The sequence below is a fragment of the Myodes glareolus genome, chromosome 25, assembly GCF_982192425.1.
Source record: "Myodes glareolus chromosome 25, mMyoGla1.1, whole genome shotgun sequence".
NCBI classification, from domain to species: Eukaryota; Metazoa; Chordata; class Mammalia; order Rodentia; family Cricetidae; genus Myodes; species Myodes glareolus.
The window spans coordinates 23,019,013-23,163,191 of NC_142050.1; the positions used below are offsets into that span (position 1 = coordinate 23,019,013).

The following is a 144,179-nucleotide window of genomic DNA, read 5'->3' on the forward strand; positions in this document are numbered from 1 at the left end:
GAACACTTTAACAGTTAATAGTAATAGAACATACTTACTGAAACTTTAATAGCAGACCCTCAGGGGTGACTTTTCTTCACTACCTCCCCCATCCCAAGGAGAAAAAATAAGCAGATACTTGTTCAGTACTCTGCTTTCCTCCCTCCTGCACACCCCTTCAAACCCTTGCCTTAAGCCCTGAGTGGAAGCTCTCAATGCACAGCCACATTTAACCTAAAACTGCCAGAGGCCACAAATAGGAGGTCCAAAGAACATTTCTGGCCAGGTAACAAACACGCACCACACTCTCTGAGAATTCATAGAAGAAACAGAAACCAAGAAAGAAAAGAGACATCCAATGAAGACAAAGCCAGAAGTCAGTGCTTAGGCCTACAATCAGCACGACCCCAGCTGTCCAGAGGCCATCACAAAAACACAATCAATAACAGCCAAGACAATATGTACCCACTAGAGCCAAGCTGTTCTACCATGGCAGACCCTGAATATTCCAACATAGCTGAAGCACAAGAAAAAGACCTCAAAACTGCGTGTATGAGGATGATAAAGTTCCTTAAAGATTAATAAATCCCTTTTAATGATTTAGGACAACACCAGCTGTGAAAGGAAATAAATAAAATACTTCAGGACATGATAATGGAAACAGAAACAATAAAGAAAACCCTAACCGAGGGAATTCTGGAAATGAAAGACTCAGAAATTCAAACAGGAGCTACAGAGGAAACCTCCATGAACAGAATACATGAGTTGTTAGAGACCATCTTAGGCACCGAAGATAGAAGATATGATAGAAGAAAGAGATACATTGGTCAAAGAAAAGGTTAAATCCAAAAATCTCCAGATATAAAACATACAGGAAATTTGATACAGTGTGAAAAGACTAAACCTAGGAATGAAAGGAACAAAGGAAAGAGAAGAACCCAGCTCAAAGGCACAGAATGTTTTCTTTCTTTCTTTCTCTCTTTCTTTCTCTCTTTCTTTCTTTCTTTCTTTCTTTCTTTCTTTCTTTCTTTCTTTCTTTTCTCTTTTTTTAATGAGTCACTGAGGCTTTTATTCTGCATGGAGAACTTCTGGGGCAGGGGGTCTTTCCTGTGGCCACCCTAGAGATTACGCTGGACACTAGCTTGGAAGTGAGGTGACAATGATTCGAACCAGTCACATGATTACAAAGCGGGGATTTCCAGCAGGGCTCCAGGTGGTCAGGCTGACTGAAGCGTCGAAGGAAGCAGTGACATGGGAGGGGCAAGCACTGGGCCAGCCTTGCCCCGCCTTGATGACATCTAAGCAGCTGGTGGCTATAGGAATCTCCATCCACTTTACTTGGCCAGGGGTTTCCTGAAGGACCTATCGGCAAACTTGGCCTTGCTGCCCAGCTCTTCCTCAATTCTAAGAATCTGGTTGTACTTGGCCAGGCGCTCAGATCAGCAAGGGGCACCAGTCTTGATCTGTTCAGTGCAGTGCCCCACCACCAGGTCAGCGATGAAAGTATCCTCAGTCTCCCCAGAGTGATGGAACACCATGACGACCCAACATTGAACTGGGCCAGCTTATATGCCTGCAGAGACTCGGTTACAGAGCCAATCTGGTTCACTTTGAGCATGAGGCAGTTGCAGGACTTCTCACCGACAGCCTTGGCAATCCTCTTAAGGTTGGTCACTGTGAGATCAACCACCTGGATGCCTGCACTAGCTGTGAACTTCCGCCAGGCTTCCTAGTCATCCCGGTCAAAGGGGTCTTCGATGGACACCACTAGATACTCCCGGATGAAGGACTTATACAGGTCAGCGAGTTGGTCGGGGGTGATGTACTTGCTGGCGTCATCAGGAGACTTGAAATCCAGGTCATACTTCCAGGACCTGAAGAACTCAGAGGCGGTCACCTCCATGCCGATGACAACCTGGTCAGTGTAGCCAACCTTTCCAATTGTGTTCTTCAGCAGCTCCAGAGCTTCTTTGTTCTCCAGGATGTTAGGTGCAAATCCGCCCCCGTCACCCACATTGGTGGCATCCTTCCCATACTTCTTGATGACATTCTTCAGGTTGTGATAAACCTCTGCCCCAATGCTTATGGCTTCGCAGAAACTGGAGGCCCCCACAGGGAGGATCATGAACTCCTACATGGCCAGCTTGTTGCCAGCGTGAGACCCGCCGTTGATCACATTGAAAGCTGAGACTGGCAGGATGATATCAAGGTTGCCAGCCAAGTCAGCGATGTGGCGGTAGAGGGGCACCCCCTTTTCTGCAGCACCAGCTTTGCAGACAGCTAGGGACACTCCCAGGATGGCATTGGCGCCGAACTTGGATTTATTCTCAGTGCCGTCCATCTCAATCATCAGCTTGTCGATCTTCTCCTGCTCCACCACATTCAGTTTCTTGCTAACCAGAGCAGGTTCGATAGTTTTATTGATGTGCTCAACAGCCTTTGAGACACACTTCCCCATGTAGCAGGTCTTATTATCACGGAGTTCCAGTGCCTCATAGATGCCAGTGGAGGCACCACTGGGCACAGCAGCTCGGAAGAGACCTTTTGAGGTGTAGAGATCAACCACAACAGTGGGATTCCCAGGGGAGTCAAAGATCTCTCGGGCGTGGACCTTGAGAATAGACATGGCGAGTTTCTGACAGTCGGCGTGCCATAGAGGAAAAGCCCAGAGGTTCCTGCACACACCCGAAAGAGCCATCAGGAGAGACGTGAGCGCTACCCGGTTGCCCCGAATGTTTTCTCCAATATCATAGAAGGAAATTTTTCCTAACATAAAGTAGATGCCTGTAAAGATACAAAAAGCATATGGAACACTAAATAGACAGGAACAAAAAAGAAAAGGGTATGTCCCCAGCTAGGTCTTTGGGCAGTAGAGGAAAGGGTACCTGAACTGGCCTTGTCCCATAGCCACACTGATAAATAGCTTGTATATCACCATAGAACCTTCATCTGGCGATGGATGGAGAGAGAGACAGAGACCCACACTGGAGCACTAGACTGAGCTCCCAAGGTCCAGATGAAGAGCAAAAGGAGGGAGAAGATGATCAAAGAAGTCAGGACCGCGAGGGGCGCACCCACCTACTGAGACGGTGGGACTGATCTAACGGGAGCTCACCAAAGCCAGCTGGACTGGGATTGAACGAGCATGTGATCAAACCGGACTCTCTGTGGCTGACAAGGGGGTCTGACTGAGAAGCCAATGATAATTGCACTGGGATTTGATTCTACTGCATGTACTGGCTTTTTGGGATTCTACTCTGTTTGGATGCGCACCTTCCTAGGCCTGAATGGAGAGGAGAGGGCCTTGGACTTTCCACAGGGCAGGGCACCCTGCCTTCTCTTAGGACTTGAGAGGGAGGGGGAGGGGGAGTGAGAGGAGTGGGAAGGAAATGGGAGGAGGGGAGGATGTGGAAATTTTGAATGGTATTATTTATAAAGCAATAAAAGTAAGAAAATCACTTCATTACATAATAACCAAAAACCGAACAAAAACAGAATATGAAAAGCTGCAAAGGAAAAGACCAAATAACATGAATGGCAGCTTAAGTACAATTACACTTGACTTCACAATGGAGACTTTAAAAGCCAGAAGGACATGGACAGATGCGCTGTAGACTCTAAGAGAGCACAGATCTCGACTCAGATCACTGCACCCAGCACAACGTTCAATCACCAAAGATGGAGAAAAGATATTCCATGATAAAGCCAACTCAAACAGTATCTATCTGTAAACATTAGGTACCTCCAGTAGCAGGGAGAATGATGTGGTTCACTGAGGCACTTTATGGGACTTTTAGTTATGTGAATATTTGTCTTTGACAAGATAGGACATGCTCGTCTCATCTGTTTTGAACCTTTCTGTTGTAAACAGTCAAGGAAGTTGAATGTAGCTGCCTTTGTGATAAACTTTGGCTCAGAATCAGTGGAATCTCTGGGACCTACACTAAGCTTAGTATCCCCCAGACTATGTGCTGTTAAAGGGAAGATCTCAAGGGTCTCCCATATTCTCACCACATCACAGCCAGAGCAGCCTCTCCGATTTGCCTAAGGAAACACAATCATGATGATTGAAATAGTTTTAAAACCTGAGCTCCAACAACTGTGTGTACAGGAGTACGTTAAAATAGTTTAAGCACAAAAGTCACCCAAATAAATGATACTATTTAGTAATGTCAGGGACAGTGTTATGGAAAGAGTTCATTTGGTTCTTGGCAGAATAGGCATGTGCAATTTTTCTTAATTAGCAAACTATTATTAAGAAATGCCCTACTCTGTTTCCATCCAAAAAAGGAAATAAACATCACCCTCCCTGAAGTGGTACTGCGGACTAAACTCAGCACTCTGTGACTGCAGTTTATCCCAGAGCCAACAAACTGTTATGTTTAAAATTCTGTTTTACAAGTTCAATCTTCAATTTCTGATACCCATGTAATTTTATCTGGGAAGATAAAACTTTTCTTATTTTTCCATCCTGTCCTCAACATCTCTCTATTTTTTCTTGGCACTGATGTACTAATATCTGAAAAATCCATGTTCTTCAATAGTATTATTTAGGAGAGTATTGTTAATGATATATTTGAAGATGGTTGTTTTCGTATTGTCTTTTGCTGACTTTGATAAATTATGCAGTAGATTATCTTGATCATTGCATTTTTGTCTTTGAAATGTATACTTTGTTATGTTGATACTTTTTTTTTATCAGGTGTGACTTTATGGTTAACTTTTAAAAGTAGGAATAAATGAAAATTTAAGGACCGCAGTCTTATCTATCAATCCAGATGCATTAGATTAAGAATAGTTGTGTTCATGCTTATTTTTTAATGAAGTCATATCTATTTGAGTGTGTAAAGTTATGCTTTATAGGTAAAGAAATAGCAAATGCAGATGAGATAAAAGCAAATGAAAGAAAACAAAAAACTAAAAAGAAAGAAAAATGCAGGTGAAAGTAAGCCATTTGTGAGGACTCACACCTAGAAGAGCACTTGAGGCCGAGGTAAGAGGAATAACTGGGGCTTGAGGCCATCAAGGATTCCAGAGGAAGAATAGGCTTTGGCCTTCAAAGAACAGAGACAAATGAGAGTATATGAAAACAATGAAGAATACTCTCATAGACTATTCAGACAAAAATACGTTTGTGCTTCTCTTTTGAAGACAACAAAAAGTCTTGAATGGAGGAGTGTCTTGCCTAAATCTTACAGTAGTTTGGAGAGGGCCTGAAGGAACAACCACCACCACCAAAATTACAAGAATCAAGCAATGACACCATAGCTACCAAAGGTCTAATTGAAATCTGTATTACTCTTTGGTCAATATAGAATTCTTGTACTATTGTCAAAATAACATACAGAGTTAAAATAAAATACAAAAATATGTAGAGTATTTGAGATGAAAGTAAAAGAAAGCCTTCTATACCATTAGGCAAATTGGAAAACCATTGAAATAAACAGATCACATTATTACACAGCTAAAATCAAAACAAAGCAAAACAAAAAAAACCCTGTATTCTGTAAAACTGGAAAATCTAAAGAAATAGCTAATTTTCTCAATAATTAGTGCCACCTACCAAAATTAAATCAAGGGCAGATGAGCAATTTTAGCAGACTGATAACCCATAGTGAAATAGAGGTAATCATTAGAAATCTTTCAACTAAATAAAAACCTAGTGCTAGATGGTTTCATGGCAGAATTCTACTAGACTTTCAAAAAAGAGTAAATGCCAATACTTTTCATGCTTTTCTGCAAAATAGAAACAGAAGGAACATTGTCCAATTCATTTTATGAGGCCACAATTACACTCATACACAAACTACATAAAGACCCAAGAAAGAAAGAATTACAGAATTTTTCCTTCTAAAGGTAGATGCAAAAATATTCAATAAAATACTTGCAAACCAAATCTGAGACTACAGCAAAAAGATCAACTACTGTGATCAAATAGGCTTTATCCCAGAGTTGTAGGGACATGTATCAAAAAAAAAAATCAATAAATGTAATCTACCATACAAACAAATTGAATGACAAAAGCACATACTCATCTTATTAGATGCAGAAAAGGATTTTGACAAATGCACTACTCCTTCATGAAAAAAGTTGTGGAAAGATTAGAGATACAAAGGACATACCTTTCATCACAATAAAGGTAGCTTGCAACAAATTTGTAGTAAACATTAAATTAAATAAAGAAAAGTTCAAAGCAATTCCACTAAAATTGTTAGCAAGACAATGCTGTCTATGTTCTCAATACCGATTCAATGTAGTACTTAAATTATTATCTAGAGCAAAATGACAACTGAATGCGATCACAGGGATACAAACTGGAAAAACAGAAGTCCAACTATCATTATTTACAGATGATATAATAGTATATATTTGCAACCTCAAAAGTTCTACCAGTGAACTACTATAGCTGATGGATACCATCAGCAAATTATATAGATAGAAGAGTAACTCAAAAAATCAGTAGCACTCCATATATAATGGGCTGAGTAATAAATAAGGGAATCAAACACTTTACAATAAACTCAAATAATATAAAATATCTTACTGTAACTCTAACTAAGCAAGCAAAATATCTGTATGATAAGAACTTCAAGTCTTTGAAGAAAGAAATTGAGGAGGCATCAGAAGATTGAAAGATATCCCATGCTCATGAATAGGTAGGATTAACATAGTAAAAATGGCCAGCCTACCAAAAACAATCTACACATTCAATGCAATCCCATTCAACATTCCAAAACAAGATCTTTGTAGATTTTGAAAAGACAATTCAAAAAAAATCCAGTATACATAAAACAACCCTAAATAATAAAAGAATTGCTGGAAGTTTTACCATTTTGTATTTCAATATACATATATATATATATGTATAAAATATATACATAATATATATTAGAGAGCCATAGTAATTAAAACTGCATAGTAGTGCCATAAAAAGACACATGGATCAAGGGAATCAAAATGCAGACACAGACAAAAATCTACATACCTATGGACACCTGATTTTTGATAAAAAAAAAAGAAAGAACTACACAATTGATAAATTTTAGCATCCTCAATACATGGTGCTGGTGTAACTGGATATGCATGTAGAAGAATGCAAGTAGATCTATACTTATCACTGTGAACAAAACTGAACTCCAAGTGGATCAAAGTCCTCAATATAAAACTACATACACTCAACCTGACAGAAGAGAAAGTGGGGAACAGCTTTGAACTTGGCACAGGAGAAGACTTTCTAAACAGAACACTAATACTACAGACACTGAGATTAACAATTAATAAATGGGACCTCAATAGTAGTATTGCTGGGCATTGAGGAAGGTTGTTTCCTAATTTCCTAGAAATCGCCACACTGATTCCCAAAGTGACTGTAGAAGCATGCACTCCTACCACCAATGAATAGAAGAGTGTTCCCGTTTACCCAACATCCTCTCCAGCATAAGCTTTCATCAGTGTTTTTGATTTTGGCCATTCTGACAGGTGTAAGATGGAGAGTTGTTTTGATTTTTACCCAAAAGAAGCTCAATCATCCCACATGGACAGGTGCTTAACTATGTTCATAGCATCATTACTTGTAATAGCCAGAATCTGGAAATAATCTTGATGCCTCAAACCAACAAATGGATAAAGAAAATGTGATACACTTACACAATGGCGTACATAGCAGTAAAAAATAATGACATCTTGAAATGTGTAGGCAAATGAATGGTTCTAAAAAAAACATACTGAGTGAGGTAACTGAGACCCAGAAAGACAAATATAATATGTATTCACTCACAAGTGGTTTTTAGACATAAGCAAAAAAAATCAGACTACAGGCCACAACCACAGAGAAACTAGACAACAAAGAGGACCCTAAGAGAGACATACATGGATCTACATAGGAAGGTGGAAAACATAAGATCACCTTAGTAAATTGGGAGCATAGGGGTCATGGGAGAGGGTATAATGAGAGAGGGGAAGAAGGGAGAGCTCAATAAAAAAAAAAAGAAGAAAAAATGGGACCTCATAAAACTGGAAAGTTTCAATGAGGCAAAAGATACTGTCATTTGGACAAAGTAGAAGCCTATAAAATGGAAAAATAATTCTATCAGTTTCATATCTAAGAAAGGACTAATATCAAAAATATGGAAAAGAATTAAAAAACCTAGATATTAAAAAAATCCAATTAAATCCATTCAGTGGTGGCCCATGCCTTTAAACCCAGCACTCAGGAAGCAGAGGCAGGCAGATTTCTGTGAGTTTGAGTCCAGCCTGGTCTACAAAGGGAGTACCAGCAGAGGCTCCAAAACCAACAAGGAAACCCTGTCTTGAAAAAAATTCCAATTAAAATATGGGGTACATATTTAAACAAAGAATTCTCGGTGAAAGAAACTCAAGGTGTTAAGAAACTCTTGAAATATTCAACATCCTTAGCAACCAAGAGAATGCAAATCAAAACTACTTTGAGATTCTATTTTATACCTGTCAGAATGACTAAGATTAATAACACAAAAGGCAGATCACACTGGTGAGGATTTAGAGCAAGGAAAACACTCTTCCATTGCTTTTTGCAGTGCAAACTTTTACAGTTACTATGGAAATTAGTGTTACAGTTTCGCAGGAAATGGAAACTGATCTCCCTCAAGAACCAGATGCACCACTCTTGAACATATACCCAAAGGATGTATCATCCTATTACAGAGACTCTTGTTTCAGCCATGTTCCTCATTACTCTATTCCCAATGACCAGAAACTGGAAACAAGCTTGACATCCCTCAACAAAAGAATGGATAAAGGAAATGTATTACATTTATACAATGAAGTAGAACTCTTCTGTTAATAAAATTATATTATGAAATTTGCAGACAAATGGATGGAACTAGAAAAAAAAACTTTCCTGAGTGAAGTAACCCAGATCCACATATATATGATATATATTAATTTATACCTGCATATTATCTATTAAACAAAAGATAGCCATTCTATGACCCATAAACTCAAAGAAGTTAGTCATAAAGGAAGGAACTTGGGGTGGGCAAATGGATCTCTCTGGGAGAAAGAAATAGAATAGATTTTAGGTGTGAACTGGGGGGAAGGGTGGGATGGAATCAAAGGATCAGTTGGGGAGTGGAGGGGAGATAAACATGAAGGAGGGAATTTGGGAAGGGACAGAAAATTGAGGGGCACTTGATAAATGGTATGAAAACCCAGTACATTGGAAGTTTTCTAAAATATATGAAGGCAATCCTAAAAAAAGTTTTCCTAATAATGGAGATGACAGATTCCCAACTAAACATCCATTATAACCAAAGGAGTCTTTCTGAACCCAAACTGGGTTGCATCAATTGAGTTGTTGTCCATGGGGGTCCCATGTAAAACAACAACCAACCTAGGCTGTTGGTCTAACATTGCACTGAAATTCACAAACTAATTACAGGACCCTAATAATGAGGACAACACCCATAAAATTCATTGAATACAAAGAATTAAAGCTGGAGCCTAATTATCCTAATTGCATGGAGCCAGCACTCCTATGTTCTATGATGTTTGGTTCAAGAAAGGACCCTACAAGCTACCAAAAGAAAAACATAAACAGCAACCAAGCCACAAAACATTTGATCCACAGTATGTCCTGCCTAAAATATATGCTAGGGCAATGGTGAAACAGAATTTAGAGGAGTCGTCAACCGATGTCTGATTTGGCTCATTTCATGAGACAGAACCCATACCTGAAATTGTTTGGGTGATCAAGAACCAGACACTAGATATTCCAGAGACCTAGGGTAAAACCAAATACTACTGGTCTAAAAGAATTAAAAAATACAAATATAGCAAAATGAGTTCCAATTATATTCTACTATACTTAAAAATCAGTACCTTATTCAGCCATTATCAAAGGGGCTTTCTTCTGTAGCAGGTGGAAAGAAATACAGAAACCTACAGGCAGACATTATGCAGAGAGGGGGGAGGGAGAGAGAGAGAAAGAGTCCTTGGAACTCACAGTTCTAAATGGGATGTCTCCACCAAATGTCACCTTAGGGTTCAGGGAACCCTGAGAAAGAGGAGGGAGAAAGAGTATAAAAGCTAAAGGAGAAGCAGGACATAAGGAAAACAAGGACTCTGAATCAACAGGAAAAAAGCTCATATAAACTCATGGAGACTGAAGAAACAAGAAGCCCTACTAGGGTTTACTTGAGGTCCTCTGTGTATATAATAAAATTTTTTGCTTAGCATTTTTATGGGAGCCCTGACTGTGAGAATGAGGCGGGTTGAGGGGGGGTCTCTGATTCTTGTGCCTACTCATTTTCTTCTTTTGGGTTGCCTTGTCCACCCTCAATGTAACAATTTTTGTTCAACTTAAAGTTTTTGAAACCTGAAAGTCAGTGTCAGTGTCAGAGGAGCAGCAGGGGGCGATTGACTTCAGAAGGTCATTTCTGTCCACCAGAATGCAAGACACTGATGGATGAATCTCAGGTAGGTAAGGACCAGAGAGTTTCAGCTCCAGAACGTCTCTTGCTTCTGCTGTGCCTTTCTATGCTTACTGCTGCAATTTTCTATGGTATCTGACATGGTGTAAATAGCAGTCTTCAATGTAGTATGATTATCTCATGGAAATACCTCATTCAATTTGAGCATTTTTGTTGGTGGAGGTCGCTTGTTCTTCCTGGCCGCCAGGCTAGCTTAGACGTGAAATAATCACACAGAAACTTTATTAATTAAATTGCTGCTTGGCCCATTAGCTCTAGTTTCTTATTGACTAACTCTCACATATTAATTTAACCCATTTCAATTAATCTGTATATCACCATGAGGTCATGGCCTACCAGCAAAGTTTCAGCACATCTATCTCCTGTAACGGCTCCATTGGTGTCTCTCTCTCCACCTTTCTTCTCCCAGCATTCAGTCCAGTTTTTCCCACCTAAGTTCTGCCCTATCAACAGGCCAAGGCAATTTCTTTATTCATTAACCAATAAAAGCAACACACAGACAGAAGGACCTCCCATACCACATTTTTTTACCTGTGCATTATTATAAAGATGATTTCCTTTTAAGTTACCCTGTTTAAATTGTTGACCCTGCCCCTGATAAAGCAAGGGCTACAGAGAATAGAAAATAAGACCAGGGAAGTGTCACACAGTTAGAACTTATGAGTTTCTCTTTAGGGGTCATATAGAATATGATTTAGGTTAATGATTAAAGAAAACAATAGAGTCCCAGGATTTAGCTCAAGTTTGTTTCAATATTGGGAAATGTGTTCACAAGTTTTCTGTGCATCATAGTATAAACAAAGCTTAAATAATGACTTAAGGTTAGGTTAAGATGTTTTTGTTAATGGTTTTGAGGTAGAAAATCTTAGGGAACAATGTAAAGTTTAGAAAGACACACTTTTAATAGTTAAGTGAGGGCCTCATTGAGGTCAGGGAACAAAAGCAATCAGCCTGGCTAATGCTTGCTGATGTGCCTTTCTTTCTAGGATGGATGGGTGATCAAAGGTGATGATTAATTCCTTGTACCCATTTCTGCCTTCAGCATACAGATTATAAAAGCAAAACAAAAAGTTCATGAATAGGTATTCCTCATGAGTATTTAAAGTAAAGATGACTGATTGTTTTTCATATATAAAAGTTTAAATTTTTGATTATTTTAAGATTTTTTGTAAGATTACCTTTTGAGATAAATAATAAAATTAATGTGTGAAACAATCCCACACCAGTTAGGATTTAAAGAGGTATTTATTTTGGGGGGTAAAACTTACAAAACACCAACCGTCAGAAAAGGAGCCTAGTCGCTGGAGCAGGAGCCAGAACCAAAGCGCTGGAACCAAGAGAGCATGCTGAGGCTTGCTGCTCTTTTTAAAGAGAAATAGACCACGCCCCAGTAGGCTGGTATTTCAGCGGCTATTGGCTGAAGGAGCGAAAGGTGCTCCCCGCAGCATAAAATGATTGATACTTTCTAACCATAAAATGCAGCCTACCAGTAAAGGAAGTGGCTGAGAAAAATACCTCGTCTGTTTATTCTTTTCTAATTTATAAAAAGTTCCTTGGATATGAATGTTTGTAGGTTCTTATGAATATTTTTTCACATGTAATACATGGATGTTTAATTATGTAAAGGAAATAGGAAACAGGTTGCTTTTTACTTGTATTCATTGTAGTCATTCATTTAAAAAACAGAATGTAAGCACATTGTAATTTTTATATTGCTTGAAAGATTCTGCTGGGGTATATAAGCTGTAAGGGAAAAAAATAAAGACACAGAAGGGACCCATCTGAATAGAGATAAAAAAATTAAGAGATGAGAGAGATGATAGAAAGACCCTAAAGAGGTGTGTGTTTTCTTCTTTTTTGCCAGCCCCAGAAATATAAGTTTTATTTCTTCAGATAAAAAATTCACCGCCTTCATGTCTCCCCCTCAATTCCTGAGCTGCTGAAGGCTGGTCCTTACAGCAATAGTCACATTGTAAGCCTGTTGTTTTATAAGAAGACATAGAAAAGAATGAGTGGATATGGGCAGAATGGGAGATGGGGATGAACTAGGAGAAATAGAGGGAGAGGAAGTGTAATCAAGATGAATTGCATCTATGAGAAAAGAATCTATTTTCAATAAATGAAAAAAATCAAGAAAACTAAAAATGCTTTATTAAAAACCGAAAGTACAGGAACATCAGTGATACAGTAAGATAATCCTGTGTGCTTGTCATCCAACTTTAGTGTCCATCAACATTTTTATTTTATATATTGAAAACTCATTTTATTTGATTTATTCTAAAGCAAATTTAAGGCCTTAAATTCAGTTGTAAATATTTCACTATGTTGCTCTATTCTAAAATATGAGGAACTATTTTAAATACAACTATATAGTATAGCATTGCACTTTAGAAATTAAAAGGAAGGAATATATGAGCAAGGGAGGTCAAGATCATTATGGAAAAATCTAGACAGTTGAATCAAGCTCACAGAAACTCATGAACTCTAGACCGACAGCTGTGGAGCCTCCATGGGATCCAACAAGGCCCTCTGCATGTGGGCGACAGTCATGTGGCTTAAGCAGTCTGTGAGGCCACTGGCAGTAGGACCACGATCTATTCCTGGTGCATCAGCTAGCTTGTTGGAGCTCATTCTGTAAGGTGAAATGCCAGGCTCAGCCTTATTGCAGAGTGGAGGACCTTGGTCCTGCCCCAACTTAATGTGCCAGACTTTGCTGACTTCCCATGGGGGCCCTTATCAGTTGAGGGAGGAAATGGGAGGTGGGTTGGGTAGGGTAACTGGGGCAGGAGGAGTGGTTGGGGGAGAACTATGGATGGTTTGTAAAATAAAATTTAAAATAATGAATTAATTTTTTAAAATTAAAATGGCTCAAGATCTTACTATTTTGGTCTATTTTTCACTTTTCACCAATTGACTCATCACAGCATTTTTAAAATTTATTTTTTAAATTTTATTTTACATTCCAAACACAGTTCTGCCTCCAACCCCTTCGGCCACCCCTCCTCACTTCTCCATTACCCCAGCCTACTCTGGATGTACTCTTCCCAATGGGCAAGGGCTGTTTTTAAGGTTTGCCTATTTGTATTGGGTTCCATGAAAATCTTGCTTTATGGCATTAGCTGATAATGTAATATCTAAAATACTTTTTACTTTCTTTTTCATACTACTTAGCTTTACAGCAATTTAACATTCTGCATGATAGTATTATCTTTACAGTAGAGCTAGCCTTGAATGAATAATGAAATTAAACAACAATCAGCAACAGATTATAAAATGATGAGGTGAAAACTCACAGGAAAATAGAACAAATAGATGTCACTTGAACAGTGTGCTTATCATAATTTTTCCTAGTAGTGTTATAAAAATATATCCATATAAGAAGTATTATAACAATTTGAAGATACACTGAAACCCATTTTGTTGACCTCTAACAAAAGGATGAGACAATTCACATTCATTATCTTCTGATAATGACAATTATGCATTACCATATTCATTTCATCGCTCACTTTATAGACTAAAACAAATGAATCTAAAACAAAAGAGTTTGTCAACACTTCTTTCACGGTACAACAAGGTATTTTAGTTGATAATCTTGAGGGGAACAAACAATCTAAATCCGGTTTGATATATATGAATTTAATTGTCTACATGACAGCATCTAGAATTATCTCTTAGATGGGCCTCTGGGCAAGTTTGGTGAGCTTTGTCTTATGCTATCTGATCTCAGAAGAACTGCTTAATTGTGGATAGGACTGTTCCCTACACAGGAGATTCCGGACTATGTGTGGCAGAGAAAGAGACCTGAGTGCTAGCATGCATATTCATTGCTCTATAGTCCAGATTATAAACGCAATGTGAACAGTTGCCTCCACTTCTGTTACTGTGTTTTCCACTACTATGGAGCTGTGAGACAAAATAAGCCCTTTCTGCCTTTTGTTTATTTTTGCCAAGACTTTTATCACAGCAATAAGAAAGGAAACTAAAGCAACATAAAATGTTTTATATGTCTTGCACGTACCTGTCGTTCGTCTGTGTATCATCCTACCACATAAAGCCCTACCATCTCTTGACATGGGTTATATGCCTTTTCCAAACTCACTTTAGTGTTCCAAAATATAATTCGAAAAATTTAGACAGCTTACATGTTGCAGGATATTTGATTGCACTGTGAAACCCGAGACTGTGCTAACTCTGTGAAACCTGAGACTGTGTTAATAAAGTCTTGGATCAGGGGGTGGAGCCAGCAAGTAGTCTACAGGAGTTAGCCAGAAAGAGTACAGAGAAGCCAGAGGTGCGGCTGGAGAGACTTCCCTTGCTGGACTCTGGCAAAACAAAACAAAACAAAACAAAACAAAACAAACAAAACAAAACAAAAACAAAAACAAAAAAAAACGAAGGTCAAGGTCAGCTGGTTGCTTCTCCTTCTCTCTGAGCTAGCTGGTTTTCATCCCAACATCTGACCCCCAAGTCTTTACTGGTAAATAGAACAATAGAGACTTAGTTAAAAACTACGTTTGGTGACAGCAGCCACAGAATCAGTGCAGGTTGACCTGGAAGTTCTGCCAGGCCACTGCGTGAGAGGTGGGGCTTTGTCTGATAGGCAGGGTTCTTTCTGTTAGGTCTTGGGCAGAAGAAGATAGTTAAAATACCATAAGATTCAGGAGAAGCCTCTAAGCCTAGGAAAGGAAAACAAGACTTAGATAACATGTATCTATCTCTCAGTCCTTCAACTATATATTCTTTCCAATCTTATTAATATCAATGACGTTTTTGCAAAATTACCTATATTTCTTAATCTTTAATTTCAGTATCCAAATGATAACTTAAAGAACTCATTCCATAATATTCATATACATATATAGTGTTTTGGGGTATAGTCCATTCTATTTATATGCAACATTAGATAGATCTTTCATAATTTTTAATCCTTATGAGTGTGTAAAACAATTCTGCAATCTCTAGCATATAATAAGTGCTTTGGTATATATTACATACTTTGAATATATAAAAATTAGAATTTATAACTGAATATTTTTCTCAAATTTTTGCTGCACAGTTATTTTTCTTCTTTAATACTATTATAACTATTATTTTCATTAGAAACTGTCTTGACTGAAGTACATTTATATTCACATGGTGTTCTCATCTCCACACTGTTCCACTCATTTCAGTTTTTATAATTATAACCTTTACCTTTAATTTTACCTAATTTAAAACCTAATTTCTACATTTTTGTTTCAATTAATATTTTCAAGTTATATTAAAGATAGGTTGTCCTTACCTCTGAAATCATATGTGAGTTTAAAATGAATACTTACAGTGTGTTTATTGGGTCAACAATATGGATCAGGAGGTAAAAGTGCTTTGTTGCAAAAGTTTGATCACTTGAGTTTGATTCCTAGAAGATGTGTGAGAGTATGAGAGGAAACAAACCTCAACGTTATCCTCCTACCTCCACTCTCACACTGAAGCAAATGAGCCATTGCACACACAGCAAACACACTAATAATTTAAAACATAATCTACTATATTATTACATTCCATCCACTTCTCCCACATAGATCATAAATCTATGTGAAGCTAGGGGTTTATTTGCTTTATTTAAATGTAAATCAATTCAATAATACTCCAAAGAACATTTAAAATATATTTGTGGACAGTTTTTGAACAGCTTTGTGGTCATAGCGACAGTTTCTCAAGTCTTTCAAGATGCACTGTTTGTCATATTCTATTTTTGGAAAGTATTTTTCATCCCTACTCTCCATTTTTGACCCCATCCTTCTCTCTGCCTAACTTCTCTCTCATCTAACTTATTTTTCTCAACAACAGATACTTTCAACTTGATTTTGCCTTCTATGGGCTACCCTTGGGGCTAGAGAGGTCAGTGGCTCACACTCTGCTCAAGATTTGGGCAGTCAAAATGGAAGTAAACTAGAGGACATCTTTTCTTTCTAACAGAAACAGTGTAGTTAGTTTTACTTTGTATTGTGGCAAAATATATACGTGCATACAAACATCCTATCATCACCCTCTGAGCACATATTGAACATACATTCTCCCCACATTGTAATAAAGTGGACTTCTGAAAGAGTTCCAACATGCACAGCAATCTCTATACTTACGGCACAGAATTTCTTATCTCATACTACCTGTACCTATAGCCAAAAAATTCCTAACATCTGAATATCTCTACCTATACTTTTATCTATAGCATCTATATGTATATTTATATATTTAACACATCTCCATCGGCAACATAAAAGTTTGGGCAAAATTTGCTGCTTGCCAGGGGAGCAAATAGTTTCAAATAAATAATTGAAGGTTTTAGTCATACAGAAAATATTTGTATACAAAAACAGAAATTGAGTCTTTATTTAGAATGTGTCTACTAATCATCTAAATCATTTCTTGAATATCTCCTGTTTGAGATATATTGTGAAAGTAATTTGATGAACAATGCTCTAACTTATGAACAAAAAGCAGTAACCAAATTCTTTATGGAGGTCTGCAGTTTGAATTTGCAGTGCTCCTCATTGGCCCAGTGTTCAAGGGTTAGTCCTTAGGTTAACATTCTGTGAAGATGGTGGGATCTTTAACAGGTGGGGCTTAGTAGGAACGTACCTTTGAAGAGAATTATGGAACTTGGGCCATTTCTTATCTTTTCTATTTGCTTGGGTTTTTGAATGTGTGGGCAGCTTTTTTATGTCTGATCTGCAAGAGAGACAACTATCATATACTAAAATCTTGCTGTTTAAGCTGTAGAACCCACTATTCAGTGAAACAAATTTTGTAGGAAACATTGGATCTTCATTGATTGCAGAACATAATGAGGTTAAGTTATAAAAGAAGTCCAGCAGTTTGAAATAACAATGTGCTTGTTTTTGTTCTTTCCTCTACATATTATATGTGAAGAGAGTGTTATAAACTATTACCATGCTTAAGAATGATAAAAATAATGTTTGCTTTAAGTCTTATTTATAATTGTGTATGGTGGTATGTACCTTCAATCCCAGCATTCCAGAGGCAGAGGCAGGACGATCTTAGTTCAAGGCCAGCCTGGTATGCTGAAAAAGTTCTAAGACAGTCAGAGCTACACATAAAAACTCTCTCTTGAAAACAAGAAAGGTCTTATTTATAATAATCCTTTATTTTTCTGAATTATTATGGAACTACTTCATTCCCCCCAACCAGTGTTTCTCAGTCTGTGGGTTTCAAACTATTGGGGGGTTGAGTAGCCCTTTCACAGGGATTGTATGTCAGATATCCTGCATATCATATATTTACATTATGATCATAACAGTAGCAAAATTACAGTTTTGATGTAGCAATTAACATAATTTTATGGTTTAGAATCACCACAGGAGTAACTGTACTAAAGGGTCACAGTATTAGGAAGGTCCTTCTTCCTCCAATTCCTTCCATACAGCTCCTTTGTTATGTCTCAAATTCATTAACTTTCTCATTATTACTCTCTCTCTCTCTCTCTCTCTCTCTCTCTCTCTCTCTCATACACACACACACACACACACACACACACACACACACACACAGAGAGAGAGAGAGAGAGAGGTGCATGTGTACATGTGTGTCTTCCTAAATACATTTAAAAAACCCCTACATGTCAACATGAACTGCCTAAGACCTGAACTACAATGATACCAAATGAACATGCTACTGTGGAAGGGGATGGCTAATGGGACCCTCAACTGTAGATGAAGAACTCCAGGCAACTGTGGAATGCTGAAAGCAAAAGAAATGGTCTTCCCTATGGATAAGGTCCCACCCTACCTCCAGTTGGTTATCAAATACCAAGTGTTCAGTATTAAGATCATATACAGACAATTAAGAACTCTTTCCATTCTCATTTGTTTTATTTTATGAGTATGTTGCTGTGTCTGAGTGTGTGTACATGTACTATATATGTGCAATTGCCTGCAAAGGCCAGCAGAGGGTTCCAAAACCCTGGAACTAGAGTTAAGGCAGCTGTTAGGCACCCAATGTGTGTGCCAGAAACTGAATCAGGGTCCTGTACAATAGTAGTAAGGACTCTAATCTCTGAAACATTCCTCTAATCATAAAAAAATTCTAAGTATATCTGAGCAATTTTGCTTGATCCAATATTTTTTATAGTATTCTGACAAGAAGAATATATCGATTTACATTGATTGTTACCAATGATTATCTATCTAAAGATATTTCTTTAGGCATATATTTTGTAATTGGACTTCATGTAGAAAAGTCACTTTTTATTTTTGTAGCTTGTGACATCAAACCCAAAGCCTTAAGTTCATGTTCTTCCAGTGAGATACTGTATTTCTAATATAGGTAGTCATATGTGAGTTTTTTTTTAAACTCCCTATTGTTTAAAAGATACTTCCATCCTTTCTGGCTTACATGTCTTATAATACTTACTGATGGCTGGAGAATTAAATTATTATGCAATAACTTCCAAATTTATTTCTGAGCAATAATAAAGCTTCTCTGTCAGTTGTTCCTTCAGCCATCGAGAAAACAACAAGGTATGTGGTCATATGCTTGTAAACTCAGCACCCAAGAGGCTGAGACAGGAGGATGGTGCTACATAAAAAGTGAATTTCTGCCTCATAAAAATAAAGGGAAAAATAAAAGAAACATAAAACAAAGTTACTCTATAGATTAAATAAGCAGTGTGACATGACAGGTGCTTGGGGCTTCCTTGTTAGTGAAACTGTGGGTTGACTACCTGAGTGTTGGAGAGAAGTCTTCAGGACACAGAGCTGGGGACATGCAGGATGCTTTCCAGAAGTAAAATGGAAATCTTTGCCTAGTCTAGAATGGTTTTCCAATGCTGTAGTAAAAGGAGCACACTGCTTTTCATCCTGCCCAGCTCCCCCGACTGCCAGGCTACCTATACCCAAAATAATTACATGGAAACTGTATTCTTTTAAACACTGCCTGGCCCATTAGTTCTAACCTCCTATTGACTAATTCTCACATATTAGTTTAGCCCATCTCCATTAATGTGTATTGTCACTTGACTGTGGCTTACCGGCATGAGTCTAACCAGCTTCCATCTTGGAGAGGAGAGCCATGGCATTTGCCTGACTTTGCTTTCTTTCTCCCAGCATTCTGTTTGGTCTACTCCACCTATCTAAATTCTGCCCTATCAAAAAGCCAAGGCAATTTATTTGACCAATGAAAGCAACGTGTAGCAATGAAATTGAGCAATGAAAGCAACCCTCCTACACCACAATGCTCGCTGCTTGGGAGCCTTTCAACATGCCCAGTGCCCAAGGACAGCCCCTTATTAATTAGTTAAGAGCATCTTAGGGTAGAAAACAGGTGTTAAGTTGCCTAAAAGTACACTAGATTATTCTAAGGTGCATCAAAATGTGACAAATACTTTGATAAAATAAGATATAGTTTTCTGGACCCCAGATAAGGAAAAAAACAAAACAAAAAACCAAAACACAGTTTTTGTTCCTATGGATTCCTTCCCAGATTGACAGTTCATTACCAGGCTTGCCGCACTGACATCATCTCAAGGTTTCAGCATTGAGACCAAACAATGCCTGCTGCTCTGGCATCTTCCCCTGACCTTATCATGCAGTCTTTCATAGACAGTTGAGCTAGTTTTCCTAAGTGAGATATTTTTCCATGATTATTTTTATCAGTTCTTTTTGTGTGGTTTCTGTCTCTTGACCTCAGTGCAAGAGTAACTAGACTGATATCACATTTGCTGAATGACTTTGTCTACTTAGTCTCATTCAATTAGGAGAAAGTTACCACAATAACTGCTTCTACGCCTGCAGTTTAATCATAGCTCCTGCCATATTAGTGATTCATTTACATGGCATTATCTTGTTTACTAACCTCTGGCATGGGTCAATAAGTCTCTATGCATAATTTAAGTGTCTCAGCTAGATTAAAAAAAATGTTATATGGTGGTTTCCTCTTAGAACTCTACAATAATGACATTTCATGAATTTTTTTTGAAGGAAAGACTTTCTGTTTATATGGGGATAGCCACTACATTTTCCAGTTTTTCTTAAGATTACTCAGTATGTGTGCATTCACGTGCATGTGCGTGGGCACACACACACACAGACACACACGTGCACACACAGTACAATTTTTGACCTTCATTATGGCATAAGAATTAAGTGCATGAATTCAAGGACAACTCAGCCTATAACAAATAACTATATTGAGGCTTACATTATAAACACATATGTATACATATGCATGCATATATGTGTGTGCATTTAAAATATTTAAATAATAATTAACTTATATAAGTCTGTTTACATATATGTGTGTGTGCATTTAAAATATTTAAATAATAATTAACTTATACAAGTCTGTATCAAAAATAGACAGGAAAGGAAAAGAAGGGAAAAATTAGAGTCTGAAAAATATTAAAGATTAGGATATAGAGGTGAATGATATTTAAAAACCTAAAATGATGTTTTTAAAACTCTCTCAGTCTGCTAAAACATTTAAAATAAAATGTTTATTTGAGCAAGGCTGAGGAATACAGCTCTACAGTTCTGGTTGTTAGGAGTTTAAAAGCAGGTAGAACACAACATCCACTTGGAGAACTTGGTTAGACTTTGCCTCATAAATACAAAGTAAAAACAAAGCTGGGGATGTAGTTCAGTGGTAGAACACTTGTCTGGAATATTCAAAGGCCAAAGCTTAAGCTCCCATATCATAAGATATTTGTTTAAAAATCAACAGGCACCCCACACCTTGTCTTTTCATGCGTATTTCTTTGAGCGTTTGCTACCATCTGCAGTTTGTTCATCTGTCGGATCGTTTATTGTCCATCTCTCTCATCACACACATGCACAATGGATGCCCCTTGGTCTCACTTGTTTCACTTTCTACCCGCGTCACTTCATATGCACCGTACTCTTCATTTGCTACTGAATTAACGCGCTTGAGGAACCTAAAATTTCAACAAACTGAAGCAACAGGCAGAGCCGTACACTTAGCAATATGTTGTGTTGGGGCTCAGATCCGGAGCTGTCTGTAGGTAAGCAAGCACTGGGCCACCAAGCTGTGTCTCCAGTCAGCAGTTTGAATATTACAGAAAACAGTCAAAATCCGTTCTTGATTGAGAAGTTCTCTCCTCCAGACAGATGCCAATCTAGCTACCTTACAAACCAACTTTGGTATACACAGCCTGTGCTGACCTTAGAGGAAGGGCTTATCTGAAGTCTCCTTATTCACCACAGTGAATTGAAAATATCCTCCTCATCTGACATCCTTGTCATGCTCATCACCAAAGACCAACAACAGGTCCTCCTGGAGACACGTTTTACCATTTGCTGCTGTTGTCGCTCTCCTTACTTGAATTACTAGCTTTATTTCTGCAGTACAATTTATAGTTCTATATATAATATTATTTATAAGCTATATGCAAGATGTTATTCTTTCATTATTATAATGTATATATAAATATATCTTGTAAAAGCATTGTGCTATATAAAGTTCTATCTCATATAAATGACTTTGTATTATTACTTCTGCTCACCTTATCTGCTTAACTGCAACTTAATTATTTGAGTGAAGTGAATATTTAGAAGTTGTTTTATATTCCCAATAATGTCTACTTTAATATAAGGCACATGAGAAATTTGTCTGGTTCTATGAATAAATACCTAAAATTCTGGTGTTTTATTTGCTTCTTATATAAATATTATGACTTTTGTTTGGTACTCATTCATTTGAATCAATTAAATGTAAAAAATGTGTTAAGAAATTGAAATACCAAAGACAAGAAAAAATATAGATCAACAATATCACAAAAAATGATATAATTTGTGGTAGATGTGTCCTGTGACTTGTTAGACTTCACAAATAATAAATGGACAGAATAAATTCAACCTTTTCTATGTAAGGAACTCACAATTGTTTTTTTTTTCTGTAGAGTAATAGCAATGCTATCATGTTTTTTGTGTTATTCTGTTTGTGGAATTTTCCATGTTAACACTGATACTGTGTGGTTCTCATGGTCTACAGTATTTAGTCACTAAACTGTTTTGAAATGTTAGAGGAGCTTAAATCTGTGTTAAAGCTGATAGTGAAGAAGTGTGTGTGTGTGTGTGTGTGTGTGTGTGTATGTGTGTGTGTTTGTGTATGCTCGCACATATTTGTGTGTGTGTGTGTCTATCTGTTTCTGTGAGTGTCTGCGTTTCCATATATGTGTGCCCTATGAATGTGTTCTGCCTCTCATGGGTCATTTAGTTCAATGGTTCCTATCACAGTGTGGTGAAACTTTAGGGTACTAAGGAGTTAGTGCAGGCTTTTTTATAACCACATCTGTGCTTTGTGCATTGCATAAACTCTAAGTTACTATCTTTTTTATGTATTGTTGTTCCATGATATAAAGTTGATATTTTAATAGAACCCATTCTAGAAGTGATACATAATTCATAGAACCATATTGCTATATATTTCTTATTAAATATTTAATTCATAAGTTTGATACTGTAGGAACCAAAGAAAATTAGAAATTTTAAAAGAACTCCTTACAGCTTTGCCTCTAAAGAGAGATTTTAAATGAAGGATCATCATATTTTTGTTGTAAGAAGCTGCAGGGGCCTGAAGAAAACACAATAAGCTGTTGACACCGATTATAATGTTTGTTATACACTATTGCAATATTTAGATATTCTCTTGTGAATTTTAAACAATACATTAGCATACTTGTAAACATTACAATATCCATTGTCTCTATTTCAGCAATTCTCAAAATACTTTCTAGGATCACCTGAGATCCCTGCATGCCTTTAATTGAGCGAAGGCTGAGGTCAAATCATTTTTTTAATAATACTAAGATAATATTTACCTTTCACTAATTTCTTGAATGAGGTTCTAGAGTCTATATACTATGTGATAATATAGCATTGAGACTGCTGAAGTAGAAACAGGGATTGATAAATCTTCTACAAAGCCAGAAGTTGAAAAAATTAGAAACATTATAAAAAACAGTCTTTCACTACCTTTGTTTTAGATAATGCAGTTGCTTGAGTAAATGTAGCTTCGTTAACTATGTAAAGTATAAATATTTTTGCTTTTTAATACAGTTTTATTTGCTATTCTCAGCTTTAATTTCTAATATAGTGAATGTAACATGTATAAACAGAGTCTCAAGTTCTTGGTAATTTTTTTACCATGGTTAGAGGGAATCTAAGACAGAAAAGCTACGGGATTGCCATTTTAGTTTTTACAGATAATTTGTTCTCTAACTTCTTTATAGAATTAATATTTACTTGGAATTCTAACTTTAGGAAGCCAATTTTGCAAGTTTCAAATGAATAGCTTATGGTATATTTTATTTTTCCACTTCTAAGCCCCACATACTATTGTATTTGGTAACACAAAAAAGTAAAAGATCGGTAAGTGGTATTCTCTCTCTCTTTTCATTTAAAGAAGGAACTTCATAAGCAATCCAAATTTTATTATTAGCTTTAAATTTATATTGCCAAATATAACAGAGTGTAAGAAGTTAGTACATGGCCAAAGATTTTCTTCATTCTGAATCTTATCTACCAGGCTAGCAATAGTTTAATACTAGGTTTCATGGTCAAGCACATTTTTTTTCATGGATTCTATTAAGCTATACATTTTTCTCTGCTCCCTTCCCTTCCTCTCCCCTCCCCTTCAACCCTCTACCATGGTCCCCATGCTCCCAATTTACTCAAGAGATCTAGTCTTCTTCTACTTCCCATGTAGACTAGACTCATGTATGTCTCTCTTAGGGTTCTCATTGTTGTCTAGGTTCTCTGGGATTGTGATTTGTAGACTGGTTTTCTTTGTTTTATGTTTAAAAACCACTTATGAGTGAGTATACATGATAATTACGTTTGTGGTTCTTGGTTACCACACTCAATATGATATTTTCTATCTCCATGCATTTGCCTGCAAATTTCAAGATGACATTATTTTTTTCTGCTTCTTTGTGTAAATGTACTATATTTTACTATATTTTCCTTATCCATTTTTTTTGTCTAGGGGCATTTAGGTTATTTCCAGGTTCTGGCTATGACAAACAATGCTGCTCTGAACATAGTTGAGCACATGACCTTGTGGTACAATTGAGCATCCTTTGGATATATACCCTAAAGTGGTATTGTTGGGTCTTGAGGAAGGTTGTTCCCTAATTTTCTGAGAAATCACCATACTGATATCCAAAAAGGTTATACAATTCAACGCAATGTCCATCAAAATCCCATCAAAATTCTTCACAGATATCAAAATAACAGTACTCAACTTCATGTCGAAAAGCACAAAACCCAGGATAGCCAAAAAAAAAAAAAAAAGTACAATAAAAGAACTTCTGGAGGCATGGGAGAGTAATGGACATCAAAGTGTTCTCATAGTTTCAAACACATGGAAGTCAAAATTTTAAACAAGGAATAACAACTTAGCATCTTTATGTGATTTGAAGGATAAAATTTTCCAAGTCTTTGTTTGTGGTCTGTTAACACTTATAATCATTTCTAACTTTCGTTGGTGTAACTGATTTGCAGACATCAGACACCTCATCTGTGTCAGTGCTGTCTTCTTGTGACATTTACTAATCTTATTTATCACTGCAAACAGGAAGTGAATTTTATCTCTTCTCCCCCCCTTTTTTTTCTTTTAAGGCTTCACAGTAGAGAGAGGAATCCAGCTCTTTCTCTCTGTCATTATCTGCAAATAATACAGATTTAAGGATTTCAGAAGGAGAAAGGTAAGATAAAGAGAAAGGGAATAGTGGTATGGAATTTAGTAGCATAGTTTACTTTATACACCCATTGTCTTGTTAGCATTGTAAAGCAGTTGGGATATTTACCAACATGTTTATTGTTTGATTTACTAGATACCAAATAAATTTCATTATAAAAACTTGTAATTAACAAAGATGCACTATTATCTCTCCAAGTTACATGATTTGTTCTGTCATTCTAATTCCCAGTGCCTTGGTGACACCAAGGATTTCTTAATGTAAAAGGAAGACTCTTGACTCATGCATTATTCATTCTTCATATAATCTGCAAGGAGGTTTTCTTTCTTATCCTAACAATTCTTTGCTAAGCATACATTTTTGAGAAGAGGATTGAAGTCACATGTATAAAATATATTTTCTTGGGAGATCACAAAATATCGTTGATAAACACTTGTTTAAAATACTTCTGCTCAACATTACATATTTTCTCTGCTTATTTTGAGCATAATTTCTATCCTCATAGATAAAATTCATATTTACCTCTATAGTTTGTTCTTTTTATTAAATTCTGCTCATATACCTTAATTTTTTTTCTTTTTATCTTAATTCTGTCACTAACACATGAGTCACTTGAACCAGCTTTGGCACATCACTAAGTTCACAAGGTCATAGTGATCTCATCTGAGATATTGATGAGCGGCAGCAAAGTAAAACAGGACACCTAAAAAATGATTGGAAATTGGCATTATTACTACATAGCAATCTGTACTCATGGTAATACTACCAGTTATGAACCCTAATAATGACTAATAATTGCTTTTTGTTTCTTTGATTTTTTTATAAGTCCATCATGATGAATGCTTACAAAGCATTAATAAGTATATTTACTCTCTGTACAATATGCCTCCAGGGATATTGAGCCAAGGATGACCTTTGTACAGATGGATCTTGGTATCTTGGCATAAGCAGCAGACAAATTATAGGATGTGAGAGTATATAAGTGATAGCGAAAAGACATAAATCAAAAGGGTTTGCTCATAGTTCCCATAAAAGACAAATGAAAGTATTCCCTTTGTATGTCAGTTAAACACTTGCAGCCCTTATCTGAAAAGCCCTTTTATGAATCTGACACATTCTATAACGTTATTTTTACCAAAATTATTTACTTTTACTTGATAAAAAGTTACAATTTATTCTGTACAATATAATATTTTAAAATATGCTCACATAACAGAATGGCTAAATTGAGGTAATGCGTGCATATACTAGCTAATGTAGTTATCACTTTTTGTGGTGAGAAACTTAAAGTCTACTGAAGAGTTGTCAAGGATACAATATTGTAATTGTTTTCAATAGTCATCATGTTGAACCACAGATCTTCTGAACTTATTCTTCCTATAAAACTGAAATGTTTCATTTGACCAACAATTCACCAAAAATATCTTTTAACTGTTGTTTTTCTTGGGAAGATTTAGTTTGAACAGTTATGCAAGTATACATATTAATGATAGTAGCATGATGTATTAACACGTTTATACTGCAAAATGTTTATATTTCAATCATGTTAAATAAGCCTAGGTTCTCAAATGTTTATTTCTTTATAATAAAACTCAAAGTAGAAAAAGGCACCTTATGGGTGTCAGCTCAGTGACATTCCTGGCCAGCAAGGGGCACTGATCCTCTAGCTGACATCCTTCTGAGGGGTGAGTTTGCTACTGACCTGTGGCAGAGGCCCAGCAAGGAGGAGTTCAGATATTCCCTGACCCCCTTGACTCCCTGGTCACTCTGCAGGGGTGGCTCCAACCTGCTAAACTCTCCCGCCTCCTATTCCAGCTTTCACCCAGGTACCCCTTCCTCTATTCCTCCCTTCCCCCTGGGGCCATAAAATTCCCCAGCTCAGCTGCCTTGCACACTGGGACTGGGCTGTAAGCACAACTCAGCAGGAGGGAGTTCCTGTGTCTCAATAGCCTGCCTGAAGAAAGATATGTCTTCTGTCAGTGAGGTCCCTGCCCAACAAGGGAACCTGACCCGGTACCAGAAGATCCAATAGAGAGCATTTGAAAAAAGAGATGGGCAGACGCCAAGGCAAGAATTCCTCCAACAATCTGAAAAACAAAATGAAAACACCAGATCCCAGCGACCCTACAATAGAAGGACTTGAACACCTTAATCCAGAAGAAGTGGAAAAAAGAGCCATTATGAAAGCAATAGAGTCCCTTAAACAGGATATGAATAACTCCCTTAAAGAATTGGATGAGAAGTACAAAAAAAAGTTTGAAGAAATGAGTAAAGAAATGGATGAGAAGTATAAAAAAAGTTTGAAGAAATGAGTAAATCCGTAAACGATACCCTGGGAAACCAAGAAAAAGCAATCAAACAGGTAATGGAAACAGTTCAAGAATTGAAAACTGAAATGAAGGCAATGAAGAAAACACAAACCCAGGGCTGGCTGGATATGGAAAATTTAGGTAAAAGAACAGAGACTACAGAATCAAGCATAACCAATAAAATACATGAGATAGAAGAACGAATCTCAGATTCTGAAGACACCATAGAGAAAATAAACGCTCTGATCAAAGAAAACGGCAAATCCAACAAATTCTCATTGCAAAACATTCAAGAAATCTGGGATATGATAAAAAAAAACCAAATCTAAGAATAATACATGTTGAAGAAGGAGAAGAATGGCAGATCAAAGGCCCAGAAAGTATATTCAACAAAATTATAGAAGAAAACTTTCCCAACCTAAAGAACGATATTCCTATAAAGGTTCAAGAAGCATGCAGAACACTGAATAGACTTGATCCAAAAAAAAAATCCCCTCGCCATATGATAATCAAAACACAAAACATGCAGATTAAAGAAAGAATATTAAGAGCTGCAAAGGAAAAAGGTCAGGTAATTTATAAAGGTAAACCTTTATATATTGATGGTCTCTACTTTTTCTTTACTACTATTTTATTCATTTCTGCTCTGGTTTTTATTATTCCTTGGCTTCCTATGGAGTTGGGTTTTGTTTATTATTGTTTTGCCAATTTTTTAAATCATAGCTAAGTCTTTTATTAGTTATCATTCTTATCTCTTTAATGTAAGGACTGAAAACTGTAAACTTCCTTTATATGACTACTTTTAATGACTGCCAAAGGTTTTATTGTGTTGTGTTTCTATTCTCATTTATTTTCTGCAGAATTTCTTTTTCTTTCTTGAGTTTTTTCTTTGACCCATTTATCATTCAGCAGTAAGTTGCTTAATCTTAATATCTCCAAACTTGTGTAATAATTTTTTATTATTTGCTTCCTTAGATTTTAAGTTTTATTGTATTATACTCAGATAGATTACATAGTGCTATTTAAATCTTTCTAAAGTTTTTAAACTGTTTTGTGACACAGGACATGTAATCCATTGTTATGAATTGATCAAACATAGTTCTTTTAAGGAATGCCTCAAAATTTGTGTAATTATAGTAGTGAATTCAAACCTGAGTAAACATGACCACATGCATATTTACAAATGCCACCCCTTGCACCAAATCCTAAAATCTAGTATATTTTAAAACTGTCAGAAATGGTTCTCATTAACAGAAATCCTATACTTACAGTTTTAAATATTCAAGAGGTTTGAATGGGGAATTCAGTTCACTTTTTTCAAGGACAGATTGTGAGGTCAGCTATGGCTCAGCATTGCATCCCTTGACTGCACATTTGAGAATCTAGGAATATGAAGCTAATACAATTTTAATGGACGATATTTCTTCCATCACTTAGGGTTCTTTACATGGTATTCCTTAACGTCTGCATCTTTACACATGCTCTTTCAGATTGTCATCTGAGAAAGAATTTTCTTCGACATCTATGACCTAATTTTAAGATTTGTGAGACAAATGCAGGCAACCAACAGCCCTGGTTTTCCTACTTAGCATATTAATCACCTGAGCTGTCAGTATTAAGCTATGATTGGATAAAGCTTCTGTGAAATCAGGTTGATGGCACACAATACCTTCATAGACCTCATATTTTGCTTGCATAATTTCTGTTCTCCAGGTTTTCTTAGCTTCAGTGGTTTTTGCTCATGTTCAAACTTGAGCATATGCTGTATTTAATGGGAACTGACTGGATTCTAGAAGAGATCCGAATTTCTAGCTCAGAAGATGTTGAGTGTTGTCTGAGAAGTCCTTTTGGCAGATGTCCTTTTCTTCGCTTTAATTTCCTTCTTTACTTGTTCCTGAAAACCATGGAGGGGTGTGAGTTTGCAGCAGACAAACATGCTTAGACTGAGCCCAAAGTGTCATTGTTGTGTTCTATTTGCTAGTCATAGATATTCTTACTGACAGAGTAGGGAAATAATACGGTATAGCATTCAGAAGTTTATAGCATTGAAAGCTTTGAGACTTCATGTGATGGCAGAAGTTACAAAATAATCCCACGCTAGCTCAGAATTATGTATAATAAAGGGTCACTTATATAGGGGAGACTCACAGATCACTGTCCGAGATCACAGTCCTCTGTGTAAATGGGGAACAGGAAAAGAGTTTAGCAGCTGGAAGCAAGAGAGTGAGCACAGGCTTTACAGTTGCTTTTAATAGTATAAGAGACTACACCCAAGTGGGCTAATATCTTAAAGGCTACTGGTTGAAGAAACTGAAGGAGCTCCCACAGCATTCATATTTGAAAATAATAAAGAATCTGTGATGCAATAAAATGATGGACTTCCCTAAAGTATTTTTTTCTGTTTAATTCTCTGTGAATACTGAAAATGGTTCCCATGTTCTTTTTATTATAAATAACAAATAAAATAAACAGGCTTTTCTCAAGAAATTAATGATGCTAGGTTCTTCTTATTTTCAATTAATTTTCATTTCTTTGTCTGCCTATTTTATTTTACTTTGAAAAGTGTTCTCACTATATAGCCTCTATTGACCGCAATCTCACAATCCTACAATCTCGTCTTAACGTTCTGAGTGCCTAGGTTACAGGGGAGTGCCAACACCCCCAGCTCTTGAGAATAAGATTTTGTTGTACTGGCGATTTATTCCAGAAAAGTAGCATTACTCTACTAGTGATATCCTAGGTAAATGTTGATATTAAATGTATCATTATCTTGAATCAAGTTGAAATTTTCTTTATCTTTGAGACTTTAGGTAAAGGTAAGGGCAAAGAATGACAGAAAGGCTATGGACAGCTCTGATGAAACTTCACTTTATTTTTGGCTAAGCATCTTTTTTAAGGTAGAGATATTAACAGGTAAATAAAAGTTTCTAAATGGATGTTTTTAGTCATTTGTTTTAAATTTATTATAGACATTGTGAATTTAATAATGTATGATTTTTAAGAGAGAGATAGCTGACATGGTAGAAAGAAGCAGAAGAATTAACAGTTCACAATAGAGATGCTGAAAATAATATGAAGATAAGAATAAGTTAAAAGATCTGGTACACAGACAAATAGACTCCTAACAACTACCCAGACAAGCTGGTGGTTTCATTTTCTTCTGCCCTAAGACATTCATATTTTACCATTTATACATACATAAAAATGACTCTCAGGCTTATTTGATTATAGACTGAATTGCTCTATCATAGCATGGCAAGCAATAACAGACAGGTGCCCCATAATGATAAGTCTAGCAGACCTCATATTTCTGTAAGAGACAAAATGGAGAAAACAGGCAGAAATGTTTTTCATCCATACTCTTACATGTGGGTGACAGTGTTGTCAATCTCTGTCACATTATTCTGTCACCTGTGAGGTCTTATATTTATCAGGGTATGGCAAGTTTCAGGTAATTTTTCTAACTAGTATCCCAAGGCTAAAGCAGTATATTAGGAAAAATCAATTGAATTACAAAAAACGCTCATATAGCATAAATGCACTTTTCCTTACTTGTCAACAAGGGTAGAGAAATTCCTATTCAAATGATGATGGTGACATAATTCCATGTCTAGACTACACTTAATGTAGCAATGGCAAACACTGAAGTGATGAGCTTTCCTTTTATTCTTGTTCACAAAATGGACTGAACCTCAAAAATAATAAAAAACAAGATTGATTTTATGCAAAAGGTAAATAGCCTGGGGACTTTTGCTCAGTATTTTAGGTCGAATGATAGTATGGGGCCTGCAAGAACATGAGATGCAGTTAATTTGTAATCTCATTTGTCAGGTGTGGTGATGTGCATTTTTTAACACTGCCAGTCAAGAGGGGAACCTGGATAATGCTGAAATTTAATCCATTCTGAGCTACGTAGGGAAATCTTGTTTCCAAAGAATAATAGCAGGCCCTAGAGAGACGGCTCAGATTGTAAGCGCATTATAGCTGCCTTTGGCAGAGGACTGAAGTGTGGATCTCAGCAACTATGTCAAGTGACTCACAGATACTTTTAACTCCAGTTCCAGAGATCTGAGTCATAACTTACTCAGGTATATATATATATATAAATAAAAATAAAGTATTAAAAAGCACAATGATAAGACTAGGAATGTTGCTTAGTGCTGTAGAGCTCATGAACATTGTGTATAAGACCCTGGATTTGAACCCCAGACTACAAAAACAAGCTAAAAGAAACAGGGAACAGATGCTTGAGAGAGTAAACTCACGGACCTCTGAGTAAAAGGTTTTGTTTTCTCTTGAGAGGAGGGTTAAAGACTTGGGTACCCTAAGTGCTGGCTGTCCTGTTTGTAACTGAGGAGCTTAGACGTGGTGGACTGAACGTGAAATAACAGACATGTTTTACTTAATTTAAGCAGTGCCATTATGCAATATTTTCCATTTAGGATAAAAAGAAAAGGAATGACTTTTCTGCCAAAGAGGCAAGTGTTAAGTCTATTTCTTTCCCTACCATATGTCACAGAGGAAAAAAATAACCACAAATGTCAAGAAGAACTCAGACTGGGAGAAGCAGATCAACAATAACGACCTCTCTTCTTAGCTCCACCATGAGGTCTTCTATTTATTTCTTTTCAAAACAGTCAACTTTTATTTTGTATTTTATAGTATGTTTAATAATTAGCTATTAAGTCTATATTTTCTTAACATTTTATAGTTGCCAAGGTTTAAATTTTACTCAACAAGGTCATTAAATTTCAATATTTTTCTCATTAACATGTATCTTTTCTTTTTTTTATTTTTTAACATGTATCTTTTAAGTAGAATTTTTTAAATAGCATATATAGATGAATCCACACGTGTCTAAATTTTTAAATTTTTCTAATATCATCTAAAAACATACCCTATAACCTGTACCTCAGACCTGGCTCCAAGATATACTAACTTGGATTTCATTTTTAATGTACATGTACTTGTCAGTATATCTTAAATTCTAAGATATTTGCTACTTTATAAGTTCTAGTGATTTTGATATTAATTTTATTGCGTTCAGAGAAGACACAATTTCATTCTTAGAAATCAGTTGATGTTTGTTTGCAAATGTTCAGATATTCTTTGTGCTTTCTAGGAGAGATGGTATGGTGTCCCATATTAGAATATAAAGTCCAACGCAGCTGATTAAGGTTTGAATTATAGCATAAATTTATACCCTTATTACAATAGTCTTAGTTGATTGTGAAGTCAATTACTGATACAAAGTTGTTATAATTTTCCTTGTTGATTGTGGTTCTGGTTGTTTTCTTATTGACCATTTTCATGCTTTTATTTCAAAAGGAGATGTGGGGTTTTTTTGTTTTATTTTTTCTGGTAGATTGGTGACATTAACATGAAATAACATCCTTATTTGTTATAGTAAAGATTCCTGCTTTGAAACCCAGGTATGCTAGGATACCTGGGTCAGTATTTTCTAGTTTGTGTGTGTGTGTGTGTGTGTGTGTGTGTGTGTGTACACCCGTTTGTGTGTGTATGAGTGTACGTGTGTTTTCCCTCTTTATATTTGCATTACTCTTACTGATTACTCTTACTCTTTCCATGCCCCACTCTTTTGTTTACATCTTGACCACAGTTTCTCCTCCTTTCACTCCTCCCATACCCTCCCCTTGTCTTCCCCCATCTACTCCTCCTCCTCCATTTCAATTCAGAAAACACAGGCTTTCATGTACATCAACCAAACATGGCATATCAAGTTGCAGTAAGACTAGTCATCTTCAAGTGTATTAAGGCTGAACTAGTTTGAGAAATAGGGTCCCAAAAGCCAGCAAGAGTCATACACGGTCTCTGCTCCCACTGTTAGGAGTCCCACAAGAAAAGCAAGCCACACAACTGTAACATATATCTAGAGTGACTTGGCCAGTCCCATGCAGGCTCCCTGATCATCAGTTCAGTCTCCATGAGCCCATATAAGCCCAGGTTACATGATTTTCTGTGTTTTCTTGTGATTTACTTGACACCTCTGATTCCTACAATCCTTCTTCCCCTCTTCCACAAGATTTCTTGAGCTCTGCCTAATGTTTGGCTCTGAGACTCTGCATTCTATGCCCTTTTACTGTATGCACATATCTTATGAGTATTGTTTCTATATATTCCTTTATTAACTTTGACTTTGCTAAAGAATAAATTGTCTTAACCTAAACTGAAACTTAATTGAGTTTCAAAATCCCAACCATTATTTGGAGATTTTTTTTTAAAAAAAAAGTTACTACATTAACATCCAGTCATTAACATTCAACCAGGACGATGTCTAATTCAATAGAATTTATTTTCCCGAGAAAAGAATTTGGATGGCAACAAATACAGGGGATGGCCACATGTAACCCAATGAGAAGATAATTATCTATGAACCAAGTAGGGAAGCCTCAGAAGAAACCAACTTAGAGAACACGTTAATCTTGGACTTTGACTCTTCAGAGCTAGGAGGAATAAATTTCTCTTCAAACTAGCCAGGGTGGCACACTCTATGACAGTGTTAGCAGAGCTATACAGCACTCTAATAATATTATTTATCCATGTTACATTTTAAATGTGCAGACAAATTTGCTTCTTCTATCTTTGGCCCATGAGGCATTTTTTTACGATAGGAATCAAAATAATTCTTATAAAATCTAGATTTATGTCACTCTTTACCCTCCTCACCTGGAGTAAACAGTCAAGTTCCCTTTTGACTTAGCTGGCTCTCTCTTTTTCTAACATTCTTTTGTGATTCTGAGAGTATTTTCTGATACTTTCTCCTTCCGAGTCATTTGTCACAGTTTCATGTCTGAGTCATTTTTTTTTTCTGCTTTAGGGTGTCTGTTCTTGCAGGAGACGCGTTTCCCTCACCTAATCTGCAAAGCTATCATGTTCCTGTCAGAAAGCTATCTCCTTGTACATCGTAGGACCACTCAAGTTAAAGTTGTAAACTGTACCTGCTTTCTAACACCCACAATTTTCTACCCAGATCACTGTCTTTTCTCACAGTACTTCCTGCTTTCTAGCTGCTGGCCCAAACTTAAATATCGAGTGCTGGGAGGCAGTCACATTTGTTGGGTTTATCCACTAACATATCCCACATGCTCTGAAGACCACCTAGCACAAACTAGTTTCCAATAATTCTTTGTCAGATGAGTTAGTGAATCTCATCCTCTAAAGATGTCACCTCAACTTTATTGAGAAGACAGTGACACTGGTATCAGAACACTCTAGACACGATAAGTGAGATTTGTACTGGTGGATTAGAAGATTAAATTTTTTACATTGCAGGTTTAATGATTTTTCAATAAGCATTTATTATTTTACATCAAAATAAAGACAACGGATTGAAAATTGCTATAAGGGTCACATACTTAAATATATTGTTTGGAACTTTAATCCTTTGTGGAGAAAAAACAAAAACAAAGCAAGTAAACACAAACAAAATAAACAAACCAGCAAACAAAAAAAGGAAAGAGGGAAGTCCCCTGGTCAAATTGTCGATGTAAGGCTTGTTTTGCTCCTGGGATCAATTGTTAGTGTAATTAAGGTAAGGGATATTTATTGGGTCTTTTTTATAAACCAGATACTGCACCAAGTTTATAAATTTAATTACTTTCAGCAATTTTAATGACCCTTTGAAGATTTATTCCTTTATTGCATATGTTGTTCATACTTTATAGATGAGAATTTCTGACCCAGTAGTTAATTTACTGTATTTTCTAATAAGTCCACTTTTTATTTTCCTATTTTGCAATGAATATTGGTCTTTGACTGCTCAGATTCTGAGTTTGAGGGTTTTAAAAAAAAATCAAATGTGTGCCACAAATATAACTTTGACCTGGTCACTTTATCAAAATCTTGGTGATCTTTAGACCACTTTCCTTATCTGTAAATATGAAAGATGACAATACCTACGATTATTAGACAAAAGCTTCTTGGTTTTAGTGAACTACATCATCAGATGAAAAATCGTTAAGTGCTTGATTTCATCCAGCCTTGTTTCTCTCTTTGCCAACTCCCTTGAATGCTCTCATCCGTCTCACTTCCCATAAAGGACCAAGAAAAACCTTTGTGGATTCTGATCAACAAATAATTATATTCTGACATCTCTGTACAAAGTTGGCAGAACTTTTATTCAGAAGTCACCATTTAATTGAATCTGGGAACTTAGACCTGAATAATCCCAGCAAACAAATTATGTCATTTCAACCATTTAGGATAACTTTATATATAGACATTATTTTGTGGTAGCTTTTAAGCAATTCTGTGAGGTATAAATGATATAATAAATAAATAAAAAATGTTGGTGAAACAGGCTTCTTAAAATGTCCTGTTGTCCCAGTATTGTCTTTTTCTGTGTGTGTGTGTGTGTGTGTGTGTGTGTGTGTGTGTGTGTGTGAGGGGTGTAGATTTATCTGTTCATATAAATATGCCCATGTGTTTGCAGGTTATGAGTGTGATCACTTGTGGAGGTGTGAAGTCAACCTAGACTGTTTTCTTTAATCACGGTAATGCTTGGTTTTGAGATGTGGTCTCTTCTTGAACCTGGAGCTCACAAATTTGTCTAGTCTGGCTGGCCAATGAGCTACAGGGATCCATTTGTCTCCATGCCCCAAGCACCGGTGATTAGGGACTCATGTGCCTTTCCTGTGGCTTCTGAGAATCGGAGCTCAGGTCCTTATGCTTTTGCTGCAAATACTTTATTAACTGAGAGATCTTTCTAGTTCTCTCTCTCTCTCTCTCTCTCTCTCTCTCTCTCTCTCTCTCCCTCACCACACACTTATATATATTATGTAATACCAAGTAGTTACAAAAAAAAAAGCAGCCAGTGATCTGTCTGATTGCAGCTGCAATTGTCACGGGAAGAAGAAACCCATACTAAACAATGTGACAATTTTCTTGACAGAACTGATAAATTTTGATTGAACTTTCCTCATCTTAACACCAAATAGCTCTCTGTGTGATATGAATTTTAGAAAAAGAAAAAATAACTCACTGATTTTCCTTCAGAAGTACCGTAATTAGGAAGCTGGAAATGCTATTTTTTTTTGATGACTCTGTGACTGTTTTCTTTAGTCAATTGTTCCTTTAACCTAAACATCAAAGACATTTCCTGTAACACAGAGACGTATGAAGTTTTTTGTTGATTTTGCTTTAAATCTGAGGATATCTTTTACAGCATCTTTATCAATAATAGTAAAATTGTAGAAGAGATCCTAAAAATTAAGCTCAGTATATCTAGTTGTGATGCCTTAGGCAGCTGTAGCAGGTGCTGAAGCTTGTGGGTCTTATAGAGTAAACATTTGCTTCCCGTGCTCCTGGGAGCCAGGGAACCCAAGGTTGAGGATCTGACACATCATGTATCTGCTGAAGGTAGCTTGCTATCAAAAGATAGGATAACAAAAGACCAAGGACGGAATCAGCCTGAGATAGGTAATAGCAGGATCAGAGACGTTTGCAGAAGAACTTCACATATATTTATTGAGGCTGAGGCTGACCCTATTTAAGGGTAAGGATATTGGTGTGCATTTCAGTTCATTTGACCAGTTATAGTAAAACACTAGTTGCTAGGCTGTTGTTGCCTATGGAGAACAGAAGTTTTCTGCTCCTGGTTCTGCAGGCTGCAGAACCTAAGATCAAGACACAGGCAGGTTCAGTGTTTGAAGGAGTAGGATACCTTCTGACTCATTCCTGGGTGTATTTCATGTGGAAGGGGCAAGAGGTTTTCGTGTTTTTTTTTCTTTTTATATATAACTGTATTAATCCAGCGCACAAGAGCTCAGACAGCTTCATTGAGACACCTTGCAAAGGCAGCATTCCCAATGCCACAGTTTCAGCATAGAAATTCTGTCTGTTTCCTTGCTTGCTTGTTTGTTGAGATAGGGTACTGCCTGGCTTGGAACTTTGCAGACAAGATATGACTTGAATTCCTGAGCAATCTACATGTCTCTGTCTTTCAAAGGTCAGGATTAGGGGCACAAACCATCACACTTTTTCTTAACACATACATTTGGAGTGGATACAAGCTTTTTAAATTCTTTTTGTAAGTACACAGGTATTTATTTATTTATCTATTGTTTTTTCAAGACAGGGTTTCTCTATAGCTTTGGAGCCTGTCCTGAACTAGCTCTTGTAGACCAGGCTAACCTTGATCTCACAGGACCTGACTTGTCTCTCAAGTGTTGGAATGAAAGACATGTGCCATCACTGCCCAGCTAGTTTTTTAATTCTTAAACTGTAACAGAATAAAGAAAACTATATGATAATATTCAAATATTGTTTTAAGACAGGTTTTATAAAGGAAGAATATTAAACTATATTAAACACTGGTAATAATTAATGCTTGTGAATTTGTGGCCATTTATTTTAAAAGTAGTAAATTTGAGGGCTAAAGAAGTGGCCCAGTGGTTATGAGCACTGACTGCTCTACTTGAAAACCTGGGTTAGATTCCCAACACCCACGTGGTATCTCACAATCTTCTGTAACTTCAGTTCTAGGGCATCCAACACCTTGGACACCGGGCACACATGTGGTTCACAAACATACATTTACCAAAATAGGCATAAACAAACTAAATCATTTTTTTAAAGTAGTAAGTTCCTTTGTCATCTGAAGTTTGTTATTGAAGTTATAAAATGATTTTGTGCTAAAGCGATAAGTCTTAGCTTGCTTCTGAATATTAAAGAATGCAAAAGTTAGGAAAATTTCAATAGATTGGTTGATTCTTCTGTCTTATTAACTTTACAAGGTGCCTTCTATACCACTGCTTCTCAACCTGTAGGTTGTGACCCTCTGGGATTTGAATAACCCTTTCACAGGGATCACATGCCAGATATTCCATATTTCAGATAATTACATTGTGATTCCTAAGAGTACCAACATTGAAGTTATGAAGTAGCAACAAAATAATTTTTATAGGTGGGGGTCACCATACCATGAGGAGCTCTATTAAATTGTCACATTATTAAGAAGGTTGAGAACCACTACTCTAGACTAACTTTCTAACAGTCTGCGGCATGGCCTCATGGGAAGCTGTGTGCTGCTGCTGTATAGCTGTAGTGCAGAGAGCAGGGGAGAGATGAGAAAAGGAAAGGAAACTCAGTGTTTGAAGGCACTAATTCCAACTGAACACAAACTATCCACTGACTGGCACCAATCTGCCAAGTTTCCCCTCAGTTCCTGGGTTGCTAGGGATGCATGCACTCTAAATGGATGGGCAGAAACTGTTAGTAACCGTTATGAAAAGAAATTGATTTTTTATTTTAAAAATGCATCTTACCCCAGAGCTTCTTGGCACTTTACAGAGATAGAAAGGCTCAATGATTTATTTACAGAGAGTTCAGAAGTTCAATAAAAGAAATTTCTTGTATACTAAAAGATTTAAAGGTAGGAAAATATGAAAAGTCTAGAAACAGTTATCACATGCAAATTCTCTTATTTGTCCAATATAAATATATCACTTATCTGCTGAAGTGACTAATTATCCTGGTATTTGATTCAGTCACTTTAAAGCTTCAAGAGTTACTATGCACGTTTATTGTTATAAATTATAAAAGCAACAGATTCTGTGTCTAAGATCAAACACATGTTGTCCAACAATTCCCAGCAGAAAGTTTTGCATATATAAGCATTTCAACACTTTAATTTATTCAGTGTTTTTCAGTCTTTGTAATGCCATTTTTGAAGAGAGATGTAGTTTTGACATTTTAGTAGTTAAGGTCCACATTGAAAATTTATAGTGTAGGCTTTTACGTGCCTGGGTGCCTTACTTTATTCTTTTTCTTCTTTGCCGTGGATACTTTAGTCTAACAGTCAGACTAGGTTTATTACAATAGTCTTCAACATCATACAGGTGGTGGCCCTCCTCTGGGAGTTTAGTGACCAAACAAGGATGACCAATAACTTAAAAGCCCCAGGGAGAGAAGTGTCTTCTGGGGTGGTAGTCTAGCTGTATCAAGAGATCATATCCCCAAAAGATGGCAAGATAGGTGAGCATGTTCAGAACAGAAATTTCTCAGCACAGCAGCAGGCGTAAGTATGAAATAGATGAAAAGTTGAACACAATTGTGTGATGAATTGGAACCAGAAGTGTAAGGAAGAACATTTCATTCATATCAAAGTCTAGAAATGCTAGCAGTGTGTGTGTGGGAGTGGGGTGGGGTGGGGGGGGAGGCTTGGTGCATTGACAGAGCCCCAAAACATTAAATCACAATGAGCACACATAACAACAGATTTTTGTCATTTAAGCACATTATCAGCCCAAAGAAACCAGAGCTGTTTTTGAGAAAAGACTGAGTTCAGGGGAATAAAGGATAAATAGAAAACATGCCTAAATCTAATTGCCAATTACTGGAAAGTAAGATAATGATCTAATAATGATATAGATCGACTAAAAGGACATGAATCCATGTTGAAATGAGCCCTGAGCAAAGGGATCTGTTTTGAGCATTAAAAATGGTAATAGGACATGTTTATAACTTATTAAGTAGTATAGGAACCTGCGAATCTGAACTGTTAATAATGAAATTAATGGATTGAGTAGAAACAGTCATTTGTTATAGTGCAATGCCGGATAACATGTTCAAAGGATAGTAGAAACGGAATTTATTATTTCTTATTAATCTTGCTGTGTTTATGTGAGAAAATGTTCTCATTTCCTACTCCAAGATAACCAGAATTAATTGGGCATAATGTTAACAAATTAGTCTCATAGATTCAGGAACTAGATTGTCTGTGTTTTTCTTGCAAGATATAATTATGGTAGGTTTAAAATTATTTTAAAACCAAAGGCTTAAAATACTATAGCGACCATTTTCTCTAGAAACACAAAATGAACATTTTTAGCTATAAAATGCTATAATGGACATGCAGAAAGGAATGTGACTTTTGCTCATTTTCTACCTGCCTCCCCCAGGAACAAAGCAGGATTGATAGTATCCTGGTGGTGCTTATTCAAAATGTTGTTCTAGGCTAGGACTATAAATTTTAAGAAGGATTATTTTACTCAATGCTACAGAATCATGTGACATTCATGACATGGCATAAATGTATGTACTTACATTTTTTCCCTGTGACCCAAAAGCACTTACCTGTACCCCATTAACTTTTAGTTTTGACTCAACTGGAAAAAGAAAATGTCAGAAGAAAAGAGCTGTTACTCAGGGAAGTACACCGGAAATTGCTCAAGATATGTGGGTGACAGAGCACACGAGGAAACAGAGTAGGCAGTGGGGTGAGGCTAACAAAACACAAGGCAATTCATTTCCTGTTTGGGATCATAAAGCTCTATTCCCCAAGATAACTGGCCAAATTTGGCTGGCTCTCCATCTGACATAAGTTTGAGACATTCCTCGGTTTTTTTCCTGTTCACTTGACACTGTGGAGAATTTTAAAAATCAGAGTTTCCATTGATTGTGTTAATAGTTTCTAGCTGTGATACACTCTCTTGACACTCAGAAAACCTTTCACCAATGCCCGGACTGGTTAGCAAATTTTGTATAATTAAATTGAGTAGTTTTAATTAAGCCATTACAATTTTATTTTTAATAATAAACTAATTCATAAAATATCCTTTTATTTAAAGGAGAATCAGCTTTACCATATACATTAGAGTTTTATTTTCCCATATCACTAAATGTTATTAAAATATGACTTTTGAAACTGGGTGAAATCTCATGGTTAAACACTGCATCACTGATGGAACTGTTCTCTTTTGGTGGTTATTTCAGTCTTCTCCACTCTGAAAGTATTTGAAATGTACGTATGAACAGTATTTAATACACCCTTCATATTTCTCTGTGTGTGTTGCTATGGATGGAAGCAAAGGCTTTGCAAAATCAATGCCAGAATTCTGTCACTAAACTATGTTCCGACACACATTAAATATAACTCCCAAGAGAATCTTTAATATAGAATTTCTGACCTAAAAACATGTACTTCTTAATTTGTATATATTTAACATTATTTATTGTGGTGTATATTTGTTATTTATTTGTTATTACTCTTCTACAAGGTTGTATTCACTTGTAAATTTATTTATATATTTGCATATAGCATTGAGAATATTTTTGTGGATTCAAAAATGGATTGGTTTAATCTGCAAATATTCACCAGTTGAGTTTTTCCTTCCATATATATGTAAGCTTTTAATTCTGTTCTGCATTGCTTTCATTCACCGTTATTTTTCTTATTATCTGTATTCACTAAGAGTTATTTTTACTTTTAAGGTTTAAATCTAAAAATGAAATTCTTTCCTTGACATGAAGGTTATTTTCTTGTCAGGAAAATGTGATGTGCAGAAGATGTTTTTGTTTTTAAAGACAGTCAAACCCCAGACTGCTGGGATGTAATGTAACATTATGATTCTCAGAAAAGTCTATGGAGAAACTGCAGATTATCCCTTTGGAAAATTTAGAGGTGGAAAAGTGAACAAGAGATATTTTTTGCAACAATAAAAGCAATGAGGACTTTTCCTATCAGTGAGCAATGGAGGGAAGATTTGCCCTGCTAGGTGCAAGTTATGATCAATGTGACTGTGTTTTGCTGCTTTAGGTTTTCACTGAACAACATTTGGTAAGATATTCATCTAGATGGTATAACTAGTGCCAACATTGTTCCTGAAAACTCTTTCCTTCTGAATTCTATTCTTAGATTGTCCCATCATATACCAAGTGGGTTACTCTGTATGATCAAGAAACTATTTGAGATTATAATATAATTAAAAAATTTCTCCCTTCCCTTTCCTTCCTCCAAACCCTATCATATATCCCTCCTTCCTCTCTTTCAAATTGGAAGAGAATCTATAACCATTCCTATACTAAATCAGTACAACCTCTAACAACAATGTAAGTCAATGGTTCTCAATTTGTGTGCCGTGACCCTATTGGGGTCCAATGAACCTTTCACAGGGGTCACCTAAGCCCATCTCAAAACACAGTAGAAAATTGAAGTTATGAAGTAGCAATGAAAATGATTTTATGGTTGGGGTTACCAATATGTGAACTGTATTAAGCAGTCTCAGCATTAGGAAGACTGAGAACCACTGATCTAAGCTTTTGTCCTTATGCTCACTGATAAGTGTAGTCTGCACCCTTCAAGAGAACTTTTCTTCTTGGCAGATGATGATCACTACAGAAAACCACAACCATTCAAACGTTGGAGTTGTGGAGTTCAACCCTAGTGAGTACATCTACAAAACACCCCTGTACTTAAGAGGAGATGGAAAGATGGTAAGAACCAGATCAGGTCATGCCAGAAACTATGCCAATGAGCTATTCAAACAAAGGTGAAGGTATGTGAATTCCTAATTTAAGTATTGCATGTTTGCAGCTTTTTGCCGAGGCCCTGGGATTACTTTCTTTAAGGAAATCCAGTCATCAAATACCAGGGACATGTAAAGTGGTGTGGGAGGTCCGTCTGTCTATGTGTTGCTTATATTGGTTAATGAATAAAGAAACTGCCTTGGCCTATTGATAGGGCAAAACTTAGGTAGGTGGAGAAAAATAAGCTGAATGCTGGGAAAAAGGAGGCAGAGGTAGAGAGATGCCATGGAGCTCCTGCCAAAGTCGGACTTGCTCAAACTTTGCCAGTAAACCACTGTCACGTGGTATTTCACAGATTGAGATGGGTTAAATTAATATGTTAGAGTTAGCCAATAGGAAGCTAGAGCTAATGGGCCAAGCAGTGATTTAAATAATACAGTTTCTTTGTGATTGTTTTTGGGTCTAAGCTACCTGGGCAGCTGGAAACCAACAAGCAGCCTACCAGTACAGCAAACTTTTGTCCTGTGTAGGTGTCTTTGGCTTATACTGCCAGTTCATGCTTATAATGGCTTTCCTTGGGCCCAGTGCCTCCACTCTAGGAGATAGCAGTCTCTAGCAACATGAAGATCTCTTACGATGGTATTTTCCTGTGCATCCACATATCATGAGAGTCAAACAAGGATGCTCTACAGAGTGTATTGTTGCCAAATTTCTGATACTAAGTAGGATGAATGTTTTCATAACATTTTTGCCTGATGATATCTTCAAATTACCACCAGTTCCTGGAGGTGATTCCCTATCATCTGACAAGGAACATTTGTAATCCGTTCAACAGAAGTGGGGTTCAAAATGGAGTTTGTCCATTGTTACAGGAAGAATGGCAATGCATGTAGCATAATTTCATAGGTAGTTTGAGTGTGCATGTGTGTGTGCGCGCATGTGTGCATGCATGTTTATGTAGGAAGGGTATCGAATTATGGTGAAAGATTATGACCACACAGCCAACGTGTGGCTTAGCCAGGGTGTAATACTCAGCATATAGCCCTGATTTCATACTTCAATCCCTTCATTACAGTACCAAAAAACCTGTCCCAAGTGACACTTTTAAAACAATGATTAAATATCAGAAACCTTACAGAGGCTCACCATGGTGGCTTAACTTTGTCAAATACTTTCTTTCTCTAATTAAAAGACAATATACTTTCAATTGGTGTAGTTACTTTTTATCATTCTGAGTGAGCTCAACAAAGTCTGAACCTCTTTGTTGTGAATTTCTGGCTCTACCTGCCTCCCGCAAGGCTTCTTGATCTCAAATACAGCAATTTCTCATCAATTTAGTGTGTTAGGAATCTATAGGGTCAGTGTCCACTTCTTTTATTCACCTTTAAGGCTTTATCAAGTGTGATAAAGGTCAGTTTTTGTGGGGTCCACCCTATTCATTCTCTTAAGTATTTTAACCCTTGTTAAAAACACACTTTCTGAAAATATTTTCCTGTTTTAGATGATATCATACAATTTCATTCTGCATCTCTTCCCAGTTGCTTCTTGTTGAATTAAAGAGCTGGATCTCACAGGTCTTTGTCCTTAGTCCTATAGAACCAACTGCCACATATATCCCAAGGCTTTAACTCCTGAATTCTAATGTCATCATTTCCCTGGGCAAGCCCACAGATCAAACTGCCTCATAAACATCCCTGCCTGTTTGTCGCTTAAGACCTCAAAGTGACCTGATGTCTAAATCACTCCTCATCCTTACGATGAAATGTGTGTTGCCATGACCCAGACCCTCATGATTCAATATGTGGTCCTATAGAACCCTTGTTTTGCAGTTTTTAAAAGAACATCGTTTCTATAAAGATACAAAAAGTGCAAACTTATTAACTGAACACCAAAATAATATTATTGCAGTCTCAGAATGTGATAAAATATTCAATAGTCTTGGTTAGAAAGGAGTGAAAGATCCACTCAGTTGTTTCACCATATGGATGTAATGTCCCTTAGAGTCCACTGTCAGGCTCTTGACTGAGATCAAGGACTTGTCTGCAGAGAAAACTGGCAGCCTTTCTCTTGCTGTGTGGTTGCAGTTTTTTTTTTTTTATTGAGCTCTACATTTTTCTCTGATTCCCTCCCTGCTTCTCCCTCCCCCTTTCAGCCTTCCCCCAAGGTCCCCAAGCTCCAAATTTACTCAGGAGATCTTGTGTTTTTCTACTTCCCATGTAGATTAGATCTATGTAAATCTCTCTTATGGTCCTCATTGTTGTCTAGGTTCTCTGAAATTGGGATTTGTGGGCTAGTGTTCTTTGCTTTACATTTAAAGACCAGTTATGAGTGAGTACATGTGATAATTGTCTTTATGGGTCTGGGTTACCTCACTCAAAATGATGTTTTCTAGATCCATCCATTTGCCTGCAAATTTCAAGATGTTGTTATTTTTTTCTGCTGTGTAGTACTCCATTGTGTAAATGTACCACACTTTCCTTCATTTGAGGGGCATTTAGGTTATTTCTAGGTTCTGGCTATGACAAACAATGCTGCTCTAAACATAGTTGAGCACATGTCCTTGAGACATGATTGAACATTCTTTGGAATATACCCAAAAGTGGGATTACTGGGTCTTGAGAAAGGTTGTTTTCTAATTTTTGAGAAATCACCACACTGACATCCAAAGGGGCTGCTTGCACTCCCGCCAGCAATGCAGGAGTATTCCCTTTACCCCACAACCTCTCCAGCATAAGTTGTCATCAGTGATTTTTGATCTTGATCATTCTTACAGATGTAAGATGAAATCTCAGAGTTGTTTTGATTTACATTTCTGTGATGACTAAGGATGCTGAGCATTTCCTTAAGCATCTTTTAGCCATTTCAGATTCCTCTGTTGAGAGTTCTCTGTTTAGGTCTGTTCTACACTTTTTATTGGATTATTTATTCTTCTGGTGACCAAAATGACCAATTTCTTGAGTTCTTGATTTCCAAAATATACAAAGAATTCAAGAAAGTGTTTGCAGTTTATATAGGTTTAATGAGCATGGAAACAGATTTCTCTGAATGAATAAATAAAGGGAAATCTGTAGTGTAGATAGAGTAGGAAGTTTATAGAATAAGAATGAATGAAACTTGGTGTAGTGTAAAAACATTTCTTCTTGTGTATGGTGTGGAAAATTACTAAGGTGAAATATTACGAGAACATTTGCCCACTTGAAGGCTGCCATACCCATCTGGCTCTGCCAGATGGGGAGGCTGCACCCAGCAACTGTGGTAACGAAGTAATTATGCCACACAAGAGGGACCCCCACCCTTCTGTGGCCAATCGATACTGATAACTTAGGACATCTGGTTATCAGAAGGATCAAACGAGGGGCAGTTTTGAACTGGCAAAAAGAGAGGGCTGAAGCAGGGCAGTCATTCTCATTTTTCACAATGGCTCAGGCATCCGGCCTTCGTGGAAAAAGAGATCCTCTAAACCTGCCTCCCGAAAAGCAGAAATATTAAATGTCTTGCCTAAACATTTAATTCTCTGTCTTCTGTTTACAGAGCTTCATATCCCGAAAACAGACATTTAATGCCTTGCATCCCGAATGCAAAGCCTCATTTCCTGAGAATGGACATTGAAGGTCAGTCTCCCGAGAACAGGCAAGATACTCTGCCTTTCCAAAAGCAGAAAGAACGCTTTGCCATCCCAAGAGCAAAGCTTCGTCTTCTGACTCGAGAAGCAGACAGAATGCTTTGCTATCTCGAGAGTAGAGAACTAAAAGCCTTGTCTCCTGAGACTCAGTCACCCAAAAAGCCGAGTCTAAAGGCCCTATATTCTGAAATAGACTAGCACCAGGCCAGAGACTATGTGGTCAAGGATTGACCCAGCACCCAATACCAGCCTGAAACAGGACAACGGAACCTTATCTCACGAATGCTGCCTATGGGGTCAAGAGTAGAGCCTCATTATTCAGTCCCCAGTGCGGTCAGGCGTTCAGCCTGAAGAAATTCAAAAAACCCTTTTTAAGCTGAAGAATACCATGCCATATGATGCTATTTAATGTGTGTATGAGATGTTAAGAGAAGAGCATAGATGTGTTAATACATATGTTTAGTTTGTGAAATGTTAAGAGATATCTTATGGATAATTGATAAGATTAGGAAATGTTAATGGATAAGTTGTATTAAAGTTAAGAAGTGTTTTATAGATAAGTGATAAGTTAGATTAAGGTTATGAATTGGTTTTATGTATTAGGTTTAGTAGAATTAATAATTGTGATATTGAATTGTCTGTGTGTTGCCCATTATCAATCCCCCATGCCTATTAAGTCTGTAAACCCCACTGATGCCTTAAATATTGAAGTTACCAGTAAAAAATCATTATAAAAACAATTCTCTTGCTTGGTCTGGTTACTCGTTGCTCTCTGGGGAGAAGGGCACAGAGTCCTCATAGGTATTACTCGAAAGAACCTGGAGCTGAAGTCCCCCCCTCGTAACAATAGGTCATTTGAGAACAGTTTGTTATGTTCACACACCTCATCTCCAGAATACATGAGGACAATGGCATGAAGAAATGAGCACCTTCTAGTTGTTTATATCTAAAAGTGGACTCCACAGAGAGCTGCCCTTGATTTATACAGGTAAATATAACAACATACAGAGTAAATAGAAAAAGAAAGCATGTGTTCCCTACTAAGAGGTGTTGACCTCAAAAGAAAGATACCAGAGAAAGGTAAATATCAGGAAATGATTGTTTCAGGATACAATAGAATTTAGTATTCTTTTTGGCTGTCATCAAGGAAGAATCAATAGAGATATTTTTATTAAGTGGGCACAGTGATTCCCAGAGGAGAGCAGATGAAGATAAATAAGAAAATGAGATATTAAATTATTGAAAAGAAATAAGAAACTATTCCAAGGAAAATAAAACCACAAGAGTATAATTTTAAAATTGGTTTTAGATGTATACATTCAACACTAACAATTAAGATTTGAAGGTTGTACCTTAGAATATAGAGAAGAAATTCCAAAGACAAAATTTATGAGAAATCAAAGGAAGGAAAACAAACAAAAGATGTAACTAAACATTATGTAGTGATGTGAGAAAGGATTTTGATTAATAGAAATACTACAATATAAAAACACAGTTTTGATACAAAACATGAATACCAAAGCCCCCAGACAATGTATCTTAGTATACCTTATTAAAACATATTTAATTCCAAGGTTTGAAAAAAATCTTAGAATCTTCCAATAGATTAGAGAATACATACACACTATCTTCTTTGCTTGTAATGTATATATTATCAATAGAATCCAAGTAGAAATCTTGTAGTTTAAGAATTTTCTAATTATCAAGTCACTCTGTTGGATGGGCAGAATATAAAAATATATCATCAATATGGTCTTTAAAATAGATTTCTGAATCTCTGCTTCTGAAACTTGGTTACAGTTACACACACACACACACACACACACACACACACACACACACACACACCCCACGCCTCAAAATATGGATGATGCAACTGCAAAATCAAAACTGTTAAGATTATCACTAGAAATAAAACTGCTCCACTAGCTGAACAATGGGCAAGAGAATGGAAGGACAGCTGGAGTAAGCGCAGTGCTAATGAAATGACACTGGAGATGTCAGCTCTTGTGTCCGTAGCCCTCTCGGTTTTCTTGCTGTCTGTCCTAATAGGTTTGCCCGGGAACCCAGAGACTTGCTGTGTTCCTCTCCACACCTTTCATCTTCCCAAGAAATGTCACCAGTGTAAAATTTGCAATGTTGTCATTGCAAACACAGGGACAACTCGCCATCATACAAACCTGCAGTCTGTAGTGATAGCAAATCCCAGGGAAACACTGTGGAGTAAGGGTATCATGCCTAATACCCTCCATCACTTAGGTGTCAATGAAACAACAGCTCCCGAGGTTATTCCTTCATTAGAAAAGGCCATCAGATCAGGCAAACAGTGACCTTACAAATCACCTTGTAAACTGCATTGGGAGATTTTAGTTCGTCTTTTTAGAACAGTGACCAACTCATGAATATAGCATTTTATAACACTCCTTTTACTCGCCTGAAATGAAATTTATAGATAGTGCAGTTATAATTGGTACATTTGGAATTTGTAGTGAATTATATTAATACACAGAATTTTTCTAAATGTAGAAGATAATACAATGGGAAGACACACAGGTAATTATTTACAATGAAGTGACAAACTGCATGTAGATATTGAGAGGTGACAATAGAAGGCCTAGATGCTCACAAGGTGTGATATCAGCAGTCTGTGGCAGCTACAGGCAAGATAGGTACATTTTATCAACTCCCTAAGGACAAGGCACTAGAGATACTGGCAGCATGGTTTGGGTGACATGCTGGTCAATAGGTGATAAATTTCCAAACACAATGACTTATGGCCATTTTGATTCCACTTATTCTTTCTATTAAAGGAAAATTACATTAAAGTTGAGCACAAAATTCTTTGTGATGTATGTAGAAGGAAGTACATTCCCAGAAGGCAAAATTGGGAACAAACTTCCCCTATACCTTAGCCCTTAGTGACATATTCCAAGTTTTTGTGTTACTCTTGGTGTGTGATAAATAATATATTTCTAAAAATCTGTGCAGTTAAGGCTATCTAGTAACTTTAATATTCTTGAGTTAATTAAGCCATGCTCTCCCCATCACTGAAATATCCAACAATAAAATATCTAAATGAATAAACAGAAAAAAAACTTACTCATCTCTCTCGACAAAATCCCCTAATTCCCCTAGGGGGCGGCACTGCCTTGCTGAGTTGAGTTTATTTCACCCATATAAAACTTATAACTGGCTTTGGTTTTATTAGCAGAGATATGTAAATATTGATTGCAAAAAGTAATTTGAAAGGCTCTGTGCGGGGACTACCTGAATGTTTGGTTTCTGCTCTCACTTTCACTGTGCTTAAATTCAATCTTTAAAATCAACCCAATCCTTCTGCCAATGTTAGATAAGGATGCTGTTTCAAATATTAGCAATTTTCTGATGATCCAAGACTACTTCCTTCTCTTATTCAGATCACTTACAAAAATGGAGTATCAGGATATGGTCAAGAATATGGGGAATGAGCAAAGGAAGTGACCTGAATAGAGTAGAATTAACTAGGAAGATAGTGTATGTAGGAGATTTCTTAAATTACTCTGTATGTGTAGAAATATCTTCAAATTGCATTTGGAGAGAACTCGTGGAAAGAGAGAGCGGTGCAGTTAATGAGGTTACCCGGATTGTTAAGGGAACAGTGGTTCAATTACCAAAGTTTAAAGATCACTGCAAGTCAATTGTGTCTCATTTTTATAAGTCTAGCTTTTCCTTTGCTTTGATACTTTTTACTTAATTGGACATGGAAAAGCAGGATCTGGGTCACAGTAAGTGGACTTTTTGTGGAAGTTGACTGCTTTGGCGAGGGCATTGATCTCTCTTTTTCTATTATAGTTTTCTATCTCACAGCAACTTTTGAACACAACGTTTCTTCTGGAAATTCTTAGCACATCATCTTCTGACCATTGCCATACCAAGTGCACAGCATTGATGTAGCCCCACAAAAGCTAATTATTTCTGGAAACATAGAGTTTGAGACAAATAACAGATACATAAATAGCTCACTGCTATTGTTCTTATTCTGGACTTTGTGCTGCAAATTTGTATGTATTGTAGAATATTAGTTGATGTTGTGTCACATTTCTTTATGATCTGGAATATTTGTTAAATGATGCAAAGATATATTGCATTCTTTTGTGCTGCATTTGTTTAATCCATTGAAGCTGTGCTATTTTGCCTGTCTAAAACACTTGATTGGTCTAACAAAATAGCTGAACGGGAAATAGCAGGAGAGGAAAAAAGGATAGGCAAGACTGGCAGAAGAGACAATAAACAGGAGGCAAAATCTGAAAAGAAAAGCAGGGGCCAGCCACTCAGTTACACAGCCAGACATGGAATAAGAAAGAAAAGACACACAGAAATAGAGAAAGGTAAAAGACAAGAGGGAAAACATAGATGGGATAAGTTAAGAAAAGCTGGCTAGAAATAAGTCAAGCTAAAGGCTGACATTCATAAGAAAGAGGAAGCCTCTGTGGATTGATTTGGGAGCTGGGTGGTGGGACGCCCAAATAGCAAAGAGAAAACAGCTACATTTTGGTGTACCAACTTGAGACCCACAGGATTGGAGAAAGTTTAAAAACAAGACAAGGCTCCTTCAAGAAATAGTGTCTTACAACAGAGCACTAAAAAGCCTTTTTTTCCTCCCACACTGAATAGAAACAAAAAACTAAGTAAAAAATGCCTCCCATAGTGCAGGGCCCTGGCATTCCAGAGCTGGGGGGATGAATGCAGATCCTGGAAAGCATAGCTTTCACTGGGTCACTAGCTTTAGGCTTGGCTCAGGAACCAAGAAGTGGGCAGAGTCAGCCTGGAGCTTAGGAGTTTAAAGTTTGCTCACAAGGTCAAAAAGATTAAAGACAGGCAGTAGAAGAGGTCCAGGTGGAAAAACCTCTACACAGGTTACAGTGTGTACAACAGTGGCGGAAGCTGAAGAAAGAAAGAAAAAGGGTATGGGCAGTCATGAAAAAAAAAGAAATGCAAATAATAGTCTTTAAAGAAAGAAGTAAAATATAAAAAAAAGAACGAGCCACGTAGAGAAGGTAAATACTCAGAGAGTCTGGACCCTGTATGTTGTTGTGTCCACTTTGAACTTTTCGAATGCAGATGAACAAAGGATGGCTGCTGGGAATGCAAACAAGACTGCAAAATGAAAGCAACCTAGATACTATTTTAGGGATATCTTAGCATTAAAAAAAAGTAAAAAAAAATGGATTTGTCAAATGGAAGTAAAAAGTGCTTTGGAGAAGAGGTTTGTTTTTTTTTCCACAAGAAACAAGAGGCTGTGTTTTTGTTTCAGGTTAATATGGATAATAATTGATCAAGAGAGACCTCCTGAAACTTGACAGGCGATATGTATCAACAAAGATTACCACTGGTCTTCCCAGGACTTGGCCACAATCTCAGTTTTCATGGAATCCCTAAAGATGCCTTTGCCCACAGACAACAGGAAGCAAACTAGAGAAAATGATGACCATATTCCCAATAATAGAGATGTGGAAGGCTTTGGGTTATTTGGTAGGTCATGGATATTTGCTATTATTTAGGAAGAACACAGGAATATAGTATAAAAAAACAACTATGAATCTCAGATATTTTGCAATTGTATGAATTTTGGTATATTGATACAAATTTAAAGTTATTTTTGTTACACTGCATTTATGTTTCTGTGTTTAAGGTCTTATACCTATGTAGTTAATTTAAAAATATAAGGTAAAATTCTAGCTTTTTCAAAGTTACTTTCATAAACTATTTAAGATAATCAAGAAACAGATTAGTAGTTAGTCATTTATAACAATCAAATTTGTAGTTGTGTTAGGTATGTTTTCAAGTCCATACAGAGATACATTTTAAATAGATGGCCTTTAAACATTCCAAAGACATACAGACTATGACATTTAAAATGTTTTGTTAACTTAGAGTTTTTCATGACAATGAGACACATACTCTCCTGACAGAACCAATTTACTTCAGAGAAGTTGGTGGGCATTAAAGAAACTCCTGATGGAATTTGCTTTCATTGAGACATAGCTATCAACCATTTTAGCAAGCAACTGCTCTTGATTGGACTGCCTGACAGTATACTGTACAAATTGGACATGCGGAACATAGGAAAAAGACTGTTGAACTTTGCCAAAACAAGTCAGAACAGTCTTTTAAGATTCCTACTTTACGGAAGAGTCTGCCAGGTATTCCGCAGGACAAAGAGGAAAGTAACTGATGAATTTTGCTAACACAAGGTAGGACATCCTTCAAATTTCCCACTTCACTAAAAAGTCTGCCAGATACTCTCAGCCTGTAGGATGAAGCTGAATGCCCCAATATTACAGAGGAATTTTGAGTGACTATCTATGCAATCAAATGTCTCTGTTGTTAGGTAATATTGCATCTTTCTGGGTCTTTGATGGAGTTGAAGACTAAAGAGTTATAGTTGCACTTTTCCCTCATTATGATAGAAAATAAATTAGGTATAAAACTTTGCATTCATAAGATTGGATAGATAATGGAGTATTTTTTCTGAATACGCTAACTACAACTGGACTGAATATTGTATATATAATTCTTACTTGATAACTGTTTTGTTATATGTAGTTTTACTATGTTAAAGTTAAAACCTTCCATTTTTATTCAGACAAAAAAGCAAAAAATAGCATATTCATTAAAAATATGTTACATTTGTTTATATGGTAATATTTGTTTAAGATGCAAGGATGGGTTGCATTCTTTTATGCTGCATTTATTTAACTCTGTGAAACTGTGTTACTTTACCTGTCTAAAACACCTGATTGGTCGAATAAAGAGCTGAATGGCCAATAGTTAGGTAGGAGAAGGGATAGGCAGGGCTAGTAAGCAGAGAGAATAAAAAGGAAAAGAAATCTGAAAAGAAAAGATAGAGGGGCAGGAAAAGAAGGGGTCAGCCACACAGTCACACAGTCAGACATGGAGTTAGAAGGAAATACATCTGGCAATGGATGGAGATAGAGACAGAGACCCACATTGGAACACTGGACTTAATTCCCTAGGTCCAAACGAGAAGCAGAAGGAAAGAGAACGTGAGCAAAGAAGGCAAGACCAGAAGGAACCTTCATCCAACGATGGATGGCGATACAGACGGAGATCCACATTGGAGCACCGGACTGAGCCCCCCAAGGTCCAAATGAGGAGCAGAAGGAGGAAGAACACGAAAAAGGAAATCAGGACCGCGAGGGGTGCGATCACCCACTGATACAAGGGGACTGATCTAATGAGAGTTCACCAAGGCCAGTTGGACTGAGACTGAACGAGGACTCAATCCAACCAGATTCTCTGAATGTGGCTGGCCCGGAGTCTTTCTGAAAAGCCATTGACAATGACACTGGGACTTGTTTCCTCTGCATATACTGGATTTTTTGGGATCAAGTCTGTTTGGATACTCACCTTCCTGGACCTGAAGGGAGTGGGGAGGAACTTGAACTTCCCACAGGGCAGGAAACCCTGACTGCTCTTAGGGATGGAAAGGGAGGAGGAGAGGGAGTGGGGGGAGTGGGAGGGTGTTGGGAGGGGGGCGGAAATGGAAACTTTTATAATTTAATAAACTTTGAAATAAAAAAAGAAAAATTAAAATAATAAAAAAATAGAAAGAAAAAAAAGAAAGGTAAAAGCTCAGGGGCAAAAGGTAGACAGGATAATTTAAGTTAGAAAAACTGACTAGAAACAAGCCAAGCTAAGACCTGGTGTTCATAAGAAAGAATATGCCTCTCTGTATTTATTTGGGAGCTGACTGGTGAGTACCTTAAAGAACAAAGAGTCTAAAAAACCTTACAATTTATGCCAATTATTTATTTTTTTCTCTATGTGGATTCTTAAGCAGAATAGATTACTAAAATGCATATGCAAATGTGTCTATGTGCATATCTATGAATATCATATGCGTATATGGGTGTGCATTAGTGAATAATACATGTATAGGCTCCATATGTGCATACATGAACTAAATAACTACATTTATATATTTAGCAAGAAACCTGCTATTAGGACTGTAAATTTTCTTTTAATTAAACTAATTCCTTCTTAGGAATAATATGACCCAAAAGAATGTAAATGAAACTATTGTTGCTCAATTTTAAATCACTATGCCAATTCATGAAAAGGGAATTCGAATTCACTGTTGGTGGGAATGTAAAAATAGTACATGATTATAGAAATTTCTGTAGAGTTTTCTTATAAAACTAAAAATTGAAATATCACACAACCCAGTTGTACCACTCCTGGGCACCCACCCAAGAAACTCCACATCTCATCACAGAGATATATGTAAATCCATGTTTGTTTCTGATTGGTTCACAATAACAAGGAGATGAAACCAGCTCAGATGTCTATCACCTGCTGACTGCACTATGAAATGGTCTGTGTTCACACACTGGAAATTTATTCAGCTTTTATAGTAAAAAAAATTACAAATTTGAATGAAATAGTTGAAAATGGAAAATATCACATTAAGTGAAGTGATCCAAGCTCAGAAAGATAAACACTACACTTTGTCTCATGCAGTGCCTCATTTCTAATTTTAATATATGTGTGTAATTGTGTTGGAAGAAGTCTGAGTAGAGGTCAGGAAACTAAAGAGGCTCACATGAGGAGAATAAAGAATCTTTAAGGGAAAGAGAGGGAAGGATAATAGAACCATATGTCATGAAAGTGAAAGGCAGATACTTAGAGTGGAAGGCTACAAATGAAAGTGGGGACAGGAAGATGGGTGAGAAGATCAAGCAGGGCCTGGGGGATGTCAATTAACCAACACTAAAGTTAGTTTTTACAGATAACACTTTCTAAAATCGTAAGCAAAACTTTTAGAGACAGAACAAAAAATGAACGTCAAGTTTAGCCCAACTAATTTGAGGACAAAATTAACTAAGCATATTCTCAGCAGTTTTGGTGTTTTTTTTTTTTTTTTTGTGAGGGCCACCTGCTTTTCCTTTGGCTTGTTACTCTGGCTGTTCACACTTTTACCCACATGCCTGGCATTTACCATACTATTGTTTGAAAGCACTGAGATTTTAAGAGGATGTGTGTGGGGTCATGCTTAGGCCATGGTCAGCTGCTGTAATAATTACAGTGCTTGTTATCTAGTGAAAGCTTTTTTTGGCAGGTTGCCACCAGAAGGCTACAACTTGCATCCAAGTTTATTTTCATTAAGTATTTGGGGTTTGCCATTCTGTTTAAAATGAGATTTAAATCCAGCTTAAAAAGCTAATATAGGCATTGCATAATCCCCCAACTATGGAGCATGTTCCTGAATTCATTTTGAAAAATCAATTAACTGATTGTTTTAAACACTGTCACAAAGTCGGGGAATTATCCGTATGTACATTTCTGATGCTAGTGATTAATATGTATCTATGCGTAAAGTATAGTATATTATCCTTTTTGTAAAATTTGTGTTTATGTATTTATTTGTATGTGTGTGCTTGTGTGTTTTGTGAGCATATTTGGAATGTGTATAGTGTCTGAGAACACAAAAGGGTATCAGATCCTCTAGGTCTGGAGCTACAGCTGTTGATAACCACCCAAAATGGGTGCTAGGAAACAAACTATATCCCTTGGAACTGCACCAAATGCTTTTAGTAACTGAGCCATTTTTCAGTCCCCAATACAGCACATTTTAGAGCCAGATATTTTTATGAATGGAAAATTTATAATATTATACATCATCTAATCTTTCTTTTACTATAAAAATAAAGACGAAATAAAAATGTGAGTAGTAAAGGGAGTATTTCCTTATCATAGCAATACTCTCAATTTTACAATGAACTTAAACTTGTTGCAGAATGTCTTCAAATAAAAACAATCTTTTTAAATAAAAAACTGACTATACTTGAGAAACTTCTTTCATGAAGTCTAATAGTTTTTAAAAATATTCTTGACAAAACTTTTTTTTATCATATTCTTTCCTTTCACCTACTTCTCCCAGATCTCCTCCACGTCCATATCTTAAAATCAGTTATGTTGCTATCTGTCTACAAACCAATGTGAGACTAGCTGTACTGAGAAACTTTGCTTACTGTTGATTATATATACCATTTGCAAGGGAGATATTTAGTCATTTATATATGTATATATATATATATATGTGTGTGTGTGTGTGTGTGTGTGTATTTAAGTGTGTGTATATATACACACATTTAAATGATCTGAGAATTTTGCTTAAGTGTGAATAACTGGTCAAGGGTAAACAAGAGGAACTATGAAAATGACACCAGAAATCTGAGCAAGAAAATGTTGCTCACATGAAGTCCTCAGGTGTTATAAGGTGATGGATTAAAAATATTCTTTTTGCAATTATATTGCAATTTAAGAGGTTATTACAGAAAAGATGGGAGTGGAAAGTTCTTTATCAGATTCTGGGTTGACGAGATGATGATTATGCATTCAGTTAGGGTAATGTAGGAAGAATAATTCCACTCTTCTCTTCCAATTTGATTATATCTTATATCGACCTCATAAATTTCAAATACCTAGAAGACAAGTTTATGAGTGTTCTAAAAAATTATAAATATTTAGGTTATAGATATGATAATTACTCTTATTTGATCTTCAGGAAAAATACTACCCGCTCATTATAATGTATTCCACACATAGGTAAAATAATTATGTGTCAACACAGAGAAATGCCAGTAGTTAGTATCATGGACCTACATCTTATTACCAACAAGATAGCAATAACAAGCAAGCAATCAGACAAACAAACAAACAAAAAAACAAGTATCTAAAACTCTTGTATACACCTTGTATTGTTTGCTCGTATGAGTCTAACATTTTACAATAATAATAGGTTCCAACTAAATGAAATATATTTTCTGTAAATATGTGTGTGTCTGCGTGGTGATTGTTCATAATCTAACAAATAAAGTTCCCCTGAAGATCAGAGTGCAGAGCTAGCCACCATTTAGCCATAGAGGCTAAGTAGTGCTAGCACACACATTTAATCCCAGCAGTCAGGAGGCAGAAACAGATGGAGCTCTGTGAGTTCAACGCTACCCTGGGCTACAGTAGTCTCAAAGAGAAACAGAACCAGGCAGTGCTGGCTCACACCTTCAATCCCAGTATTTGGGAGTCACACACCTTTAATCCCAGCACTAGGGAGGTAGAGACAGAAAGGGATATGACTGGGTGGAAAGAGGAATGTAAGTCAGGAGGAGACAGGAGCTCAAGGCATTCATTCTGAAGATTCATAGAGATAGGATCACCCTTTCGGTCTAAGGATTCAGTAGAGGTAAGATATTAGAGGGTGAACGCTGAAAGATCAGAGAAGCAGCTTTCACCTTCTAATATCTGATTCTTGGGTTTTTTTTTTACTATTAATACCAATAGAAAACATGCTAAGCGTGTGTTCAAATTTCATATAAAATCTATAGAGCAGTATGAAACTCAAAATTGAGTGATCTCGCTGACACAGTTTCTTTGTCTGTAACATGGCACTGATAAACATTAAGCTGAGCTGATAGTTTTGAGTCTTTCACAAAGAAACATGAAGGTCCAAGAGGTAGCAGAGATAATATCTATTAAGTGTCTAAAATGTACAAGCACTAAGCATATATAGGATAGCATCCCATGCATACAGCAACACCTATGAAGCATTGGTGAAGAAAGCTTGCCCATTGCTTATTTATTATCTCACGCATCACATCAATGACATTGTTTCCCTATGAAACATGTGGACAAACCCTTTTGGCCTCTGTACAAACTTCCTGCACACTTCCACCACCTTCCACTCTTTTGGATACATGAGTAACAGGGAGCATCTGATTTTGAAATCCATCTCTCGAAAGGGAATCAGTGCTTTATGAAGCTCCATGACAAGTCATCAAAGGGTCATTTGCTGAGAAATCTGAAGAGCTCAAACTAGGATACAGCAGCAGGAAGTTGATTTCTAGAAGTGATTGATGTTGATGTCTGTGAAATTAAGAGTAAGTTAACATAATTATATGACTGTAAATGAACAAAAGAAAATCAAATGTTTACTAAGCAAATTAAAATGACCAAAAAAATCAGGCCAATATTTAACAATTACACAAATTGGTAGATATTTGGATTATATTAACACTGTATGAATCAAGTGTTCATATGTATACTTAGTATAATACACAGCTTTCAGAGTAAAGTGACATAGTTTTGCTGTATTTGAGTTACTCTAGACAAACTATGTAAGCATATTTCAAGTCAAACCTACTACAATCATAAGGATATTAGCAGTAAATAACATTATGATGTCATTCCTGAAAGAATATATATTTACACGTGGTTTTTTGGCTCATTCAGTAGCAAAGAACTGTCATCGAAATGGAACCATGCCATTTTGTTTTGCAGTATTGCTCTTGGAGGACAGGACTTATGTTGCAATGATGTATAGGAAATGTCCTTCAAAACTTTAAGATTGTCTCCTTTGAAATCAGAGTCCATGAACCAATGGGAGCAGACTCATTTACACATATTGAAGCCTCCTCTTTAGGAGTTGTGACTCCAGAGAATCTGAGATAACTGCTTAGTAGCAAACTGCTGTAGTTTTTAAATTTCTAATAAACAACATATAAAGAAAATGAAGACATGTATATATAATATTATATGTTTATAAATATTTGTATGTATTATAACATAAGAACATTTATTAGAGTTTAAAAGCAATATTCCAGGTCAAGTAAACTGTGCCTCTTGGCGGCTGCCTGGAAGAGGAGAATGGTGAACAGAACTAGAAAGCCATGTTGTTTATACTAAGCTACCAGGAAGGTCAACCACCTGGGGCAGGCAGCCAAGTGGCCAGGAGAGAAAAAATAAGAAATTCAGAGTGTTGACGAAACCCAAGGAGGGATAGAAATTAAAGAGAAAAAGGCTACACTTTCCTGAACAATCCAGAAAACTGGGCAGACATACAAAGGTGAATATCTATGGTTCTGTAAGACAATGCCCAAGTATCCTTTTTAATTTGTTGATGTCATTAGAGGGACTTGAAATTAGATTAAAAATTGGAGAAACTTCATTCCATTCTCTTAGAATTTCATACTGTAGGGATGATCTGCCATTTCAGTGACAGGGACTGTCAATACGCTTTAATACTTGACAAGTGCTAGTGGGTATAAGACACAGTGGCTGTCTTTCATGGAGTTGTCAACCCAAGTAGAAAGAAACCCCCAGGGCATTGCAATTTTGTAAATACTTCAATTGCTTCTTAAAGTATTACACTTTCTAAATGTATTTATTGCCAACTTCAGTTTTTAGTTTTTAAGTTTCCTTATTTTCTGAAAAATATTATAGGAAAATCCTAAAACACAAAATAATTACTTTTACCCATTAAAAATTGATAAGGGAGCAGGCCCAAGTCAGTGACTTCTGCAGAAGCAGGTATGAGGGAGCAACCACCTAGGGAGCAGACCTGAGCCAGAGACCTCTGTGGGACTGGATCCAGGCCAGGGACCTCCACAGGAGCAGAGCCAAGCCAGCAACCTCTGCTGGAGCTGGCCCAAGCCAGCGACCTCCACAGGAGCAGGTACAAGGGAGCAACGAGCAACGGAGCAGGCCCAAGCCAAAGACTTCTACTGTACTGGGCCCAGGTCAGGGACCTTGGCAAGGGTAAGCCTGAGCCAAGGGTTTCTTTAGGAACAGGCCCAAGTCAGCAACCTCTGCTGGAGTAGACCCAAACAAGCAACCTCTGTGGGAGCAGGTATGAAGGAGTGACCACCAAGTGATCAGGCCCAAGTCAGAGACCTCTGCAGTACTGTGCCTAGGTCAGGGACCTCTGTGGGAGTAGGCCCAAACCAGGGACATCCACCGGAACAGGACTGAGCCAACAACCTATGCCAGAGAAGGCCCGAGCCAGCAACTTCAGCCAAGACAGGCCCGAGCCTGTCACCTCCACAGAACCAGGTCTGAGCCAGCAACCTCAGTGGTAGCAGGCCCAGGCAAGGAACCTCCACGGGAGCAAGCCTGAAGGACCTCTGGGATTGCAGAGCAAACCCTGGAAACACTGAGTGACCTCTGGAAATGCCAAGTAACTTCTGGGGTGATTGGAACTGTGGCCCTGATTATACTACAAGAGGCAACCATGTGAGACTTGGATCTACTGGCACCTGAAAAATTGACCACCAGAGACACAAACCCAACTACACTTATCAGGGGGAAAGAAGGGTAGACAAGGTAAGAGCACACCATAAAGAGCAACACGACACCAACAAAAACTAGTGGCTATATAACAGCAAGATTGAACACCCCAATATAGATGAAGCAGAAGAAAATAACAATAAAAATAACTTTAGGAGTATGTTTGAGGCCCTTAAAGAGGAAATGAAAGACTCCCTCAAAGAAATGGAAGAAAAGACAAACAAAAAAACTGGGAGAAATCAAGAAATCTCTTAGTGAAAACCAAAAAAAAAAAAGCAATGGAACAGATAAGAGAAATGATTCAATATTTGAAAACTGAAATAGAGACAATAAAGAAAACACAAACTGAGTGTATTATAGAAATAGAAAATAAAGGAAAATGATCAGGAATCACCTATGCAAGCATAAACACCAGAAAACAAAAGATGTGAGATAGGCTCTCAAGTGCTGAAGATACAATAGAGGAAATAGACTCACCATTCAGAGTAAACATTAAATCTAAAAAAGCTTATCACAAAATATCTAGGAATATGAGACACCATGAAAAGACCAAACCTAAGGATAATAGGGGTAGAAAAAAGAGAAGTCAAACTCAAAAACATAGAAAATACGCTCAACAAAATCATAGAAGAAAATTTTCCCAGCCTAAAGAAAGATATGCCTATGAAAATACAAGAAGCTTACAGAACACTAAATAAATTGGAAAAAAAAATCCCCCTCATTGAATCTTCTCAAAAATTGACTACATATGAGGTAACAAAGCAAACCTCAGCAGATACAAAAAAATATGGAAAAACCCCATGTATCTTATCAAATCACCACGGCTTAAAATTAGAATTCAACACCAACACTAATTTCAGAAAGCCCACAAACACATGGACATTAAACAATGCTCACATACATCCCTAATGGTTCAAAGAAGAAATAAAGTAAAAGACTTCCTAAAATTTAATGAAAATGACCATACAACATACTCAGATTTATGGGACACAATGAAAGCAGTGTTAAGAGAAAAGTTTATAATGCTAAATGTCTACCTAAAGAAGCTGGAAAAATCCCACACTAGTGAGTTAACACAACACCTGAAAACTCTGGAACAAACAGAAGCAAACTTACCCAGGAGGACTAGATGACAGAGAAAATCAACAAAATAGAAACAAAGAAAACAATACAAAGAATCAAAGAGACAAAGAGTTGGTTCTTCAAGAAAAACAAACAAACAAAAACAAACCTCTATCCAAACTGACCAAAAGGCATAGAGAGAATATCCAAATTAACAATATCAGAAAAGAAAAGAGGGACATAACAACAGACACGGAGGAAATCCTAGAACATCAATTACTATATCAGATAGATATTGGAAAGAGTGAGTAACCTTATGTTGTTCCTAATTTCAGTGGGATCGCTTTGAGTTTCTCTACATTTAGTTTGATGTTGAATGTTGGCTTGCTGTATTATGCCTTTATTATGCCTAGCTATGTTCCCTGCATTCCTGCTTTCTCCAAGACTTTTTCATGGAGGAGAGTTGTATTTTGTTGAAGGCTTTTTTCAACATCTAATGAGAAGATCATATTTATATTTCAGTTTGTTTATATGATGGATTACATTGACAGGATTTTGTATGTTGAATGATCACAGCATCTCTGGGATGAAGACTTCTTGGTCATGGTGGATGATTTTTCAGATGTGTTCTTGTGTTTGGTTTATCAGTATTTTATTGAGTATTTTTGCATAAATGTTCATGAGTGAGATTGGTCTGTAATTCTCTTTCTTAATAATGCCTTTAAGTGGTCTGGGTATCAGGGTAATTGTACTCTCATAAAAGAGTTTGTTTCTATTATGTGGAACAATTTGAGGAGTATTGGTATTAGTTCTTCTTCGAAAATCTTGCAGAATTCTGGGCTGAAACCATCTGGTCCTGGTCTTTTTGTGGTTGGGAGACTTTTGGTGAGTGTTTCTATTTCCTCAGCAGTTATAGCCTTATTTAATTTGCTTATCACGTCCAATTTAATTTTAGTAAGTGATATTTATCCAGAAAATTGTCCATTTCCTTTAACTTTTCCAATTTTGTTGAGTACAGGTTTTTGAAGTATGACCTTGAAAAACATCTAAAACAATGTATAATCACTATTTTATAAAATCAGCATAATTCCTAACCACATTCTAAATATTTGTCCTTGCATCCAAAGATAAGTATAATCCTTGCCCTTCATCAAAGCAGTTTCCTTTTGCAAGAGAGATCATTACAGAAAACCACAGCCAATCAAAATGCAGAGTTGTAGAGCCTTGTAACACCCAGTGGCTAAAGCTATAAAACAACTCCCATACCAAAGACTCAGGGAACATTATGGAAGAGGAGGTGGAAAAAATGTAACAGCCAGAGAATCAGAGAGTTTTCTGTGTGATTATGTCTCTTGTATTGTCAGAAGCTATACCAATAAAGTATAACTATCATGAATGCTTTGAGATTCCCCTCTGTTTGCTGTGAATATGTTTTATTACCTTTGGTTAACAAAGCAGCTGCTTTTGCCTATGGCAAGGCAGAATATAGGTAGCCAGAAAAACTAAACTGAATGCAAGGAGACAGAATGCAGAGTCAGACAGATTCTATGTAGCTACCGAAGGAGGAAGATGACAGAATCTTACCAGTAAACCACAAGCCTCATGGTAAAATATAAAATAATAGAAATGGGTTAGTTTAACATGTAAGAGCTAGCTAGAAATATGCCTGAACTATTATTAGACCAAATATTGTTCTAATTAATATGCTTCCTTTTTTGATTATTTGGGTCTGGGTGGCTGGGAAACCAAAAAACAGTCTCCATTTAAAAATGGTACTCAAATGTTTGGTGACAATATCCACATAAAGCCTAAGAAAGCTAAAAAAGAAGGTTTTCTAGACCCACAGAAATGGAATCAATTGGAGCTTTTTTGTTGATAGCTGCTTATTTTTAATTTCTTTTTTATTACTTTATAAATAATACCAAATTTTCCACTTTTTCCCCTCCTCCCACTTCCCACCCGCTCCCTCCCACCACTCCCCTACCCCCTCCAGTCCTAAGAGAAGGCAAGATACCCTGCCCTGTGGGAAGTCAAAGACCTTGCCCCCTATATCCAGATTTAGGAAGGTGTGCATCCAAAGAGAATAGGATCCCAAAAAGCCAGTACATGCAGTAGTGAAAAATACCAGTGCCATTATCATTGGCCCCTCAGTCACCACCAATTCAGAGGGTCCAGTTTGATCCCACGTTCGTTCAGTACCAGTCCAGCTGGAGTTGGTGAGCTCCCATTAGCTCAGGTACATTGTCTCAGTGGGTGGACCAACCCCTCGCGGTCCTGACTTCTTTACTTATATTCTCCCTTCTTTTGCTCTTCAACTGGACCTTGGAAGCTCAGTCCAGTGCTCCAATGTGGGTCTGTGTCTCTATCTCCATCTGTCGCCGGACGAAGGTTCTATGGTGATATTTAAGATAGTCATCAATCTGACTATGGGACAAGGCCAGTTCAGGCACTCTCTCCTCCACTGCCCAGCGTCCTAGCTGGGATCATCCCGTTGACTCCTGGGAACCTCTCCAGAGCCAAGCCTCTCACCAACCCCAAAATGGCTCCCTCAATTAAGATATCTCCTTCCCTGCTTCCATATCCATCTTTCCTCCATCTCAGCCATCCCACTACCCCCAGCTTTCCCCAACCCTCCCTTTCTCCCTTCTCTCTCCCCTCCTTTCCTCTTCCCCCCATTCTCCCCACCCCCATGCTTCAAACTTTTGCCTGGCGATCTTGTCTGCTTCCAATTTCCAGGAGGATCTGTTTGCTGGTGGTGAACAGAGGTGCCACTACTTCAAGAGAAGGCTTCCTGATTCAGCATTAGCCTCAAAAACTGTGTGGCTCCTTTAAGCAACAGTTTCCTGATTCATGCTGGTCCTGTTAATGAAGCAGTTGAATGGGATTTGTGTGCAAGGGGCAGCAAGTTACTTGGTGGTGGCATAGCCCAACTGTTTCTGAGACTTGGGGTGGTAAACACGGCTCCCAGAGCTGGCAGTAAATGAGCCTCTGCCGTGCTGGAAAGCCATGCAGGGTATAACCAATAGCCAAAGTGGCTGCCCTGGTCCTAATCATGACTACCTAACAGTTTACAACAGTGATCAAAAAAGGATTAAAGATACGCAATAAAGACAAATTCAGACAGAAATAAACCTCTGAATGCACCACAGTGTGATTAAAAAATGTACACAGGCTTGAAAAAACAAAAGAGGTATAGGCAGTTATAGAAGGAAATAGCTTTTAAAAAATCTTTAAAGAAAGAGTAAAATTAATATAAAAGAGTACAGACAGTCCTAGATTAAACGAGTAAATATAATCAAATAAATCTTCTAGCTGAAGTTTGACAACAGTGCAAAACTTTGATTTCATGAAAACATTTTGTTTGAGTTGGTCTTGAATTATTGCCATTGTAATGAATTGCCGCAAGTGTAGGTATTCACAGGATGAAATTAGTATGTGTGGAATTACACATGTTCTAGATTACAGTCCATTTCTATGTAGATGGTTCCCTAATATAATGCTGATATATGACTTGTTATACACAGGAAAGCTTCCAATTTTCAGAAAACAATGTTGTAGCAACAACTGACAGTCAATATCAAGAAAAACTGCAATAATTTTAAAGCACAGCTTACATCACACATAGTTCAAATCCATGTTAATAGATGTACTTTTCAGAAATGAGCCTATGCTAATTGCATGCTTGTTCTACATTCTATTCCTGTTTAGATTTGTGACGTAAAGTCTGTGTTTTCTAAACATCTGGATCTCATTCAATAAATTCAACCTCTTGTTGATAACTGGAAAGAAGACAGAAAAGGAAAGATGCTGGCTGTAAAAATGCAATGCTGTTGGTATTCAGTCTGACATTCATTGTATTCCTTCAAGGTCTGACCATTAAGTTGTAGAGCTTCAGAGATTGAGCAGAGTATGGTGTTTATATTTTTTCCACAGGGGAAGCGTCAGTTTTCTATATTGCATGTGCAAGTATGTTTAAATTAGAGTAGTGTTAAAAAAAAAACTTCCACCTACATTAAAATGGGATGAAGTCTTGCCAAAATTGTTTGTGAGTTTCTTACATGCCTAACATGCTTGTCCTTTCTCACTGTAACTAGTATCATTGGAAAAATATATACTGGCTAGACTGTGAACAGAGGTTGTAAAAAAAAAGCATTCTCTCATCATAGTCAGCACCTGTCAGCGCCTTCAACAAGACAGACCTATAATAAGGACTCAAAATATATATGTTTTTGTGAAGATGTACAAGTGTTCATTTCTCTGGGAGCATGGCCAAGAATGCAATTGCTAAGTCAGACACTGAGTGTGTGTGTTTACATTTAAAGTGCTAGGCTGTTTTCCAAAGTAGCTATAACGTTTTAAGTTTCTATCAGCAATGTCTGAGAGCTTTGTTTTTTCTCGTGCTGGCAACAGATAATATGGATTACATAAAAGTTTCCACAACATTGAAGAATTGAAGTAATTCTTTATTCTGAAGTAAGCTCCCCCTCATATCCCAAATTGGCTATGCTCTAGTAAGCTCAGTCAATGGAGTTTAAGGGAGAAGGGAAAAAAAGAAGCCTGGATTTGTAACAATTTCCTGATGGCTAGTTATAGACGATTTCAGCATGGCTGACTTCAAACTACCCATGTGACTGAAAACAACATAAGGAAGAAAACACAGGTGGTCCTTTCAAGATGGCATATATCAGTTCCAGAACACTGCTGCACATTCATGAGCAAACACAATATACCTTGACAAGCATGTATATGTACACACATGTTCATGTGTATGCACACAGAATAGCACATATATACAATGACCCTTTATGAATATAGGTGGATGATGAAGTAAAAATGTATCCTGAATTTATTAGAATAGCATCATAATCAAAATATAGAAATATATAAAATAATAAGTCCAGATGATAGATATGTTTTGGAAATAAACATTTATGTCATTGTAAAAGATTGAAAGAGATCGAACATTGCTTTCAGTTAATAGTATTTATTTCTAGGTAGTTGGATAGTGAGTGAATTTAATTTTTCTGTTTTTTTTTAATTATCCCAATTTACCTCAGTGAAGTGCTCTTTTAAAAGAATAAATACACACTTCCCAGTATAAAGATTATAGCTGAGGTAGCAAACTGTGCAAACTACCACTGTTCATAAACAGAAATCACACGGGGCCAATCAAAGATGGTACCAGGAGAGAACATACCTGGGCATGAAATTTCTCTCTGTCTCAGAAAAATTGTCAAGAAGGTTTCTTGAGTACCCACGTTGATACTTATGAAAGGCGGGGAGAGGGGATCTCAGAGGATCATCGTTAGGAGGAATTTCAGATCAGTGAAGGGACCTGAGTTTAGATTCTCTTTCTTTCTATTTGGTCAAAGCTAAACTCTCAGTGTCTTGATTTCCTCAGGTTAATTCCTTCTATCATTAAAAAGTGTCAGCACATTTTATGAAAATGAGCAATGTTTGCAAAGTTTTCACTCTGCTTTGTATTTTCTTCTTGAAAGGTTTAGTGTATCTCCAAAAAGTCTGACATGAGCTTTTGTAGGATAGTGGCATTAAAAGTTCTACGACTGGCACACTTCAGTTTAATAAAGTAGATGAGATTTTTGGAAATAGCAGGGTTTTTGTTTTAAATTATGGAGAAATTACATATTATCAAAACATCGAAAAGCTATACATCACATTTTTAAAACCAATAGCAGAATGCAAATTTCTTCCTTTTATGCAAACCATTCTTTTTCTGTTTATTCAACAGATTCTTTAGAGCATAGCCGCTCCATGAACATTATCATAATTGAGGGCAAATTAACACGGAAATATAAACAATAAACAATATTCATTAGTATATTTTGTGGTGTTTGTTTTATCATAGTATATTTTCTGCTTAAAGCCTTTGCTTTTCATTTTTCATTTGGTCTATAGTTATTAGTAAAATATTTTCATTTATAATTGAGTTCATGGAAATAGCTCTCACTGCTATTCACTAGTAAATCTATCTCAAGGATGAAGATGTAATTATCGAAACTATATCTTCATTCCAGAATGACTGACAGAGGGAATCATTTATTATGTATGAATGAATGTGACAAAATACTGCTAAGCAGGCAGGACATTAAAGGCAGAAACAAGGAAAGGCTTTCTTCATCCCATGCTTTGTGCATGTTCTATGTGTAGAAATTTTGTTGATGAGCTTTAAGTTTTTAGAGGAAGTGTTTGGAGTAGATACAGACAACAAAGTCAATAGTGCACAGACAGCTAGGGTCATGTGATATTTGTTATCTTGACCCTTTACTCTAAATGCCCCATCCTATTTTGTTGTTAAAAAAGAGCAAATGTACTTATTCATATTATGACAATGCACAGGAGCAGATGACTTTGTTTTTTTGTTGTTTTTTTTTAAATTAGAAAGTTAATGTTTATTAAGAGAGTTGTCATGAGCAGATGACTTTGATGTAGCAAAATTAACTGTTAAAAGCTCAAGGTCTGGTTGTAATTTGTGAGCCCAGATTATTTTGGGCTGCTCTTATACTAACATGAGTCTGTCCCCGTGTTAATGTCATGGCACTGTTACCAATACCCCTCTGCCCATTTGTTCACTACAATCAACTCTTGCTTCATTGTTGTATTCAGGATCAGAAATCATTTTCAATTCAAAATAGATAAAGAAGCTGGGTAACCTAAATATAGATTATAGTTAGTTGGCCTTACCAATGGACTAAGAAAGGAAGAAATAATTAAAGTGGCTGTTTAATATAACATTCTCTTTTTTCAATCACCATAAATGGAACTATTGATATATTTATTTTATAGGCATATCCTTCAACAACTCTGCTTTTAAATGTTTCAACTTGCCTTTATTCATCTTTGTCTGTTGGTTTTATTAGAGATATAAAAGTATCATTTATTTGAAGTAACTTAACTTAAAGTTATTTCTCTGAGCCTTTTGAAATTTTATCTCCTTTAAACACCAAACATATATTTAATATTATATTCAAACTCTCTATTCATAGGCTAAAGAATAATGGAGATATTATTTTCTCCTCATTTATGAAGGATTTAGCAATGCAAGCTTATGTAGTTCTCTATTTTGGAGATTACTGTTATCTTTCATTGTTAATGTTCATAAAATTCAGTTTCTGACCCCTTTTACTTCATTCTCAAACTTTGGTCCTCATAAACTTTGGCGTTTTGGCAGCAGCAACTCCATTTCCTTAGTTGGTCAAGCGAAATGTGGCGTCATTCGTGCCTGTGCATGTGCGCATGTGATTATGTGTGTGTGTGTGTGTGTGTGTGTGTGTGTGTGTTTGTGTGTGTGTGTGTGTGCGCAAGCGAGCATGTCTGTATATGTGTCGTTTCACGTGCAGGTGTTTATGTGTGTGTACGGAGGCCAGAAGCTGATGTCAGTCACATTGCCCTTCACATACTGCTTATTGGTGCAGCTTGGCTGGCTGGCCAATAAGCTCCAGGGATTCTCTTATCTCTTCTCCTCCCATGTCCCCTGCACCCCTGCATCCCTGCTCCCCTGCACCCCTGGAAGTTGCAGACATGTACCACCACATTCAGCTTTTACATGGCTGTTGGAAATATGAACTCAAGTTCTCATGCTTATATGGCAAGCGCTTTAACCACTGAACCAAGTCCCCAGGCCCAAATGTAGCAAAGTTCTTTATCACACGCTATCTGATAACATACTTTCAACTATACTGAAGACCCAGCACTGAAGCAATAGATCACACACAGAGCCAAACTTCTCACTACCCTTTCTCATAGCAATAGACCAAACAATGATCAGAAAAGGAATATTTGCAATACTCTTCTAATTTCCTATTTAGAATTTGGTCATGCGTTGGTGGTAAGAATTTGAAGTTGTTGACTATAGTTGATAAAGTTCAGAAGTCATGTGTGTTTAATGTTCAGCTAGTAAAGGAAAATGGCATAGCTAATCTTAAGAATTTGAGAGAGTTGTTTTATTTTACCAAATTAGATATCTTCGTGGTCTGATACATTGGTCCATAAAACCAAACCAATCTAAACCAAAACAAAACAAAAAACAGACTAATATTAAAGAGGTATATTTCTAATCAATGAAAGGTAAGGATAATTTAAAATAGCTCCATCCGAAAGAAAAGTTATCTAGTTATCAGTATTGGTTAGCTGATGTCCAGGAGTCCTCAAGTCTAAACTCGGTGTAACTGTTTCCCAGGAAGTAGTAAACCAGTGAGACCATTATACAAACTTGTTACTAGGCTACTCCCACAGGACCTAAATTAGAATATTTGAAAGTTAATTGCACATTAGAAAGTGGTAAAGACGCTGAAATCTTATTAAAGTTTAAGAAACACATATAAGATTTTAGGATTAGTTCACCCTCATAACTTTATTGGTAAAGAAACTGCTGCTGTTTCAAAGGCATTGCAGTTATCATTAATCTTTTTTAGAGAAACATCCCAGCTATCACTGAGCTCTGAGGACATCTTAGACGTTTCTTTCACCTCCTCTTTTGTCGTGGTGAACTGTCTTTGTCAGGAACGAGAGCAATCCAAGAGCTGGTGGAGTGGAACAGGTACACAGGAATGTCAAGTCAACGTTTATTTATGACCTGCCAGTTAGGATGAACAAAATCTATCTGGATGACTTTAAAAGCTGCCCTTGTGGAGCACTCCATAGTGAGATGGCATATCTCACTTGTCACACTGGAAATGGAGACAGTACTATCCATATCAACGTGTCCACCTTCCCGTGTCTTACATTAATCATTTTATTTCTACTTGCCTGTCATGGCATTCTCACTTCCCGATGGATATTTTATTCATTCAGATAGACTATTTGTTTTAAATATTGAAAGCTCTGCTTATGATTGTACTTTTAAAGGCATATGCAACTGTTCCCCTTTGTGGAATTTAAGGAAATTGACATTAACCCCAAAGATGTGAATATGTTCAAATCATGTGGCTGATGGTGACATTACACCCACCTCATCATACACCAAAATTAACATTGTGAAGTGACATTTTTGGGATAATTATCATTTACTATTTTGTTGCCTTATGCATAAGACTTTATATGTTTTTTTTTAAATATTGATACAGTGTTTTATAAATGGCAGACCCTGAGATGTAATAATTTTGAAAACTCTATTTCTAGTTCCCATAAAAAATAATCTTATGTAAGTGTTGCAGGATATTTGATCACAGTGTGAATCACTGAGGTTGTGTGATTTACTGGAAAAACCTGCTTCTAGTTGGGTTGTGGGTCAGCCCTCACACACACCTTTACTACAAAAGCTTTCTGCTTGAATATTGTAATTAGGATTAAATAAAGTCAAGTCAACCATAGGTCAAGAGATGAAGCAAACAACCAGTTGACAGGAAGTGAATTCTGGATTATTAAGAGAAAAAAAAACATAAAGAGTAAGAGGGACTCAGGAGGACAGATAAGGAGATGCACAGAAAGCAAAGAACAGGGACATTCGAGTTTGAGGGGGTTTTTGAGATGGTGTAGGAAGAGAGAATGAGACTGGAATGTCTGCTATGGGGTGGGGGGAAAGATCAGATGGGTGCTTTTCTTTGCCTGTCTGAGATAGCAGGCTTTTGTCCCAGCATCTGACTATAGAGTTTTCACTGATAAAATCGAATCATTGAGATTTTGTTAAAAAATAACACGTAAGTAACTGACAAAGTGCAGGACACAATTAAGATAATGCTTTAAGGGTTCATTCCTCTTCATTGCAGAGTAACTTGGTATTGCCTGGTAGAGAAGCAAGCAGATACCAGTGTTCAGGACCGCTGCACTGATCAGGAGAGATATGATATCAGCAGGGAGGTGAAAGTCAGGGAATAATAAGGCAATAAAGAACTTCATGATGATACTCAAAATTTCAGTCTGGAAAAACACACAGTTGATTGGGAAGACAGTTTATATATACATAGCCCATTTATATTTTCATAGAAGAAACAATCGTCTATGTTACTAGGAAGAGGTAACTGAGCTCAAGACATCCAGATAACCCTTTTTGTTTTGGTGGGGGAGGGTGGCGTTGCTATTTAACGTGGACATTTACTCGTGATCCGGATTTTTATTATGGTGCACTAATTCTTTGCTTACCACCATAGTCAAATACTGAATGAGGATGAAAGTTACGTCTAATGGAACTTCCCGTTCCTATTATCTTGTGTCAGTTTCTGTGCTGTATCCCTTCTAACTTAAGTCAAACCAAGTACTTCTCATGTCTTCCTTTTCTCAGGTGCATGCTCCCCTTTGCATATGTAAAATACCATACTGCTTGTCTTAACTCAGTCAGTGGAGCAGCAGGCAACCTGACTTCTCTGTACAGTTTCAAACATGAATAATTTCCATACCAAAACTGCTAATATTTTTTTAAAAAAATTACTGTAATTTATTTCTATACATTGTTTTCTAAAAATAATATTTTTTACAAGTAGTTTACCTGAACATATGACATTTGATAGTAAATTATGATGGTCTGTTTGTTTCACAAGTGCTCAAATTAATAATGCATAGACCTTTCTATCATGATTTGCATTGATATTTTCAGAATTTTGGCAGACTAAGGGACCTTGGAAAATATGAATTCATTCATTTTATTATGTTCATGTTTATGTAGACTTAGTGCACTGCCTGCTTCACTTTTATGAAAGTTGGATGTATGTTTTCTGGTGGAGAAATTGCCATTTCATTTCCTATAAGTCCACATTTCAAAGCTTTATTCTGTTTGACAATCAGAGGTTTGCATCCAATTTCATTTTGGGTATTATTTTTGTGGCAATGAAATTCTCTCTTTATCTTACAGAGTTTGAATAATGTTTATTCCCTTGCATATTTGGCACCTCATAGGCTCAAACATATAATTACTTTATTTCCTGGTACTGTTCAGCTACCCAACTGTCATTCTAATCCTCGAAGCTCTTTGGAATATATATATTTTATGTGGTTAAGTGTTTTGTAAATCTGAATACAATTTCCTGAATTTGTTTATTTAATTTAGTGTACTATTTAACTTCTCTTTATACCTCTATCATTCTTTTACTAAAGATTTTCTCAGTATATTTATCATTAATGTTTCTTTGATAATTGATTACAGAAAACAATATTTCTTGTATTTATTATGACCTTTTCAGCATTGTTAGGTTAGATTAATATTTAACACTCCCAGACAGAAACTTGTATTTTGTTAATATTAAAAACCTACAAAAAAGAAGCATTTTTTTTTTACTTCTTGTGAAGAAAAGAATGAGTATCATGAGAAATTAATTTTTATCTACTCATTTTCTTTTCAAGCAAGAGTTCAACTCATAAGATTAAAATTATATAGAAATGATGAAGGCATGTAGGGGCATGGTTTTCAAGAGCAACAACCAAAACACAAAGGACCTGTTTTAAATGTTACAAAATTACTGAATGTGGGAGGACAGACTTTTGGGGGTTTGAAAAGAGGAAGGATATTTATGAATCTGGAAAAGAATTTATAATACCTAGGACCTGAATCATTAATGTTAGCAGAAGTCTTTCTTGTTTCCAATCTGGGGAGCTGGTTACTCCCTACATGTAAACATTCAAGGCTACCTGTACTGATCTCATATAAAACAATTAAAGAACATGTTGGAAGTTGGAGTTTACATGTGGTGACTTTTGTTGAGTCCATAATCACCATACTCTAAACAACAAATATTATCGTAGTGTTTGTAAAGCAACTTGATAGGTGACTACACTACAAGAATTCACTGAGCAAGCTTAATTTTACCTCAAACCCATAACAAGCTTGTTTTTGTAGTAAGGCTCATTTCATCTCTAAGATGGAAAGTCTGCAATAGTAACTCACAAATATCAATTAAGAAGAACTTCTGACCTCCAAAAGATAACAGTGGAAAGATAGCCTGAACTTAGACTGAGGTATTCAGTTAGAGTTTCTACTTAACCACATACTAGCCATACAATGGTGTATTATGTATAACTGAACATCAATGGTTTGAATAGGAAATGTCCCCAGTGCATTTATGTGTTGACTGTGTGGAGCTATAGAATTAAAGCCAACTTATAAGGTCACTTGAGACAGTATTGTAAAATTCTACCTAGTCCTTGGCCCTTCCTCTTCCTGCTTCTTGGTTGCCATGTGGTTAATTGTAATCCATACCATGCCCTTCTCAGCACGAGTGGCTGAAACCTTTTAAACATCAAAACAAATGAAAATGATTAGACGCTTTAAGTTGTGTTCAGTCAGGTGTTTTAATAACACCTATTGAAAACTTACTCACACAGACCTTGAAACAATATGAAAGCATTCCTGTTCACTGATTAGAAAAAAAAAGGAGTAATTGTCCCCTTTGAAACAATAGAGGTTGGTTCAAAATCATATTATGAAAACCATAAAATTTCAGAGCACTGTTGCCTTTTAAAATCACCCCTTATGAACAATGCCTCACCCATATAAGAAACTGTCAATTTTTCCTACAGTGCCTACTGTGCTTTCTGGATGTAATTCTAGAAAGTTATTAGGATTTTTTTAGTCTCCTTACAACTAGGGAATTCATTGCTCACATCTGTAAAATAGAAACTATCATAGAAGTGACCTGATATCTTTTATATACTATCAACACCCTCATATTCATATTCAATATTCATAATTTTGTTTCAAGATAAGCAGTTACCATTCCAACTACCCTTCCTCCATTCTTAGCATACTAACTCTTTCAGACTGAGCCACATAATAGAGTTCTGGAATCAGACAGGGAAGGTCATTCCTTGTCAATTAGTTAAGTTGCTTGCCAACAGTTGACTTTGATATTGGTGTCTCAGACTGACACTGAACAGATGAGATTCTCGTCAAATGAAATGGAAACGCACTCTAAACATACTTTCATTCTGTTCTTCACTTTCCATTTTTGCCCCACTTTTTCCCCTTGTCCACTGTGACTGTAAAGCTCATCAGCATGTTTATAAACAGAAATAACTAATGAAATTAAAATTAGCTATTAGAAAAAAACTAGTTAATAACTTCTTTTTTATTGATTTTAACTGAACTCTACATTTTTCTCTGTCCCTATTCCTGCCTCTTCCCTTCCCCCTTCACCCTCCCTCAAGGTCCTCATGCTCCCAATTTACTCAGGAGATCTTTTTCAAAGAAGGGCATTGGCACCAAACTCAAGGACACTGAAATAATCAAACTGAATGCCAGTGATGTTTATCAGGGTGCTAATAAACATTTTTCAATGACAGAAATGGTAAGTACTATTCATGGCTACAAAAACAATCACAACATTGATTTCTTTTTTCATTATAAGCATTTGTCACTGAAAAATCTGTTACTGAAGTAACTTCAGTATGTAATAGGCCAGCTTTTCAAAGGTCTTACACATAAACAATGTGAAAACGCAGCCACTCTGGCAAAGGAAGAGGTAGGGGCTACTGGGGCAATCTCCATCATCCACTCGAGAGACCTTTGCGGGATTCCAGAAAGCATGACATTTTGGAGGACCCTGTTCTGTAGTGATTTTTTGTGAAATATTCAAAACTAATACTCAATTCTGTATTTTCTTTCAATAGGAAAGATAAGCAAAAGAAGTATATAAAACAACTTGAATTTATATACTTACCCAATGTTTTAGTCCACAAATTCATTGACTGACATCTGGGCAGTTTTAGTGAACACCTTTACTCTCACCACTCAGGGGCAGAGGCAGGCAGATTTCTGAATTCAAGGCAAAGCTGGTCTACAAAGAAAGTTCAAGACAACTGGGGCTACACAGAGAACTGTCTCAGAGAAAAACATGTATTGACTGAGATGGTCTTTAAACTGCTGTTCTTCAGAAATCAAAGAATCATTTTGAAATGTTATACTTGCTGAATGTCTAATGCACCGTGACCTAAAGAGAATCCCTAGAAGATTCAGATCCAAAGATAAGTTGTGCATTGAAGTAATTTAATTATTCTTGTAGGTTTTAGCAAACCAATCATAGTAATCTAGAAAGATATCCCTGTTGATGATTTAATCAGAATTTCTCAGTTATTGCTACCCTCTCTCAATACTGACACATATTTTCTTTATTGATAAATAAAAATATCTTAAAATCTTAGCAGCTATGGAGTTGCCTCTCTCTCTGAAGGTGATCTTTCCTTTGGGAGACTTGTCAGGTCTGTCTCCGCTTGAGCAAAAGGCTTACTTCCTGAGAAGTTCAAAAGGGAGGGGTAGCTCATTCAAATACTCAGGAGACAGAATAAGATATTGTGGACTGTCATACAGAGACACTTACCTTTGAGAACTTTCCTGATTTTTTTTGCTTTATTTTAAATTTACTCTTCTAAAAGATAAAGTATCTGTTTGTTTTTATTGTCAAGGTAGAGATATCTTAAAAGGAAGCTGTTTTATGTGTTGTTTGAGATTTTTTTGTTTTGATTTGTTTTATTAATTTGGGGAGGTGTTGTTTGTTTGATTATTTGGTCAAATTCCAGTCAAGCAGATGCTTGCCGTTAGAGAGACAGTTGGAACATCAGTATGGGAAACCCCTTTTCCTTTTTAATCTGTCTTTATTCATTTAGCAACAGCACATGAAAATCCAGCCAGTCACATTTTAGGATGCAATTTAGCTGTAGCATTTGCATCTTACTATTTTCTTAGCATATAATTATAGGTTTGCTGTCAGATCATTCAACAAAAAGATTTTTCTCATGTGTCCATAGTTAATGGGATGAAGTGGCCCTCCATTTGGCAAGTACTGAAGTAGAACAGGATGATTAATTTCTCTACAGCTGGTCCACCTTTTTTTAGTAAGGTGTAACTGTACAGTTTGCATTCTAATTCCTTTGTGCAGTGAACAATTTGCATGCATTAAATGATCCTTGTTATTTCCTATAATTAGAGTGTAACCACATAAGTATAGGAAATCATTGAAGGATCCCACACATGAGCTAATTAATGCCTTATTGTTAAGACCCACCCAAATAATAGAGAATGGACAAATGAGAGAGTTGCATGCAGCAGACTGGATGCTCTTCTTTTTGTTCTGCGTTATAAGGTCATGTATGCCTCTTTATTGAATACACATCCATCCTGCATGCAAATGGGAACCAAACTGATTACCTCCAAGCGCACAGAAAAGGTAGGGGGAATAGTAATTTTTGCAGTATCATTCAAAGAAGAAATAGCCTCTAGTATTCATAAAACATTAGCTATAAATAAAAAGTTGTCTTTGTCATATTAAAATTCCCAAAATTTTTAGAAAGAAAAAATCATATTTTGTGAAAGATATATGATTACAATTATATTAATGTTGATATTAAATAAAGTAAATCATATCTGATCATATAATAACATTTAACATCTGTCTCTCTCTGTGTATATGTGTCCCACTCTTTCTCCCTTCTCTCTCCTTCCCTCCCTCCCATCTCTCTGCCTCCTTCTCTCTCCTACAAAAGTTTTGGGATAGAAATGAAACAAGCAGTTGTCAATGGCTATGACATTGGTTGATGAGTGGAATACAGTCTCTAGCTAATTGCAAAGAGCTTTAAATTGTATGTTAAAAGAACTAGGGAGACTAATTTAGGGTGTACTCTTCAGGGAACTCTCGCATTGTTTTTGCCTGATCTATTGCTAAATAAAGACATAGAAGGATTAATCAAGGAGAAAATGTTTTCATTTTTGTTTTATTTTGTATAGCCAATAAGCACACTATTCTCAGTTCCTATGTCTATCTGTCTGTCTGTCTGTCTGTCTGTCTGTCTGTCTGTCTGTCTGTCTCTCTCTCTCTCTCTCTCTGTTTCTGTGTGTGTGTGTGTGTGTGTGTGTGTGTGTGTGTGTGTGTTTATATTCATGTATACTGATTTTTTGGTATCATGAGGGATTTGCTCCAAGATCAATACTGATCAAAAAATTAATTATGTTCTTCTGAGTGAGGCAACCCAGACCCAGAAAGACAAACATGGTATGTACACACTTGTAAACAAATATTAAATGCAAATCAAAGGAAAACCAGCCTATAGACCATGACACCAGAGAAGCTAGGTAACAAAGAGAACCTTAAGAGAGACATACATGGAAGGGGAAATAGACAAGGTGTCCTGAGAATATTGGGAACATGGGGGTGGTAGGAGAAGGGAGGACAAAAGGGGAGGGGAGGATGTGGCAAGGGGAGAAGGGGAGAGGGGAGAGAACATGTGGGAACAGGATGGTCAAGATGGGGGAAGGACAGAGAGGGCGAGTAAGGAAAGAGATATCTTGATTGACAGAGTCATGGTGGGGATAAAACAAAACCTGGCACTAGGGATATTCCCAGGAATCAACAAGTATGACCCCAGAGAAGACCCTAAGCAGTAGTGGAAAGGGTGCCTGAACTGGCCTTTCCCTGTAATCAAATTGATGACTGTCTTCATTGTCATCATAGAACCTTCATCCAGCAACTGACGAAAGCAGATGCAGAGATTCACAGCTAAGCACTGGACCAAGCTCCCAGAGTCCAGTCTAAGAGCGGCAGGAGAGAAAATATCGGGAAAACCCACAGAAACAGCTGCCCTGAGCTAGTGGGAGCTCACTGACTCTGTACTAACAGTGGGGGAACCTGCATAGGCCCAAACCAGGCCCTCTGAATATGGGTTATAGTCATGTGCCTTGGGCAGTCAGTGGGGCTACTGGCAGTGTGATCAGGATTTATCCCTCATGCTTGAACTGGCTTTTTGGAGCCCATTTTCTTTGAAGTAATCCCTTACATAGCCTAGATATAGGAAGAAGAGGGCCTTGGTCCTGCCTCAAAGTAATGTGACAGAATTTGTTGACTCCCAGTTGGAAGCCTTATCCTCTCTGAGGAGTGGATAGAGGGTGGGGTGGGGAAGAAGATGGAGGGAGCAGGAGGAGGGAAGGGATTGGGAACTGGGATTGATATGTAAAATGAGAAAAGATTGTTGTAAAAAAAATTAATGATGTTCAGCTACACTTCATAAAATTGTGTGACACTTGTATATAATCTATAAAAGGCCTACCATATATTTAAATTATCTCTGAATTACTTAAATATTTATCATAATGAAATGTATTGGGAATGATGGCAAGATAGTGTCTACATATTCATTATTGCATTATAAATTGCATTATAAAAAACTTTTAATTTTTAAGCTATATTTGTTGGACTTACAAAGAATCCCACAAATGCAGAAGGTCAGTTGTGTTAGGTAATATGTACATATTCAAGTGGTATATTCTATATACTCATGTCTCATGCAACAATTAAATTATATGCACAAATATATTACATTATAAAGTAAAGATTACACATTCAAGAATTGTTTAGTTACAAACAGATAATTCAGTGTGCAGACAAACCCTCTTTAAAGGATTAATTTATCACAGAATACAAAATTAATATAATAAAATTTAAAAAGTTTACAATTTCTTTCTTAACAATTTTTAAGATATCATAATTGTTAGATTATAACAATTCATCAGTTAATTCAATGGTTAGAAAATGACAGTGTATTTATTTCAAGGGAATTGTTTACTGTGCAGAGAATTTAAGATATGGTAACACAGTAGCTTTTGTAAATAACATAGAAAACAAGATATTACAAATTATCTCCATAGTGATTTGATAAATATGTTTTTTTTTAAAAAAATTATTTATTTATTTATTTATTTTTCCATTCAAAAATTTATACTTCCTCCCCTCCTCCCATTCCCCTCCCGCTTGCCCCACTCACACTCCTCCCTTCTCCACCACTCTTAATGAGGGCAGGGAACCCTGCCCTGTGGAAAGTCCCTTGCCTCCCCTCCCCCTACATCCAGGCCTAGGAAGCTTTGCATCTAAATAGACTAGGGTCCCAAAAAGCCAGTACATGCAGTAGAAACAAGTACCAGTGCCTTTATCAATGACTTCTCAGTCAGCCCCCATTTTCAGCCACATTCAGAGAGTCCAGTCTGATCGCATGGTGTATACTCACTTATTAGTGGACTCTAAACATAAACAAAGGACATTAAGTCTACAGTTTGCAAGCCTAGAGGAGCCAAATAACAAGGTGAACCCAAAGAAAAGCATATATAGATTCTCCATAGATTCCTGGAAAATGGAAGCAAACAAGATTGCTGGGCAAAAGTTGGGAGCATGGGGGTGGTGGTAGGGGTGGGGGTGGGGTTGGGGGAATAGGAGCAGGGGAGAGAAAGGGAGGAAGGAATGACTGGTGAGAGCTTGGTGGAGTGGGAGGGTGGAGATGGAGGATGGGCAGATATAGGAGCAGGGAAGAAGATGCCTACATTAAGGGAGCCATTTTAGGGTTGGTAAGATAAATATATGCTTAAAAATAATACATTAGCTGTAATGAAAATGAAAAAAGGTTTTAAGAACAGCATTTTTAAAGCAGAAGTCTTGGCTTAATGTCTTATTCATTTTTGCTTTTGCATAGAAGGACTCTGAAACGAAGCAGAGGAATGAAGCATAACTAAGGAGCACCAGCCTTCCTGGAAGCTCTGCATTTGGAGTTCAGACCTCAACTGGGATGCTCCTTTCCTCCCTCTGCCTCCCAGGTTCAGTGGTCTCACCAGTGGCCTCAGACTCCCGAAAGCAGTCTTCTGTCCTCTGTTATTTTCCAGCAGAAAGCCACCCGAAGCAAGTCAAGGTCTCTAGGATCAAGAATTCCAAAATTAAGCTTTCCAGTATCTGTTGGAGAACACTAACTTCTCCATTGATGATCATTAATGTCTGCATTTTTTACCTGAGCAATTTTAGTGTTCCCTTTGCAGGTGAACTGAAGTCTCTATAGTTTCAGTCTGAGGTCTCAAATATATGCAGGCATGATCTACTTCATTACAGTAGTCCTCCTCCCATTTTAAGACCACGGATGTGAGTTGATTCAGATCGTCTCTGGGCATTGCTGACACTAATGTACATGGTTCTCCAGTCACCTTTCTTCATGGCTTCATGGCAAGCTTAGCAGCTTAATTTTCTAGAAACTACTTAAGGACAGAATTTTAATTCATTCATTTTAGGCTCTTCTAGTGTGTGTTGAATGTGAAATGTCCATCATGAACATCTCTTTGAACATTCAATTTGTAACTGGTGGCACCGTTTGGGAAGCTGTGGAATCTGTAACTGTTGGCACTGTTTGGGAAGCTGCAGAACTTTCATGGAGTGGGGCTTCACTGCAGGGAGCAGACGACTGCAGAAAGATCCTGGGTTGTGTATTTAGCACTGGTTCCTCTCTACCATGACCACCGGCATGTGTAGGTGTAAGCAAACCATCATTGCCTTTTTCTGTTCAGCAGTCTCTGGGTCTCAGAAAGATGCATCTTGCTGATTCAGGTTCTCTCACTACTTGGACATTTTTCTGGTGAGAAACTGTTTCTCAGTTCATTCAGTTTTTCCCCAACTCAACCAGCAGTCTTTCTTCTCGCTCAGAACTGAATGATAGACACTACCCTTCAGCATCAAAACATAAATTACTAATATACTTATACATTCTTAGATTTTAATAACTCTTTTACTTGAACTATAATAAACATAAGTGAGAAATCTTTCTTTTTCTCACCATCTAACTTCATAAATTCCTTGGAAAATTTTTATTTAGCAAGTATCTAATAAATACAGACTAGTTCTAGAGTCCTAGGATAACTTTTTGTAAAATCTTCCCAACAGTGTACTTCATGAGCTTAGGCTATTGTGTTTAAGCCTCAGAAACCTCGTTCATACTTCAGTAAAATATGGTTGACACTTCTGGTTAATGGAAGACTTGGGGACTGTATTTCAACAACAAAATGCTATAGTAAATAAAATCCAGATTCTAGCGGGACAAAACAATAAAGATTTATTTCTTGCTCATTAAATAGCCTCATGCAGATGCTTGACAGGGTTCTTTGTAGGACTCAACTCCCTGTTGCGTTATTACTTACCATATGTGGAGATCGCTGGGGTCCACACAATGTCTGTACCAGTACCAGCACAGTCAAAAGAAAGGGATTTTGTAAGATTTTATGGACTAAAACACTCTGCTTTACAGTGAGTTGTTTGAACTGTACAATGTAGCCTTCTGATATGTTAGAGAAGGCTAGGAAACAGAAATCCAAGATAATCACTGTCACCATAGGTTGGAACTTGAAGATCCTCCTAGTATTGTTGAAAGCCTTGCGATTCCAGGAAGACAGTAATGAATTTACTTTTCAAACATCACAGAAAAACATTGCTTTAAAATTTGGGAGATGTAGACACAAAGGCTGTTGATCATTCTCGCCATAGGTTCTAGGATGAACTAAGTTTACTGTTGTAAAGAATATTCCAGAAGTGAAAAGTGTGAAGAGTGTGCTTTATCTCCATCACACCGTGTGAGGGGGAGGCAAAGGAATGGGTCAACATTCCTTCTGAAAAACTTTGCAATGACCCAATAGAGAGAAATAAAGACAGTATCTTCATTGCTCCTAATGTGTTTGACCCCATCCTATTCCATCTTTACATGTTTAAATCACCTTTTGTTGTCATAAGGAGCTGTATCTCCCAAGGGACTTGGTTTTATTTCTTGCATTAATAATTTTAAAATCTCTTACATCAGCTTTTCATAAGAATTACAGGTTGATCCCTGGCATTGAAACCTGGAATAACTACATTTTACACTTTGTTAATTCTCAGTTGACAGAAGTCTCCTTTAAATCCATGGTTAGTAGTAAAAAGGAAACTGTAGTAGTGCACACGAGTTTTTCCTTGCGCCGCCAGCTCACAAAAAATGACACAAAGACTTTTAATTATGAAAGCCTGGCCGATAGCTTACATTTGTTTCTAACTAGCTCGTACGACTTAAATTAAACCATTTTTTTAACTTATATGTTGTTATGTGACTCGTGGCTTTTACTTCTTCTGCATATATGTTCTTTCTGTGTCTGGCTGTTGACTCCTTCTCCTTTCTTCTTCTTGGAGCTCTCTCTGCCTGACAGATGTTCAGCTTTTTATTAAACCAATCAGAGTGACACATATTATCAGTGTACTAAAAGATTATTCTACAACCTCACTTTCTTACTACTATTTACTTTCCCCTACATTACTGGTTTCACATGTGTTTTTCAGGTGTGTGTTATGTGTATGTGGATAGTGTACATATATGCAGAGACCATTGAGGGTCAGATATTTAATTCTGTTATTGCCCACTTTATTTCTCTGAGATAAAATCAAGTTGATTGCTTCCAGCTTTTTGAATAACTCACAGACTTTTATTGCTTCCTACAAATATTCTGAAACCTCATTCACATGCCCATATCCCCACGCCTAAAGACCAGAAGGTATGGGTTTCCTTAGGTGCCCCTCAATAGAAGAATGGTTAAAAAAGGTGTGGAACATATACACATTAGAGTTTTACTCAGCGGTAAAAAACAATGACATCTTGAATTTTGCATGCAAATGGATGGAAATAGAAAACGCTTTACTGAGTGAGGTAAGCCAGACCCAAAAAGAGGAACACGGTATGTATTCACTCATAAGTGGATTCTAACCATAATTAAAGGTCTTTGAGCCTATTATTCGTGATCCTAGAGAAGCTAAATAAGAAGATGAACCTGATGAAGAATGCTACATTCTTAACCCATATCTACAACTTAGTGAAAATGTTCAGGGTCCTTCTGAATCTCCTGGTAGGACCAATATACTTGCCAGAAATGATTCCCATCCACAGTTTCACATGTTGCTAGTCTTGGCTAACAGTCTAGCGATGACTGTCTCATGTCAGACAGGCTAAGAATCTGGTGGCTCTTCTGTTCACAAACTGGATGTCTCAGAAGTCCCAACCTGGCACTGAAGGCCTGGCACACTCTTGTGAAGCTGCTGATCTTCGTTCTCTGATGAATCCTGAAGCTTGTTCTAATACTGACAAGGGAATGCCTTAGCAGCAGCAAGGATGAACTTGACAGTAAGAGAGAACAAGAAGACAGAAAGCAAACCTTCCTTTTTCCATGTCCTGTATCTAGGATGCCACCATGTACTATAGCTCAGATTTAAGGGAGTCTTCCTGTTTCAAATAAACGAATTAAGAAATTTCCTCACAGGAGCACCCAGCCACCTGTTAGGTGATTCTAACAAAGTTAACAGCCAAAATCAGTCATTGCAACCACTAAAAAGACGAAAAGAAAAACAAGTGGAACATTTATGAAGGTTGTTTATGTTTGAAAAATGCAGCTTTCGTTGAGCTCATTCCCTCAAGATGATTTTGGATATAGTAGGTGGGAATGCATGGGGAGAACACTCAGAGGTCATCAAGGTATAAAATAGAAGTTAGATATATAGGAGAGGACATGGGGCAAGATGCTGAGAAAGCTGAGCTTTACCGCTAGGCTTCACCCAAGAGCATCCAGCCACATTCAGTAGAAAATGCCATTTAGCATGCCGATGAATTTAAAGCATACTCTTATTTATTACCATGTTTTCTTCTATTTTTAAGCAGAAAAAAACTTACAACGTTTCATAAAAATTAGTTAAGTTATCATAGAAGTGAGTAGAATGAAATAATGGGAAACCCATTCTTATTTTTAACCTTTTATTGATTCTTTATGAATTTCACATCATGTACTCAAATCTCATTCATCTTCCTGTCTCTCCACATACGTTCTAAACCCCCACACCTGAAAAAAAAGCAAACAAACAAAAGCTCACCATTGAAGCGGTGATATGTTAAAGATACCCTTTAGCCCAATCAGCATTCTTTCAAATCTGCATTGCTATGAGTTATTGGTCTGATTCAAGGTCTCTGGCTTCTGCTACACTATCAATACTGAATCCTCACCAGGGCTCCTCTTGGATAATCTTGTTATTGCCTTATGTCATGGAGATCTTTCAGTTTTGGATCTAGAGGCCCTACTTCTTCACTTGCCCCAGCAGTTCACAGATGGATAAATGTTGAAATCCCCTCTTCAACAGCACTGGTGAGCTTCAGGTGGAACAAGACAATCTCAAGCAAAAAGGGAAAAGAACAAGTTGTAAACTCATGGATATGCAGACGTGACGTCATACACCTATAATCCCAGCTACTCGGGAGCGTGAGACTAGTTTGTGAATCCGATGCTGGGCCAAGTAACATTAGTAAAATACCACTTTAATATTTTATGTATACATATACAACAATATGAAAGAATATATACTTGGGTTGGAAGTGGTAGAAGTTTCTCTAGGTCAGAAATGATTTCAAGAAACTACACACCAGTAGATTGAATATTGTATTTTTTAATTATTATTTATTTATTCATTTATTTATAAAAATTTCCACTTTCTCTCCTCCTCCCAATACCCTCCCATTCCCCCTAGTTGCTCTCCTCCTCCCTCTCCGGTTCTAAGAGCAGTCAGGATTTCCTGCCCTGTGGGAAGTTCAAGTTCTTCCCCCCTCCCTCCAGGTCTAGGAAGGTGAGCATCCAAACAGACTAGGATCCAAAAAGCCAGTACATACAGACGAAACAAGACCCAGTGCCATTGTCAATGGCTTCTCAGTCAGCCCCCATGTCAGCCACATTCAGAGAATCCGGTTTGATCACATGCTCGTTCAGTCCCAGTCCAGCTGGCCTTGGTGAGCTCTCATTAGATCAGTCCCCTTGTATCAGTGGGTGAACGCACCCCTCGTGGTCCTGACCTCCTTTTTCATGTTCTCCCTCCTTCTGCTCCTCATTTGGACCATATGATCATTTCATTAGATGCTGAAAAAGCATTTGACAAAATTCAACACTCCTTTATCATAAAGGTGTTGGAGCGATTGAGGATACAAGGATTAAACCTAAATATAATAAAAAGCCGACAGCTAACATCAAATTGAATGAAGAGAAACTCAAAGCCATTCCACTAAAATCAGGAACACAACAAAGCTGTCCACTCTCTCCATACCTCTTCAATATAGTGCTTGAAGTTCTAGCAATAGCAATAAGACAACATAAGGGGATCAAGGGGATTCGAATTGGAAGGGATGAAGTTAAACTTTCGTTATTTGCAGATATGATAGTGTACATAAGTGACGCCAAAAACTCTACCAAAGAACTCCTACAGCTGATAAACACCTTTAGTAATGTGGCAGGATACAAGATCAACTCCAAAAAATCGGTTGCCCTCCTATACACAAAGGATAAAGAAGCAGAGAGGGAAATCAGAGAAACATAACCTTTCACGATAGCCACAATAGCATAAAATATCTTGGGGTAACTCTAACCAAGGAAGTGAATATTGTATTTTTGAGAGAATACTGAATCCTAACCACTAGATCATGGGGTTGGGGCACAGGGATGAGTGTTTTCAGTCTAAGATTCAGACCATGCTACCTTACCTGGGGGGCATTTCTCTTCCAGGACTAGTCAACTCCTAGAAGCAGAGAAATGGGTTGAATCAATATGTTAGAGTTAGTCAATAAGAGGCTAGAACAAATGCACCAAACAGAGTTTAAATGAATACAATTTGTATGTAATTATTTTGGGTGTAAACTAGCTGGGTAGACAGGTGCCGGGAACGCAGCCTGCTGCTCCTTTTGCAACAGAAATGGGTTTAATTGTGATGTTTTCATTCTTATGTAGCATTGTACTTTGTTTGACCGGTTTTCAAAGCCAATTTTGAAAACATCTTTGGTGTTCTTCACATTTCAATGATGAGGTCCTTTCTAATTTCCTGGACTTTTATTATTTTTATTATTGTCTGTTCACAGTAAGGTCAGTGAAGCCCATGGGTAAATGAGTTCTTGGCCTCACAAACCTGGATATGAACAAATCAGGTACCTTTTTTACCCCCTGAAACATTCAAAATAGGATATCTTTGCCTCTCTTCATTTCTGACCTATCCCCCAACTCTGGTACATTTTAGTTGAAAATCATTCCCTGTTTCTGAAAAGTAGAGCCCTGTCAGCATCATATCTAATTTCTGTTTGGAAATCTTCCACGATCTAGAACCAGAGTCCACCTCAGTCCCACCAGTGACTTTGGCTGCTTCTGCTGGAGCCTGGAGCTCAGTATCAGCCTCTTGCCTCTGATAGATCTCTTGCTTTCTAAGACTGACCGCTTGTGTCTGCCAAACACCTCAGAGCTCTCCGTGCCCTGCCCTTAAGTTCTTGACTGTCTGCCTGTCTCCTGGAATTAACTACAGACATTTCTCGTGGGGAAAAAAAGCCAGTGGCCCTCTCTCTACAAGCTTAATGCTGAGCACTCCACACGCCTGGGTCAGTGAGAGGGCATCCATAGAAAAGATTTTATTCTTGATCATATTGCTGAATAAAATTTACTCCACCCAACCAGAAATTAAAATACCAATGTGCTGGTTAGTTGTATGTCAACTTGCCACAGGCTGAAGTCACCTAAGAAGAGGGAACCTCAATTAAGAAAATTTCCTAATTACTGATTGATAAAAAAAGGGCCCAGTCCATTTTCAGTGGTCCTGGGTTCTATAAGAGAGCAGGCTGAGAAAGATATGGAGAACAAGCCAGTAAGCAGCATTCATCCATTTCCCTTGTATCCACTCCTGCCTTTAGGTTCTTTCTTTCTTGGCATTCCTGTCTTCCTTAAATGATGGACAGTGATGTGAAACTGTATGTCAAAACATCTTTTCCTCCCCATTTTGCTTTTTGTCATAGCATTTTATCACAGAAATAGTAACCGTAACTAAGACAACTGGTAATTTTAGAATGTTGTCTGAGTGGTTAAATTTGATAATACATTAATTTAAAATATATTCATGCAATACCTCCTACTTGTATCCATAGGCTGCCGATAATATCTGATACAACCTGACAAAGCCTGGTTAATTTAAAACGCATGGCATTGTTTGGACAGAGAAAAATGCAGAGCAGATGGAGGTTTTTTTTCAAAAATGTAAAATCTGACTTTAGTCAGTCCCTTATTTATATGTCTTGCTTATCATTTTCACATCTGTGCCAGAATGAGGCTCCAAAATGTCAATGATATGAAAAAGAACAAGGAAGTTGTCCTTGGAGATTCTCATTTGAGGGCAGGTATGAAGGAATCTGGAGAAAGTTACCTGAAGAAGGCACTGCCAGGGGAAAGGACAACTGTCCCTAGGAAATACTATTTTCTGAAGATTTCTTCAGTGGGCTTCCAGAGCATTGTGCTGTATAATTAACAGGTGACTGAGAATCGGTATGAAGGCATCAAGAGATTTACTGTGTCTGACAGATCATTATTCCGTATTCTATTCTTATTTTTTTTTTTAAAAAAAAAACCTTTTTATTGATTCTTTGTGGAGTTCACATCATGTATCCCAATCCCATTCATCTCCCATTCTCCTTACTTCAGCCCTCTGTCCTTGCCACCTCCCCCCAAAACAAAATTTAAAAATAAAACCAAAGAATAAAAAAAATCAAACCAAACAAATAAAAACAAATAAGAAAAAAAATTGCATCATGAAAGCTGTAGTGTGACCCGATGAATCACACAGCATCGTCTTTAGTCCGTTCATCTTAACTTGTAAGTGCTAATAGCGATGAGTCATTGCTCTGGTCTTCGGGCTTCTGCTACCGATACTGAACATTCACTGGGACTCCTTTTGGTTATCCTAGTACAGCTTCATATCTGCAGATCCACCCCCTTAACATGCTCCGACAGTTCACAGATGAGGTGAATGTTGAGGAAGGCTGTCTCATATTCCTGGTTCTGGGCATGGGTAGTAGCTGGGTTGGTCAGCCTGCCAGCTGTCCCTCATCATCACTCTCCAGCAAGCTCTGCCCTGGCTAGCTCCTCCCGTGTTTCAAACAGCAAGGAGCGGCAAAAATTTGCCTGCTCTCACACCTGCGGTTCCAGCTCACCAGCACTCACACCACTAGGGCCAGCTCTAGTTGGCTGCTCAGGCGAAGTGCAGGGCCTCCTCTCAGGCTGTGCACTTGGTGAGGGTCGGGGCCAGCTCTTCTGTTCTCATGCTGTTCAACCTGTCATAGGTGACAATGGTTAAGAGAGGCGTATCTTCCTTACCCTTGCCATTCCGCGTCATACCAGGGAGGGGTGGGGGCAGCTGTCCTGCTGTCAGGCATACAGGTCCAGCTCACTTGCACCCCCACCAACAGGGTTAGCTCTAGTGTGCTACATAGGCAAGGTGCCATGGCAGCTTTCGCTCGCCTGCATGCTGTAGTTTGTGAGAGGCAGGACCAGTTCTCCCACTAAGTGACCTCAGGTCACCTGCCACAGGCATAGAGGGTCAGAGGGAGGTCATCTCTCCTTTGCCCACTCAACCATATGGCAGATGAAGGGCATCAGATTACCTATGCCTTCTTACCCGTATCTCCATCAACAGCATCAGCTCTGTTACTATGCTGCTTGAGCTAGGTGCCAGGCTTCAAGAGTACTGCAGCCAGTGAGAATCAGCATCAATTCTCCTGCTCTCATGATCATGGGACCAGTTTTTCTGCCCTGCAGTAGGTGGCAAGGGGCAAGGGGTGAGGAGCAAGGGGAGTATTTCTCCCTTGCCACACCATCACATGACACCATGAGGCTAGCTCCTCCACTTCTGCTTATTCAGAGTCAGCTGACCAGAATCCCCACCAACAGGGGGCACCTCTACCTCACTGCCCTGGGGATGTGCAAGGCCTGCTCTCCAGGGGGGTGCAGTTGGTGAGGGTGGGGCCAACTCTGTGAAGCCCTAACCTCACTGCTTTTTTGAAGACGTAAGTCACAAAACAATCCCACACCAGTTTGGAATTATGATTAATAAAAAGGTTATTTATTTAAAGGAAAAACTTACAGATCACCGTCCTAGACGACAGCCCTCTGCAGGACCAGGAAAAGGAGTCTAATAACCGGAAGCAGAGTCCGAAGCAAGAGAGAGAGCTTGAAGCCTTAATGGAAAGCAGGGCATCTACCTCAGTCTGTTTCTCACCACACTTGCCTCTCCTAAAACAACATTAGTTTGGGGGGTAAGAACACAAGATACAAACTTGAAGGAGAAGAATTACAGTATTTGGATTATAGAATAATAGAATGATGATTTGCCTCGTACTCATTCACCATAATGGTGCCTGGGAGGGCTCAAGGAGGAAGTTCTTTCTGCCCCAAGTCTTCAGAACTGGAGCAGAACTGTGCTTTTCTTCTGGAGTTCACATCAGTCTATTATTCTATATGAACATTGTCATTCTACTGTGCCTTTTGTTGCTCAGATAGCTTTAATCATGAGGCATGGGGCAACTGATGCTATAGTCCAAATACTTTAATTCTTCCCTCTCAAGTTTGTATCTTGTGATCTTAACCAAGGTAATGGTGTTTTAGGAGATGGTGAGCTCACTAGACCAGATCTGCCATAAATGGCACTAGTGTTATTACAAAAAAGGAGCGAGAGACCACATTGACTATTTCCTATCACATGAGAACACAAGAAGTTAATAGTCCGCATCTTAGAAGTAGTCACTCAGTAGACCTGTTAATGCTGATGCCCCAATAATGAATTTCCAAGGTCCTACAACTATAAGAAACAAACTTTTATTGTTTATACCCAGACTAGACTATTTTGTTAGAGTAGACTGAATGGACTAAGGTAAATCAACTGGAGTTTGAAAACAATAGAATGATATAACAGTAGGGAGGCCTTTCATTTTTCTGATCGCAAAAGTAGTCTGTTAGGAATATCAAAGAATTTTTCATCATGGATTCCAATTATTTTATCTGTTAGAAGTTGTTTATTTCTTAACTTAATTATCAGTTCCAACTATGGACTGTCTTTTATTCTACAATGCTTTTTCTTGACTCCTAAACACAAAGACAAAATCCCATCACCAGAAAACTTATGGGGAGGTGGATATGCTTCCATTGAGCTCCTCGGAGACACAAACACGCATCTCCTCCTCCTTACTTGGGTGCTTGAGCTATGTGATGCCACTTAGTAGAGATGCTGATTGGCAGCTAAAATGCCTAGAATCTAGAGTACATATACAATTTAACTATTACATTTTGTTACAAAATTAAAAATTCATGTAATGTGACTGATTCTTTTTTAAAAATTAACAACAAATAAGCATCCATACCACATTCAATGTTTTACTTGAATCAGCTTTATCTCCTTTGTATGCTCTTAGGAAAAAAAATAATTGAAACATTTATATAAAAAGAACATCGTTTAAGTTGATGTATGTTTTTATTTTAAGATTAGAGCTCAAATTTTTAAAATTAATATGACAGCTAATTATCATCTTCTGATTATGGAAGCGCAAAACATCCCCAAACCAAACAAAAACAACAAAGCAAGGTGACTATTCCAGTGAAGGCAAAATGACCTCTGGTATAAAATAATCAGGAAGGTGGTGGCTTATACAGAAGTGGCTCTAGTTCATCAGGGACCAAAACAGTGTGCATTGGGTGGGAAATGTACAAAAAGTAGTGGTGGTAGTGGTTGTGGAGTGTGTGTGCATGTGTGTGCATATGTGGTGCGGGAGAATTGTCTGTATTCTGTCAATCATGTTTTAAATAAACGCTGACTGACCAGGCAGGAGGTATAGGCAGTATAGAACTCTCTGGGAGTTCAAGGATAGCCTGGTCTACAGAGGGAGTTCCAGGACAAAGATATGCAGAGAACCTGTCTCAAAAATCCAAAAGTAAAAATAAAAGAAGTAGAGGTTAAAATAAAACTGAATAAAGATGGAAAATATACAGAGAATCTCGATACTGTATGTTTATATGCTCTCTTTAAATCGTTTGAATGCTGAGGAAGGAGCATCATCTGCTAAAAGATATTTGCTTATAAATGCTGCAGAATTAATCCAAGATAGGTATTTTGAAAATACCTTGGCTTCAAAATTGAAGTCAAAAGGTATGTTACTTTGGAGAAGAGATTTTGATTTTGTTTCCACAGAAAATGAGAGGCTTTGGATTTATTCAGAGTTAAGAAAAATCATCTTTGACCAAGGGAAACCACCTGAGCAATCTCCGGTAGGAACAGATGGCCCAGATGTCTTAGTTCTTCATCTAGAACAGGTTCAAGACTGCTGCCTGAGATGATCAAGACTCACAGGATACTTCAGTCAGGACTTGATCATAACTCTAAATTTTCTTTAGGGCCCCATAAGATTATCAGTGCCCCCAGCCAGCAGGAAGTAGCCTGGAATACTACGCCCACATTCCCAAAAAATGGACTATGGATATTTTCCTTTGTTTTCTTAAAAAAGAGGAGGAAGTAGTGCGGGAGAATTGTCTGTATTCTGTCAATCATGTTTTAAATAAAACGCTGATTGGTGAGGCAGGAGGTATAGCGGGAAAAACAGACAGGAAGTGGAAATGATGCAAAGAGAGCAGGAGAATTCTGGGGAGGAGGAAGTTGATTCCTCCCACTCCTGCCCAGCTCACCGAAGCAGCAGGATGTGAGCTGCCCTACTGAAAAAGGTACTGAGCCACATGGCTAAAATAGATCAGAAAAATGGGTTAATTAAGATGAGAGAGTTAGCTAATAAGTAGCCTGACCTAAAGGGCCCATCAGCTTTATAACTTACAGAGATTTCAGTGTGATTTTTCTCTGGGACTAAACAGCTGGAGGTACCGGACAGGACATAAACCCCAAATAACAAACAGGCCTCTTCATATTACAATATGTGTGTGTATGTGCATGTATGTATGTGTGTATGCATATGTATAGGTGTGTATGTGTTTATGTATGTATGTGTATATGTATCCGTGTGTGTATGTGCATGTATGTATGCGTGTTTATGTATGTGCATGTGTGTGTATGTATGGGTGTGTATGTGTTTGTGTGTGTGTTGACTGGAAAGCACAGGAGGAGCTATCGTAGCTTGCTTGCTAACACATGTTCTCTGGAACTACCCTGAATATGTTTTAAAATCACAATTTGTTCATTCACTCATTGTATAGGTTTGAGTAAAACAGAGACAAAATGGTGCCTCTCTCCTAAGACTGTGATCAAAATTAAATAAAATAATAAAGAGAAAATGTTTAGAATGTTCTTGACAAGTGTTGAACACCCAGTGAGTACTAAGGCCCTCTTACAAGTGCATCAGCATGAATGAGAGTCATTAAACACAGTCTCATTTCTTTTTAAACTGAGGAAGCCTACAATGACGTGCAGCTTCCAGTATGATGAAAGATAAGGGATCAGTGCCTCTACAGTAAGTGTAGAGAGATTCTCTGAAATACTGCAAAGATATGACAATGTCAAGTTGACTGGGTATGTCAGGTAAGTCCTTTGCTTTCTTCATCCACCACTTGTTTGAGATTGCACAACACTAGATGGCAGTGTAAAATTCCCAATGATGTCTTAAAAAATTCTTTCTGTTCATCACCTAAATATAATACATTGAAAAAAATCCAAATAATCTCATGGAAAATTATCATATAGTTTTATCATTTATGCTCCTAGGTAAATTAAGATAGATCCATTTACAGAGGAAGAAATAATTGCTGGAATTAGTTTACAACTTTTAAATATGCAAGTTTGTGTATGACATATATATATATGTCACATATATATGACATATATATATATGTGCTAAGGGATTCAAATGTTATGAAGAATAACCTTATTTTACTTTTATTATTTTATTTTACTATATTAAGAAAACAAAATTTTGCCAGCACTACAGATGGCTTATGATTTCAAGATAAGTCTTAGTAGCTGTACTAAATGTGTACTGATGAACAGGCTTTGTGAGAGGAACATGCAAGCCTCTTTTTTTCCATGAACATTATTTGAAAATTTTCACATAAAGCAAAGCAAGTTCCTGTAAACATGATGACTTTCAGGTGGAAAAATACAAGATTTATTAACAATGAACAGAATTCAACATGACTAGAGAATAGGATTTGGAGAATATATACTATTAGGTCCAACGTGGTCCTCCAAAATGGTATTGTTGGGGACAATATTCTGAACAGAAGGACTCTGAATTAGTGAATGGAAGAATTACTATTGGGTAAATAGGAACCTGCATTTAGCATTCCTCAGGAATTTTGTAGGGTGGGCTTTTGTTTCCCAGAAAAACCACTGCTTCCTCAGTTCACAGCAATGGTCAACCATCTTGAGCAAGAGTATCTAATTCTGGTTAATTCAGCCTGCATCAGTACAAAGACTTCCATCCTCTGACTATCATATAAAATCTGCTTGTTTTCTTGCCAAATTGCTGTCCTCTTCTCTTGTAGGTAGACCAACAGTTTATTCCCTCAATAAGGTTTCTTTCTACCTGCAAAGTGGTCCAGTAGCCTGGTTTTATGGCAACCTGGCTTACATATACTATGCAGTCAAGCACTTGAATAGATACTGAAGAAAGAAAAGGCAACTTGAGATTTCTCTTATATTTTCATACTTAAATATAGCTTTATCACTATTATGATCTTGCATCATATGGGGGTATGGGCTTAAAACGTCTATGTTAATTTTTTTATGTGTGAGGATCTTAATTACTTGCTAGACCATCTCTCTTTTCTCTGTAAATCAATCTGGATTGATAAACTGTTACAGGCTACCCATACTGCACCAGGCTCCTATATAGCAGGAGGAAAATTGATATGATGCTTTATCTAATGTGCATACTTCTTGTTTAATTATGAATATAAAGAAAAAATGGCTAGGTGGGTTTCTTGGGTCCTGAGTCAACATCTGTACTGCATTTCTAAGGGATAATAGGAAAAAATATAACTGTGAAAGATGTTAATTGTACATGTAAGATAATTACAATGAAGTTTTTCAATTTAAAGGCATCTAACACCGCACTTTCACTTTTTGTTTTCATGAATAGTGGCAAACAATCAGTTGTTGATATCTTTCAATTGTATTTAATTTAACATTTGTTTTACTAATTAGATGCAGTCTTAAGTTTTGGGAGGAAAACCACAGAAACCACCTCTTTTCATCACATTCTGGGCAATAACTATCAGCACCATTTATCACTATTGAGACAAAAGATCACAGTTCACACAGAGTTTGTCACATTTCTACACTGTGGAATATCCAATATCTCTATGCAGTACTGTTGAAAGTGAGTAATTAGGTTCACCATCACTGATAATTGGGGGAGTTGTCTGCATGGGAGAGTTTGTCATCCTTGTTCATTCATTCATTCATTCATTCATTCATTCATATAATTGTGGACTGACAGGTAAGTAAAGAAAACCACAAAAAGTGCCACAACCAAGAAACGCCTAAGCAACCATGATTATGCTAAGGTTCTTTGAAGAAATTTTGGGACAAAGATATGAAGCACAAATGAAGAGAATCTGTAAAGCGTGCATTTAAGTTAATTCTCAGGAATCAATATTGATGTATTAGTTCTTAGATACATACCTTGTAACTTGTTAAAGGCTATTACAAGAAGCACTTGTTTTACGGCATTTAGGTACTCTTTACAACCTTTTTATGACTCTACATTGGTTTAAAAGACCGAAAGAAAAGACTATTATGTCTTTAGCTTCCATAGAGTAGAATTTTAAAGTCATTATAGATCTGCAATGTGGAATGTTCTTGCTTGCCATAAACGAACGCATAAGGAACAGCTTATTTCTCAACCATAAACTGAAATATTCAAGATTTCTTATTCTAAATTGATTTTTAAAGTCCTTCAGAACTCTCTGTCCTTATCACCAAGTCATCTCCATAACAGGGACCTGAAACTGTCCCTTGGTTAGCTACATGACAAGATTATTTACAACTACTGTGTGGGAATACCCCCACCGAAGGTCTAAGGTCACTTGACTTGGGCAGGACTGCCGCACAACTTTCAAAGTCAAAGGGTGGAGTCATTGTGCACATCTCTAATTCTCAACTTAATATCTCAACTAAGGTCTGAAGTTTATTAATATCTATCCTGAAATTCACCTTGATAGCCACTTCAATATTTCCTGGGTGAAGCCCAGTCTGCAGAGGGAAGATTAGCTCCTCTGGAAATGATGACTCTGCATAGCCAGCCCCAAATTACATTGACCTCCTTGATAGCCATATCGCATCCTACAGTGACAGTCAATTAGGTTGTCCAGATCTCCCTAAGGTTTCCAAGATTAACAAGAACTCCCCATCCCCCACCCCACCTTACTAACTGTCTGTGTTTCTGATTTGTGACCCCACATTCAGCTCTCTATTTCTTGGTCCCTTTATTTCTGGATCTGTAGCTTTTCCTTACTACATTTACTTTTATCTTGGATTCGGTGCTTCATTTGTACCAGAAAGGAATAAATAAGTAATGACTTTTAAGATGCTGCAGATCTCAAACTCTGAGTTTGCTGTCTGATGAGTGATTGGAAATCAGTCATAATGGAGGCATGATCTAAAGAACAGTGACCTAAAATATTCCTTTGTGTGTTAGAAGTAACTATGGTAGAATTATTAAAATGGTACAGTAAATGATGTTTTTTCCGGAAGGTGAGACTTTATTCAAAAAAGTCTCTATAAATTTGCATATAAAAACCCCCGAGAATGCAAAAGCACTTGAGTCATTGAGGCGGAGTCTTTCTGGAAAAAGAACTCATACCAAGGACACTAAAGTAGCAACAGGGTAGAGTCATCTACTTGATAAGTTTTCAGGACCTGCCATAAAGTCACTGTGGTCGCTTGTTCAGAAAACCCAGTGCTCACAAAATCTTTACTAGCATCTAAATGTATTTTGCTTCCATATTTAATCTTCATTGTGAAAATTATTTCAATCACAAGAAAACATGCACTAGTTCTAACAGTCAGGAAACTATACTGAGCAGTTTAGAGAAATAACAGTACTGCTGGGCTGAAACAATGCACAAGACATAGAAGGAGACCAGTGCATCCCTGTGAAGTTCCTGGATGCTAATATCATCCTTCTCATCGCCTTCCTCCTTCATACTCCAAATACTGTCCTGTTTATGAGTGCTTTAGCTGTGTGTGTTGCCCTGAGTGAAATTCTAGAAGAGCTATAAGCAGGCAAAATGTATATGGCATGTCAAATCCCTTAATTCTCAAAATCGGCAGACTGCCAGCAAAAAAAATATAAATCTCAACTGTCACAGATATGTTTGAACTTCTGTTTAAATTCCTTGCTGAGTTAATGCTTCTAAGTTTAACACTCCAGTCACATTCCTGGCAGGGAGAGAGCACTGGAATGGAAAATTAGAGAAGTCTAGTCTCCAGCTCATCTCTGCAAAGCCATTTGGCGACAGAAGCCTGGGGCAAGTTTCAGACCCCTGCTCAGCGTCATCTTCCTGACTGTAGTAGAAAGGAGGAGAAAGAACCAATGTCAACATTTACTTTTAGTTTTGTTTACAATTTAACTCCCTTAGATAGAAATTGTGTGGCTAGGGCTGAAATGATGGCTAGAGAGAAGAGCATCGCTGCTCTACAATCGTAAGTACCTGAGTTCTAATCCCTACCAACCATGTAAAGAGCCAGGCATGACTCATCTGTGTTCCTGTAACCCAGCATCACGGGTACTCAAGAGCATGTTGGTCATCCAACCTAACTGAAACCTTGAACTGCCTCTTCAGTGTCAAGTTAACAAGACAGAGTAGGATAGCCTCAATATGTGCACACACAGGCATGTGCATCCCACACTCATACGAATATACCACACACAAATACACCACATGGACATGAAAATTTAATGAAAATAAATAAATGAAGATAATAAATTATTGTGCATCTTGACATAATTAACTATTATCCAATGAGCTTATTTAATTAGCAATTTGTTTAGTAACCAAAGAGCAATTCTCAAAAAGCAATATTGCTGCATTTTTGTTAGTGTTCTAGAACTTTGTTCTTAGAGAGAAGAGGGAATATGCCAACCATTCACGTTGTAAGTACCATGCCTGGCATTTAAGAATCAGGAAAGAGCATACCATTGGTCCTCCAATACCAAGTGATATAATCTCTAGAATGATAGATAGATAGATAGATAGATAGATAGATAGATAGATAGATAGATAGATAGATAGATAGATAGAAACAAGAACTTGAGGCATCTAGGAATTGTTGGTTCAGGGCCCAGCTTGTAGATGTCTTCATTTCTATGACAAAATCAGATGCTTTCCCTGGGAAAAGGAAAGTTATCAAGATCCAGTAACTGTGTTACCCGGATATCCCACAGATAGTTGCTAGTGTTGTTTTCATATGAGGGAAATTCTTTAAAAATATTTATTTTTTAGATTAAAATATAATTAAAATATAGTTTCTCGCTTTCTCTTTTCTCTCCCAAACCCTCAAATATACCATTTCTTATTCTCTTTAAAATTCATGTCTTCTTTTTTCTTTAATTGTAATTACACACACACACACACACATATGCTATATACAGTGTATATGTGTACAGCTAGACATTGTTACGAATGTCATATAGAATTTTCCCAGTAATACTCATTCTCTAACCCATATTATGTTCAATGCCTAGTCATGTTTAAGGTATCACCTGGCATAATAAAATCATGCCAGATTTTGAATTCAATATCTGAATATTTTGAATTCAATATCTGATTTTTACTAATATATGCTCATTTTACGTTTACTACTATTAACTTTTCTTTCGACTTTTTGACCTAGGACTACCTGGATTAAACTCATGACTGTCTTTAAATTCGTGACAATCCTTTTGAGACTCAGCCTCCCATGTTCTAAGATTACAGGTGTGAATCAAAATACCCAGCTATTATTTTTACTGAGTATCAAGTTTCTTCTACTCTAAAATAAGATTAGTAAGCACCTACCTGATTTAGAGAGTAAAATTTTACTTGCAAATCACTTAACATCTTGATGACTTCTCAGTGTCTCCCAACATCTTCCATCATAATTATATTTTAGTTCTAAAACTAAGACAGAAATAATGATAAAAGGTAAAGAATATTAACAAACATTTATAAAAGCAAAAAAAGTTGAGAGGAAAAAGACAAAGAACCAACTTTGGAAATTACTAGCTTGAAATGGCCTATGAGATATGGAGATACAATTTTTGCTGGGAGGTAGAAGGATGCCAAAGAGAAAGGTAGATATACAACATTTATTTATTATTAATTTATTATTATAATTTCTCTTTATTTAGCCCCAAATAAAGATAGGCATGGTAACTTCTTGCCTGTGAGCTCTGCGTTACAGATCTCTTCCTGTGTCAAAGAATAGACTAGCAGGTGCCCAAAATACTGACTTTTCCCAACAAAAAACATGTGCTTTGTAAAACCACCATTGTCCAATATTCTAAGTCTTCCTTCAGGCTAAAAGATTTCCCATAGACAGGGACTGTTCTTTCATTTGTGGCCAAATGGTCTTCACTGCCAATGTAGCTGGATTTAGAGTTGCATAGGAGACACACTTCTGGGTATTTCTGGGAGGGTGTTTCTAGAGAGGTTTAGTAAAGCTCCATCTTTATTCTGCTGTCCCATGCGAATAAGTGAGGTTGTGAAGTAAAAGCTAACCAAGCACTAGCATTTATCTCTCTCTGCTTCTTGATGAGATATAAGCCACGACTTCTCATTCCTGTCTTTATGCCTCCTCTGCCTACTGGACTGCAATGCTCTGAGCTGGGAACAAAAATAAACCTTTCCTACTTTGCATCAGGTGTTTTTTGTTTTCACGACAATGAGAAGAGGAGCTTACTCAGTGACCTGTGACAAGAATATTGTCATTACTTGGAAATACACCTGGAAACACTTCCAGTCCTCTAGCTGAGCAGAGAAACATGAAGACATCAGATCAAAGTAGAATAGTTTACAATAGCTTTGAACAGAATAAGAAAACAGGATTCTGCATAGTTCAGAATACGATGACTAATCCACCATTAATATGAATTGCAATGTTTTTTTATGCCTTATTTATCTTTATTTTATGTGCATTGGTGTGAAGGTGTCAGATTCCCTGGAACCGGATTTTCAGACAGTTGTGAGCTGCCATGTGGGTGCTGGGAATTGAACCTGGGTCCTCTGGAAGAGCAGTCAGTGCTCTTAACCGCTGAGTCATTTCTCCAACCCATGAATTACAATGTTTGCTAAGCATAAAATAGTTTTTAAACTTCCTATTGTTTTCTATCAGACTGATCTAGTGACTGAAAATACCCATTTATAAAAGACACACTCAGAAATAGAGACTGATCAGATCAAATACCAGATCAAAAGGCAAGAAGCTCAGTTACTGGTATTTAACCTCAAAGCTGCATTGGTTTTGCAATCTTAAAATTATATTGACTCCAATCCTCTGCATTCAAGCCTACAAAAACTAAATCCCTAATTTAAGTTTTTTATTTCAAAGGACTTTCATGATGAGCAAATTAGGATGTCAGGAAAGTTCTTACGAAGGTGAAAAACCAAGTGACTGTTTTAAGTTAGAGAAAAATAAACTGTGTGTTCCTCCTTAGGCCAGTCTCATATGAAGGAAAAGATTTGTTGGATATCATATTATCAAATTTTTAGCTTTGTAATTTGTTAAATACTTTACCTATTGCCTTGGGGAAGTGAAAGTATGTTACAATTGGGATCATAGTCAACTGAGGGCATGTTAGAAGCTTCTCTGGGCCCAGATTTCTCAAACCCTAAGCTTGTAATTTGTATAGTATCCAGCAAATTATGCTATGGGACAGAGAAATATCTCTAGATTTTGAGGCAGAAGTCATGGTTTTGCCTTAATTATTTACCTTTATGGGTTGCTAAGCAGAAAATCAATCTATTATTAAAGGATTTTCTGATTTCTAAACCTTATTTGAACTGGCTGTACATTATGACTTCTTTCAATTATTCTATCCTATGATGTGTTTTTCCACCATTCTCCAGTCATAGCTGCTGGTAGGACACTAGTTTTCACTTTTCAAGTTTGCTGACTTTCCATAAGCAATCATACAAAGGGAAAGACTTAGCAGAACATTTGAATGACAGGTAAGAAAGGGATCTTCCTGTGCCGATAACACTCATTGGAATGTCAAAGCAAATTGGAACATAAATTATGGTTTTAGGATTTCAGGTGGATCCAGTATAACATTATAAAGGAAAACAAAAAAGGGTGACTATTAGTAGATGAAGAAAAGGCTGGGAAAAGGTAAAGGGCAACTGAATAATGAAAAGATGATGTAATGATGGCTGTTCTTCTCATTTTCAACTCTGTCATGAATGTTTTGGTTTGGGTAGTAGATGACGTCTTATAATATATTTGATAATGAAAGTATAAAATCTAATATGAAGCCCTACAGATTCAGCATGGCTACTGTAGCTATATAGAAGATCATTGAGTTGCAAAGATTTGGGAACTGGTTAATTTTAGTATATGATGATTTTTTTAATTATTTGTATATTCTTAAAATTAAAATTTTAACAAAAATGCAATGGGATATTCTATCTTTACCTTTCAGTTAAATTGGGTAAGAGTTTGCCAATCTTACTGATTTCTCACATGACCAACTCTTTATTTCATTGATTCTTTATGTTGTATTGTTTGTTTCTATTGAATTGATTTCAAACCTGAGTTTGATTGTTCCTTTGCATAAACTCCTTTTGGGTGTGGTTATTATGACTGTTTTAGGGCTACTTGATGCAATGTCAAGTTACTAGTATAAGACCTCTCCAATTTTTTATATGGGCAATTAACACTAGGAACCAGCCTCTTAGCATCACCTTCATTATGTCCCATAAGTTTGGATATGTTGTGTATCAATTTTCAAAGAAAGAATATCAAAATTAACAAAATTAGAAATGAAAAGGGAACATAAAAATAGACACTGAAGAAATCCAGATAATCATAAAAACCCATATTCCACCAAGCTGGAAAATCTAAAAGAAACGGATCATTTTCTTGGTGATTACCACTTAGCAAAGTTAAATCAAGATCAGATAAGGAATTTAAACAGAACCAAAACCCACTATCTCACTATCTCTACAGTGAGATAGAAGGCATCATTAAAAGTGCCTGAATCAAAAAAAAAAAAAAAAAAAAAAAGGCCCAGGGTCAGATGGCAGATGGTTTTAGTGAAGAATTCTACCATACTTTTAAAGAATAGTTAATGTCAAAACTCCTGAAATTATTCCACAAAAAAGGAACTGAAGTCTGTTAGATAGTTTTATGTCAACTTGACACAAGCTAAAGTCACCTGAGAGGAAGGAAATTCTGTAGTAGCATTTCACTTGTATTTTAATAAATAAAATTTGCCTGAGGATCAGAAAAGTAAAACAGCTACACTGGCAAGCCTTACAGATCAGGCAGCAATAACACACACCTTCAATCCCACTAGCCACACTAGCTTGCTTTAGAAACCAGGTAGTAGTGGTGTACACCTTTAATCCCAGAATTAGAGAGGATTGTAAACAGGAGGAGACAGCACTCAGGTTCAGTCTCATTCTGAGATTCCTGGAGGCAGTATTGTCATTTCGATTTGAGGTACAGGTAAGAGTCATTTGTCTTTTTTCTTTTCTGACCTTGAGGTTGAACCCCAATTTATGACTCTGAGTTTGTATTAATCTTGTTACAATTGGCACCCAACATGTGGGGTACAAATTCATAAAAAAAAGCCACTTGCCTGAGACTTTTTAGCCACCAACTAAAAACAAGACAGAGTTGGACTCAAACCTAGCCACCCAGCTTAGGGAGAAAAAACTAGTGCTCCCAACTCTCATTGCCCCAGCTTAGCGTCAATGTAAAGATGGAAAATACACAGAGAATCTGGATACTGCGTATTATTGTGTTGTCTTTGAATTGTTTGCTGAGGAAGGAGCAACAGCTTCCGAAAGACATTTGATTATAAATGCTTCTGTATTAACGCAACCTATATATTTTGAAAATGCCTTGACTTCAAAATTTAAGTCAAAAGATATGTTACTTTGGAGAAAAGTTTTGCTTTTGTTTCCACAGGGAGTGAGAGGCTGTGGATTCATTCGAGGTTAAGGGGGAAAAAAGGTTTGATCAAGGAAGACCCCATGAAAAATAGATAGGAAAGGGTGTCCCAGATGATCCAACATTTCAGAGCATCTCTGTTGCAGTTTCCTCTGAGTTCTACATTCAGAGAAGCTTCAAGACTGCTGACTGAGATGATTCAGCCTCACAGAATACACCAGTTAGGACTTGACCATAATCCTAAATTTTCTTTGGGTCCCTTTAAGAGTACCAGTACCTCCACTCAGCAGGAAGTAGCCTAGAAACGACACCCACAGTCTCAAAAGTGGATTATGGATGCTTGTCTTTCTTTAGTGTGTTGTTTACAAGTTGTTATGGAGAACAGTCAGGAAAAAAAAGGCTAGACAAAGTATATTAGATTCGGAGTGTTGTTTTGAAAAGAAAAAAGGAATATAGATATGATAGGATAAAAGGGTAGATTATTGATTGTACTCTGAAAAGAAAAAAGGGAGGATATAGGTATGATAACATGAAAAGGTAGATTATTGAATTACTTTTAAACAGCAACTACTAGTTTTAAATGTTTTGCATTGGATTGTATTTTTGTATATTATTCACAAATTTTGTATATTGATAAAAATTTGGGAATAATTTTGTTAAAATATACTGTACATATATTTCTAATCATGTTAATGGTATTGTAGCTATATAGCTCATTTAACAATTTAATGCAAATTTCTTGTCTTTTGAAGTTATTATTTCAACTGTTTAGGATAATAAGAAAATGCAGGTTAGTAATTAGTCACTTATTATAATTGAACTTGTAGTCACATTAGGTATGGTTTCAAGGTCAAACAAAAATATATTTTAGATAGACAGGTCATCTTCAAACACTCCAGAGATCTACAGAATACAGCATTTAAGATATTTTAATAACATAGGTTCTGCAGTACCAATCTACTTCAGAGAAGATCGATAATGGACATTAAAGAAATTCCACATGGAATTTACTTTTTTGGTGGCAATAGTAAGCCACTGGGCAAGAAAATGCTCCTGCTTTAACTGATGACATTATGCTGTCCTAATTAGACAAGCAAGACACAAAAGAAAGTAACTGTCAAACATTGTCAAGATAAGAAGAGACAGCCCTTCAGAATATTCTGCTACACAGAAAAGTCTATCAAATATGCTAGGCTTATAGGCTGAAAATGGATGCCTCACCATTGCAGAAAAACTTTGGGTGACTGTCCAGGCAGCCAGATGTTTCTGTTGTTATGCATATTTTTTGGAAGTCACTTGCTTGCACTTCCTACTTACTCAGTTAATATTATTTCCTTCTTGGATCTCTGAGGGAGTTGAAGACTATATAGTTATAGTTCTCCATATTTTCTTGGTGCAGAGGCAAATTTAAGTAGAAAATAAATTAGGTACAAGACTTTCAACTGAGCAAGATAGGAGAAATATGGAGTATTTTCTCTGAATATGTCAAATACAAATGGACTAAACATTGTTGATGGATTTATTGCCTGTATATGTTATACATAGTTATTGTACTTATTGTATATAGTTTTTCTTATATTAGTTATAGTATTTTCATTTTTGACAAAAGGTGAAATGTAGTGGCATTTCATTTGTATTTGAATAAATAAAACTTGCCTGTGAATCAGAAAAGTAAAACAGCCACACAGCTACTCTTACCGACCAGGTAGCAATGACACAAACCTATAATCCTAGTAGCCACACTATCTTGCCATAGAAACCAGGCAATAGTAGTACACACCTTTCATCCCAGAACTAGAGAGGATTATAAAACAGGAAGAGACAGCTATTAGGCTCAGTCTTACTCTGAGATTCCTAAAAGCAGGATTTCCATTTTGGACTGAAGTAGAGGTAAGAGCCAGTAGCTAGCTGTTTTGCTTTTCTGGACTTCAGGTTGAATACCGGTTTCTGACTCTGAGTTTTTATTAATTGTGCTTCAAACCTCAATTAAGAAAATGCCTCCAGAAGATCTGGATGGACTCAAATAAATCTGTCTAACATTTTGTTAATTAGTGATTAATCAGGTGGACCAAACCCAATAGGGAGGTTTTATCCTTGGACTAGGGGTCCTGGATTATATTAGAAACCAGACTGAACAAGTCAGTAAGCTGCACTCTTCCAGGGCAACTGTATGATCTTCTTCCTCCATGTTCCTGTCCAGAGTTCCTTCAATGAAGAATGGGGATATAGAATGAAAGTCAAATAAACCCTTTCTTCCACAAGTTGTTTTGCTAATGGTGTTCAATCACAGCAATAGTAACCATAATGAAGAGAAAAAGGAAATTCTCCAATTCACTTTAAGAGCCCACGGTTATACTGACACCCAAATTGCATGCAGATGCAAAAAGAAAGTGAATTACAGACCAATTACCCTACGAACACAGATCCAAAATTTTTCAACAAAATACTTGCAAACTGAATTCAGCAACACATTCAAAGGTCATCCACCATGATCAAGTAAGCTTCATTCCATAGATTTAAAGGTGGTTCAACACATACAAAATGACAAATAAAATTTATCAAAGAGACTGAAAGAGAAATACTACATTATTATCTCATTAGATACAGCAAAAGGCCTTTGACAAAATTCTTCATGGTAAAATGCCTGGAGAAATTAGGGATAAAAGGAACATTCCTGAACATAATAAAGTCAATTTAGAGCAAGCCCATAGTCAACATCAACTGAAATGGAGAGAAACTCAAAGTAATTCCACTAAAATCAGGAACAAAACAAGGCTGTCTACTCTCTACATACCTATCCAGTATTGTACTTGAAGTCTTAGCTAGAACAGTAAGACAACTGAAGATCAAGGGGGTTCAGATTGGAAAGGAAACTAGCCAAAGCATCTCCTTGCAGATGATATGGAAATGTATTTAAGTGACCTTAAATATTCCACTGGAAAATTTTCTACAGCTGATAAACAACTTCACCATAGTGACAGATTATAAAATTAGTTCACATTAATAATTAGCATTTCTATATAAAATGACAGACTGAGATTCATAGAAACAATACCTTTCACAATAGCCTTAAATAATATAAATTATCTTGGGGTAGCTCTAATCAATCAAATGAAAGACTAGTATGATAACTAAGACAATGAAGAAAAAAATAGAAGATTCTCAGAAGATGAAACAATCTCCCATGCTCATGGATTGGTAGTATTAGCATCGTAAAATGGTCATCCTACAAAAAGCAATCTACAGATTCAATTCAATACCCATTTAAAGTTCAGCACAAGCTTTTACAGATCTTGAAATGACAATTTTTCTATTCATATGGAAACACAAAATAAGTACAGCTAAAACAATCCAGAATACTGAGAGTACTGAAGGAGGTACGACTATCCTAATTTCAAGTTGTACTACAGACATATTAATAAAAACAGTTTGATATTAGCATCAAAACATATATTTATCAATGTAATTGATCAAAAACCCAGGCAAAATCTTTGTACCTATAGACACCTGATTTCTAATAAAGAAACCAGAAACACAAACTGAAAAAGACAGCATCTTTAACAAATGGTGCTGATTAATCTGGATTGTCAAATGTGCAAGAATCCTAATAGATCTATTCTTAGCACATGCACAAAATTCAATTCCCAATGGATCAAAGGTGACAAAATAAAATCAGATACACTGAACCTAAAGGAAGAGGAAGTGTGGGATAGCCTTGAACATATTGACACAAGAAAACACTTTCTGAACAGAACAAGAACATCGTAGACACAAAGATCAAAAATTAATGAATGGGACATCATGAAACTGAGAAAGTTTTGCATGGCAAAGGACTGCATCATTCAGTCAAAGCAACAACCTAAAGAATGGGAAAAGATTTTTACCAACTCTACATATGATAAAGGCTAATATCCTAAATATATAAAGAACACAAAAAGCTAAATATCAAGAAAACAAATAACTTAAAAATGTGGTACAGATTTAGGTTGTTTCCAGGTTCTGGCTATGACAAACAATGAATGAATGGATAAGAAAAATGTGGCACACAATGGAGTACTACACAGCACAAAAAATAATGATTTCTTGAAATTTGCAGGCAAATGGATGGAGCTAGAAAAGATCATATTGAGTGTGGTAACCCAGACCCAGAAACACAATTATCATAAGTACTCACTCATAAGTGGCTTTTAGACATAAAGCAAAGAAAACAAGCCTACAATTCATAATCCGAGAGAATCTAGACAACAATGAGGACACTAAGAGATATATACATGGATTTAATCTACATAGGAAGTAGAAAAAGACAAAATCTCTTGAGTAAATTGGGAGCATGGGGACCGTGAGAGAGGGTTGAAGGGGAGGAGAGAAGAAGGGAGGGAAGCCGAGAAAAATGTATAGCTCAATAAAATCAATTCAAAAAAATCTAAAAATAATGTGGTACAGATCTAAACAGAGAATTCTCAAAAAATGACATGTTACCCTACCGTAGAGACACTTGCTCAACCACGCTCACTGCTGGTCAGTTCACAATAGCCAGAAATTCTTATCAATATAGATATCCCTTGACAGAAGAATGGATAAATAAAATGTGGTACATTTACAAATTGGAGTATTATAAAGTCATTTAAAAATTACATCATTAAACTCACAGGTAAATGAGTGGAACTAGAAAAAGAAATCATCTCGAGTGGGATATCTCAGACCTTTAAAGACAAATATGTATATATTCATTTATTATATGTGGATATTAACTGTTAAGTAATGATAACAAAGCTACAATCCATAGAACCACAATATAGAGTAAGGGACAGGGAGAGAGCAGGGGCAGATATATCTCCCTAGGAAATGGAAATATAATATATAGTTGTGGAGAGATGGGATTAGATTACAGCAGGAGAATCAAGTATGGAGTGGGTTAAAAGGGGGAATTAAGAAGGGAATTCACTTCAGAGAGATAGTTAAAATAAAAGGCCATTTGAAGGGTAGTATGAAAACTTATTATGGTAGGAGCTTCCTAAAATATATACATATATGAAGGTGATGTAAATAAAATCACCAAATACGAGGGAGGAGAGAACCTAAATTGAACATCTCTTGTCACAAAATGAAGATTCCAGTGCAGGGGCTGGGTTACATCTAATTGAGTTGTTGGCCAAAGAGGTCCCATGGGATCATCAAACAACACAGGATGTTGCCAAGGCTATACTTATTTTCCACAAATTGATTCTAAAATCCTAATGCTGAAGACAAGAACTAAACAAGTCACTGACCATGGTGTGACACAGCTGGTACCTAAATAGAGCCTTTATCCCTATATGGTAGCACAGGAAGGTACTCTTCACACTACCAAAGTGTGAAGGAGAAATGTAAATAGCAAGTCCTCCAGAAACACTTTGACCTACAGTGATGCCTTGCCTATAAGTTATGCGAGTATAATGGAGGCACAAAGTTGTGGGGTAGCCAACTAGCATCTGAGTTGACTTGAGGCCCACACCAAGAAATGGAAACCATACCTGATACTTTTTCGGTAGCCAAGAACCTGAGATTAGATAGTTTAGGGACTTAGGATAAAACCAAACGCTGTTGCCCCCTCTCCAAAAGAAAACAATAACATGACTTCTAATCTATGCTCATAGATTAGTGCCTCACCCAACTACCATCAGAGAGGCTTTCTACTGCAGCATATAGCAAATACAGAGACCTAAAGCAAGGCATTTTGCAGAATTCTTTTGTTACATTTGGCTCCTAAATCAGATATTTCCAACAAACCTCTACCCTCAGGGATCAGCAAAACCTGGTAGAAGAGGAGAAGGAAAAAAGTTTCAGAGCAAGAAGATACGGAGGATACCAAGAAAACAAGGTCCTGTAAATTGACCGGATTTACACACATATGAACTCACAGAGACTGAGGCAGCATGCATAGTGCCTACCCAGTTCTGCACCAGTTGAGGTCCTAAATACCCCCTCCCTAACCCTGAAAGTATCAGCAGCTTAAAAACCAAACTTCTGTTTCCTCCAAGGGAGTTTTATTGGGAATACAAATTACACAATTAGTCAAAGTTCAGAGCATAAGTGTCTCTTGAGGGCTTTACTATAAATAGTGCACCTATATTGCACCTCATCACAAGGCTCAGAGAATGTTCTGGAAGAGGGAGCAAGAAAATTTAAGAGACAGCATTTTGGAAGACTAGATAGAAACAATATCTTCTTGACATGACAGGGCCATTGCATTCACAACCTCACAGTGACCTTGGGTGCCTGCCCAGTCCCTGTGCAAAATCAAGCCAATCAACATTTCAGCATGGATTGGGGAAGAACTTGTGAACCACCATGCCAAGTTTGTGACCTATTGATGTTTGATGGCTGGTAGGAGAGGGTTGATCTGTTTTCTTTAGGAGTATGGATCCTAGTAGGTTAGCCATGCTCTCACCGGTGGCCCATGTTTTCATACGTGGGTAGCAAAAATTGGACTCAATGGGTCATAATAAAGAAAGAGGACATGAATTTGGAAGGGTAATGAGTAAATGTGGGAAGAATTGGGATGAATAAGATTAAATACATTGCACGTATATATGAAATTTTCAAAGAATAAAAATTAAAAAGAATAAAACAAAAACAATGAGTTCTTAATCTTCTAGGGGAGAAGAGCCATTATTCCTTCTGTCATCAAACGTGAGTTTCCCTGCAATTCTCTTATTCCAGCAGACATCAAATAACATCAAGAATACAGGGTCTGAGTTCAAAGAAAATTAGATTAAAGAAAGAAAAATATATCCTAATCCCAATGATATCTGAGTCTCATGACAAAGGGAACATAAAATGTCCTCAAGATGTTAGATATACCTGCCTTTGACATAATAAAGTTTTAAATGGCATAAACGTGCCATTACAGCCCAGTGGCTTTCCTGTGCTATTTTATTGAATAAACTTTTCTTATCTTAAAAGAACCAATCTGGTTTGATGTTTAGTCATTTACCTACCCCCCAAAATATTAGAGATGGAAAGAACTTTAGAAATGTTTTTTCTCTTGTATTGAACACATTTTGAATGAGGGTAAAGGAATCTCTGTAAAAAATCAAAGGCCTCTTGCATTAACCCATTTTCTTTCAACGCAGATTTTCTTCATCATGCTCCTTTGAAACTCACAATTTTCTCATTAGCAGAATTCCAGTTTCATCACACAGTGTTATTTCACTGGATGCTTAAATTTTACATAAGTGTTCCTCTTGTGGAAAGTCAACTGAATTCTATTTTCTTTCCATTTCAAAGATTATGACAATCTACTGATGGCCAGTTCAAGCATGTTTGTGTGTCAGGACTAAGAAAAAGCATGAATGCCATCGTGGGGATTTAGAACATTTCAGACATCAAGTCAAAAAAGTGATCACAAAGAGCTTCATCCAGCAACAGCTGTTCTCCAAATAGTAGGGTATTAATCCCTACCTGGAAAACAAGGTAAAGCAAGGCATGTCCAGGGACGAAGCTGCTGCTGAAGGATGGCTCCTGAACGTTTGAGCCCTTGTATGCTGTAAGGAGCAGTTCTTGGAAATGGTAAATACAAAAATCCCATCAAGACGTGGGAGCTCCAGGAACCGGCTATGGACACTGAGTGTGCACGTGACAAACATAAAACATTATATTATAGGAAATTAATGTCACTCACAAATCTTAGATGTCTTAATTATAGTCTGCAGCTGTTATGTGAACCAAAAATAATGCAACTGTCACCATCACAATGTACTTTTAAAGGGATAGCTCTGAAGACAGCATTGTGGTGAATACCTTATTAACAGTAAATTTTTTTTTTTAGTAAATTTTATTAAATTATAAAAGTTTCCATTTCCACCCCCCCTCCCAACACCCTCCCACTCCCCCTACTCCCCCTCCTCCTCCCTCTTCGTCCCCCAGGGCAGTCAGGGTTTCCTGCCCTGTGGGAAGTTCCAGTTCCTTCCCCCTCCCTCCAGGTCCAGGAAGGTGAGTGTCCAAACAGACTGGATCCCCAAAATCCATTATATGTAGAGGAAACAGGTCCCAGTGTCATAGTCAATGGCTTTTCAGAAAGACTTCGGGTCAGCCACAGTCAGAGAATCCGGCCAAATTCGGAGAGTCTGGTTGGATCACGTCCTCTTTCAGTCCCAGTCCAACTGGCCTTGGTAAACTCTCATCAGATCCGTTCCCTTGTATCAGTGGGTGATAGCATCCCTCGCAGTACTGATTTCGTTTTTCATGTTCTTCCTCCTTCTGCTCCTCATTTGGACCTCGGGGGGCTCAGTCCGGTGCTGCAATATGGGTCACCGACTGTATCGCCGTCCTTCGTCAGATGCAGGATCTATGGTGATAAGCAAAATATACATCAGTATGGACATGGGCCACGGCCGATTCAGGCACCCACTCCTCTGTCCAGAGAGCAATCTGGGGGATCTCTCCTTGGACCTGGGATCCCATATATAATCAAGTCTCCTGTAAACCCTAAAATGGGTCCCTTAGTTGAAATATAATCTTCCCTGATCCCATATTCATCCTTCCTCCCTCCCCCCCCATCCCAGGCCACCAAGCTTTCCCCTTTCTTCCCCTACTCCCTTCTCTCTAACCTTCTCCCCTTCCATCGACCCTCCCTCCCCCCCATGCACCCGAGGTTACCTGGGACTCTTGTCTATTTCCTACCTCCTGGTGGATAGCTAAATAATCTTCATCAGGTTCATCTTCTTATTTAGCTTCTCTAGGATCACGAATAATAGGCTCAAAGACCTTTAATTATGGTTAGAATCCACTTATGAGTGAATACATACCGTGTTCCTCTTTTTGGGTCTGGCTTACCTCACTCAGTAAAGCGTTTTCTATTTCCATCCATTTGCATGCAAAATTCAAGATGTCATTGTTTTTTACCGCTGAGTAAAACTCTAATGTGTATATGTTCCACACCTTTTTTAACCATTCTTCTATTGAGGGGCACCTAGGCTGTTTCCAGGTTCTGGCTATTACAAATAGTGCTGCTATGAACATAGTAGAACAAATGCTTTTGTAGTATGATCGGGAATCTTTAGGGTATATTCCCAAGAGTGGAATTGCTGGGTCCTGAGGGAGGTTGACTCCCAGTTTCCTGAGAAACCGCCACACTGATTTCCACAGTGGCTGCACGAGTTTGCATTCCCACCAACAATGGATGAGTGTTCCCCTCACCCCACATCCTCTCCAGCATAGGATATCATTGGTGTTTTTGACTTTAGCTATTCTGACAGGTGTAAGATGGTATCTCAAAGTGGTTTTGATTTGCATTTCCCTGATCGCTAAGGAGGTTGAGCATGACCTTAAGTGTCTTCTGGCCATTCGAAGTTCATCTGTTGTGAATTCTCTGTTCATTTCAGTACCCCATTTTTTAATTGGGTTAATTAGAGTTTTAGTGCCTAGTTTCTTGAGTTCTTTGTATATTTTGGAGATCAGACCTTTGTCTGATGAGGGGTTGGTGAAGATCTTCTCCCAGTCAGAAGGCAGCCTTTTTGTCCTACTGACAGTGTCCTTTGCTTTACAGAAGCTTCCCAGTTTCAGTAGATCCCATTTATTCATTGTTTCTCTTATTGTCTGTGCTGCTGGGGTCCTGCTTAGGAAGAGGCCTCCTGTGCCTAAATCTTGTAGACTACTTCCCACTTTCTCTTCTATCAGGTTCAAAGTGGACGGATTAATGTTGATGTCTTTAATCCATTTGGACTTGATTTTTGTGCATGATGATAGATATGGATCTACTTTCATTTTTTTACAGGTTGACATCCAGTTATGCCAGCACCATTTGTTAAAGATGCTTTCCTTCTTCCATTGTATACCTTTAGCTCCCTTGTCGAAAATTAGGTTATAAACAGTAAATTTAAAAGACTTCCTATTTAAAGTTAATGAGTAGATTCTATCATGCAGCTGGTAAAATTTTCCACGATCTTAATTCTTTTAAGATCAGACGATAAACAGTCAAAAACCAAGTTCTCTGTGAGGAGTCAGGAACTTATCTACATTAGGCATACATTGCAAATTATTCATAGCATGTTTGATATGACTTGTCAAGATTTTTTTAAAAATATATTCCTCCTTTGGGGACCTTGAAATATATAATGGTTTTCTTGCTTATTTAGTCCAGTAAGATGTGCTTGCTTGAAAATAAACAACAGGCAAATGAAAAAAATAAAGAAAATTATAATTTATCATCTCAAGAGTAATTTTAATTGTCAAGTCCTTAAGTATAACCTTGGATTATTGTTACACCATTATGTAGAAATGTGTTTTGACAAGAAGAAACACCATAAAGAAGCTTATTGTGTGCATAAGACTTACCATATACCTTCAGTGAAAAATGACATTATCAATTGGTATAGCCACATAATTAAAATTTATGTGTCAGTATTTAAGTTGGTATATGCAAATTCTTATCCCATAAATACATAACGTGTCAAAATATTAATATTAATATGTCTTTGGTATTTATTAAAATCTTAGCAAACAGAAGTCATTGGGCTATTTGTAAATAGTATTTGAATATATTTTATCTTGTTTTATAACCAATTAGAGGCTGAAAATAGAGAACCTTAAATTTTTGAGATATTTTTATGATAAATTCTGAAGGAAAGAAGTAGTTTGCTTTTTAATAATTTCAAAGTTCCCCTTTTCTCCTACAAATGCATTCATTTCTTTAAAACAACAGAGAAATTTTGGCATTGGGGGCCATTGAGGATGGTTTCTCATTGTCTACTTTGGATTCTATATCCCATTTCCTCGTAATGCTAAAAAGGAAAGGTCACAGCTGCACTCTTGAGGAATACAATACTATATTAAAAAGGTAGAGGCTGCAGCGCTTTATTGAAATCCACTAAGGAATGCTCCTTTCTCTGGAGAGAGAATGGAATCTAGCGCTCTGCCTGACCCTGGATCTATCTAAAAGACCAGAACATTCCTTACTATTATCTCTTCCTTTAGCCAGCGGTTCAGTCAAGCCTGTCAGTTATCTAGCCAAGAGATCATTGCACAGTGATTCGCCTCAAGACCTGATAAGGAGGTAGAATAAATATTCATCCCCTTAATGAGTTAATGTATTTGTCCCTCCCAGAAACTGCTCCTTTGGCACACCTGCTGACAGAGCCTCTATCATGCAGAACTGCTAAGTCTTTCCACACGTCCTAGTTTCAATAATACTAATTTTTCTTTTATTTCTTTTATTATTTTTCCATATATTGTTCAAATACTAATAGTCAGTTCCTCGACACCTTGGGTTTTCTCATTCTCTGAAGTACTCCCCGCCTCCTCTTGCCATACAGCTGCTTCCCAACTTCTATTGCTGAACATGTGGCTTTTTTGAAACTTAAGTCTAACGGCGTGTCTTTTTCTTCTCTATCTCCTTCCTCCCAGCAGCTACTGAGAATCTCATCATGCCTGCCCTATTGTTTTCTTTTCAAACTCTAATAAAAATAATACCTGTCCTTACTTACTTTTTACATGTTTTTATTAATGATACTAAAAAGTCAAAAGGAAACCTGACTTTCCTTGTTTCCCTGATAACAGCACTGGTACCATAAATCTCAGAGAAAAGACTGACCAGCTCGCAATACCAACAAGACTAAACTTCCAAATAATTGACTGACTTTCTTTACCTGCTGGCTAACGATGAGAAACAGGACTGAGTTTCCAGATGCTAATTCACTTTCTTCTCAGACTGCTCATTCTCTGAATAAAATACATTTTAAAGACCCGATTCCTAGTTTTCCTATGTGTCAGGCAGCAGAGACCTAATTACATACATAAATAATGAAATACAGATAAAGCAGCAAAATAAACGTATTCACTCATATCTGTCATCTAGCCTATTGGTGGAACAAGATAGCTATTATATCTGCCTGCCATAGAAACAGCATCCACTACATCTTGCTGGCTAGGTAGTTACAGACCTGTCATGAAGCAGCAGAAGAGGACAGACCAATTTTGAGATAATAAAAATAAATGTCTCTATAAGACTCAACACGATACAGAAAGACCAGCATTCCTCTCTACCTCTCACGGGAGGAAAGGACTCAGATTTACTTTATAATTCTTCAACAAACTAGCACCTCAGGCCATTTGCGAGTGATCCTAAATATAGCCTGCTCAGAAATAAAAATGCATTTTGGATTTTTGGTTAAAATGACCCGAGGGATTGAATCTTAGAAGCAGAAATACCAGCATGGGGAGCTGTCATGGAACTTACTGCAAATTCATGATCGGTAAGGGACAACTCTCTTCCCAGAACGTCTTGCAAAGTGTGAAGGAAGAGAAGCTCAGAGTGTTGAAGCTTCCAGAATCTTCATTTCTATGGGAGCATAGAACTGGTTTAGAGTTTCATGATCTTTTTATGACTGAAAAAAAAAAAAAAGAAAAAGAAACCATAACTCAAGGTACTTTTCTTTTTTCTTTTTTTCTTTTTTTTTTCTCTTGGTATTTTGAGGCAGGGTTTCTCTGTAGTTTTGGTTCCTGTCCTTGAACTAGCTCTTGTAGCTCAGGCTGGCCTTGTGCTCACAAAGATACACTTGCTTCTGCCTCCTGAGTGCTGGTGCACCCCACCGCATGATGAAAATGTCATTTATTATTAATATGCAGAATGTCTTTAAATCTTAGCATTACAGTTACATACCACAGGTATTTTCTCTCAGTGGTACAGTTTCACTTTCTGTCAATAATGACATTATAAATATAGAAAGTTTTGATTTACACAAACTTGTCAGAACTTTCAACTGTTTACTGAGCTGTTTTTATCACCCAGTGATTACTAATGAGTTTTGTAATTAATACAAGGTTTCCAAACAATGAATCCTCTATTCCAATAGTACATTTTTATGTTCTCAAAAAATTTAGTTATTACAGTGTCATAAAAAGTCACTTCCTGCAGGAGTTCATTTCTAGCGTTATCTCACTCTTCCGTTCTAGGACACTATCAACTATTTTTCTTTATTCCACTATGGAAATTTATTTTTAAATCAATTTTATTTTTTCATGTATCTTCTATATTTTAGTTTTATCAGTTTTTATTTCTTTGCTTATTTGTGAATTTTGAATTGCAGCATATATAAAACATTGGAAGAGTTTTATTTTTAAGATGAAATGTGCAAGCACAAAGTCTAAGCTTTTGACTTTGATTTCTTTATTGCCTAATTAACAGTAGTGATGCAAACTTCCAGTATTATAAAAGTTCTTTGCAATTTTGTCCTCTCTTTATAAACTAACAAACGTATAATCAGCCTTAGTTCATGAACTCCACAGTTAGCATACCACAGTGACTGTCTCTGCAGCCATCATGCATCTGGGCCATCGCTTGCTGGGGTTGTTTGTTGTGCCCTTGGGACTAAAACTCAAAACAACAGCATATTAAAAAATTAATTGAGACTTAAAAATCACTATTCAAGATTAATTTGACTTGTGACTTATAGAAGATTGAACCAGTGTTGAGGTTGGTGTGGTGCATCCCTGCACACTGACTAGCAGATAATAGGTCTTTCCAGATGAATACTTGTTAGGAAATTTAAAATGATCATGATTATCTTTGGTTGCTATTACCTCTTTTATAACATTTACAAACATCATCTTGACTAAAATTAAAAACTTTCAGAAATAAAAATAATAAATTTTGATGCTAAATTATTAGTCATTTTATTGTTTTAAAGTACTGCTTTTGATTCTTTTTTATCCTGGCATTTGCAATTTTAGCACCATAATTTTAATCTAAATACATAAATTCTACTGTGTGAACTTAAAATAACTTAGGCTCGTATTATATCTTTGTTAGGCTAAAACTCCAGTTCATGATGGTTTAGAAAATGTCAGCCCAAGGGACTTTATGAAAATTTCATTTTGAGAAAAGGAAAGTAGTGTAATCCAAGGGTAATTTATATGGGGGGGCAGGGTGAGGGAAAGGAAACTGTGCTACAGAGCTGAGGAAAAAGATGACACTTCCTGCCAACATCATACTTGGTCCATAATGATTTCTTCTGTTGAGCTTGTAGACAATGCTCAGTGCGATGTCTATTGGGATAATTCTTGTTCTTTCCTACATAGCTTTTACACACACACAACTTTTTGCTGATTCTACAATCACACCCTCAGTGTGGAAAGACAGCAGTGAAGAGGAAAGAGGAAAGAGTTCTCAATCTCCTCCAGTAATAAACTGACACAGAACTGGAATTTTAAAGGAATGACCAGATAACAACACCCACCTTCCTGTTCTGTGTGTTCAGCTTACTTCCCAAGAAGTAGATACCAATGTAAGACCAGATATTTTTCTGTTTTGAAATTAATTATTGTTTACACAATCTTTATATTTTCAGGCTCTAAAAGTTGGGCTTTATTTTAGTGATCTCATAAACCCATATCTCCAAATAGGAAACATACAGTTATATGTCAAAGCACTGGCCTTGAACTCCTCTCAATGAGGTTTTGTCTGGTGTACTGTGAGTGTATATTGCTTTATGCTCATGATGAGAGCTACTGTGAAGGAGAGGCCCTGCGCAGCTGTGGTAGCACAGGCCTGTTGTCCCAGAGCACAGGAGGCTGAGGAAGGGAAATCAGGGGTTTGAGGCTAGGTGGGGATACACAACAAGTTCCACACCGACTGAGATGCACAGTGAGAAAAAGGAAAAATAAAGAAGCCTGGAAAGAGAACCATGTTTATTCCTTGCTGCTGATGCTCTATGTACACAGTCTCTACAAGATGGTGATAAAACAATGACTTAGCCATGTTCCTGTGAGGTTTGGTTCTTACCAATATCATTTTAGCATCCTTCCTCACTGACACCAAGGTTAAATGAAGGAGAGATTCTCTTTGCCACAACTTGTCTTTTATAATTTTCCTGTTGAGAGTGTTATGGCAAAATCCCTAGTGAAATTTCAATTTTTCTTCTTTTCTTTATCTCAAAATATGTAGATATTAAAAAATATCATTGTGAAATTCACAGAAATTTGAAATTTATAGTGTAGTTATTATAAAATTCATAGCTATTAGCTCCATATTGGCTTGAGTAAGCAATAATGTGTACAGTGGGTGCTAAATGAATCTCAACCATGAACAAGTTCTACACTTCATAGAGGATAAATTGTACTCTCTTCAATGTGCCCTAGTCAGTGAGTTCATTAGTGAAACACAGCATGAAAAGAGACAAGTTCTGTAACCAGTGGGGAAGATTGTACCATGGAAGGAAAGCAGCGAAAAGATTTTCTAAATAATTTTGTTTTTTAAAAAGCAATTATACTATTAAACAGCCTCTGTATATTCATTAGCAGGGGGCTATTAAACTTATTCTGGAACATAATTTTATAATAAATTACCTGTACATATTTTAAAAATAATAAAGCAAAGTGTATATGGTTACAAATACCATATAACATATAACATAGCAAATAACATCATCTTAAGAAATTTCTTTAAGATCTAACAACAATAAAAATTTAAAACAAAAGAATTAGACTTCTAGTTTATAAGTCATTGCTAATTTTTAAGCCCAGGGAATTAGTGTAACAACTCATTTTCATATGTATTAAGTTGGAAGCTTTGTAATAAGAGAGTTCAAAGCAATGACCAAAAGGTTCTTTCTATTTTCCTGTGGAAATGTCTTTGAGAGATATGAACTGTAAGAAGCAAGGAGCAGAACTGGTATGGGGGCTGTGTGGAAATATGCATTTAATCAGTTGATTGATGAATTGTGTGTGTGTGTGTGTTTGTGTGTGTGTGTGAGTGTGTGTGTTTGCCTAGCAAGCATGTAGAGAAGTTTGTTCTTTTTACCATGTAGGTCAGAGGGATTGATCTCAATTCTTCAGGTTCGTTGACAAGTGTCTTTATCTACTGAGCCACCTTATTGACTGGAAAACATGTATTATTAAATATATAAGGACTTTGTTGTAATTGATTCTTTGAGACGTTGTACAATGTGTTTGGATCATATTCACTCTTCATGCCTCAGCTCTTCTTAGATCAGTGTGTGTGCATGTGCAAGTATACATATGTGTGAGTGAGTGTGTACATGTGTAAATATGCATGTGTGTGATTGTGTGCATATGTTTGAGTGATTGCGAGCATGTGTGTCTGAACTTTGATGAAGACATTCTGAAAAGACCAATAAGCACCGGAAGCCCCAAAGAGTCCTTCTAAGGAGATGTTTAGTCTGAGGCACATAGGACAGATAGTAGTTCAGTAAGTGGATATTTGAGAAGACAATTTTTATGTGCACCTGGGTAGGGATGTATGGATGTACAGAGAACATAGAGGGAATTTTTTTGGACTTGATCTTTCTAGAACACAGGTTTAAGAAAGGTATTGGTAGTAAGTGAGTAGGAATGTCATGTTAACTAAGGACAGAGGGAGAGCTGCATGCCATGTTACAGGCAAGCTTCCTTTGATTTCTTGTTTGTTTGTTTGTTTGTTTGTCATCAAAGGTGTTAAGGAGAGGATAAAATGATTCTGCGCTACAGTTTTAAAGTGTTTGAGTCTGAGCAATTTATAAAGAGAAATATATTTATTGCAGATTATGAAGATGGAAAATCCAAGTTCAAGGTGCCAGAGTTCTGTTTCTGGCAAGGCCCTGATACTGCAGTGTCACGTTGCAAATGACAGAAGGGGCCTTGGCTCCTTGCATCCAACCCCTAAGGTTGCTAATCCAATACAGAGGATTCCTTATTCATGACTTAATCACCTCCTGATTGTCCCCAACTCTAAAGGTCACATTCGTGCCATAGTTTCAACACATAAATTTTCAAGTATATTCAGGCTGTAATAATTAGCAAAATATGAAAGGATATATCTCCCTAAATATTAATTAGGTGCACATATGGAATGGTTAATGAGAGGCTGAGATTTTGTGGGGTTTTGCAATAACCTTGTATGACTTATGTAATCAAGACCAATTAATGCCTGCAAGCTTTAGTGGCATTTAGGTACAGAGAGTAAACGTCATGGTGAAGGGATTGCCTGCTTGTTTGAGGTAAGGGTTATTCTTTCAGCAAAATTCTTTGAGTTCAATTTCTGTGTTTGTAATGAATCACCCTGCCAGAAGATTTCTTCAATTAAAGCTTCCGTGTCTCACTGAGATTTCATTATCTGTAGATCTATTGATCATTTGGTGCCCAAGGCATCAATATCTGTGTTTCTAACAGCTCTCACATGAAGAATAGGATGCTTTTTTTCAGCTTCACCATGTAATTAGTGTTCTACAGAGCTTTTACTTGTTCTCCCCCTTCCCAAGTAATTGCCATTAGAAAAACTAAATATAATAATGATTATTATGGATATGGACTTCAGGAGTTTTTATACATGTATCAGTTATGGGAACTTACTAGGACTCTATGACACCCTGCTATCGTTTTCTTTATAATGTTAAGGAGAAACTAATGATACAGTAAAATACTTTATGCAAGGGATCACAGCCAGTAAGGAGTAAGGAATATATCATCCAATATTATGGAGATCTGTAATATATTTTCAAGAAACTATATGCCAAATGGTTCAAAGTTACATGGATGATAAACTATTCTAAAAAGAATTATAGTCATGATTTTTATATGTGTTTTGAAATAAAAAAGAATTATATAAAATCAAAATATAGAGACTCTTTTAAGTCTTTCAAGTATGTGAATAAGAAAAAATAGGCCTGGACATGGTGAGCTCACCCGTAACGCCAGCACTAGTGAAGCAGAGGCAATGGTATTAATACGTCTGAAACTTGTCTTGAACACATGTACACATGAACACATACAAACACATGTGCCCACACAAACACATACATACCTTGGAATCTATTACTTTTTGAAATTTCCCCATAAAGGGCCTTGTGATTTATCCAGTCTCTTGCAAAGCCTCTCTGACTCTTCACTGCTGTAGAAGGGCACTCCAAGTCTATTTTTAGGGCATGACTGCTAATGAATGAAAGGTATTTGTAAAAGGCAGGGCTCTGAACTCTTGTTATTGCCAAATAGGATTATGCTTGTAAAAATGCTCCTAAGCCACTATAAAAAGAGAGATTATAGTATTAATGCTTTTACTTTTTAGAATACTGTACTTCTGGATGAACCCAAAAGATTGAAATGCTAACAATCATGTCAAGCAATTACACCATTTGTAGTAATTTTTTTGATCATGCTATACTTCTATCATGGAGTAAACAGAGTGGATGGATCAGGGATGGATCAGAATCAGATTCTTTTTCCTATGCAGCTTCATTTGTTGTATTGTTTAAATCAACTTTACTGTGATCTGATTTATATAAAATAAAATGTATCCATTTGAAATGTATGGCTTCTACAACTGGAATAATATGTAAACCACCATAATATATTTTAAAAAATAAGTGTTTTCCCACCCAAATTTTTACCTTTCCAACCTTGTCAACCTGTTCTCTCTGCTTGCCTGACAGGAACTGCGAAGCAAGAAACCACTGCTGGGCCTTTTGTTTGAGTTTTCTTGAATGTCTTGTGATAAACATCTTAATGTATCCTTCTGAGTCAAGTTTGCATTAACAATATTTTGAGATTCATTCACACTGTAGAGTATATTAACAGTATACTCTTGTATAATTTATCTTATTTTAAAGGTATGTAGAATGTTTTTTGGTTCAAATATTTGCCTGTGAGTATTTGAATTATTCTGCAGTTTTGGTGATTAAAAGAATGTTCCATGAATATCTTCATAAAATTGTTTCCTCGGCATCATTTTCATTTATTTTTTATAAATATCTAGGAGTAGAATTTCTTTACTGGTTAATGATGCTGAACGACGTTCTGTTTAGTTTCTTGTCATCCATGTATCTTCTTTAGTAGGTGTTTGTTAAAACTGTTTTGAAATTTTATGACTAAATTATTTTACCTTTTACTATTGAACTATGTGACCTCTTTTCTGCAGTCTCAAGAATCAGCCTCGTGCTTTCTTCTTTGTTTTCTGCGATGATTCCCTTTGGATACAAAATGAAATCCATGAACCTTAATCAACATGACGTACGTTCCTCTTTCATCTTGTTATTGCCCTTCTCCTTCACATGATGGTGACTTTTCACTTTGCCAAATGTGTCCCTTCCACTTCTGACATCACCCTTCTACTTCACCGGACATGGCCATTTTTGTTCAGCCTGACATTGCCTTTCTCCTTCAATCTGACACTGCCCTTCTCTATCACCCCAATGTTGTCCTATTTCTGATTCAGTCAGTGCCCAGAAACAGTAGAGTTATGTTCAACTGAAACCTATCTCAACTAACTCACAGCATCCAGGATATTGCATTGCAAACTTGGTTTTGCCAATATGATCTTCAGAGCTACATTCTGAATTTATCACTGAGTAAAGAATGAGCTAGCACTCTATGGAATCAAACAATATTTTGTATTACAACTTTCGTAGATGTCTAATGTTGGACAAGATACTTAATTTGGCTCAATATCAATGTGCTTATCAAGAAAATTGTTGGGTGATTGGAAAAAGAGGTCATTTTGTGAACAAAGTCAAAAAAGGTTTTGAAATTTATCTGAGTAAATCGGGAACATTTGTCTGGTGTGTAGCCAATCATGAAGACACAGGAAGAACTGTTTTAATTATGTATACAAATGAGTTTGAACAGTTTGAGAAGAATCAGTAATACCAAGGACACGATCCTTCTGAAAACCTCAAGTGAGTTTAGGTGACATAAGTTTGCAGAGGCAAGAGGAAAAATGTGGCCAGAGCTGTGCGGTATGTCACCATGCATACTGAGTGGATCCTGTGCAATACCTAAGTGTAGATACTAGTATGCCAGCAGAAAAAAAAACTGACCAGTTCTACTAGAATTTCAGGATAAATTACATCAAATCTAGGTTTTGTTTACAACAGGTTGACAATGTAAACTTGCTATACACTTACACTATACCATTAAGTCAATGCAAATATATAGAGTCTGAGTCTTGCTGACAACAGATTTATTGACTTTACATGGTTTTCATACATACAAATATTTCTATATTTCATCTATTATTAACAAGAGCAACACTTAATTCATTGTTTTCAAAAATGCAAACACAAATCAAATATAAAAACAATAAAGAGCCCCGACTTCTAGCAGAGGGCCATCAGAGGGGTAAGTTTCCTTCGGGTCAGGGACAGGGTACCGGTGAGGAGGAGCTTGGGCATTCCCCGACCCCATAGACGCCCAGGTCGCCCTGCAGTGCTGGCTACCCCCTCTCGGCTGCCTACCCAGCTCCCATCCAGGTACGAATTCCTATATTTCTCCCTTCCCCCTGGGCCATAAAATTTCCCCAGCTCAGCTGCCTTGCTAGCTGGGCCTGCATTGTAAGCACATCCCGGAAAGAGGGAGTGCCTGTGCTTCAAAAGCCTGCCTGAGGAAAGGTGGGCATTCTGTCAGTGAAGTCCCTGCCCAAGAAGGGAACCTGACCCGGTAACAGAAGTTCCAATAGAGAACATTTGAAGTAAGAGATGGGCAGATGCCAAGGCAAGACCTCATCCAACAATCTGAAAAACAACATGAAAACACCAGATCCCAAGGACCCTACAACAGAAGGACTTGAACACCTTAACCCAGAAGAAGTGGAAAAAAGTGCCATTATGAAAGCAATACAGTCCCTTAAACAGGATATGAATAACTCCCTTAAAGAATTGGATGAGAAATATAACAAAAAGTTTGAAGAAATGAGTATAGAAATAGATGAGAAATATAACAAAAAGTCTGAAGAAATAAGTAAATCCGTGAATGAGACCCTGAGAAACCAAGAAAAAAACAATCAAACAAGTAAAGGAAACAGTCCAAGAATTGAAAACTGAAATGGAGGCAATGAAGAAAACACAAACCAAGAACCAGCTGGATATGGAAAACTTAGGTAAATGAACGGAGACTACAGAATCAAGCATAACCAATAGAATACAAAGGATAGAAGAACGAATCTCAGATTCTGAAGATATCATAGAGAAAATAAATGCTCTGGTCAAAGAAAACAGAAAATCCAACAAATTCTCTACACAAAACATTCAGGAAATCTGGGACACAATAAAAAAACAAAATCTAAGAATAATAGGAATTCAAGAGGGAGAAGAACTGCAGATCAAAGGCCCAGAAAATATATTCAACAAAATTATAGAAGAAAACTTTCCCAACCTAAAGAACGATATTCCTATGAAGGTTCAAGAAGCATACAGAACACCGAATAGACTGGATCAGAAAAAAACATCCCCTCGCCATATAATAATCAAAACACAAAACATACATATTAAAGAAAAAATTTTAAGAGCTGCAAAGGAAAAAGGTCAAGTAAGTTATAAAGGTAAACCTATCAGGCTTACACCGGATTTCTCTATGGAAACCATGAAAGCCAGAAGATCCTGGATAGAGGTACTGCAGAAACTAAGAGACCATGGATGCAAACCCAGACTACTATACCCAGCCAAGCTATTGTTCACTATCAACGGAGAAAACAAAATATTCCAGGATAAAAACAAATTTAAACAATAAGTAGCTACTAATCCAGCCTTACAGAGAATATTAGAAGGAAAATCAATACTGAAGGAATCCAACATTCCCAACACGGCCTACAATAACTCGAACATCTAGCGACAATTTACAAGCACAAATCAAAGAAGAAAAACACATACACTCTACTACCTAAAAAAAAAAAAATGACCGGAGTCAACAACCACTGGTCATTAATATCACTTAATATCAATGGACTCAATTCACCTATAAAGAGGCACAGACTTAGAGATTGGATACGAAAACAGGATCCAACATTATGCTGTTTACAAGAAACACACCTCAACCACAAAGACAGACACCTACTCAGAGTAAAGGGTTGGGAAAAGGTTTTCCAAGCAAATGGACCTAAGAAACAAGCGGGTGTGGCCATTCTAATATCTAACAAAATTGACTTCAAACTAAAATCAATCAGAAGAAATGGAGATGGACATTTCATACTCATAACTGGAACAATTCATCAGGAGGAAGTCTCAATCCTGAATATCTATGCTCCTAATATAAAGGCACCCACATATGTAAAAGAAACTCTTCTAGAACTCAAGGCAGTCATCAAACCACACACACTAATAGTAGGAGACTTCAACACTCCTCTCTCAACAATGGACAGGTCAATCAGACAGAAACCAAACAGAGAATTGAGAGATTTATTGGAGGTATTGAATCAAATGGACTTAACACACATCTATAGAACACTCCACCCAAATAGGAAAGAATATACCTTTTTCTCTGCAGCTCATGGAACCTTCTCGAAAATTGACCACATACTCGGTAACAAAGCAAACTTCCACAGATACAAAAAAATATTAGTAACCACCTGTGTCTTGTCAGATCACCATGGACTAAAATTAGAATTCAACAACAATGCTTCCCCCAGGAAGCCAACAAACTCATGGAAGCTGAACAGTCAACAACTAAATCACCCCTGGGTCAAGGAAGAAAGAAAGAAAGAAATTAAACTCTTCCTTGAATTTAATGAAAACAAAGACACAACATACTCAAACCTGTGGGACACTATGAAAGCAGTGCTAAGAGGAAAGTTCATAGCACTAAGTGCCCAATTAAAGAAAGCAGAGAAAGCACACATTGGAGACTTAACAGCACACTTGAAAGATCTAGAAAAAAAAAGAAGCTGATTCACCCAGGAGGTCTAGAAGACTGGAAATAATCAAACTGAGGGCTGAAATCAACAAAATAGAAACACAGAAAACAATCCAAAGAATCAATTAATCAAAAAGCTGGTTCTTGGAGAAAATCAACAAGATTGACAAACCCCTATCCAAATTAATGAAACGGCAGAGAGAGAACATGCAAATTATTAAGATCAGAAATGAAAAGGGGGACATAACCACAGACACAGAGGAAATTCAGAGAATCATTAGATCTTTCTATAAAAGTTTATATGCCACAAAGTTGGAAAATGTAAAAGAAATGGACATTTTTTTAGATAAGTACCATATACCAAAGTTGAACCAAGAACAGGTGAACAATCTAAATAGACCTATTAGTCGCGAAGAATTAGAAGCTGTTATCAAAAATCTCCCTACCAAAAAAAGCCCAGGACCAGATGGTTTCAATGCAGAATTCTACCAGAACTTCCGGTAAGAGCTAATACCTATACTCCTTAACGTATTCCACAATATAGAAACAGAAGAGTCATTGCCTAACTCCTTTTATGAAGCTACAGTTACCCTAATTCCAAAACCACACAAAGACACAACCAAGAAAGAGAATTACAGGCCAATCTCACTCATGAACATCGACGCGAAAATTCTCAATAAAATACTGGCAAACCGTATCCAAGAACACATTAGAAAAATTATCCATTATGATCAAGTCGGCTTCATTCCAGAGATGCAGGTCTGGTTCAACATACGCAAATCTATCAATGTAATCCATCATATAAATAAACTGAAAGAAAAAAACCATATGATCATCTCACTAGATGCTGAAAAAGCATTTGACAAAATTCAACACCCATTTATGATAAAGGTATTGGAGAGACTGGGGATACAAGGATCATACCTAAATATAATAAAAGCAATATACATCAAGCTGACAGCTAACATCAAACTGAATGGAGAGAAACTCAAAGCCTTTCCACTAAAATCAGGAACGCGACAAGGTGTCCACTCTCTCCATACCTCTTCAATATAGTGCTTGAAGTTCTAGCAATAGCAATAAGACAACATAAGGAGATCAAGGGGATTCGTATTGGAAAGGATGAAGTTAAACTTTCGTTATTTGCTGACGATATGATAGTTTACATAAGTGACCCCAAAAACTCTACCAAAGAACTCCTACAGCTGATAAACACCTTTAGTAACGTGGCAGGATACAAGATCAACTCCAAAAAACCAGTGGCCCTCCTATACACAAAGAATAAAGAAGCAGAGAGGGAAATCAGAGAAACATCACCTTTCATGATAGCCACAAATAGCATAAAATATCTTGGGGTAACTCTAACCAAGGATGTGAAAGACCTATTTGACAAGAACTTTAAGTCTTTGAAGAAAGAAATTGAGGAGGATACCAGAAAATGGAAAGACCTTCCCTGCTCTTGGATTGGGAGAATCAACATAGTAAAAATGGCAATTCTACCAAAAGCAATCTATAGATTCAATGCAATCCCCATCAAAATCCCATCAAACTTCTTCACAGACCTTGAGAGAACAATAATCAAGTTTATATGGCAAAACAAAAAACCCAGGATAGCCAAAACAATCTTATACAATAAAAGAACTTCTGGAGGCATTACCATCCCTGACTTCAAACTCTATTATAGAGCTACAGTATTGAAAACAGCTTGGTATTGGCATAAGAACAGAAAAGTCGACCTATGGAATCGAATAAAAGACCCAGATATTAACCCACAAACTTATGAACACCTAATTTTCGACAAGGGAGCTAAAGGTATACAATGGAAGAAGGAAAGCATCTTTAACAAATGGTGCTGGCATAACTGGATGTCAACCTGTAAAAAAATGAAAGTAGATCCATATCTATCACCATGCACAAAAATCAAGTCCAAATGGATTAAGGACATCAACATTAATCCGTCCAATTTGAACCTGATAGAAGAGAAAGTGGGAAGTAGTCTACAAGATATAGGCACAGGAGGCCTCTTCCTAAGTAGGACCCCAGCAGCACAGACAATAAGAGAAACAATGAAAAATGGGATCTACTGAAACTGAGAAGCTTCTGTAAAGCAAAGGACACTGTCAGTAGGACAAAAAGGCTGCCTTCTGACTGGGAGAAGATCTTCACCAACCCCTCATCAGACAAAGGTCTGATCTCCAAAATACACAAAGAACTCAAGAAACTAGACACTAAAACTCTAGTTAACCCAATTAAAAAATGGGGTACTGAAATGAACAGAGAATTCACAACAGATGAACTTCGAATGGCCAGAAGACACTTAAGGTCATGCTCAACCTCCTTAGCGATCAGGGAAATGCAAATCAAAACCACTTTGAGATACCATCTTACACCTGTCAGAATAGCTAAAGTCAAAAACACCAACGATAGGATAGCCTATGCTGGAGAGGATGTGGGGTGAGGGGAACACTCATCCATTGTTGGTGGGAATGCAAACTCGTGCAGCCACTGTGGAAATCAGTGTGGCGGTTTCTCAGGAAACTGGGAGTCAATCTCCCTCAGGAGCCAGCAATTCCACTCTTGGGAATATACCCTAGAGATTCCCTAACATACTACAAAAGCATTTGTTCTACTATGTTCATAGCAGCACTATTTGTAATAGCCAGAACCTGGAAACAGCCTAGGTGCCCCTCAATAGAAGAATGGTTAAAAAAGGTGTGGAACATATACACATTAGAGTTTTACTCAGCGGTAAAAAACAATGACATCTTGAATTTTGCATGCAAATGGATGGAAATAGAAAACGCTTTACTGAGTGAGGTAAGCCAGACCCAAAAAGAGGAACACGGTATGTATTCACTCATAAGTGGATTCTAACCATAATTAAAGGTCTTTGAGCCTATTATTCGTGATCCTAGTGAAGCTAAATAAGAAGATGAACCTGATGAAGATTATTTAGCTATCCGCCAGGAGGTAGGAAATAGAAAAGATTCCCAGGTAACTTCGGGTGCATGGTGGGTGGGTGGGAGGGTTGTTGGAAGGGGAGAGGGTTAGAGAGAAGAGAGTAGGGGAGGAATGGGGAAAGCTCGGTGGCCTAGGATGGGGGGGGGAGGGAGGAAGGATGAATATGGGATCAGGGAAGAATATATTTCAAATAAGGGAGTCATTTTAGGGTTTACAGGAGACTTGATTATATATGGGATCCCAGGTCCAAGGAGAGATCCCCCAGATTGTTCTCTGGACAGAGGAGAGGGTGCCTGAACCGGCCATGGCCCATAACCATACTGATGTATATTTTGCTTATCACCATAGATCCTTCATCTGGCGAAGGACGGCGATACAGTTGGAGACCCACATTGGAGCACCGGACTGAGCCCCCCAAGGTCCAAATGAGGAGCAGAAGGAGGAAGAACATGAAAAAGGAAATCAGGACTGCGAGGGATGCTATCACCCACTGATACAAGGGAACGGATCTAATGAGAGTTTACCAAGGCCAGTTGGACTGGGACTGAAGGAGGACGTGATCTACCCAGATTCTCGGAATTTGGCCGGATTCTCTGAATGTGGCTGACCCGAAGTCTTTCTGAAAAGCCATTGACTATGATACTGGGACTTGTTTCCTCTGCATATACTGGATTTTGGGGATCCAGTGTGTTTGGATACTCACCTTCCTGGACCTGGAGGGAGGGGGGAGGAACTTGAACTTCCCACAGGACAGGAAACCCTGACTGCCCTAAGGGACGAAGAGGGAGGAGGAGAGGGAGTGGGGGGAGTGGGAGGGTGTTGGGAAGAGGGGCGGAAATGGAAACTTTTATAATTTAATAAAATTTACTTTAAAAAAAACAATAAAGTATATGTGAAGACATTTTCAAATGTGCAATGAAATAGAACATGCGAACTGTCTGACTTAAGTAAAAATCAAGAAAATAGACTTTTCTAACAAAAGTTAAACTATCTTATTACATGAAAGTCATCTAAATTACTATTATTTTGCTTCAAGGAATTGACACTTTGCAAAGGTGATGGAAGTTCATTTTACTTTGAGAAGCAATGGCATTCAAACTAGAGTCGTCACTTGGATTGTATAGAATATTTTCATTCCTTTGAGAAAATACCTAATAGAAACATTTTAAGAAAGACACGTTCACTGCTGCTAACATTTGAAGGAGACATAGCTCATTCTGGTAGGCAGGCATACTGGCAGGAGAATGAGGCAGCTGGTCACACTGTGTTTAGTTAGGAAGAGAGGTAAATAAGTTCTTCTGCTCCATTTCCTTTCTCTTCATTCAGTCTGGATGTTATACCTCATATTTAGGGTAAATCTTTCCTATTCAGCTATATGATACTGAAACACTTTAAAACATATCCAGGAGTGTGTTCCCATGATGATTCAAAATTTAGTCACACTAAAAATGGAAATTAATCATCACAATATCAGTGATTCGTGTCAGAAATTCATCCTTTTTCTAAACAAGAAAACAGGCCAGCTTTTTGGAGACCGCATATCAAGCAGGACATTGAAGAAAATCGAGTCTCTCTACCCCTATTGTACTATCTTAGACAGATAATCTAAAACTGCATTGCTCCCTCTTTGGAATAATAAGAAAATAGCAATACAATCTGTGATTTAAACACAAATTTGAACTAGACTGCTCCAACAAGTGCTAGCATTTGAATACTTTGTCCTTAATTACTAGCACTGCTTAGGTTGGCTTAGCAAGCATGACCTTAGTAGAGGAAAACTTTGGGTGAAGTAGGCTTTATACATTTAATGATTCAACATTTAAAGTTCAATCTCTTTCCTGCCTGTTTCCTGGTTCTTGATGTAGACCCTCAGTTGTTTGTGCCACCATTCCTGGTGCTTGATGCCATGCTTCCCCACTGTGAAGGTGATAGACTTTTATCCCTCTGGAACCATAAGCCCCAAATAAACCCTTTTCTCTATAAATTGTCTTGATCATTGTGTTTTATCAGAGTGATAGAAAAGAGCTAACCTAATCCTCTAATACTAACGGTTTTATAGCGACAGCTGAAGAGAAGGTGTTCAATTTCTCCACTTCTTCTAGGCTATATAAGGATACAATGTATCTATTTGGCTAATGGATAGCAATGTTAACTTTTTTAACAATTATGTAAGAAAATATTTCATTACTGTTACAGACGAATCCTTATGGTAGAGGTAGTGTACTAATATGACTTCTCTTCCACTACCCACTCCCGTTGATGAGGAGTAAAGTCTTCATTCAGATAGAAAATATCCATGTCAGGAACAAGGAGTGTAGGCAAAAGTAAATTAACAGACTTTGTCATGAATATTTAAAACACTCAGTATGACAACGCGCTTCCATTTGTGCTAATTTCTGTTATTTTTAAAGTCATCTGTGGTTCTGCCTCGTGGAGAATGACTCTTAAAGAACATTCTTTTATGTATAGAATAATTAGATTGCAAATGAAAACAAGAGTGTTCTGCCACATCAGCATTCATAAGAGAAGATCTGATTTTCAGCCCACAGTGGCCAAAGTTGATTTAAAAATTAGAGTGTTATTTCCTGACACTGACAGAGATCTTCCTTATCTCTGGAGATAAGCAAGCTACCATGTCTCCGTGGAGACAGACAGACAGACAGACAGGAATTTTCATTCTTACCTTACTCTTACAATGAGCATTATTAATTTAAGGCCAAGTTTCCAAAGCATGTACTGTAAGGGAAAGAAAGCAGTGATGCATGAGAGAATTCCATGGTGTACGTTCTCTTGGGCTCTAATATATAATAGATTTCTACTGAAAAGAATGAAATATAAGATCATGGTGTGGTATTTTCATCTGGGAGCAGAGCACCAACTATCTTTTTAAATTTCCATGCCATCTATTCTAGCTTTCATCTTGGTGAGCTTTCAATTCACCAGGAAGGCAAAGGAAACTACACAGGGTCCCGTTCGCAGCAAGGAATCTGAGATAATGAAGTGTACAGAGTATACTAATAAAAAAGCAGCTATGGTACTTCCACCAGGAAGGTGCAAACATTCACTCCAAGAATCGCATTTGGGCATTGCAGAAAGTGACTTTGGAATGAAAGGGATTGATGTGAGGAGCTAAGAACTTTACACCTTGCCTGTCATTGTTTGGGGATTATACAACTATCTTTGCTGACTCTCATTCTCAATTTACTATTCTGAAAGTTATCTTTTATGCAGATAAGAACTCAAGTATCACTCTGACAAGGAAAACAAGTAGGCTGATGGCAGATCTTCAGCTCTTCCTAAGGTTCTCCAATTCCAGTCCCCTGGCCTCATCCCTTGCTCTGCAGTAGAGTACCTGCTGCAGGTGAAGGAGGAGGGAGGTAAACATGTCTGCTGGGTTTTATACCCTCTTTAATGCTAACCTGTTATGGTGGGGGGAAGTAGTCATTTCAGCAGAGGTTTCTCATAAGTGGCTGAAAAGCTGGGACCAGGAAAATCTACAGAAATTTAGCCAGTGTTCTATCAGTTTGTCACAACTGTATTTATCAATGTTAAAATTCTGAGCCTCCGAATTTACATCTGAAACCTGTTTATCCTGTACTATGAAGCCTGTGAATGAGGCAGACCTGTCTATACTTTAAACAGGAAACTTAAGTAACTAGCTACCAAGGCGCTTGCAGACTTTGGGGTCTGGGAGACTGTTATACTGGCAAATCTGTCAGTAGCATAGTCATCAAACACAGAAGGTCTGAAAAAAATATGCTAAGTAAATGAGCAAAAGTGAGGCAACTTTCTACGTGGTCATGGAAAGAATTGACTCATCCCAGTCAAATGCACCAGATGATATGCATAATATCCCCCCAGTAGCCTGGCAGTGGGTAACTTCACTGACATAGTAAGTCAATCAAGTCGAATTAAAGTTCAGGTTTTTATTCTGAGCAAAGCATTCCAAGGTGGTCCTAGGGGAAGAGGAGAAACCATGTGGCAGGTTGGAGGACTGAGTCTTAAAATGCCTGTAGGCATGGTCTTAATCATCTCAGAGGGAGGAGCTGCCCCTTTCTGAGCTTTCTCAGGGGCAGGGTGTGTAATGGGAAGAGTGAGACCTGGTGGAGATTTCACCTAAATAAGAATAATTTCCTACGCAGTAGCATAATATCTTGAACAAATAAAATGTTAAAACTAAAAAAATATAATCCTGACACGAAGCATCCAAAAAATTTGGGACTCTACAAAAGACCAAATCTAGCATAGACCTCCTCTCTCTGCTTGGAATTCCTGCCTTGCTCTATTCTACTCTGCCATAGGCCCAAAGCAGATATATTCATTAACTAATAACAGCAACACATATACAGAAGGAACTCCCACCCCATCCTACCACATAAACATTTTCTCAACTGTGCTCACTGCCACTCTATCCTTTTTTTTATTAATTTATAAAAGTTTCCACTTCCGCCCCTCCTCCCAATACCCTCCCACGCCCCCCACTCCCTCTCCTCCTCCCTCTCCAGCCCTAAGAACAGTCAGTGTTTCCTGTCCTGTGGGAAGTTCAAGTTCCTCCCCCCTCCCTCCAGGTCCAGGAAGGTGAGCATCCAAACTGACTAGAGTCCCAAAAATCCAGAACATGCAGAGGAAACAAGTCCCAGTGCCATTATCAATGGCTTCTCAGACAGTCCCCGTGCCAGCCACATTCAGGGAATCCGGTTGGATCATGTGCTCGTTCAGTCCCAGTCCAGCTGGCTTTGGTGAACTCTCATTAGATCAGTCCCCTTGTATAAGGGGGTGAACGCACCCCTCGTGGTCCTGCCTTTCTTGTTCATGTTCTCCCTCCTTCTGCTTTTCATTTGGACCTTGGGGGCTCAGTCCAGTGCTCCAATGTGGGTCTCTGTCTCAATCTCCATTCATCATCGGGTGAAGGTTTCCACTGATCCTGCCTTCCTTGCTCACGTTCTCCCTCCTTCTGCTTCTCATTTGGACCTAGGGAGTTAAGTCCAGTGTTCCAGTGTGGGTCTCTGTCTCTATCTCCATCCATCACCAGATCAAGGTTCATATTCCTCTTTTTGTGTCTGGGTTACCTCACTCAATAAAGCGTTTTCTATTTCCATCCATTTGCATGCAAAATTCAAGATGTCATTGTTTTTTACCGCTGAGTAAAACTCTAATGTATATATGTTCCACACCTTCTTTAACCATTCTTCTATTGAGGGGCACCTAAGGTTGTTTCCAGGTTCTGGCTATTACAAATAGTGCAGCTATGAACATAGTTGAACAAATGCTTTTGTGGTATGATAGGGCATCTCTAGGGTATATTCCCAAGAGTGGAATTGCTGGGTCCTGAGGGAGGTTGACTCCCAGTTTCCTGAGAAACCTCCACACTGATATCCACAGCGGCTGTACAAGTTTGCATTCCCACCAACAATGGATGAGTGTTCCCCTCGCTCCACATCCTCCAGCATAGGCTATCATTGGTGTTTTTGAGTTTAGCTAATCTGACCGGTGTAAAATGGTATCTCATAGTTGTTTTGATTTGCATTTCCCTGATCTCTGAGGATGTTGAGCATGACCTTAAGTGTCTTTTGGCCATTCGAAGTTCTTCTGTTGTGAATTCTCTGTTCAGATCAGTACCCCATTTTTTAATTGGGTTAATTAGAGTTTTAGTGTCTAGTTTCCTGAGTTCTTTGTATATTTTGGAGATCAGACTTTTGTCTGATGAGGGGTTGGTGAAGATTTTCTCCCAGTCGGAAGGTAGAAATTGGCAACAGCCTCGATGCCGAGAGAAGAATGGATAAAGAAAATATGGCAGATTTACACAATGGAGTATTTCTTGGCTGTTAAGAAAAACCATGAAATTCAAAGGCGATTAGATAGAACTAGAAAAAAATTATTCTGAATGAGGCAACCCAGACCCAGAAAGTCAAACACCGCTTGTATTCACTTGTATTTGGATATTAACTGTTAAGTCAATGATAACCAAGATATAATTCATAGTACCACACAGGGGATATATAGATTATAGGACTAGGGGTGACAGGTATGTATCTCTAAGAAAGGGAAATAGAATACACAGTTATGAATGGATGAGCTGCTGGGTGAAGAAGAAGATCTAGTGGGGAAGAAAGGGGAGAAGAAGAAGAGCAAATATGGGCAAAGACAACTAAAAGACATTTGAAGGATAGTAAAAACTTCTAATAGTTGAAGTTTCCTAAAATATATACGTCCATGAAGGCGATCTAAATGAAATTGCTAAAAAGTGAGGAGACTCCTCCAACTGGCCTTCTTTTGTCTCCTTACGAAACTTTCAGTACAGGGACTGTGTTGCATTTACTTTTTGTGGCCAAAGGAATCCCAGAGGAACCCCAAAACAACCCAGGTTTTTGTCAAGACTCTTTGTTGTTCTCCACAAACTGACAGTAAGACCCATTGTTGAAAGCAGCACTTATGCAAGTTGTATAACATGGAGAAGTCGAGCCTGTTCCTATATAGAACCTTCACCCCTACATTCTAGTGTCCTTGGTACAGTACAGTATTCTGCACACTACCAAACAACAATGTAAACAGCAACCTAGGACACTAGAAGGGTGTCCTGCCTGTAAGATATGCTAGTGATGTGGTGGCACAAAGTTTATGGGAATAACTAAATCGTAACTGATTTGATTGAAGACCCTCTCCAACAGATGGGACCCACAGTTGGTACTGCATAGGTGACCAAGAGTCAGAGACAGGGTAGCCCAAGGACCTCGGGTAAAACCAAATATTACTGTTTTAAAAAATACAGCAATAAAATGACTCCTAATGACAATCAGATATACTCACAGAATAGTGCTTTGCTTGGCTATCTTCAAAGAAGATTTCTCCTACAGAAGATGGCAACAAAAGTCGAGACCCACAGACACACACTGAGCACAGAGGGAGGAACCTTGGAACACTCAGGTCTAAATGAGCTGTCCCTATCAAACACCTCCCCCAGACCTCAGAGAACCTTGTGGAGGAGGAGAAAAAGTAGTTTAAGAGTCAGAGGGATTGGAGGACACCAAGAAAAGAAGATCTTCTAAGTCAAAATGACCAAAATTCATGAGCTCACAAAGACTGAGGCAGCATGGTCAGGGCCTACACAGCTCTACACTGTCCTTCCTCTGCATATTTTTACAGCTTCTGGTGTAGTGTTTATGTCAGATTCCTGAATGCGCATGAGTAAGTCTCTGGTTATTGTACTGTGTCTTCTGCTCTTTCCTTTATTTTTTTTTGTCTTATTCAACTCTAATATGCTAGTTTTTGAGTAAGAGACAGAAAGGGATGGGGAGGAGGTGGGCAGCAACTTGGAGGCACAGAGGGAAAAGAAACTGTAATCAGGATATATTATATGAGAAGGAAAAAAATCCACTTTTAATTTAAGAAAAGAAAAAGAACTAGAGAATTAATCCTCTTCCACAACATGCTCATCTGGAGAGTGATGCCCCAGCTTCACAAACTGTAGCGTTCTCCAAGTACACCAAACAAATCAATAACATGTAAAATAGTGGTATGCCATTTTAATTGCCATGAGGCTTTTGATAAGCTACTTGTATGCTTAATATATTTTCCCACTACGTGATACCTGTTCTAGGTTAGAAAAACAACAACAACAAAAGAGATTTTTTAATGGGCCTTTTAGTCATTCATTTAAAGAAGTAAAATAGTTTTATCATATGATGTCAGGTATTAAATCAAGGACACTCATCTGAAAATTACTTTTCTCCTGATTCCTTAGTGTGCACTTATTATAGATGTTTATTGGTAATTGGCACAAAGCACCTACAGAAAATACAAAGAAAATGAAAACTCTGAACATTACCAAGAAAACATGTACCACTCATGCCTATGAGTATACCTTATGCTTTTTGCATTGAGTAAATACCCAGGGGACATAATTTAGTGTAAATCCTAGAATTAAAATCCTAAAATAGCAATATTATTTATGTTGGTATATTTCTCCAATATTCCAGTTTAGTGCTATGGAAGACACACTCCCAAGTTAATGAACACTTGCTCTCATGCAGTAATATTTCATTTGTATTTTATTAAATAAAGCTTGCCTGAAGGTCAGAGAGTAAAACAGTTGCATCAATCAGCCTTACTGACCAGGTTGGCCTCAAACTCACAGAGATTCACCTGATTCTGCCTCCTGAGTGCTGGGATTAAAGGCATGAGCCACCACTTCCCTATTTTGATAGCAAACCAGTGTTGCTACTGGGATTAAAGGTGTGTGTCATCGCTGCTTGTGTGGTAAGACTGGCCAGTGTTAGTGGTTTACTCTCTGATCTTCAGGCAAGCTTTATTTTTTAAACTACAAATAAAATATTTCTACATTCTCATGTCTGTAATCAGCTGACCTGACTTTGTTTTACTGATGAATGCAGGGGCTGCCAATGGTGCAGCTCAGGTTGCGAACCAATCTACGTACGTTTTATGACTCTCCTTTCAGGCTCAACTGAAATGTTTTCTAATGAGAGAGCTTGGAGGAACCCAAATACAATCATTAGAGCGTGCAAATATGCAATATTCTCTCGCTCTCCTGTCTCTTCCTCTTTCTCTTCCTCTCCTTATCTCTGATTTGAGAAACGGTCTTTCTATGTACCCTAGTCTCCACTAGACCTCCCCATTGAGACCAGACTGGTCCTAACCTTGTGGGAAGCCTCCTCATGCATCTGTCTCCCTTGGCTGAGGTTGCCAGCATGAGCCACCAAACCTGGCCATGTAACGCTTCCTTACAACTTAAGCTCAGAATTCTAGTCCTGGAACTCAGTCAGGGTTACTTTTACCCCCATTTCATTGGCTAAACCAATGCACAAACAAGGGGAAAAAATAACCATTTTCAGAGAAATACACAGGACTATGATAACTAATGAACAATAAATGTTTCTACACAGCTGTAAAGAACAAGCTTACCTTCCTTACCATGCAGACATTGATAAGAGAGGCTGTGTGTGTGTGTATATGTGTGTGTGTGTGTGTGTGTGTGTGTGTGTGTGTGTGAGAGAGAGAGAGAGAAAGAGAGAGAGAGAGAGAGAGAGAATGCTCGTACATGAGTCCATTTCGTGTTCATTATCCAAAAGGGAACTATTTTAATTTCTAAGACAGAATAAAAATGCATACTATATATTTTACACTGCTGACGTACAGTGACATTTACTATAAATGTTTTGTATTATAATCTGAATCCTCTTAGAAACCAACACACTTAAATAACAGTGAACATTTTGCATTCTTCATGCTATTGGAGGTAGCAGGGACAAATGATGCTTTTTTTTAAGATTACTATCTCTGTTCTCCATACCCAGAACGCACCACACACACACACACACACACACACACACACACACACACACGCACACACACACAAATATACACATACCTATATATAAGCAGTAGAGTGAGGAAAAGAGAGAAGCAAATTCAAATATAGAACTCTAGTTGCCAGATTTAAGGCTGAGCAAGCCTTAGCCGAACTGGCAGCTACCATTGTTCCTTCATTTAGTTTTCCCAAGTGTTTAGGATCTTCATAAACAAAGAAGGATCTGCTAGGTGGTGTCTGGCTCCGTGAAGCTTCTCCTTTCACTGTCTCAGACAGGAAGTATGGGGGAGGTAATCAGGTCATCAGACCTGATGGGGCTGAGAGTTTGTAATCTTTCTCTTATAGAAGGGAAAGCCAAAGTTGATTTATTTTGTTTAATTTACAAAGACTTCACTTTATTTTGCCTCTCGAGAAGGCAGGATATGCTGGCAGGGTAGCTTAATCAGGAACTATAGAAAATAAGAACATTTCGGGTCTTAACAGAAGCCCCAGGAATCTGAAAAATGGAATTAACTGCAACACACACACACACACACACACACACACACACACACACACATGTAGCTGTGTCTGGTGATATGTACTGAGCAGTCTGCAAATCTTACCTCGGATCACTCCGATCACTCCGGAATTCTCCACACATTTGCTAAGCCACAGATGGTCTTCCTTCTCCAACTGCAGATAGCTTTCAACTGTTAGCATTACCAAGACTTAACTTTTCAAACAAAATTTCAAAATCCTTCAACAGACCCCTTCTATAATACAATGCAGAAAGAGATGGGTGATTGACACACCCTGAGCAAAGAGATCTCTTTTGAGTGAGATGTGTTGCTTTATTAAAGAAGATACATTGTAGACCCAGGGCTCTGAAGCAAAAGGCAGGTTAACGCTTCCTTGACAATAATGATCCTACTCTCTCTGTAGGAAATCGTGTTGAATTTCTTTCCAAATTATAATTTGTTTTTTTTTCAAGTTTACAATAGAACATCATTGGTTTTATCTGCTAGTATTTTTCTTTCCTTGACTCCCTGTTAGAAAATTGATTCTTTTAAACAGCAACTGTTCCTTATCCTTACAGGTAACACTGGTGTCATTCTAGAGTGTTTGCGTCTGTGCTAGTGAGACACGCAGAAAGTATGGAGAGAACATTTGCTGGAGCTTAGTCCTCCTTCTCTCTCATGAGCTGTAATCTATTGTGATCACAGAATACTTTGATTAATAAGCAAATGACAAAACAAGCCATGAAGCTGTTCTCTCTCTGTGATATGTTTTTTTTTTTTTTTTTTTTGAGACAAGATTTCACTATACAGTCCTGGCTACTCTGGAACTGACTTTGTAGACCAGGCTGACCTCCAAGACACAGAAATCCAACTGTGACTATATGCTGGGATTAAAGGCATGTAATACCACGGTCGGCTGAGGTTGTTCTCTAAATAGGAGCTAGGGTCCTGAGAGGAAGCTGGGATCATGTTCTTCAGACCATTCCTGGGCCTAGGGAACTCTGGCTTCAAGGGAAAATTGTGGAAGAATGCTTAAAAGAAATCCCACACCACCTCAGAATTGAGAAATAGATGGTTATTTATTTAGGGATAGACTCACAATTCAGAATCTTCTGCTGGAATGAAGATGAGAAACCGAATCCCACTGCTGGAAAAGAGGCCAGATGCAGGCTCTACATCAGCATAAATAGTATAAGAGGCCACACCCCAGTGGGCAGGTAACTAGTGGCTGTAGGACTTCTTACAGCAGAAAATACTACCGTGTCTCTGTTGTTGCTCTTTTAGCATCTCTACAAGGGCTGGTGACTAAGTTCTTCAACACCTTGATCGATTTTGTTATAACTAGACAGCAATGACCAAGGAAATAGCATCTCTTATTCCTGTTCTTAGGTAGTTTAACTGAATTAATGGTTGTGGACCTGTGGAACTGTGTAAACCCGCTTTCTCTCTTTGGAGTGAAGAGGGAAACACCCGGCACTAAAGCAGTCATTTTACCGTACAAAGGGCAGCATCTGCTTTAGAGGGACTGTTAAGAATGATATGACTAGGGGCATCTAAAAAAAGAGTGTGTGAGTATGTCACATTTTCTAAGGAATTCAGGGAAATGATGGTTTTAATTTAAGAATGTCAGTGATTTGGCACAACCTGTGTTTTTCAAAAGGCACTCTAATCTGTTTAAATGTTCCAATATGAGACAAATGTGATATTTTTTTCCAACGAATTCACTTGGAAAAGAGACATCTACAAACATCCCAGAAGATCTGATTTATCCCAATGACAGGATACTGTTGGAAACCTTTGTAGCTGAGGTTCCTGAGCAGAAGTCAGTTTTACAGACCCATTAGCAAGCAGAAGAAGGATGTGCCATCCCCAAAAGATGCAATGATCACTCCTGCATGAGAAACTGTTTCTTTGCAGTCTTGCTGTTGTGACTTATAAAGCACAGAAAACCCTAATAAAGTTGACATTAAGGATGCAATCACATTTACATTTGACATCTCCCAACAAGTTTGTAAAAGGAGTTGCAATATAAGCCAAATCAGTATTCATCGCCCTCCACATGCTTGATGTAGCTTTCGTTACCAAATTCAGTAAGGATGATCAGTACTGATGCGAGCAATATATCACATTCATCGAACATCAAAAGATGGGCGCAAATGTGCTTCTTGTTTTATTTGTAGGATATTTTTTATTTTCTTTCAGTTTATAATTGATTGTATTACAATGAGACACATGACTTATGCTGAATTAATCTCATTTTCTTCAACTAGAATTTTGTATCATTTAATAAACTAGTATTATATGTGGTAAAGGTTACAAAAAGCCAGGTGAATTGTGGTACTATTGAGAGATGTATTGCAACATGTGGATAAGTGCTAACCAAACTGAAATAGTGAAAGGCAAAGAGAAAAGAAAAATTATAATCTGTGACAAATTCTAATCCTCACTCCCAGACATTAAAAACAAAGAATAAACATCCCTGTATTACTGATACCAAAACTTTTTTATTAGTACCAATGGGAAATTGTCACAAATACTATAAAAATGATCTGTCTGTGGGTATGTTCTTAATACTTCAAAAAATGAAATGTATGTAGATTCCTATTTTCCTGTTGACTTTGCCCCTAGTGGCAAGGAACTAGGAATTACTAAATCATCCACTATCTGGCTTCATCTCACTAGTATTTGTAGAGGGCAAATCCAATGCCCCATGTATCCTTAGAGTCAGAGACAAGTAATGAACTTGAAGAAACTTTTCACTTCCTTCAATCTAAAGCTTTCACCCTTTTACTCTTTGTAGTTCTGCTGCAACATGAATCAGACTATCAAAGAAATCTTGGAGCAAAAAAAAAAGAGTAAATAGAAGAGAATCTCTAAAGAGAGGCCTCTACCTTCTTTCCTCTGAATTCTTGTTGGATTTATATTGCAATGTTTCTAGAACTTTAATGTTCAAACAAACCAACTTGGATCCAGTCAAAATCAGGCCTTGCTTCCATCTGTCTTAGGTTAGAATCAAGACAATGCACATAACTTCTACTTTCCATTTCTGAGATACGCAAGGAAGAGAGTGGTACATTCCTCTCCCCAGCTAGGAAGATGGTTCTAACTGTATGAATCAAGCAGAGCAGAATGAAAGGGAAAGGGTACCCTTAGCAGAGGAACTGTCAGACAGCTCAAAAAGAGAGACCATCACATCCATGAAAAGGCAGCCAACTTATTCTGAACCTTACAGATGAGTGATCATCTGGGCTTTCTCAAATATTTCAACTAGAGTTCAAAAGTCAAACAAAGGGAGACAGAGATGATACCCTTGAGGTCATTGTTACATAGGGTTTCTCATCAGGACACTTGGTGGAAATTTTTCAATTAAAGGGTTTTATGTGACTCTGCAAAACAACTAATAGTTCTTCCTCCATCTGCTCCTCATTTGGACCTCGGGGGGCTCAGTCCGGTGTTGCAATGTGGATCTCCGACTGTATCGCCGTCCTTCGTCAGATGAAGGATCTATGGTGATAAGCAAAATATACATCAGTATGGTCATGGGCCACGGCCGATTCAGGCACCCTCTCCTCTGTCCAGAGAGCAATCTGGGGGATCTCTCCTTGGACCTGGGATCCCATATATAATCAAGTCTCCTGTAAACCCTAAGATGGCTCCCTTAGTTAAAATATAATCTTCCCTGATCCCATATTCATCCTTCCTCCCTCCCCCCCCCCATCCCAGGCCACCAAGCTTTCCCCGTTCTTCCCCTACTCCCTTCTCTCTAACCTTCTCCCCTTCCATCGACCCTCCCTCCCCCCCATGCACCCGAGGTTACCTGGGACTCTTGTCTATTTCCTACCTCCTGGTGGATAGCTAAATAATCTTCATCAGGTTCATCTTCTTAAATCAGTACTGCGAGGGATGCTATCACCCACTGATACAAGGGAACGGATCTGATGAGAGTTTACCAAGGCCAGTTGGACCGGGACTGAACGAGGACGTGATCTAACCAGACTCTCCGAATTTGGCCGGATTCTCTGACTGTGGCTGACCCGAAGTCTTTTTGAAAAGCCATTGACTATGACATTGGGACCTGTTTCCTCTACATATAATGGATTTTGGGGATCCAGTTTGTTTGGACACTCACCTTCCTGGACCTGGAGGGAGGGGGAAGGAACTGGAACTTCCCACAGGGCAGGAAACCCTGACTGCCCTGGGGGACGAAGAGGGAGGAGGAGGGGGAGTAGGGGGAGTGGGAGGGTGTTGGGAGGGGGGGCGGAAATGGAAACTTTTATAATTTAATAAAATGTACAAAAAAAAAAAAAAAAAAAAAAAAACAACTAATAGCATTCTGGTAGACAGACATATTTATGTTTGTTTTGATTTCCCAGTAGGTGATTTCAGAATCCTCTCCTAGTTATGAGACGTAAAGTACTATTTAACAAACTCTTACCCAAGTTGAAATGCCTAGGCTATCATTACATGTTATGATATGCCTAGGCTGCCTTTATATCGGATCCCATGCTGAAATCAGTTTCTGACTGATGAAAACTCTATTGAAAATATATCAATAAGTAACCTCCCTATAAATATTATATGGAAATTACTGTTTTATAAATATTGACATGTAATTTGCTAAATTGTTTTACTATCAGTATATTAGAAAGAGTTTACGTTGACATGTCTTTAAAATGGTATGGGAACAATCATAACTGCTATAAGGCACCACCATTATTTCCTAGGTTCTTCTTATTTGAATTTTTTTTTAGTACTTAAGGATTCATATCTGTGTATCTTATAAAATGTAAACTTGGAACAACCCAATATAATACAAATGAAGATGCTAAAGCAGTGAAGTCAAAAACTACTAAACAACAAAATAAGAACTTGGATAAATCTGTCAGATATTCATTCTCTGTGATGTATTGTTATCTCTGTGATGTATCGTTAGCTTAGCTTGTGCACTGTATAAAGAATGTTCAACAAATCTATTGTGTAAGTTAAAGGAAACTGCTTTTGTTAAATAATACATATATGCTTGAATTGAATTCCCCTGTATTTTCTGGGATATGATCTTACTAGCACACTGTTACTACTGCCTTCATCCTCCTTTCTCCAACTGAGAGTTGAGTAGCAGAAGGAGAGGAAACCAGAATAAAACAGAAACCATTTCCTTGGTACTGGGGAACTTTTGAAAGACAAGATCTTTAAAAGGGTTATTTTAACACCATCTGTGAGAAATTCAGTTTCTATGACAAAAGATGTCTTTAAATAATTTATGGAAAAACTTTGCTCTAAGCTGTGAAAAACATTTCTTAACAGACCGATGGTGAAATTGGTAGAACAAGTCAATAAAGTTACATTTTTCTTATGAAGTCATCTTGATGTCACAAAGGAAAGCTATAGCTCTATGTGGGCTGTGGGATATGAGAAAAATATATGCATATCTTACTCATGACACCAGAGATTTTACCTCCAAAAAATTGATTTCTAAATTCTTTAGTTGTTGGGTACCATTTCTTTTAGCCTAGGAGTTATCTCTTGCATTTCCTTCTTTCTGGAGCCAATGTTTAATTTTTATCAGAAGACTCTAAATCACCAATTAAAATATGGAGTTGTGGAGCCCAGGCTCAACTGATATATCTGCAGCACAGGTCCTAAATCAAAGGTTCGTGGATTATTGTGAATGAAGGAGTGGAAGGGTTACTAGAACGGGAAGCTTGCTGTGAGATTGGATTTATTAGAATGTCATGACTATTATGTAACAGGGTCCTTCAAGATTAAAACCTTCAATCTATGGGGGAAGTTCATTAAGTATAGGATGTTTGTAGGGGGTAAAGCAGCAGAATGTCTGAAACAGACGTTAAATATTGCATCCGTACTCACAAGTACTTTCCCTATTCAACCATGTGTGAGTAGCAAGAATTACTAAGAGACTTACAAGCTGAGCTGCTTAGAGGAAGCCGGGAATCTCAAGCTTCTGGAAGAGGCAGAGATCCCTGAACTTTCTGAGAGAAAGACAGAGCATGTGAGTGGTTCTGGGTAGGTAGGGGCTTTCAGACCAGCTGAATTATCTCCAAAGGACACTCTCTAACCTGTAGAACAGCCAGCACCAAATTGGACTTTAGTGGCAACCATACTTTGGGTTGTTATCTGTTTCCTATCTGGAGTGCATACATATTTGTTCCTAAGAACCGTGGTATCATACTACACTAAGGTATATAGTTCACATATAATATTTAATCCACTTTATGTTAAAAATATCCATAGATCATTGCCATAACTAAGACAGTAAATCCGTCACTTTCAAATATTCCTCATGTACTTTTATATTTTTCCCCCAGTCACCCAATTTTAAAACTAACTCCAATCTGACTTTATTGTCTTCTATGCACCACAATAATAGGGAAAACAAGTGAACCCTTGCTTTAGTTTTTGTCAAATTCCTTCACACACTTGATTTTCTTATAATTAACTCATTCTGCTGTTTCAAAAATCAACATTTTATTTCTTTTACAATGTTGAGTTGTATTCCAATCCATTCACCCACACGTAGGCATTTGGGATGCTTTACTGTTTGACTAAACAAACACAACT

The 144,179-nt window shown here is 37.4% G+C and overlaps 1 long non-coding RNA gene and 1 pseudogene across 2 annotated transcripts; both read right to left on the reverse strand.

The window, feature by feature from the left end:
* Window positions 1–1,282: 1,282 nt before the first annotated feature.
* LOC125411079 (alpha-enolase pseudogene) lies at window positions 1,283–2,660 on the reverse strand (annotated as a pseudogene).
* Window positions 2,661–57,871: 55,211 nt separating this feature from the next.
* On the reverse strand, window positions 57,872–120,101 carry LOC146889698 (uncharacterized). Of its 2 annotated transcripts, XR_015736684.1 has the most exons (4): window positions 120,001–120,101; window positions 114,442–114,589; window positions 85,813–85,847; window positions 84,878–85,195 (listed from the first exon to the last, which is right to left on the reverse strand). It is a non-coding gene; the product is annotated as an uncharacterized LOC146889698 (long non-coding RNA). The 2 variants fall into 2 exon arrangements; XR_014999954.2 differs by lacking the exons at window positions 84,878–85,195; window positions 85,813–85,847 and adding an exon at window positions 57,872–58,290.
* Between the last annotated feature and the right edge of the window lie 24,078 nt (window positions 120,102–144,179).